At 47.3% G+C, this 144,179-nt stretch overlaps 1 protein-coding gene across 18 annotated transcripts; it reads right to left on the reverse strand.

Moving 5' to 3' along the window:
- Nucleotides 1-1,091: 1,091 nt before the first annotated feature.
- Nucleotides 1,092-83,732, reverse strand: LOC119401432 (uncharacterized). Of its 18 annotated transcripts, none has more exons than XM_037668233.2 (5): nucleotides 57,308-57,436; nucleotides 54,474-54,536; nucleotides 49,725-49,754; nucleotides 35,484-35,533; nucleotides 1,092-1,434 (listed from the first exon to the last, which is right to left on the reverse strand). In XM_037668233.2, the coding sequence occupies exons 1-5, from the start codon at nucleotides 57,408-57,410 to the stop codon at nucleotides 1,252-1,254; spliced, it is 429 nt and encodes a 142-aa protein (XP_037524161.1). In that variant the 5' UTR covers nucleotides 57,411-57,436; the 3' UTR covers nucleotides 1,092-1,251. The 18 variants fall into 18 exon arrangements, 15 of the variants coding, with proteins under 15 accessions (XP_037524161.1, XP_037524163.1, XP_037524159.1 ...); XM_037668240.2 differs by having other exon boundaries at nucleotides 1,325-1,434; nucleotides 35,420-35,533; nucleotides 57,308-57,435; XR_007417327.1 differs by lacking the exons at nucleotides 1,092-1,434; nucleotides 49,725-49,754; nucleotides 57,308-57,436 and adding exons at nucleotides 28,999-29,165; nucleotides 56,793-56,875; nucleotides 83,614-83,732.
- Between the last annotated feature and the right edge of the window lie 60,447 nt (nucleotides 83,733-144,179).

The raw sequence follows: 144,179 nt of genomic DNA on the forward strand, positions 1-144,179 counted from the left end.
CCACGCCCACTTCTTGTCTTGTTTTGATGTATTCGGGTTTGACCGGCAGGGACGGTTATCAACGCTCGACGCTGTCGGCGAAGTAGTGTTCTAGAAGCGTCGCGATTGTAGTAGATCGGTTTGTTAAGATTGCGCCCCGCACGCGAATGTTCCAGCTTTGTCTAGAGATTACGCCGCCACCAGCGATATCGCTGGAAAGTTCGATAGCGCCTGTATAAAAGCCGACGCGCTTGACTGCTTGTCAGTTGATCGACGGACGACGCCCTGTTCGCCGCTATCATTGTACAGCGTGTATTGCTGTAGTTCTAGTTCTGATTTTCCGGCCACAAGTTCGGCCAAATAAACAGTTTCATCCTGCAAACGCCGACTGCTGTCTTCGTCGACGTCACGACCACGTGACAATATATCCCCTCACAGACCGCGGAATGTCTTTTTTGACCCCATGTTCGCCGAACGTGAGCCAAAGTGTGTCCAAAGTATGTCTGCCCGCGGGGCTCTGTGTCAACCGGCCATAATGTGCTACCGTGTGGGCCTCTATCAGCTCTGCAAACGTGTTATGAAGTCCTAGCGCCAACAACATGTCGTTCGACGTATTATCGGTATACCTATTGCCTGTTTATACGCTTTCCTAATGATTGCTTTCTCGAAAAAAAACTTTTGCACAAAGCATGAAGATATGGGAGGGGCTTTATGGTTTCAAGACTTTACTTTTATACTCACAAGATCATGAATCTTATCGAATGCAATTGACACACATTCTTGCTCCATTCTTACATTCAACATACATGAATTATTCTAAACCAATAGGACAAAAATCGAGTCATCTTAAGACTTACAATTGCTGTTCCTTGCCGCACGCCTTTTCACGTTGGATATTATACCTAATATTGATCAGCGTTCTTATGTTATTTCATTCATTAACACTATTCATAATTTAGAATTCGAACACTAATAAGGTTATTTAGCGTTACTCGTATTTAATATGTATCCTCTTTTCGTAATGAGATTTCCTATACGCAGTGACCAGCCTATGTTGTCTGCTTATCCTAGTTGGATGTGCGCATTTTTGTTGATTTTAGAGCGGGCTGAGATTCTGTTCTTCGTGAATATGGCTTTATTTCGTCGTATTTTTTTACTGTATTCAAAGTTGCACCCACCACAGCTTGTGCCCCAAGAGGGCCTACAGCGTTTTCAAAAAAATGACGATGTTTTTTTTAATGTCCACAATATCGAAAGGTCTCGGATGCTACCTTATCTGAAGCACGCAGATGTAGGTCTCGGCAACCATCCTTTCGTTATAGCTGGCTTTGATGGTTTCCAGCACGGCATAAACAGATCCGAAGGAATACAGTCGTTTTTTGTGTCGCATATACCTAATTCACACGTGTAATGCACATCAGAATGTATGTAATCCTGAGCGCCAGGAGAAACAGTCTGCAAAAAAAAAATAAAATTATATTCATCAAAATCAATATCCTGGATGCTTCGCGTGTACCTTCCTGAATCTGCACAGATTGAAATAATCCTGCCCATTGCTACGCTGGAGGAGGTAATGAAATATAAGCACAAAACTTACGGTAACATAAAATGAAAGTTCATCGCCGTTTATTCTAACAGCCGGGCTGTTCAGTCTTGGAGTAGCACCATTAGTCGACCGCACAAACTGGGTGAAGAGGGTTAAAGCAACGGTAAGAAATGAAGAAAGCCAATTACAGGTACGCAATGCAATGGTGTGAGAGGTAAGCATTCAAAATGTGTAGCAAGGAATGGGAACGCGAAATGAGGTTGACGAGGAGTGATGTGAGTATGAGGGCGATGGAAAAGAGAAATGGGACAAAGTAAGGCATAGCCTACCCATGTGCACTATAGTATGGCGCTTTTTCCTTTCGCCTTTTCATCTCGGTGGTTTGCGTCGTCGAAGTTTCTTGTAACATGCACCATCTAGCCCAAAAAATTTTACTGAAATATAGTATAGTAAGGGGTAAGAAAGGTAAGTGCGGGTGAGGAGAACTAATGCGAGGGTGAGGAAGAGGGACGCATGAGGTAAAGATTGGTTGACAGTCCAAAGACTTACCATGCATAGTAGAGCATATTAGGTTGTTTAAAGCGAAGTGAGCATCGGAATGGGTTATGTGAGAGTGAGAAGGAGAAAAAAAAACATGGCTGATCCCTGCGTAATGGGAATCGGTATAACAGGAAAGTGAAACGTGCCTTCACAGAAGTAGTGCTTATTGTGTAGTGATCTATGAGAGCTTGTGCAATATCTATTCGTGTTCCGCAGCTATAACGCCGTTTGACGTGGATGCACCCATGTTGACGCATTGTGGCATGTCTCCATTGCGGCGGCTAACGCCCATGATCATGATTAAACCATTGTGGTAGCTGAAGTTTTGAACGTATATTTAGACACAGCGAATCCTGAATCCCGCGTAAAGGTGACATCAACGAGCTCATAATCAGCACTGGTACCCGATATGCACTTCAAAACATCGTCAATTAAGGAGAGAAACGGCACGGTGTGCGCTTTTAGTAATGGGTAACCGGCGCCTGCTCATGCATACACTACCACACTGCGCTTCAGCAACACGGGAGGCAGATGTTCATAGCTTGAGCCGCAAACGCGTGCGTCCTGCTGGCCTCTCTCTCGCTACACCAAGGCCTTCGAAAGAATGTCCTTTCTACAACGCGCATTGCAGTAGTTTTGTTAGTCGGTGCGCTCGCAGTCGAAGCAGTCGACGGCAGAGAAATCCCGTTGGTGCATGTGGAAGCTGCACAACGCCGTTTAGCCGGCGCACGCTAACACGATGCGAAAGGCAAACAACCTAACTGCGTCTCCCTCGCTTGTATCGAGACGCTTTGAACATTACCTCCGATATCGCGCGCAATCTCAGCGTAAGCGCTAGTAAGTGTTGATCATGACGCATTACTTCTTTTCACCTCTCACAGATGGCGGCACCGCCCCGATCCGCCCCGCCTACCCACACCGCCAACAGAGATCACCGTGCGAGAGAGAACGTGTGAAAGATATAAGGCGCGTTCGTGAACTGTCCAGCATCTGCCAGGTAGCTTAGTCGGTTGAGCGTCGAGCGTTTACCGTCGGGGCCGCAAGTTCGTGGGTGCAATTCCAAGCGACGGATCTTTTTCTTGGTGTTTTTCTTTCTCAACCTTTGGCGTCCATTTCATCAACGTCATATCTGTAACGAATGTATTTGGTCGACCCGCGCATCAAACACTTTTGTGTTCGAACATGGTCGATCCCTCATCAAGGAAATCAGTATAACACGAAAGGGAACCGTGTCTGAACAGGGGTAAAGTTGATCGTTTATTGTACACTGATGAATGGGAGCTTGCACAAAGTCTATTATGTTTCACATCTGTAGTACCGTTTGACATGTATGCATGCACGTTGACTCCTACTGGTATATCTCTGTCCTGACAACTAACCCCACAGATCACGATTTAGTCCTTGTGGTAGCTGAAGTATTTACCATACAATGGACACAGCATATGCTGAATCCCGCATAAAGACGGCATCAACAAGCACATAATAAACGTAATGATAAGCACAATACTCTTGGCGCTGGTACTCGATAAGCAATCATTCAAGGCTTCGTTATTTGGTGGGAGAAACGCCTAGGTGTGGGCTCCCCACTACTAGGGGAACCTGCGTCTTTTGTCATGCATATACCACACAGTGCTTCAGTGATGCTAGAGGCAGATTTCGTAGCTTAAGCCAACGCGGGAACACCTTCCGCTTTCTGGCGTCTCTTTCGCTGCACCAAAGCTTTTTTTACGAAAAGCTGAAACTACAAAAGCGGTCGCTGTCGTTTAATGTCATGATGCAGTGCTTTACTTTACCGATCCAAGAACGCAGATCCCCCAACCATTTGATCGAAATCAATACTTTTTCTTGGCGTTTTCTTTTTGTCATCGTTATTTACTGCCATATTTCCGTGACGGGAATACGTCATTTAAGCCTTGGTGCACCCCGGCACTAAACACTTTCGTGTTAAAAGGATGAGAAAGGGTAAAACATGGCTATGTATAGTGTATGATAAAAATAATAATCTTTGGGGTTTAACGTCCCAAAACCACGATATGATTATGAGAGACGCCGTAGTGGAGGGCTCCGGAAATTTCCACCACCTGGGGTTCTTTAACGTGCACCTAAATCTAAGTACACGGGCCTCAAACATTTTCGCCTCCATCGAAAATGCAGCCGCCGCGGCCTGTATAGTATATGAAGGAGTGGGAAAAGGAAGTAAGGGTGAGAAGTGATGTGAGGATGAGCAGGATGGAAAGGAGTGGTGTAGGGTTAGGAGCAATACAGCCATGTATATTATACTAAAGCTAGGGTGTGGAAATGACAATGGACATGAGGAGGTATGATGTGAGAGTGAGCATACTTGGGCGCATGTGAGTGTAGGAGAGAAGCGAGTTCGAGGTATCAGACATGCTAGCGAAGGCATACGGCTAATCTCTTTCTATAGTGTTCGCATTAACAGGTGCGTAGCTGGTCCAAATTTTCCGAGCTATTTCAAATATCAGAAGAAGAGAAGCTCAAAGTCAATTTTTTTAATGTCTCATTTAAACCACGGCACTTGAAGATGACTACATAGTCACTTGCATTAAAACATTTTTTTTTTCGACCACACAGAAACAGTAAACTTTTTCAAGTTTCGATTTTCTCTCTATGATTCCTACAAAACACAAGTATATTCATATTTAAAAAGCCTATATCAGACCTAGCAGAGGACATGAAAATCTACGAAGTTACACGGTATGTTCTCAACTAGCTGGCTCGTGAAGTGCTCGCTCGTGCGTGAAGAATGTAAGTGCGACCCTGAAGGGACGGGGACAAAGTGAAGAAACGAAGCAACTGACGTACACGGGTGCCAACTTCGAATTGCTTGTTAAGCGAAACCTCGCTGATTTATGCGTGGTGACAGAGCTAACAAATCATCGCCAGCCATTGAGCTAGCCCAAACAAGACACATGCACCTCTAACTGCATTGGCCTGCACGATGGTATATTAGTTCACTTCTTTCATGCTACTATATAAGGAACCGAAGTGCCGCGCGAAGCATCATGTGCAAATCGCGTGGTTTATATTAAGACTTGGATGTTGAGGCCATGTATGACGGTTTTTGTCAACACTTTGGCCCTGTCCTTTTATCGCGGCGCTTATTTCTGCCAAAAATCTAAGTGTGCTTTGCCGTTTGCCATATGTGATTTCTTTTTGTGGGCTCTCTCGCTTCGGAAACACCTACATTCGGGTAGAGTGGTGGCTTTCATAGTATTAACTTGTAATTTACTAATGAGAAAATATATTCTGATTATCGTCCTTTCTCCCTCTTATGCGGTCATGTGAGAAATGCATTAATGTTTTCTTCTGCTACGAAGCAAGAGGGGGACGCGGTTTTCCGCTGCTCAGCAGACGGTAACGTAAAAGTTTTAAATTGCGCGAAGAAGACGTTAACGGAAAAAGGAACACATACACACACACAAGCGGAGAACTTCCAACTGATTTTATTTGAGGAAAGCAGGTGAATATATACTTCCTCAGAAATAACGAGAACAAGGTACAAACGCGATGATACAGGTGAAATTTCCGCAATAAAGATGCGTGCGCATCACGTACAGGGCAGTCATTTGATGTGTCCGTCTAAGAAGTTAATTTCTTCCCTTGATAGCGATAGCGAAGGAGTGCTTACGCAGCTATCTCCCCGTTTTGCGATAAAATACGCATCAACGACTTCACTTTCTGTTCGGGAGTGAGCCTTCGATAAGAATTCCGTCTTATTCAGATGAGGCAAACAGCTCTTGCTATCACACCGTTTACAATATAATGCGAGATTGCTGCCCGTGCCAGTGCGCAAAGGTCTGTTGTGTTCCTGTGCTCGCTCGTTGAAACATCGGCCGGTTTGGCCTATGTATGACCGCCCGCAAGATAGGGGTATCTCATACATAGTGTTCACAACAACAACTGGTCAACGTGACCTGATGGTTCTTCTTGCATTTCCACTCTTGTTTCGTTCCTGTTAAGAGCGAGCACACTTTTCGAAGTTTGCATGGTGCCGAGAAGACGAACACGAATTCCATACCGTTCTGCACCCTTCCCAAAGTTGTGGGACAGACAATGTATATACGGCACGACTGCAGGTGGTTTCTGATCCGGGCGCTTCTCTTGCCTATCGGTAGTCTTCAGCTTTTGAAGCAGGCTCTCGGATGTGCTGCAAATCAGGTGTTGCGGAAACCAGCATGCAGCAGACGCTCGACCAGTCGATTGAAACTCGAGGAAGCTGTATGGACACAGGACTTCTGTAAGGCGGAAAGACAGGTAGACATAATTATGCCACGCTTCACAAGTTTAGAATGGGCGCTCTTGTACGGTAGTAGGCTCTTGTTGCTTCTGGGAATGTACAGGAGCAACAAACGTCCAGCAAACCACGTCGGAGCAACAAACGTCCATCAAACGTCCAGATGACCACGTCCAGCACACGTGGTCATCTTTGAAATGCAAATTGATGTCCAGGAACTGGATATGGTTGTCCTTCGCTAGCATTTTTAGCCTTCTTTGATAGACGTCTTGAAAGTGAGCTCTCTTAACACCCGGTTGTAGTATCGTGAGCAATATGAGCTCGAACACGCGAGCGCGTGGCGGATAGCCTCAAAACCGAGATAGCGCGATACGTGGATGGCGCTGCCGAAACCGGAGGGGAAAGCAGGGGCGCTCTTCCGCTGACTGCTGGCACACCCGCTTCGATAGCGTTGGTGCGAAACGGCAGCTGACTGCGTGCTATCGGCTGCTAGCAATAAAAAAGCAAAAAAAAATATTGCACTAAAAACATTAATAAATAAAAGAGGCGTATCAGTATGGTCAGCGAACACCACCTAAACATAATACAAGCATGGCCTGTGCATCACGGCAGGCTACGTCACCGCCGATATCTCAAGATCTACATAGCTGATGGGTCATTGGGTGTGACTGTGCACGCTGGTGTGAATTCGTATCACCGCTAGCGGTCACTGACACCTTATAAGCTGACGTACTGCAGCAACGATATTGAGGCGGGAGTGTCAACAGCTAGCGGAAGCGCGGCGCCCATATGACTTTGTTTCCGGCACTGGCCGCTGCGAATCAGCCGATGCGGGGTTCGAGCCTATTCGCCACGCGCTCGCGCGTTCGAGGTCATATTGCTCACGATAGTACATGTGTTTCGTTATGTAGACGACTTTTTAGTGTTTTTAAATCACTCTTCTGATAATGACGTTGACAGTGTTGTCCCTAACATTTTAAGCGCCTTCTCCTCTGAGGGGAAAGGTTTGTCTTTTGCTCATGAATTGACGAAGGACACCCATATCCAATTCTCGGACATCAATTTGCATTTCTAAGATGACCACGTTTGCTGGACGTACAATCCCAGGAGCAACAAGAGCCTACTACCGTACAAGAACGCCCATTCTAAACTTGTGAAGCGTGGCATAATTATGTCTACCTGTCTTTCCGCCTTACAGAAGTCATTTGTCCATACAGCTTCCTGGAGTTTCAATCCACAGGTCTAGCGTCTGCTGTATGCTGGTTATCCGCAACACCTGATTTGCAGCAGATCCAATTGCCTGCTTCAAAAGCTGAAGACTACCGATAGGCAAGAGAAGCGCTCGGACCACAAACCACCTTCAGTCGTGCCGTATATACATTGTCTGTCCCACAACTTTAAGAAGGCCGCAGAACGATATGACATTCGTGTCGCCTTCTCGGTACCATGCAAATTTCGAAAAGTGTGCCCGCTCCTAACAGGAACGAAACAAGAGTGGCAATGCAAGAAGAACCATCAGGTCAAGTTCACCAGTTGTGTTTCTAACACTATGTATGAGATACCCCTTTCTTGCGGGCGGTCATACATAGGCCAAACCGGCCGATGTTTCAACGAGCGAGCACAGGAACACAACAGATCTTTGCGCACTGTCACGGGCAGCAATCTCGCATTACATTGTAAACGGTGTGATAACAAGAGCTGTTTGCCTCATCTGATAAAGACGGAATTCTTATCGAAGGCTCATTCCCGAACAGAAAGAGAAGTCGTTGAGGCGTATTTTATCGCAAAACGGGGAGATAGCTGCGTAAGCACTCCCTCGCTATCGCTATCAAGAGAAGAAATTAACTTCTTAGACGGACACATCAAATGACTGCCCTGCATTTGATGCGCACGCATCTTTCTTGCGGAAATTTCACCTGTATCATCGCGTTCGTACCTTGTTCTCGTTATTTCTGAGGAAGTATACATTCACCTGCTTTCCTCAAATAAAATCACTTGGAAGTTCTGCGCTCGTGTGTGTGTATGTGTTCATTTTTCCTTCAACGTCTTCTTCGCGCAGTTTAGACCTTTTACGTTACCATGAACCGACTAGCCCAACAACAAGTATTGCTTAGCAGACGGCTGACCGACCCTAAACATTAGCAACAACTTTGGTGAGCAGGATGTCCCAGACTTGGTCTTGCTGGGAGGCTCACCCGCTGATCCCGTGCAAGAAAAGTCGCCTTGGTGCATGGCAAGAGGCACGGCCGCTCGATCTCCCCCCTTTGGTGCGGCCCCCCGAATGCTCCTCTCCGCCTGTGAGAGCGGTAGTTCCCTTTCATCCCACCGAGTCGGCCATTGCGCTCGCTATTGGCAAAGCAGGCAAAGCTCCCTTGAGCCACAGCTTTCTGCGCAGGCTTTTTCATGTGGTTCAGTGTTTTCTCATGCATCATTTAGGATGCTCTCATGAACAGGTTGCAGTCACTTTAGCTGGAATAGAGGTAAATCACCGGTGAGACATACTAGCGCGAAGAATAAATGACGAACGCAAGAAAGAAGACGAAGACAAACCCGACTCCGTATATGTATCCGTATCATCATAATCATCATCATATCCGTGTATAGGGTTCCATATATATATATATATATATATATATATATATATATATATATATATATATATATATATATATATATATATATATATATATATATATATATATAAATCCTTTTGTCACGCTTCCGCATGCAGGAATAAAGTGACACGTGTATATCAGAGGTGGTTGCGCTTAAATTCAAACTGGGGCCCGGCAAGGCGATGGACGGCTCACTAATAATTCGGCTCCCTTTGCTGGACCCCTAATCTGAATTTACGCGCAACCGCGTCTGATCTACATAGGTTACTTTATTCCCGTATGTGTATGCGCGACAAAACGATATGCATGTGGAGTTTCTTTTTTCTAAAAGCGCCAAGTCCACCTTAACCGAAACAGAGAAAAGCGCAGCTTTTTGCTACTGACACTATGGTCGGACCTGCTCCAACATTATTTTGCTAGTCTGCTAAGTTGCAAGTACCTGAAATCTATATTGCGGCTGAAATCTATATAGCCCACTGTCGTCGGTATTCAGTAGTGCAATTCAGAAGGCCGTGCTCAAAATAATGCGTTAGGAGAATTACCCGTCATGCGGTCACTACATTGCTCCTCTTCTTTTCGCCTACCGCGAAGTACCACAACCCAGTTTGGGATTTTCACCGTTTATGTTAAACTGCGGCAGACACGTGCGTGGACCTTTGAGCGTTTTGAGAGGGCCGTAGATGAACGAGGACATTGATGATGAGGTGCGGAGAACGCCTCTGACCTATCTTGTGGACCTTAGAAACCGGCTTGAACACACCTGCAACCTCGCTCATTAGGAGCTTGGTAAACAAGATCATAAGCAGAACAAGGGTACAACCCGCCGACGAACAAGGCTACAACCCGGTGACAAGGTTCTAATTTTACCTACCTACCGACACAAAGAGGCTTCTTATCTAGTGGAAATGCCCGTTTGAGGTCCTTGAAGCTAAAAAGGACGTTGATTATGCAATTGACCTAGGACAGAGCAATAAGGTTCTGCACATTATTATGTTGAAGAAGTACGAGGAACTAAAAATAACATGTACTCATGAGGTGTCTGCAGTCACTACTACAGGTGCAGAAGACACAAAACTGGTGAAAACTGAGGGTGCCGACTGCGACATCATCCCAGCTTTGAGTCTACGGCAGACGCAGACGGCTTCAGGCGCGAAGATATCGCCTAACTTGCGCAGAGAACAACTGGAACAAGTTCAGCAGTTGTGTAAAGAGTTTGCAGACGTATGTACCTACCACGCAAAACGCATGTTGTCGAATGATCTAATGACCAGGCCACCGAGAAACCAGTTCACGGACGTCAGTACCCAATTACCCTTGCTCTGCATGAGAGTATGGAACAAGAGGTACAGAAGATGCTTCCACTGGATATAATCGAGAAATCCAAGCCGCCGTATCATACACCATTTTTTGTCGTCAAGAGGCTCGAAAACACCCTACGGTTGAGCATTCATTTTCGAGAGCTGATCGAGACTTTGGTTTCCGACAGTAAGCCAGTACCGAGAATTCATATTTTGTAGCGTGAGCTATACTGGCCTAGCCGAGCCAGTTTCGCGTGGATCCTCAAGAGCCGTGGTGTGCATGCGCAAGTAACAGTGATGTCACGCACCGGAGCCGGCAGCTCCTGCGCACTTCGCCGCCACCGCGCGCGACTCGCAGCCGCCGCTGTGCGCTTTGCAGAGGAGTGACATCGTAGCCTTGGCAGCGCCTCTGACGGGCGTTTGCCAGTGTGGTATAGCCATGGAGAAGGAGAGCGCAAATGCTGCTCAACGGCGCAGAAGAGCGGAGTAGCTTAACTCCTCGGATCCCAAAGTAGTTGCCTGGCAAAATAAATATACATGTGCCATATAATACGTATACCGTGTGTGTGTGAATGTGTGTCATTGGAGCAGCAGTAAGCATGATAATCAAGCTAATGGTAGACAATCAGGAAAGCTAAGAATAATTTGCTTAGCATTTGCTAACGCTACGTTATCCTGGCTTAGCCGAGCTAATCCACTGCAACATTTTTTCAAGGACTTGCGGTTAAACAGAAATGTTTCTCGAACTCTGACTTCACGAAGGGCTATTGGCCAGTTACCATGGCTCCAGCCTCTCGTGAACAGGTCATTTTCAAGCATGTCGGGGCATTTTGAAGCATGTCGGAACGTCATTTTCAAGAATATGATTTCAAATAGAGGTATTTTGAAATTTAAACGGTCCCAGTAATATTTGCACGCCCTTTGAGGTGACCTCTACGTGATTTGCCCAACGTGCATGATCACATCGATGATGAGGTATGAATACATGAAGCACACGGCATGAACACATGGAAGCCTTACAACTTGCCCTCGAGCGAATTCGCAGTGCAAACTCACAATCTTCCAAGCAAGTGCGAGATCGGAGAGCGTACTATGACATTAAACGGATATCGCATTAGAGAGGAAAATAGAACCAATGTTGAAAATGCTGGACAAGGTCATGGGCGCCAAGCGCCCATCTACGAAGAAAGCTGTGCAATTCTTTCTCGGCCTAAACGGCTATTACAGGAAGTTTATTCCGAAAGCCGCTCAGGGACCTTAACAACACAGGCCGAAATCAGATTGTATCGTGGGGACAAACGCAAGAAAATGTCTTTACCGTGTTAAAAGACAAACTCCCCGGAAGTCCCATACTTCAAGCCCAAGGCCAGGCGAAGCCTTTCATGCTCCGTGTAGGCGCAGTGAAAGTACATACCTAGACGCAGTGTTTCTGCAGACAAGTGGTGACGACATTTTACACCCAGTTCTTAATGCTAGAAGCAATCTGCTGCCTAGAAATGCACGCTATTGCACAATAGAGCGTAAATGTTTAGTGCTCGTGTGGGCTGTCCAAAAGTTAGACATGTACCTATCCGGAAAAACATTCATACTCCAGTGCAACCACCAGCCACCAGGGTACTTGCAGTAAGTTAAACAAGTCAACAACCGAGTGTTCCGATGGAGCTTGTTAATTCGAGCGTACTCTTTCAACGTAGAATTCATAAAAGGGTCGGACAGTGTAGGAGCGGGCTACTTATCTCGCATATGAACTGCTTTTATGTTTCCCACTGCGGTTCGTGTTGAAAATGTTCTGTTTTTCTTTTCGTTTCCCTAGATTTGAACAGTTCGTATCGTTCACTGTCGTTAATGTCTTCTGGTTCTTTTTGTACACTACGTCCTGTGCGGCGGAAGAACATTCGGACTAATGTGAACTTCTTTCAACCATACCAACGATTCTGCACTCCTGTCTCCTCCTGACCTAGACTGAATTGTTGCACGCCAACTATCTTAAGTGGAGAGTGGAGTGACTATGTGCACTTTGGCCGCGAGGAAGCGAAGGTGAAAGGGTAGTTGCGCTGTGCGTCATGTGCTTATGACGGAAAAAGGTGAAAAGGAAGAGCGAGCGCGCACGGTTCGAGCAGATGGCATGGAATATGATTCGAACGGCAGCTTGCTGATGGGTGGTTCGAGGAGCGGCGTTCTTCAGCTGCGCGTGCCGCAGCCATGCGGACCTGCTGAGCCTGATCTCTCTCTAAGTTGCTTCCCTCGACCGGACGTCATTGCAGACAAGCGGGCCTGGCCATCTCGATGCGCGCTCTGTGCCTGGTAATAACACGGTGAACGGCAACCTGGCCTGAAGACTAAGGCCTGGGAAGTTGCGGCCAGACAAAAAAGGGAGAACCTCGTGCGTACCAGTCGCCTGGTATCCTGTCGGCCTAATCTTCTAACACTACCCCGTCAGGGCCTGGTGAAGGCATCTTGAGCGGAGCTGCACTTCCAAATGGCTCGCGAAGCGTCCACCACAAAGATCCTTACCGCAACAAAGACTGTACACCACCAAATAGGAGAACTGATATTTCTCTAGGCGCGTAGGACTTCTAGCCATTGTTCTCAATGTTGTGCTCTTTGTCAAGTGTTAAACGTATCATCTGCTTGTAATATAGTCTTTGTTGTCTGCCCAAAACACCTAACTGCCGTGTCAATTACGCATCCTGGGCCTACATCTATTAACCTAACGCCACCATCCTCACTTTTCCTCACTCCGTCTGGCTCATTCTATATTTATTTCTTTTTCTCGCTTGCTTCCTCTATTTCTATCCTCTCTCTCACCATTTGTTTCTCTATCTTTGATTCTTTCTATTTCTCACTTCCTGTTCTAACTTTATTTCTCTTTCTCATTATTTTATGCAATGCTTTACTCTCTTCCTTCCTCATTTTCCCCCAATATAGGGTAGCCCACCGGAAGTGTTTTTGGTTAACGTCTCTGCCTCCTCCTTTTGCTCGTTACCCTCACTTCCCTTTCCCACCCTCTTGGTATACTGTACTACACAAGGCTATGCAATCATCAGCGAGCGTACCTGGATTGGCGAGTAGTTATGATGCTCGCCGCTGAATTGTGGGAACACGGGTTTGAATGCCGCCTCGCCAAGAAATTTTCCTTCCCACGAATTTTAGATGCGAAGCATCTTATGGCGGAGTTCAATCCGGTGGTGGTGGTGGTGTGCGGCGTGACACCCTTACTGCGCACGCGCAAACCCTCTCCACACACCTCCTCTCCTCCCCTTTTCCTCTCTCCCTCTCTACCCCCCTCCTCCTATCCACTTCCCCCTCCTCGTTTAGATAAAACTTGGACCATCTCCCCGAAGGGAACCCTGATGGGATGCGAAGCAGCAGCGGCGCGCACGGCGTTGACCCGGTTGTAACGGGCGTCGACGCGGGTGCTGGAATAACGGTTTGAAGCAAAATTCGGTGTAGCGTTTACTCGAGTAAACGTTTGTTTGAAACGCAAAGACACGGGAGGCGGGTTGGGTTTCGTGTAGGTTTGATTAAAGCGTTTGGCAAGACTTGGTAGTCTTTGTTTCTTCAGAGTCGAGACACGGGCGCTGGACCTGAGCAGGCGCGCGTTTCGCCTTGACTACCACGACCTTGTGACCGGTGAAGTGCACACTGAGAGGTTCCTGCAGACACGCGACGTCGAAGTTAGCAAAGACCAGATCGATGCAAGTACCCCTTATCGTGGTGGGTAGTTTCCGTTCCGCCACCGACACGCACTTGGGCGAGTACACGTCACGCATGTAATCGACAAGCCATTCTCCTCCTCCTCCGCTGACATCAACGTTCAAGTCTCCAGCGACTATAAGAGGCGCGCGTGGACACGCCTCGCCGCAATCAGTCAGCGTCTCCTCCAGGCAGCGCCGAACCTGCTCCAGCGACAGGCTTGGAGCTAGGTAACGCGCGATCATCGCGACGTCGCCGACGCGCACGGCAACGCACTCGGAGCAGGAGCGTCGAGATGTTCCCGATCGTTCTTCCAGTCGACGTTAGACGCGCGTAGCGCACGCTGGCTCGGAACGTAAATGGCGACTCCTCCCGCTGCCGAACGTTCGGAGGCGGCGTGCGTTACGGCGTCGAAACCTTCGATCTTCGGGGCGGCAGCGTTCCACGTTTCCACGAGACACAGCACGTCAATCTCGGCTAGGACGACGTCCCTTTCGACGTCCCGGGCGTGAGCTGTTTCCACTCGACGTGCGGTCGAGCGTTGCGGGTGGTGGAGTGGGTGAAGCGAGAGAGAAGTTAAACGTTCAGAGGTGTTGCGAGCGGGCAGAGCAGCCGGCAGCTGCGGGCACTGCGGTGAGCATGCTGCAGGCGAGGGAGAGTCACGTCAGCGCGCACCTGTGAGGTAAGCATGCGAGGGGAGCGTGACGTCAACGCCGAGCTCTGGCGTGACCTACCTGGCAACGCTCCAACACCTACGGCGAGGGGAACGCGTTGCGGCGCATTCGTACGGACGCACGTAACGTACGGCGTTACACACGTGAGTCAAAGAGCTGCTTCGCATCTAAAAGGCTCGCGTTAGGCCGTGCTCACGCTCAGTCACTGTGCCGGCTGCGCTGGTCTCATGAGTTCCTACGTCTACCTCGGCGCCAGCTGCAGTAATATCTTAACGCCTGCCGAGATCGCGGAGCAGCGCGTGGAGGAGCGGAAGGCTCGACGCGTGGAAGCGCAACGTAAACGTCGGCAAGCGGACCCCGAGTTCAGGGCTAGGGAAGCCCAGCGCAAACTGCAACGTCGGCGGGAAACTGCTACGGATGAAACGCGGACTCGACATGCCGAAACGCTGCTTCACATCGCCTCATGTCCCCTTTAGCGGGAGATGGTGTAATTTTTCCCTTTCTTTTTTCTTTCTACCTTTCTGTTCTTTTTTCTCCGTCTTTTGATCTGTTTCCTACCCTCTCTCCGTATTCGTTCTCTCGCCCATTGGATTATAGCATTGCGCGCCAGAGAAATCGCCACGCGTGTTCCGGTAGCGAAGGAGAAGATGAAGACATCGACTATGGCGAAGAAGCTGAGGAGAGTGCGTACCGGTTTATGCTGATGATCATATCTGTTTCCGATTAATTCCGGTGAGCTTCAACACCTCCGCTGTTAAGAAAACATGCGGCCGCGCTCAGATGTCAATGGAGTGTTAGTTCGTCTATATACAAGATGAGCTCTCTATGTCGCAAGGCGGCGAAAGCATAACCGAAGCAGAACAGCTGCGAGGTATCTCCGGCCACTCGCATCCAGAGGCAAAGTTTCCTTACTCCCCACCATAATCCAGCTTAGTGGCACAGGAGGATGGTCGACCCATTTGCTTTTGTTATTCCCATACTGGGCATAACGAATGTCACTGCCGCAGCCGCTTTTCGCCGGCTCCTTGGTGGTTGACTCCTAGTCACTACCGCCCAGTGCCAGACAGTCATACTATCTCAATCTACACACCAACCCGTAACATGAACGTTGACAGCTTTCCACCAAGTTCCAGCCGCTTCCTGTCTCCGCAAGGCTGACGGCCTTGTTCCACACTCATCCACCGCTCTTCGTTCCCATCTGTAATCGGTCGCTTCACTACGGGTAAGTGGGTGGCCCGGCTTCCAGAGATTAGACTGCTACTACTACCCGGCCTTCAAATACTCACATGATTATGCCTGGTTCTGAAAACCTACAGGACGTCCAAGTTTATGGTGGGCACGTCACATCTTTCGACGAGAAAGGGATGCGGCCGTAAGTTCTGAGCGCTGCTCTCCGCGAAAGACTGAGGAACGTTCAGACGTCCTCCGGGTCTTGCACAGTACAAGTTGCCGGTGGAAGCACTGCCCCTGTTTTGAGAATCATCACTTTCACACGTGGTTTCAGGCTGGTTTCAGAATCAGGCTTCCACACGTGGTTTCAGAATCAGGCTTACGTACCAATCATCAGTTTTGAATTTTTTACGCATGTGCTCCCCCAAGGTATCGCCATAGCACACATCATCTCTTTGCAAGAATATGAGATTTATGCTTGGGCCACTTTTAAACGCGAAGCATTTCTTAGCGAACCTCAGGCACTTTGGCCGTTTCTATCTACGTATCTATCTATCTATCTATCTATCTATCTATCTATCTATCTAGCCGCTTACGTCTGGGCGCTCTCCAGGTCGTCTCCATAACTTGTATTATACCAAAATTGGCATAGCAGGGGATCAGTGTATGGCAAACACGATCGACAGGTCATTACATGAATAACGCAAAATACATGTCGCGTACGTCATGAAACCCTTTCTCTCAGTCACGTGGGGCGCATACCCGCATACCAGAGTTCATGTTTTGCGGGTATGTGCCACAGGTGATAGTCTCAACCAACAGAGTAACCGCGAACACACACACACTGACACTCAAGTAAAGTGATAATATTAATAAGTGTTGGGGTTTTATCTCCCAAAACAACGATATGATTATGAGAGACGCTGTAACGAAGGGCTCCGGAAAATTTGACCATCTGGTGTTCTTTAACGTTTACCGAGATCGCACAGTACATGGGCATATACATTTTGCCTCCATCTAAATTCGACTGCCGCGGCCGGGATCGAACCTGCGACCTTCGGGTCAGCAGCCGAGCACCGTAACCGCTACGCCACCGCGATGGGCGCAAGGAAAGTGAGGAAGCTGAAAATAGAACAGCCCTAGAAGACGCTCAACTACCATCCACTCGTCCACGTGGTCCACAACGTGGATTACTCAAAAACCGGGATCAATGCTTCCTAAAATAAATCTGCCGAGAGAACCAGGCATCTCATCATTACCGGTGACTTCAACATTGATTTATCAAGACCTAACAAGGCCTGGTCCTTATACTGCTTGAAAGACGGCTTAGATGTGGACAGGGCATCAAAAGACCTCGCTGCCGCGTCCAGGGAAGGAGGCATCATAGAGCATTTCATCGTAAGAGGCACACAGGATTTCCACCAGCTGTACTATACCTCGCACTTAACTGCCCTTAGACCCCTCGTGGCCGCGATCACGAATGGATGCGAAGAACAAGTCCGATCCAGCTGCTGGGGCTCACTGATCACGGTGATGATGACCTTCTTCAAAAACTGTCAAGAATCCCTTCCACACATGCACACGGGTTCGTGCGTGCGTGCGTTCTCCGTCATAACGGACAAATGCAAGCATAACAAATTTAACTCCAGCTGTGGCTAAATCTGTGGTATAAATCTAGGGAAACTTTCTTGAATGAAGCTTAATTGCGAGCAACGTCTATCCTGTGCATCTGTGTTCCGTCTTTGTCCTGTTCGGATTCACGCTATCTAGTATTCAAGAATATAAGCGCTACATATCAGCTTACCGCGTCTGGTGTTGATAACATTCGTGTTGCTGTTGGCATTGTTACGCAACAGTAAACAACTGGTTATATAATACATATACAAGTCTTCAACATATGAGTGTGCGTATAGGCTACCACTTACACATTTCTCTAGCGTCATTCCGTAACGTTTCGGTCAATGTGAACAATTACGCCACAGTCACCATAGCGCGCATGCTTCGCATAACATCGATTCCCACGGTACGTGGGATCTGCCGAATTTTTTTCCTTTTGGTTTATGCAAGGCTCCAGCTCACTTCAAACGCATCACGTACGTTTTTGCCCGGCTTGAAGTGGTCAGCGTGCCTCTGTGACCTGGACGATTTCGTTTTTTCATCAACCTTTGAGAGCCGTCTACAGTGCCTGTAGCGAGAGACACAAGAGACACGTGAAGGCGGCCGATGTGGCCGTGTGGTGCTCGCCACTTTATTAGAAGGAGAACGGCCGAAGTGGAGTGGTGGCGGCTACAGCGTCCAGACACACCAGGACAATGAGCTTGTTTTATTGCGATAGCAATTATATGGACACTCTCGGCGGATTTTTGCCGTCACTGTTTTCGTCGCCGCCATGTCGCCTATACGCAAATGTATGTATGTATGTATGTATGTATGTATGTATGTATGTATGTATGTATGTATGTATGTATGTATGTATGTATGTATGTATGTATGTATGTATGTATGTATGTATGTATGTATGCATGCATGTATATATGTATGTATGTATGTATGTATGTATGTATGTATGCATGCATGTATATATGTATGTATGTATGCACTATGTATGAATTATAAAGACGTTTATTAGCGGGCACTCGGCGACCATACACGACTGCGACAGTCAAGGCGGGGGCCGACTCTGAGAGCGAGGAGCGTGCTGTCCGAGAAGAGCGGAAGAGGACGACCCACTAGTAAGCGCTCGAGAGGGCGACCCATTACAGGCTTCCAACGCTTCGCTACAATTACCCCGGGTACGAAAAGGGAGCCGCCCGGCGACCTAACTGCTTGTCACTATGAGCGGGTCATGGTAGGGGTTTCAGGCGCTCCACGTTGACAATGTCGCGCCCTCGACGGCGCATGTCCGAAGATGGTTCAAGGGGTTCGATCACGTAGTTGACCGGGGACGTGCGTTCGACGACACGGTAGGGGCCGTCGTATTTCGGCAGTAGTTTTGAAGAGAGGCCAGGTGCAGTGGTAGGGACCGAGAGCCATACGAGTGCTCCAGGGAGGAACGTGGGCGTAGAAGTGGTGGTGTCACCGCGAATGCTCTTCTGCCGCTCTTAGTCATGCGTAGTAAATGTCTTGGCAAGCTCCCGACACTCCTCAGCAAGTCTTGCTGTGGCAGAAATAGGCGCACACTCAGACAGGTCCGGCTTGTATGGAAGGATTGTGTCGATTGTGTGCGACGGGTGCCTGCCGTACAATAAGAAAAAGGGCGAGAAACCAGTAGTGCTCTGCGGGGCGGTATTATAGGCGTAGGTGACGACAGGCAGAATGGCATCCCAATTTGTGTAATCGGCGGCGACGTACATCGAGAGCATGTCGCCGAGCGTGCGGTTAAAGCGTTCGTTGAGGCCATTCGTCTGCGGGTGGTAAGCAGTAGTTTTCCGGTGAACAACGTTGCACTCTTTGAGAATGGCTTCGACGACTTCGGACAAGAAGACACGACCTCGATCGCTGAGCAGCTCCTGGGGTGGACCGTGGCGCAGCATGAATCGGTGCAGCAGGAAGGAGGCAACATCGCGCGCTGTAGCCGTTGGGAGGGCGGCAGTTTCGGCGTATCGCGTAAGGTGGTCAACAGCGACGATGGCCCAGCGCTTACCAGCCGACGTTAGAGGAAGTGGTCCATACAAATCGATGCCAACGCGCCCAAACGGCCGGTCAGGGCAAGGTAGAGGATGCAGACCTGCCGGCGACAGGTGCGTTGAAGTTTTGCGGCGCTGACAATCGATGCAGGAGCGAACGAACTTCTGCACGTAGCGGTACATCCCTCGCCAAAAGTACCGTTGGCGAATGCGGTGGTAGGTTTTCGATACCCCAGAGTGTGCACACTGCGGATCAGAGTGGAACGACTCGCATATGTCAGAACGCAGACTGCGAGGTATTACGAGTAGCCACTGGCGGCCGTCGCCGTAATTGCGTCGGTGTATGTATGTATGTATACACATTCCGGGGCCGGCTGTCCTATTATCCACCACTTCTTTCTTCGCTGTCCGGCCCGTGCCCCGATGTTTGCCGTGTCGTTCTGCATTATATTCGGACACACTGCGGACCTGACAAACAAGGAATATAAACGACAGTTCATTTCAGCTGTAGCTGCCCGACTGTTTTCTTCAGGCGCGACACGTGCATGGCAAAGTTATTTCTTTTTCGTCTGCCGACAGTGAAGTTCGCATCTGAGGTGCTCACAAGCCAGGTATTTTCACCTACGTGCTCACTAATTGTGAATGGCCCGTCTAACTTAGCGAGTAGCTTCTTGCCGGGCCCGCTGCCGCCCCTTTGCACGCACACCTCGTCACTAATATTGTAAGCAGGAGCAGGTCTATGGCGGCTGTCATAGTAGCGCTTTTCAATGTCTAGTGCTAGGGTAGCTTCCTTGATTGCAACAGTTCTGATCTTCTGACAGGCCGATTCGCGATCGTCGGAGCGTGGGACTATAATGGGAGCATCTAGACTGAGGACTGCTTTCAGCTGTGGCAGTTTCCCGTAGACAATTTCATACGGCGTTTCACCGGTAGACGTCTCTAATGCCGTGTTAACCGCAAAAGCGGCTGGCGGAAGGTAGACGTCCCAATCAGCCTCTCTAGTTTTCTCCACTCTCCTATATGGAGCGAGTCGTGCCTGGATGCTCGATCGCTCTGTAAGGCCGTTTTCCTGGCGATGAAACGCGGATGCGTAGTGGTGCTGTACACCTGCCGTACAAAATTACTTTTTTAGTTCCCGATTGCGAAACGTTTTAGCACGATCCGATACTAGTTTCTTTGGCAAGCCATGCCTCCATTCATATCGGTGTTTTAGCAAATTGATTAGTTAAGTAGTGGTTGCAAGAGATGGTACGGCTTCCACTTCTATGTATTTCGACATGTAGTCTACTGCTACAGTGATTTAGCGGTTTCCCGCAGTGGTGGTGGGTAGAGGTCCTAGAAATCGTTGCCAACCATGTGGAAAATAGTTTCAGGTGTCGGGATATGTGCATGTAATCCAGACTGGCGCCCCGGCAGTCGCATAAACTGCTGACACATTTCACAACTGGCGACGTACGAACAGACACTACTTTGCATCTTCGGCCACTAGAAGCGTTCTGGCCATTTTCGAAGCGTGGCTCGTTGACCGGTGTGTCCGCCTTCTGGTGAGTCATACTTCTGGGGTGTGTCCGCCTTCTGGGGAGTCATACATAGTCAGTCGTACTATTTGTGATCGGTAACATTTAGGGACGGCCAGCAAGTAATGTTCTTCTGATCGGTTCTCTTACCAGTGACGCCGGTACAATGTGGCATTGTGCATCACAAACATCGAGTCTTTTCCGTTGTCAGCGACAGATGCAATAATCGATGCAAAGTATGTGTCATCCTGTTGAGCTTTGGACATGTCCAGCTGCGCAAAAAAAATTTGGTTTTGCCTGGTTTGCGGCACACAGTCAAGGGCGTTAACATTACCAGTGACCATTATCTGTCACCACCGTGAATTTGTGCCCAAAAAGGTGTCTAAAAGTTTCCGGCTGGCATAAGCGGCAGCATGTTCTATGCCATCTGAATGGCGCTGCACTAACACTGCCCCCAGACCAAGTTGGCTTGCACCGGGGTGCACTTCGGTGGCCCACTCTTCATTGAAGTGACTTAATATTGAGCAGCAAGTGAGCTTTTCTTTTATCGTTTGAAAAACATTTTCTTGCAAGCACGAACCGTGCGTCCTTTTTAAGAAGGCCGCTCAAGCGGGCTGCAATCGAAGCGAAGTGAGGAAAAACATTCGCAAATAAGAAGCCATACCCATAAATGACTGAACCTGTTTCAACAAGGTTGGTGTGGGATATTCCGACGCCGCAGCGAATCGCTCCGGGAGCGGCTGAATGCCCATAGGGAATATAATATGTCCAAGGTATGAAATTTCAGGCTGTGCAAATTGGCACTTCTATCAGTGTAACCGGAACCCCACCTCATACAGACTGTGTAGCACTTCGTCCAAATTGCGAATATGTTCATTCTCTGTCTTGCCAACGACCACGACGTCGTCCAGGTATATTACACAGGGTTGTTACTTCAAAGATCCTAGCACGGAATTCATCGCACGCGGAAATGTGCTAGGAGCCGTTCGTAGCCCAAACGGCATGCATTTGAAGTCATACAATCTAGAAGGAGTGCAAGATGCGCTCTTACATTTAGCTTACTCCGCAACGTTCATCTGCCAGTACCCTGTGCGTAAATCAAGAGAAGAAAAGAAACTGCAGTGGCGTATTGTATCAACAGCGTCATCGGGGTAGATGGTACGAGTCCGGCGTTGTACACTTCTTGAGCTGTCTGTAATCCACGCCAAAGCACAATGATCCGTTTTTTTCCCTGACAAGCATGACTTGCGCTGCCCAAGGGCTCGATGACAGTCTATTAATGCCCACGGCGAACATTTTATCTACTTGTTCTGCGATCACTGCACGCTCTCGTTCAGCGTGTCTTCGCAGTGGTACGTATACTGGCAGATGGATGCCCGTTGGTATATGATGCAGCATTAAATGAGTGCCCGGGAGTTCTGCTGTATTCTTAGCGAACACTGGTTCATGGCGAGGGTAGGTGAAGTGGACCGCTCACCTGTCGGAGGTGGCCATGTCATGGCTGTAGTTTCAGGTGTTGAAGGCCGAGGTCGACGTGGCCGCGATCTATGGTGAGCTGGATGTCGGCAGACAACAAATCCACTCCGAGGTGCATTTCGGCAGAAACGTTCTAAAAAACAAGAACAGCTGGAAGAGCTTTAGTCCCCGCTGACGTCGGGACTAAAATGTCGACCACGCCCACTGGCATGGCAGTTTCTCCAAGTCCGCAGAGTGGTGGTTGCGTCCATGGCCGGATACTGTTTTGAGCAGGACGTTGGTGTAGTGCCGTCCGTTCCGCACCGGTATCAACCAGTGCAGGCAAGTCACCTATTCCCTCCACGTGGGCTGACATCTGAGGAATTGTAAATGCCTGGTAATACAGTCAGGTCTGTGAACGTCGACGGCACCCCTAGGCGTCGCGGCCTATTCGGCCGCACCTAAAGCATCCACGTCGTGCTGAGGGGGGCGGTGAACGTTCGGTGGCTGGTGTGGAAGCTCAGACAACGGCGAGTATTCTGCAAAAATTGGCCTGCCTGGTGAGCCAATACCTGAGGTGAAGCTTCAGGTGACTGAGAGGATAAGAGGGCAGCTTCAGTAGAATCAACCAACCCATCAACGACGCACTGGTGGGCAGCTGGAGAGATCCATGTATTTGCACAGTTTCTAGAAGTCTCAGTTTAGGTAGACGTATTGCCGGATGTCTTCAGAGGGAGCCTGCCGACGCGATCACATGTGCATGAAGTGGTCGTCATATGCGGACGGAGGCGGGCTAAAGGCAGTGATGATTGCTGTAGTCCATTTGGCACAGTAACTGTACTTATAGCCATCGTACAGATGCCATGCCTTCGCGGAATCGCGCAGCCTGCTTTCGGCTAGCGATATCTTGACGACGTCAGGCCGAGCGTATCGGGCATACGAATTCTCCTCTTGCAGCCAGGCAGCGGGGTGCTGTTCCAAGCCACACTGAATTTGGGAATTTCGTCGAAAGATGGCGAAGGCGATGCGGTGCGTGTACAGGCTGCTGTGAACGACACGCTAGCGTCTTCGAAGCGCTTGGATAAAGTGGCGATGACCTGCATAACCGCTGAAAGATCGCTGGCGGTCGCAGGCGAGAGATTACGCCTCTCGTCTGGCGACGATACTGAGCTTGCTTTAGTTGCGGTACCGGTGGCGAAGTCCATGGGAGCGTGTACGACGTCCCTTGGCTGATAAACGTTTGCTGAAGCCAGGGCAGTTGAGCCCCCGACCGGAGCTGCAATGGCGCCTGCAGACAGCACGCTGGCTGTGATACCCACGGTGGCCAGGTCGGATGCCGTGGCCGTGGCAACAGAAGCAGCGGGACGCTAGAAAGTGCGTCTGTTTCGTAGCACGGTTTCTGACTGCAGGTTGTCGCGCAGAGGTTCGTTGAGCGGCTGCGCCATTGTGATCACCGAGAGACAGACACAGAGACAGCACCCGTTCCTGGGCCGGCTGTTCTATTATTCACCCCTTCTTTTTTCGCTGTCCAGCACGTGCTCCACTCTTTGCCGTGCCGCTATTCATTACAAGATATATAAAGAAAAATAAAGCAGTAAAGCAAAGAATTCAAAGCACCCTACCGCGTATCTGAACCAACGACCCCTCGCCTTGCAACGCGCTGCGTTTGAGAACTATACCACGCACCATGCATCCACTGGCATAATAACGGCGAGCTGTCTATACACACCATATACCGGCGCCTGTACGAACTGCAAGCGGTCGCAGACTTTGCAGCTGTGGCCGAATGTGTGCTCCAGGAAATCGCGCTTGAAGCGCGCGTCGGCGCCACCAACTTCAGGTAGCGACCGTTTTCGGCGCATGGCCGCTGCATCCCGCGCCGGTAACTCTACTACGTTCACTTGCAGCCGCTTACGCGCTGCTTCGGCTTCGCGGGCTCGTATGTTGGTGTCCGCACGACGCTGGCATCTCTCTGCGACCTCGCGAGCTCTCACCGCAGGGTCTCGGCGGCGAGCCCGCACTGCTGCTGCCTTGCGAGCCCTCCGCTCCGCCCCCTTGTCTTCCTCGTTCATGTTATTAGTATCGAAGCGCACATCTGGAGTGGAGCGAGCGCCGCATGCTACAGTTGGCTATGCTAAATATGGTTAGCCTGTGCTATTATCATCAAGTCTTTTGAAGAACAAGAGGATGAAGACTTCAGTTTAGCGCGAGCGTGCGCATGCTACAGTTGGCAACGCTATGTGTGGTTTTGCCTGCCTTAGTATCATAATCGAGGCGCTCGAAGAACAAGAGGAAGACTTCCCTTTCGCGCGAGCTGCGCCTGTAGCGGTCGCCTCTGCAACTAAGGTTACGCTTACGGCGCGGGACTTTGCCTCAGCTGAAGAACCTGGCGAGCCAGCTCCTAAAAGTGGCCTCTTTCTGTACCCATTTGCGCTGTGGAACGAAATAAAAAAAGTAGCACCGCTCACACCTAGAGCTGTATGTAGTAGCTCGAGACGCACCTTGCGTAAGACGCCACCGCTTGGCAGGAGAGGCAGATGGGTCACTCTACGCGCCGCAGTTTAAACAAAAAAGAAATATCTAAGAGCGTCGGGTTCTTCATAGTCGACGTTTGCAGGGCGCTGCTCAAACAGAAACACGTAAGAACTATACCAGTTCTTAGGTCGCGCTTGTCCTGTGTATACATGTGCGTTCTCTCGACCATCCTTCTGTGTGCTCCAGCGGCGCACTTCAACTTTCGAGCTCCTTGTCGTTCTTTGTGTGACATTCGAATTTCTCATACATTCATTACTTCGGCTTTGCATAGAAACTGTGACTCTTTTTGCTCGCGCCTCAACCTGTCGGCACAGGATAGGCACGGCCCGGTGGTGGAAGAAATGATCATGATAATATGTATGAGCAAGGGTGGTGAGGTTTCAGACTGCTCCACACCCTCCACACAAACAAACACACAAGTAAGCCCGAAACAAAAAACTTTGGGGCGCATATATTCGAACGTCGATAACGCGAGACAAGCGGGTTCGTGAGTAGTTCAAGGGGCCCTGCGACACAAGTTAAGCACGTCGTTTTCAACGCTTGTTCTCCTACTGTGGAATGCGCCGAAATCGTTGTGCAAGTGGCATCGCCGAAAACGAAGACGTTATAATTTTATTTCACCGGATAAACGGCATTGATCTTGGACTTCAGCGACACACATCGGCAATTTTTGTTATGGGAAGTGACGTTTCGTCATGTGGCAGTGCCGACAAAGGCGGTGCGGTTTCATTGGGTTGACGCGACAAGTATTCTGCAATAATAATGTGGTGATAGCTAGGCCATGTAACTGTGCTCTAAAAAGAATAAAATGCTTTTTATGCTTTCTCAGAAACAAATCACTTCTGCTCCTAACTGATGTATTTTCAAAACCGCGGAGACGACACTAGGTGCGCTGTGGAACTGTCGGGAATGGTAATGAAACATTACTCTTCTGCGTTTTGCTTTTTGCGGCATCGGGTGATAATAGCCATAGGACAGCTGCGAAGCACGTGCCGCTCAGTTCGCCACAGTGGTGTCAACCAAAAAAGAAAATTCTATACATTTACCAACCGATGACTTTCGCGTCATCGGACGGTAGCGTTTCGTCCAGGCCCTTGGAGCCATCCTCGCGTTGCGTGAGGCTGAGCTACGCACATTCAATTTTCAATGGCGTGTCGCACTCAAGGTTTGTTAGGTCACCCAGACGCATTCTGTGCGCTACACGACATACCATGAGACTGTCTGCTAGGCGACGCACGTGGTTCGTCGTAGCCATGGTTCAAGTGCGGTCAAAAAGAGCGGGGCAAAGTACTGTGTACAGCAAGTACAGCAAGTCTCACCATGAGGCGAGACTTGCTGTATGCCGATATAAGAGGCGCGCGGTGATTGGAAAGGGGCCTTTGAGGTGAGCGGGAGAGTGAAATGCGAAATGGAACGTTTCTTGCGAGTTTTAAAATTTGCAGAATAATGACATCCGTTTTGCTGCACCAGTTTTCGTAATTCATTTTGCATTCGTCTCGACATGCACTACTACACGCATTCCGGCGTTAAAGACAGCCGCAAATTCGTCGTAGGGCCGCTTTAAGATCGGCAGCACGGAAAGACACGGGGTGTTTATGATTAGTTCGGGTGGTCGGCACAGGTAGAGGTACAGGGGACGATGTAGTGGATGTTTGTATGCTGAGGTCGTTCGCAAGCGTGTCCGACGACGACTCAGTCGGGTTCTTCGAGAGCGCATCGAGTAGCTCTATCGGGGGCGCCTGGTAAATATGCCCACAGGTGGAGTTGCGGGCCCGCGCCGAATCGCCGCTGCAGATGATGTGGACGAGATTGTGCGATGTGCCACAGCGGAGCCACGACGACCAAGCATCAACGCGATGGGGCCGGCGGTTGCGCTAACGGCGCTTATATGGATGTCAACAGGGAGCAACCGGGAAGACAGCGGTGCCCGACGATAGGTGCGCTTTGTCACTATCGATGACAGTGGGCCGATCGTGCTGTCTTGGGCGTTGGTGTCGGCACAACGCCGACCCCAGCGTTTTAATTCGTATGGTCTGATGGCACGGGTACGCGATTCGAAGGATGCAGAAACGTCGTGCTCGAAGAAGCCCGGAACGCGCAGTGCTGGTAGTGACATGCATGGCAAGTGGTAGGCCACCGCGTCGGCCAGAGGTACTACACGCTTGCGCCGTCGCGTAGGCCATATCTGCACCGCGCGGGAGCGTAACAAGGCGGGTGAAGAAGTGCTGCGCTGTTTGGCGCCGGGTGCAGCGATTTCATGAAGACGTAGAGCCACGTGCGGTCGTCATGCGTTGTTATGTGTTGCCGCAGGGCGACAGAAGAGCAGTATCGTCTACCACAAGGGTAGTAATGCGAGATTGTATGGCGTAAACACAGAAGACAAACAGGGCCAGTTAGTTTCGTTCCTGCTTTTGTCATCATAACATACGAATATGGTCTGGCGCATATAAATACATTCCCGAGGCATGAATTGTCACAACGGCGCGGATTTGCAGTTCAATTAGCCAGATGTCTGCATCTATTTGTACTATATGTTTTGAGTTCAAGCGTGAAGTAGCCAGGGGTTAACAGCCCAGGCGAACCTGCTTGGTGTGTTCCTAAGCGGAGTGAAGCCTAGAAAGGACAACTGTCTCTTCTTTCACTCTTTGTGGCACCAGAATTCGTCATTTGTATACATAGCTGTAATAATTTGGCCGGCTAAAACAAGATGACGACATTAGCCCGAATGCCCGCTCGACTGAGAGGTTAGTAAGTCTCCAGCTAATTGGATGTGTTGACTTTGCATGAGGGGATTTATTTGTCTACTCTCAGCTCTTGGAAATACTGGAAGGTAGGCGACCCTTTTTCGTAAAAAAAAAGAATGGCGCACTCAATACCTACAAGTGGTGCTCTTAAACAGGTCCGGGGTAACACAGAGAAAAAATCACAGCATATCCACGCGGTGAATGATGATGAGAGGGGCGAAGCGAACTCGCGCTGCAGCACGGCGATGGCATTGGCGTGAGCGTGGTCCTTCTTGATGGAAGATATTGTGACTAGATTGTTTGAGAACCACAATCTGTTGCACACACCGCAACTATGGCCGAAACTGTTATCAAGGAAGTCCCGCTGGAAACGCGCGTTGGCGCCTTCGGGCAGAGCCCACCTAATGCGTTTTGCAGCCAGTTCACGTGCTCGCACAGCCTCGGGCTCTGCCTGCCGGTACGCGCGCCTTCTCGCCGCTTCACGGTCCTTCACATTTTCAAGATCCGATTCGCGCCACAGCCGTGAAGGTTCGGCCTCGCGGGCTCGAACGGCGGGGTCTTCGCGCCGCAGCCGTGCAGCTTGTCGAGTATCTTCGACCTCGCGGGCTCGAACGGCGGGGTCTTCTCGCCGCAGCCGTGCAGCTTGCCGAGCACCTTCGGCTTCGCGGGCTCGAACGGCGGAATCTGCTTCGCGGCGTCGACGTGCAGCTTCGGCCTTGCGGGCTCTCACCTCAGGATTCTGTCTGCGAGCGCGCGCTGCCGCCGCCTTCCGTGCCCTCCGTTCCCCAGCCTTGTCTTCCATCTGGCGACTCCGAGCTAAAGAGAAAGCGTGCCAAGAGGGAGCCTCATGGCGCGTTACTTCTGAAATGTTATGTTGTCTTCGGGTGTCGTTGAAAACACGAGACGTAGTAAAGAAGAAAGAAAGCCACACAGGCGAACACGAACGAGAGTCACTCCTCAACGTCGTCTTCTTCTTCTACTGCATACCAGAACGCGCGCAGTAAAGAAGAAAGAATGCCACACAGGCGAACACGCGCGAGAGTGTCACTCGTCAACGTCGTCTTCTTCTTCTACTGCATACCCGAACGCGTGCTTCTCACGAGCTAGAGGTGTCTACTACAACGCTACAAACGGAGGATGGACAGACCCACGGCATAAGGAGCTTCGCCCCTAAAATAAACAATAGTCAGCGGAAGAACTACGACCACAGTATCACAATTGATATTTTTGGCACACAATATCCGGAGTTTGTGGACTTCGTCCACGCAAGCAGCAGTTATGTTTAGCCCATATTCGTTCCCTTTTATATTATAAAATGCGTCACATGTAAAAACCAAAGTAACGCCCCTCATTTTCTCATCTGTTTTATTATATCATGATTCACACGACTGCTTGAAGCAGCGAAGACTCAAGTATAGATGCCCTTCTTCAATATAGATGCCCTTCCATTTTAGGACGGGTCACTATTACTCGGTCTGTTGGTTTTTGGCAGACAGGCGCGCAGCCGACCACTTTCTGTTAAGAGAAGAAGACGTGTTTCTGTATAAGGTATAGGTGGAGAACTTACGATAAGGTATGAAAGTGCAGATTTTAAAACACTAAATAATCACTCGAAAATAAACTGAGTGAGATTAAATAAATAAGCGATTGGGTACATTGCTGCAACGGGTGATGTATCTTTATCCACACGTGGAATGCGAATTAAATATACATAATGCTCATTCGGCTCATTCGGCAAGCATTATCATTATACCGCTGATGCTGTGTGCCAACAGGAGCGGGAGCCCTTTGTCAGGCCTTTGTAGCCTTTTGCTGCTGCTCATTGTTTCTGTAATGGAAGCAAAATAAACTTGAAACTTCAAACTTCAAATCATGAAGGGTAGTCTACCACTATCTCTCAAGAGGAAGATATATGACAGCTGCATCTTACCGGTACTTACCTACGAAGCAGAAACCTGGAGAGTTACAAATAGGGTTCAACTTAAATTGAAGACGACGCAGCGAGCGATGGAAAGGAAAATGATAGGTGTAACTTTAAGAGACAGGGAGAGAGCAGAGTGGGTCAGGGAACAAAAGGTGGTTAAGGATATCATAGTTGAAATCAAGAAGATGAAATGGATATGGGCCGGGCACGTAGCACGTCGGCAGGATAACCGGTGGTCATTAAGGGTAACTGACTGGATTCCAAGAGTTGGCAAACGCGTGAGGGGGAGACAGAAAACTAGGTGGGTAGATGAGATTCATAGTTTGTAGGTATAACGTGGCAGCAAAAATCACAGGACCGGGTTGATTGGCGGAACATGGGAGAGGCCTTTGCCCTGCAGTGGGCGTAGGCAGGCTGCTGCTGCTGATGATGATGATTACTGATATATTATTCGGCCGCTTATCAATAAGCATTGCGTCGAATGTTCAGCTCCTCCAAGCACAGTTAAAGTAGGCCGCGCTCTCTACATTTTAATGCTGCTGATTTATGCCTTTTGAGCTATAGCGGTATATTTTTTTCGTAAATGAAGTTTCCAAACTACTCACTTCTTAATCGTCTGCCAGATTACTCGCAAACGCAAACGAAAACTATGTGGAAAAAGGAAATTCATCGCAGTGTACCCAATGGTCGAACCACAATTTAGCGATAATACTTATCCGTATGCGGCTTGCGCGTGCGTTCGCAGACAAATTCACTTGGCGAGCTGGTTCTCACATCAAGTGCACGGGTGAGAAACCGGTGAAAATTTCTGGCGTTGTCCCGAAATCGAGTGCGTGACAACTCCAGTGCTGTCAGAGGGTTTATTTTTATTTCATTTTTAAACCAGCCCTGTTTAACGCGTTTCCAACAGCACGTTTCAACCAGAAAAATACAGAAATGATTTTGAACACGAAGGTATCCCGAAATGTTTGTAATTCTTGCTTATTTAATCAGAAATAGGAGGGACATAAGCTGACAATCGGAGCGAGATTGCCATTTGGTGGGGCCCTCCAGTATGTTTATGATCTCCCGAAAAAAAAAGTACACTCAAAGGGCAAACTTCATGCGCTGTCACGATAAAATTGCCAAAGTAACAGGCTACATTGCAGTTTATGTCGTCATATGCTGAAACAATGGATTCCTTGTAGGCCGGGACAATCAGTAGGAGTGTCATAATGGTCTCTCTGCATCATTCAAGTGGCAAAACGACAGTGGTCTACAGACGCCATCCTCTTCTATATTATAGACTTCCTAGACAACAAAGAAAACTGCTGAGTGAAACTACTCCATGCTTCTTTCGAAATGTGTAATATCAACATTAAAATGTAAATATAAATATCAACATTATTATGCAAAACACTGCAGAGATAGCAAGTGCTGCAAGGATACGCAACAATAAAGGCCTGTTTTCAGTAACCTATGAAGCTTATCCCAGCACTGGCATTCCGAGCATCCGTTCTCGTAGTTGCCGCAAGCGACTGAATGTGCAGACCACGTACCCTCGAGTGTTGTGTTTTAGTACAGTACGAGAAATATAGAAATACAGCTGCAAGACGGTGTCGGGTCCACCTGTTTATGTGAGTTTAGTTGGCAGTGCATTTTTGAATATCAATTTACCACAGCTAACCTGGACACAGACGCTACACAGTGATACACAGTACAGAAGCCTTTCTTGGTGAATCACAAGAATTCAAATTAAATTCTTTGCTTTACGCAGGTAGGGGGCATGGGGAGCGACAGAGTAGCATTACTGAAGCCTTTACATCTTCGCCGAAATAGAAATGGCACACAACGCTTCAAAAGCCCATTACAAGTAATAGGCGAATATGAGCGTCGTAAGGGTGCTATGATTGTGCATATCTATAAAAAGAAACATAATCTCAGCGCAAAACCATGACGACGCGCGTTAAGGTGCAGTTAACGAAAGACGTTAAAACGGTGTAGAGAGCTTTTGGCGTTAAAAAGTGCATTTAGCCATAGCTCATCTGGACCAGTGGCTCTTGCATGACCTTTTGTTCCCCTCTACAAACATTAGACAGTTATAGTTTAGCGGGTTTAACGGAATAGCGGGCTTACCGGAATAGCGGGATCGAAGTGCGCATGCGCAGTACCGTAAACGACCTGTAGCGTTTACCGTACGCACGCTATTTTTCAGATTTAGCGTTAGCGTGTTTGCGCGGTTAACGTAGTGTACGTAAAACATGGCGGCGGTTTTCGACGCCCGCTTCGAACTGAATTTAGCGTTAATGTGGACGGATCCACTTCTTTCGTAGCAAACGACTGTGCGAAATGGCTTCGCTTGCCTTCAGGTAGCTTCGACGACACGGTGCTACGGATAACTTAGCGTAGTTTTTGAGATCGCTTCCCATTTCGAACGTCCCTAGGCCTATCTAGAAGATCGGTGTAAACAAGTCTGCAACATGAAAATTTTCGCTTTTGATGCTTAATTCATATTTATTTACTTTTATTTTCACTAAAAAATTAGTAATATTGCTGCGTGCGGGGATACAGGCGAGCATTCTCGGTTTTGTTCTTTTCACTTTTTTTAACGCATTCACCCTTCGCTAGGTGGCGCCACCGTCCCGGCTTGGGCACGTAAACGCTATCCCGCTAAACTAAAACACGCTTTCCGCAACCAACGTTTGCGGCACGGTAACGCTATTCCCTTAACCCCCGCTATCACGCTAACGCTAAACTATAACTGTCTATTAAGCAAGTGATCAGGCGCGTAGCGAAGGGGGGGGTTGGGGGTTTCAAACCTCCCCCCAACCCGAAATTTTTCAATTTTGCCTGCGTACATATACACTCACACATACAAATGCGCGCACGAACATACATAAAATATGGTCGAAACCCCCCCCCCCCTGAAAAAAATTTCTAGCTACGCCCCTGCAAGTGATATAAAAGAAATTCCGAAGCTAGCACGAAGTCCCGCACGGCTTGACGCAGCGAAAGGTGACGAAGTTTAATCTAGTTGCTTCGAGGTTGTTGCTAAGTTTTTGCTAGGTGATGCTAGGTTGTTTTTACGTTGATTCTGAGCGCAGAAAGGTTCGAGTTAAACCACAGACAGTCACATACACGGCACGGATGCCCAAGCTTTAGTGACAGAAACTCGCGCTGAAACGGAGCGTTCGCACCTCTCATAGATCAACGGGCACGCCGTCGTTGGCGTAGAGCTTCCATCGCTTGAGGGCCTTCTCACAGCCACCGTTGGCTTTCCCGTTCTCTACGATTCCCTCGTATTACGTACACGGAGCCTTCGGCTGGCCGTCATCGCTTCCCAGTCATTTTTTAAGCTTCTTCATTTTTAGTGGACCAGTGGTGAGTAGTTGGGTCTACCCAATTTCCCTGGTACATGCCCGTTTTTTTATTATACTAGTTTTTTCGGCCATGTGTTTTACCTCAAGTTTTAACACCTTCGCTGGTAAAAACTCAAGATATGCTCTCACAAAACAGATTAGTGCGCATTGAGAAGAGCGGGAGACATTTGTCCGCCGTTGTGGAGCAGTAACGGTGCTCAGCAGCTGACCCAAAGATCGCGGGTTTGATCCCGGCCGCCGCGCTGGACGTTTGGTGGAGGCGAGACGCTAGAGGTCCATGTACTGCGCAATGGCAGTATACGTTAAAGAACACCAGATGGTGGAAATTTGTGGAGCCGTCCACTACGGCGTGGCTCACAATCATATTGTGGTTGGCATGTAAAACCCGATACATTACTGCACTTAGGAATCGAAGTTTCCGAGAGAAGAAGAACTTCGCATGTCTTCATAAGCTGCCACGTCGAGTAGCGACGGTTCACTGTCTAGCGATTTCTGGTGGAGACCATAGGGCAAAATATTGTCACACATAGTCATTTTTGTATTTTCCTTTGATCGGCTTTTCACAAGTGTCGCCAACACGCCCCGCACACAGCGCAAGAATGTTTGGGCCCCTTGCCGAGTGTCTTAGACTTTTGTGAAAGGATCGCACAAGCTCTTACAGCACGCTCTGACAGCCGTCTAGTTTATTTTGAGCTGATGCAAGCGTCAGTAACGCTAGAATTTTTGATCCTTCATGTGTAAAAGCCGATGCCCTTCACCAATCGTGCCATTATGCTGGATCAAGGTGGACGATTGGGCGAGTTGGTGATTCATGATCGACGTATGTATACTGCGCCGTAGTAAACACGGACGTCAAGAAGATGATACAAGGACAAGCGCAGACTATCAACTGAAGGTTTATTTTTCACAAACCACATATATATGACTTAAACAGAAAAAGGAAACACAAAAACCTACAAAAATGATGATTTAGCTTGAACGTTTTAGATGAACGTTTGATAAAAGCAGATTCATGGTCCGTGTGCGCCACTTGCCAGATACCGTAGCTGTTTATCTAGAAGAGCTAACGACGGTTTGCTTTTTTCCGCTTCGACGATCATACGGGTATGATCGTCTTTGTGCCTGTACATCCGCGGTAATCTCTTACATGCACCAGCTATCTCACAAGATGAAAAAGCTCGGTCAGCGCATGGGCAGAAAAGTCGTTTTTTCGGCACCTTACAAGCTCTCTCAGCTAGCCAAAATGACATGTGTAAACAATAAGCCCAAACAATCTTGCACTGTCAGGCATAAATCCCAGTTTGTCAGATGTGACACGAAGGTAGTTTATAGAATTCCGCTATCTTGTGGTGCGTGTTACATCGGGCAGACCGGTAGATGCCTAAATGAGCGCCTGCGCGAGCACGCACGCAATGTACGCAATGGCAATGAAGGTTTTTTGGTTCAGCACGTCAGTTAGTGTGGCTGTCATGCGCAGTTTAAAAATCACGGTTGTAATGTACAGGCACAAAGACGATCATACCCGTATGATCGTCGAAGAGGAAAAAATGGCATGGGAAGCACAAAAGTGCGTAAGCAAACAGTCGTTAGCTCTTCTAGATAAAGAGCTACGGTATCTGGCAAGTGGCGCACATGGACCATGTATCTGCTTTTATCAAACGTTCAAGTTTTGTTGATTGTTAATAATAATAATAATATCTGGGGTTTAACGTCCCAAAACCACGATATGATTATGAGAGACGCCGTAGTGGAGGGCTCCGGAAATTTCGACCACCTGGGGTTCTTTAACGTGCACCTAAATCTAAGTACACGGCCCTCAAACATTTTCGCCTCCATCGAAAATGCAGCCGCCGCGGCCGGGATTCGATCCCGCGACCTTCGGGTCAGCAGTCGAGCGCCATAACCACTGGACCACCGTGGCGGGGCAGTTTTGTTGATTGTTAAGAGCTAAATCATCATTTTTGTAGGTTTTTGTGTTTCCTTTTTCTGTTTCAGTCATATATATGTGGTTTGTGAAAAATAAACCTTCAGTTGATAGTGTGCGCTTGTCCTTGTATCATCGTCTTGTCGTCCGTGTTTACTACCGCGCAGTATACATACGTCGATTATTCTGGAGCAAAGATAGTTCTCGGCGCCGTCTTGCACTCAGCATGTCATTTTTTTCTGGGCAGAGGTTAGACCAATAAAGTATTCCATCGTGTCCTGCTTTAGTTGGTGTTGTTCACCATAACAGCCACGCTACATCTGGTGGAAGTGTTTGTTCACGTAGCTGTATCCGTGAGCCAAGACGTCGTTGCGAAGAAGATGTGAAGCTCATTCCTTATTGTCGAACTAGTCAGTGCCTAACGACTACAACCAAAGTGCGGACCTCCAGCTTCAATAGTACCTCCAGCATATATTATTTTTGTCTCTAGCTCACTTGTACACACTCACCGTCTGTCTTGGAACATGCAAAGTACAAATACGAAATATATATTACTGTTCACCTGCCCGTGATGTGTCAGTATTGGCCTTTGTTTTTGAAATGCAAACAGAAACAACTGCACTCACGAGTCCGGCAGGTGTTTGCATGCTGAATGGCTGGCATGTGGTTGTTTCACCTGCAAGGAGAAATGAGGAACGTAATATAAGGCTCTTGAAGTGTTTGGTTTTCGATGCAGTTTAACAGTGTTCACGTCAATTTTTAATTGCAGAGGAACGAAAGTGAAACAATGATTAAGTCTCTGATAATTTATTTTTAATGACTATAATGTCATCGTAACTTAAGGTTGGCTGCTTTTCACGCACGCAGAAACATATCTATGATCACTTCTAGCATAATTACTGCCTCGTAGAGAAGTTGCAGGAGCGTTCAATCTGTTTGAAGCGATGCGCTTTATGATGTATCAGTAAAACAATATAGCGAACCGAGAAGACGAAGCCTCGAAGTGAGGGGGCAAGCAACTCGCACTCAAAAAGTACGTCGAGATTTTGGATGAAAAGCGAATCAATGTAGAGTCAGGAATTGACAAGCCGGTTACAGGCAGCGGCTTTGTAACTTAGTGTGCCATTTATGCAACTTCGAATAGCCAAGCTACAACACTTCTGGCGTGGAAAAAAATTTAGGAACACCCTTAGCATTTTCTGAAAATGTGAAGACGAAAACTGCGGCTTCTAAACCCATGCGGCCACGTATGGGCACCGTGCAATGGTATTTTCAAAATGTGAAGGCTGTGCAAAATGTGAAAAGCAAAATGTGAAGAGCACGCGTGTCGTCCTTCTTCATGGCCGTACTGCGCTGGGGCTCTCGCGACAGCGGGAACCCAAAGTGGACAAAACAGACACACAGCTGGCATGCTCACGTGTTCTGTTTTATGATTCTGTTCACTCACACGAAGACGCGAAGGTCATGTGGACGTTGCAGTCACAGCTCGTGCAGTCGCGTAATATTAATTTTTTTGAAACTCACATGACCTTGAAACATCGACATGTAATATTTTCGTTTTACAAAATAAGGAAAGGTTGCACCATGTCGCTGAAAGCTTGGCACAGCGACACTGGTCGATCCTCAAGTCATTAGGCTAACGTCGGTTGCTGCTATGATGTAACTGGTTCTTGCTAGGTTTTTCTACGTTGTAACTAGGTTTCACTGTGTAGTAACTTGTTTTTGCTAGAGGATGGACCACCTTAGCTGTGGAAACATTGTGCGACTTAGCGCAAACTCCCCACGTTTCCCGTGTCTGTTTTTAATTAGAGAGTTCTTAAATATTTTCGTTTAACCAGGTAGTGCGAACAGAAACTATCATATCATGAATCTGCGCTGGCTCTCTTCGTCCACTTCTTCATCTCAGTCATCTTCTTCACCTTCTGCGTCGCTCCCAAAACACAAGCACCGATTGCTCCGGCGTGGCCGGTATTAACATCGATGAGCGAGACAAGATAACGAGTACATAGAGAGAGAGAGAAAGGTATATAGAAAGAGAAAATCTTGGCGACGAAAAATCTCTCATGAGGCGGCAGGATTCGAACCCGTGTACCCACGATCTAGAGGTGAACGTCTTAACCACTAGGCTCCAGGCACGCTAACAGAACATAACATAGCATTTTATAGTATCATATAGCAAGGGGTAGAAAAGAGGTGAGGTTGAGCAGGAGAGGTGTGAAGGTGAGGACGAGGGTAATAAGGGGAGAGTAAATCATAGCACATAAAAATAAGAATGAGAGCAAAAGAGAAAAATAAAGCGAAAACAAAGAAAGGTGCCCAGCTGCGCACTTCCTTCAAGCTTGGCACCGCTACCGCAAAGCTGCCTTATTTGTTTATTTCTCGCTGTTTTTCCTTTCGGTTTCTTTCTGTTCCTTCCGAACTTTCTCTTTCTGCCTTTTCACACTCTCTTTATATATATATATATATATATATATATATATATATATATATATATATATATATATATATATATATATATATATATATATATATATATATATATATATATATATATATATCTTACTTCATCTTTATTCGATTTTTTTTCTCTCTATTTCTTTTCTGTGATTCTTTATATGATGTTCTTCACCCTCACTCCTTTCCTACGCCCTTGCTATATGATATTAAGCTATTATCAGCGTACTATGCGATATTATGCAATTAGTTGAGGTTCAAGTTTCTTCAAAATATATACATTTGTTATATACATTCGTTTTGCATTGTGATTGAACAATCAGAGGTCCCAAAGTAAGAACTGTCAGGGGGACCTCCTAACAGTAACGGTGCTCCTGACAGTTCTCGCTTACCTGGATAGCCGAGTGGTTAAGACGCTTCCCTTAGAATACTTGGTGCGTGGGTTCCAACACCGTCGCCTCGTCAGTAATATTTTTCCGCCAAGATGTTCCATCTTTCTCTTTCTTTCCATCCACTTCTCTCTCTCTCTCTCTCTTGCTCACCTTCTTGCTATACACCGCCCATCTGTTGCCCAATTTCTGCTTCACATATCCGTTCATGATGATGATAGTTTTCGGGTAACGGCACATTACGCCGAGCTACCACAGCTTCGCTGTCAAAACGCGCAGTAATGCGGGATGTTGATGATTTGAGGTGGAGGCCCTTGCATCTGGTGCGCAAGACTAAGTTGCCCCAGCTTGAAAATCCAAAAATAGAAAAAAAAAGATAAAATAACGTAACACTTCAAAATGGATGGATGGATGGATGCTATGAGCGTCCCCTTTAAAACGGGGCGGTGACATGTCTGCCACCAGGCTCGAAGAAAAAAAAAAAAGCTTCCTTGTCCAAAATGTCCAAATGTCCAGAATGTCCAGAATGTCCAAATGTCCAAAATGTCCAGCGCCCTCTCGCGACAAGGCAGTAAGCTCGATCCGCTATCTTTCACTAGACACCATAACGAAACCAGTCGCATATCGCAGCCTTTGAGGTGCTTGCTGCTGGCTTTGTTTCTTCCTTCTGCAATAACTTTCCAATGCGCTGTTCAGGCAGCGAGGGAGCCCTGACAATGTTGGGAATAAGGTAATACTGGTTTCATTCTAACGTATAGCTTATCCGAACGATAAATAGAAACTTTCAAGGCGCACTTGTTTCGCCAACACGAATGCGCTGCACTTTAGTTCGGAAATGACCGGCACACGCAAAATCGCTTTCGACCCCACTTCTTATTTTCCCGTGTGATTTAGTTGCTTCCCGGTAATATAAGGTAAACTTGCACAACAAAAATTTCATACGCTCATTCTTAAACACAGGGATGTTGCACACACCCGACAGAGCATGGTTGACGTTAGGAGGTGTTGCAGATAGACGAATGCGATGATTTACGTATATGTGCATCTCTAAAGCTCCGTTGATGGCTTAGGCTGAGAAGCACATTTGTTTAAAAGTGCCACACACAATGATGTGCGGGTCCGTGGCGAATCAGAGCCTCCACACATGACTCATTCGGCGCAAAGGCCCCAAAAAGCACCTCTTTGCAAGCTTCGCAAGGCAGTGTGCGCCGAAGTGCACAGTCCGAATACCTCGTCTGCCATTCGCCTAACACACCTTTAAGCCTCCCTATTATTCTTTTTTTGCTTTCTTTGGTCAGCGTGTGCTGCGTTCGAGCTAACAGTTTCGAAGCCCACACTGAAGATGGAGCAGTTCATTCAATAGATCATCACATTCATCGTACCGCTTATCGCGGGCCTTTGTTTGCCATTCGAAATAGCTCACGGCAACGCAACGCCGCCGTGGCATTCGAAAGCCAATAGCGCAATAGTGTAAAAAAGATCTCAAGGAATGCACACGTAGCAAAACATAACGACAGTACTAAATCTACATGAGAGATTACGCCCTCGACGCACGATAAAGAACCAGTGTGTAGTAAAAGAGCATTACGTACTCCGACCACTCACTTTGTATACTGTTGAAACGTGGTGGTGGTGGTAACAACTTTATTCAGAACTCCGGCAAATTCGTGGCCTGGGCCTAGGCCGCCCCCGAGGAGGACCGGAGACCCTGTCTCCTCGCCGCCTCACGGGCTTGCTGGATGGCCCACAGTTGATCTTGCAGGTTTGAGCTGCGCAGCGCGGCCGTCCACCGCGCCGCAGCTTCATCTGGGGAGACTGCATGTTCTTCGCCTATAACCGCGCATTCCCAGAGAATGTGCCTAAGAGATGCGTGAGTCCAGCCGCATAATTTGCAGTTATCGTCTGAATAGACGTCTGGGTATATCCTCCTGAGGTGAACGGGGTTGGGGAAGGTCTGGGTTTGTAATTGCCTCCAATCTACCGATTGGGCCCTGTCGAGTTTGGGGCTTGGGGGTGGATAAATACACCTGGATTTTTGATAAAATTTTGTAATGTCACAGTATCTAGTCATTCTGTCTCTCTCTGTCCAGCCCTCCTCTGGATTTGCATCCCCTGGAGAGGACCTTTCTACACGAGCGCGGAACGTGAGACCTCGCGCTACGCGATGGACCTCTCCATTGAGGTTGGGTACGGGGGTGTGGGGGGACGTATGAGCCGGGAACCATATAATGTGTCGTTCCTCCGTCTCTTCAGAGGTGATATAATTGGCGTTCGCTTTGAGGATAGCCGCGGCCTCTGGTGAAATCCTGCCTTGTGCATAATTTCTGACCGCCGCCTGCGAGTCACTTATTATATACCTGCAACCGGGGCAAACGATGGCTAGGGCGATCGCCACTTCTTCCGCTGCCTCAGGGATTTTTCCGCGTACACTACACGAGCTGACCAATTGTTTATCAGTGTTGAGGACTGCCACTGCGAATGCACGTTGATCCGCGTATTCTGCTGCGTCTACAAACAGCGCTTCCTTGTCCCTACCGAATGCTTGTAGTAAAGACCTGGCTCTACTCTCTCTTCGACCCTGATTGAGTTCGGGATGCATGTTCTTAGGTAGGCTAGCCACCTGGAGCTTTTCTCTGATCGAGCTTGGGAGGGATGTCTTGTCGCCGTGCTGCTTGTGATAGGCTATCCCCAGTTTGTCCAGGATGCTCCTGCCCGTTCGTGTCCTGGTTAGTCTCTCGAGTTGCGAGATCTGTTGAGCCTCTATCAACTCTTCGAGCGTATTGTGGATGCCCAGCTGTAGTAGAAGTTCCGTGCTTGTGCTATCAGGAAGGCCCAGCGCCATCTTGTGTGTTCTTCTAATTAGAGTGTTAAGCTTGGCCTTTTCTGCAGTGTACCAGTTGTGGTAGGCGGCCACGTAGGTTATGTGACTAATGACGAAGGAGTGTATGAGTCGGACGACACTGGCCTCCTTCATACCGCGATGTCTGTTGGTGATTCTTCTGATGAGCCTCATCGTGTTCGTGATTTTAGTCTCCAGATTCCTGATCGTTGCTCCGTTGGCGCCGTTGGATTCTATGATGAGTCCGAGCACCGTTATCTGCTTGACCCTTGGTATTTCGTTTCCTTCTTTGGTGCGTACGCAGATGTCTTCGTGCTCGGCATGCCGGATGTAACACTTGGGGGGCCTTCCCTTAAGCGTCGGGCGGTAGAGGAGAAGTTCAGATTTTTCTGGCGAGCAGACAAGACCGGTTCCTACGAGGTACTGTTCCACTACCTCAACCGCGGTCTGTAGCCGCTGCTCGATTTCTCCGTCGCTTCCCTCGCATACCCAAATCGTAATGTCGTCTGCGTATATGGCGTGATGCACTCCCTCTATGGCGTTTAGGCGTTCGGGGAGGCCGATCATAACGAGATTAAAGAGCATCGGCGAGATGACAGAGCCTTGTGGGGTGCCGACGCTGCCCATACTCCTGTCCTCTGATGCGAGTTTGCCCAGCGTTAACGAGACACTCCTGTTAGTGAGGAAATCCTTAACGTAGTTGTACGCTCGCTTGCCTAGATTTAGTGCGGCCATCTTGCATAGTATGGCTGCGTGAGCTGCGTTGTCGAAGGCTTTCTTGAGGTCTAATCCTAGAATGGCCCTGGTACCTCTTGTCTTGTTGTCAAGTGCCTGGTGTTTGATTTGCAACATTGCATCCTGCGTGGAGAGATGAGCTCGAAACCCGAGCATGGTGTCCGGATACGCTTCGATGTCGTCCAAGTGTGCGTTGATACGACTGAGGAAGGCGTGTTCCATCAACTTTCCGACGCACGACGTAAGGGATATAGGGCGAAGGTTGTCAAGATTTGGGGGTTTTCCGGGCTTGGGGATGAGCACCATTTTCGCTCTTTTCCATTGGTCAGGTATGGATCCTCGGGTCCAGCATTCGTTGATGTACTTGGTCAGTTCGGAGATGGTCTCTTTGTCTAAGTTACGAAGGGCCTTATTGGTTACGCCATCCGGTCCCGGGGCCGATTTGCTATTGAGCTTTTGCAGAGCGGCCCAGATTTCCGCCTCGTCAAAGTCTCTGTCCAGAGAGGGGTTGGGTCTTCCCGTGTATTCCACGTGTGGAATAACTGGGTTCTGAGGGGCGTATCGGTCGCAGAGCTCGGAGAGGATTTCTTCTTCGGTCTTGGTGTGTGTGTGTATTATCCTGCGCATGGTTTCCCTATGTGTTGTCGTGGTCTTGGTCGGGTCTAGCAGATGTCGGAGCAGGCGCCACGTGTGACCGGTGCCAATCCGTCTGTCCATCGTGTTGCAGATCTCGTCCCATTGCTGTTTACTAAGAGTTCTGCAGTGTTCTTCAATTTGTTTGTTGAGTAATGCGATGCGTTTCCTCAACTTCCTGTTGTGTCTTTGTTTCTGCCACCTGGCCTGTAATGATCGTTTGGCATCCCACATGTGCACCAGGCGGCTGTCTATCTTATCGATGGGAAGTTCTGGCGCCACGGTCTTTGTAACATCTTTGACGTCAGCCATAACTTTTTCGGCCCATTGTTTGATGTCCGTGATGGGTTCGTGCGTCATTCCGGCCCTATTCTGACGGAACTTATCCCAGTCTGTCCATTTGAACGTTTTGTTGGTTTCTCTTTCTAAAGTATCCGATAATTTAGTTTCGAGAATTCTGTGATCGCTACCAAGGTCTTCGAACGTGTTTTTCCAACTTGATCCTCTCGTGTTCTTCACTAATGTTAGGTCAGGTGTGGTGTCTCTTGCCAGCCCGGTTCCCATTCTTGTGGGGGAGCTGGGGTCGGTGATGAGAGTAAGGCCTGTCTCCTGTATGTCTTGCCATAATGCCTTGCCTTTGGCTCTCGTGTAGGCGTAACCCCACGCTCCGTGCGGGGCGTTAAAGTCTCCCCCGATTAGTAAAGGGTGCGAGCCCGCAAGGTCGGCGGCCCTCTTAAATAGGGTTAGGAAGCGCTGTCGTATGTGCGCAGGGTTGCTGTATAGATTGAGAATGAACGTGCTGGATTGGTTTTTGCTTTTGGGTATAATTTCTACGAATACATGTTCAACTTGCGCTACTGTAATGTCATGACGAACGACCACTAAGCCTTTCCTGACCAAAGTAGTTACCGCGCGGTTCTCCCCAGAGGAGGGACCGATGGCTTGGTAACCTGGAAGTTTGGCTAATCCGTGTGTCTCTTGTAACATTATTACGTCTGGTTTCGATTTGCTTTTAATGTATTGTTGCAGGATCGGTTTTTTAGCGGCGTAGCTCCTGCAATTCCACTGCCAAATCGTCAGCTCGCCTCTTTTACCGCGTTTGCCTATTTTGTTCTGTTCGTGAGGTGGAGGACTGGGGAGTGGTGGACTGAACGACCCCAGATACTGCCGCAGTGCTTGTAGCGGCGTTTTGGAATTGATTAGATGCGACCCCAGTTGTGGGGGCCCCTGCAGTAGTAACTGGCTGCAGTTTGGCTACCCTGAGACTTAAGGTGGCTACGTTATTTTCGAATTTGTCAAGTCTCGACATTATGGTCGAGATCGCCAACGTGAGATTACCGACGGCTTCTGCTTGGTCTTTCAGTGCGCTTTGCATTTCCGTTAATTTCTGCCCTAGATCGGTAAGCTGTGATCCGGTTTGGCTGATAACTGCCGGAGCCTTCCTCTTAGGTGGCGGAGGGTTGTCGTCTTCCTCCATGCGATTATCGGGGGTTTCTGCAGCGGCCCCTCCATGTGAACTACTTGGGCGGGGGGATACGTCTGCCTTTCGATTATTCTTAAGCTCCTGAATTTCTCTCGTGAGATTTGCGATTAATTCCCGTAACTGCGCATTTTCCCGTCTCATTTCTGCCATTTCTCTAAAAGCTGCAGTCTCCCCAGATCCGCCGCGGCGCGATGAGCCTTTGACCACGTCTACCCAGCCCACCTTGTAGGTCGCATCTTCCGCCGCCAATCCGCTTCCTCTGCTGCGAGACTGCGATCGGGAGCTTTGAGGTGGTGGTCCGGGCGTATGGCTCCTGGATCTGGGTCGGGCCGGAGCGGGTGTGCGGCTCCGTGATCTGGACTGTCTGGTTCTTGAACGGGCCCTAGAGCGCGAACTGGATCTGGCCTCCCGGGAAGGGTGTCCAATTGCTTCCCTCGTAGCTTCCGAGGCTAGGAGTTCTTCTTCCCGTTGTCGCTGTCTTTCCCATCGTCTTCGTTTGACTATATACGGCAACTTGAAGCGAGCCTTGCATTTCCTGTCGGCCGTTAAGTGCTCACCCCCGCAAAGCTGGCAACAGGGGTTGCATTGGTGGTCGGGACCAGGGTTGGCCGTGCCACAGCCTCTGCAGACCCGGTCCTGCGGGCTGGGGCACACGTCCATGCGATGGCCTAGTCTGCCGCACTGGTGGCACAGGTCCAATTGTTTTCTGTATAACGCGCACTTGATCAGTGCGCCTCCGTAGCGGACGAAGGTAGGAACTTTCAGTCCGGAAAAGAGCACGATGACATTGGTGGCATTGCTGAGTCGTTTCGCAGCAATTGCCGTAGGATTCTTAGGGGTAACAACTTGGGCGGTGATATCCCGGGGGGAGTCCTCGAGAGGTATCCCCCTGATGACTCCCTTGGAAGTTAGGTCTGGTGCCGATTCATACGCATTGGTCTCATAGGCCTGGCCGTTGACCACGAGACGCTCGACTCTTTGGTATCTATCTGCGTTGGATTCACTGGGGGTACTCACTACGATAATGTTCTGTTGTACGTTCAGGCACACAGTGTCGTCTTCCCTGTGCTCAGCGGGTATACCAGCAGCCTGGTAGACGCACGACGCCACTCTGGCCGCTCCTAATTGGGCAATGTTGAGTCCTCCCTTTGGGCGAATGATAATTTTGAAATCACCCTTCGGTAGATATGGCATACGGCTGGCCTTGATTAACTGCTGTTTCAGCTTCTGCTCACGCTGCTGCTTCCTACTGCCGGTGGCAGGGTGGGTGCCGAAATCGCTGGTAGCGGGTCTCTCCGTGGTTCGCTTTTTCGAGCCGACGGTACTCCAGCCCGTGCCGGCCTCAAATTCTTCTTGGGAAATGTTCTCTCCTTGCACGAGAACCTCCATTTCTTCCGTCTAGAGCGAGCGCGGGCGCGCGCCACGTGTATTCTTGTTCTTTTTTCACGTGCGCCGAGGCCTAGGCCCAGGCCGCCACCGCGGCTGCCGGTGTGCCATAGACGAAAATTTGGCGTTAAAGTCCGAAAAATGGAACTCCCACCTTGAAACTGGTATCAGGAGAATCCCGGCAACTTGCTGCATGAGACGGTTGCAAAAGCTCAGTGATCCTCTGAGATTTTCGCTGCGAAAACGTTGACGAAACACGGAGCTGACGTGAAGTGCGTCTACTCCCCTTTTCTTCTTCGTCTTCTCGCCCTGTTGAAACGTGCGATCATTATTTTTGTTTTGTTTGCGGCGCACCGCACATGCCTTGCTTCTCTCGAAAAAAATGCGTAAAACACGTCACTGCGGAGGGTGTAGAGATCATTATGGCTGAAGAAAGCAACACAGCGTTGCACAGGTCGCGCATAAACAACGTTGTTTCAATATCTGACGCGTGTTTATAATCGCAGTGGGAAATACAGCAAAGATGTATTGCAGTGCACGCTTGCCTTAGAAGTTTGACTGTAACATTTCCTTTTTTTTTGAACACCTACCTCAGATCGGAAGCTCACGCCACTAGACAACAGCAGTTCGGCGTTGCGAAACGGTGAGTCTCTCGCGGCAGCCGTCCGAATGAGTTTTTAGGCGCGCAAACTCCGATTTTGTTTTCTCGTCCATTTGTAGAAGCACAGTCGAACCAAATAGTCGCTTTTTCTTGGTCCGAAAGCTACGCTAACGACAGCTGTTCAGCCTCTCCGTGACCTTTCCTTATTGAGCCGCTAGCAGACGTTTCCGGGACTGCGCACAACAAAAACTGGTGGACGCACCCAAAGCTTACAGAGCACCAATCCTTATGAATATCCCCCATTGCTCCCACCTGCTATCCCCTGCGTGCTTGCGCTTCGCAATCACACTAACAAAAGATGACCACCATAGCCGCCACATGATTTACATGCAGCATATGTGCCGTGTTTTTGTATTCGTGCAGCGCACATGGTAAGGCCATTCAAAAATCTATACAATATACACCAGGGGCTTCAAACACGCGCCCGTGTGCGGCATGTGGCTCGACCCGCACATTACTCTCGTTGTCCCATATTTGTATTGCAATAGCATATATATGGACATTCGCGGCGGGCTTTCGACGTCGCCGTCGGCGTCATTTTCGATATATGTACAGGCTGGTCCACTTTTAGGTTGGACACGGCTCAGCGTTCCTGCGCTCCACGCGACGCCAGTACATCCGGCGTGGCCGCGCACCATAGTGAAGCGGCGCAGGCAAACAGAGTGCTTCGTGTCGTCTGCTACTGCACTCGAGCACATTGCTCTTCCTTTGCTGTTCAGTCAGGAACAGCGGCGCGTCCCCGCGCGCGTGCGCCGCTTCGGTTCAATTCGCCGCTTCGCTAGATGCTCTAGCGCTCTGCACAGTGCAGTCACGCTGTGACGTGTTCCCCTTAAGAGTGAAGAAGCCTGTCCATGTATGTAATATTTATCTAAAAGCCACTGTGAAAAATAACCCACAAGAATCATTTTTTGAAGCAGGAAACCACGGAATCGAATCTGCGAACCCTGGCTGTCAAGCGCGCCACGTTAGCCAAATCGGCCGCACAGCCTATGTCTTTCGGCATATTAACGGCATACTATATTATATACACAATTTACTGCTCGCGTTGCGCAGAGCTCTGATGTGCTTCAGCGTGTTCTCTATCGCCCTCAAGATGGCGCGAAAAGCGCTTTTCGAAGGTCACCACCTCGGGTTTCGCCGGAGATGGATGCGTGAGTCGGACCTATACATTGACCTACCGGGCATGGTGGCCCGTGCTCCCGTGCTTATCTCGAGAGGGAGGGAGGCTGTACGTTTTGTGCTTGCACCGAAAAGTTTGCGTTGAAACTGTAGACCACACGAAGCAAACTTCGCTTGCTGCAGCAGCCGCATTTGCGAAAGCAGTAAGCTTCTAGCTGAAAGAGACAAATCAGGTGCTAGTCAACTGTGAATAGTCGACAGTTGCAGCATGCTGCTCAAACGCAAAAAAATAACAACTATGGCAGTTGTTATTCGCTTTCGTCCTGTGCATAACGTATGTTCTTTTCGTGCGTCCGTCTATGTGTTTGAGCACCACCCTCCAACTGTCGAGCTGTGACAGTTGTTATTCCGTGCTTATCCTGTGCTGGCCTGGGCAGTATCGCGATAAATGAGTATAGCGATAGTATTTCAGAGATACGTTTGAGTATCTGTATTTCTGTATGGAGATACATTTGAAATATATTTGTATTTCAGTATCGAAATGTTTTTCTCATGTATAGATTGTATCGCGATACTATGCAGGACACGCCTATCTTGTTACATTTTTTGTCGGAAATGAGCTGAGGCGCGTTTCCAAAGGGAGAATGAAGTTTATTTTTTTGTGCCACGACAATCACAGGAGTGCAGCCTGTCGGAGACATAGGAAGAGCGATGATGGTTTCCCCTCAAGCACAGAATGGCCCATGTGGTAATGCAGGTGACGCCGCTCACGGCAAAATCAGGAGGCAGTATTGTCGGCCTACGACGATGAAAATCATTGTCTTGTTCTTTTTTGCAGTAGGTAGCTTATGACGCACTTATCACGGCTGGAAACCTCGATTGCTCGAGTGCCCTGCGTTTAATTGCTTAGAGAAGTATTTAGGGCGCCCAGACGCAGTTTCGGTTTTAAATAGCACAGAGCTACGCAGGAGCAGTTCCGGTTTTAGGGTAATCGCAGCTGGCCACGTGACTACACAAAGCTTGACGTGGGCGCCGCACTGACAGTTTATCTGCTATTTCTGGACGTGCTGTGCAATTTTGTCGCCATCGGCGCCGTCATCCGAAGACAACGATTTTTCTCACGCAGGAGTCGCCGCCTTGTAAGCCGTGGCCATTTTTTCCGTCGAGGGCCATCAACGGGAAATCTGTGAATGGTTGCGCCAAAATTTGATCGCGATGGGCAAACGTCAAACACTTAGTATAACCCAGGCATACTCACACTTATCGTGGGGAAACTGTAGCTATATCAACGAGCGAACAGCGGAAGAGAGCCTTGACGGCACGTGCAAAGCCACAAATATGTTCTAAGCTATATTGACCCTTGATATTTCGTAGATCTTCTGTGCGTCTCTACATAAATTTTTCCAACTTGTTATGTCGCCTTCGAAATTTTGTGTCCGTACACCTTTAAACCCTCTCACCCCCAAATAGCGTGATTTTAGGAAGCCGGTGCTTGAATCGCTCAGGTTTGACATATTGGGCTCAATTGCGCATAGGTACTAATGGTCAGTCTAAATGGGCTGGGGAATACTTAGGCGTCTGGCGCAGCCCTAACCGCGCCAGACGGCTGTGTATTCCGAAGATGGGGACAGACTTCGGCTTCTCAACGGTTAGAGCAGACCCACGTGGTGGCGGAAGTATATCGGTACCGAGATGACCCGACAAGGGATATCTCCACGCTGTAGAACTATCCGGCTACGAAGGCAGCATTTATTCATTATAACAAAAATTTGTGCTCCTCTGCAGCGGTAGAGAGACGTTTTCTTTCGTGAGTCTGTTCTTGAGGCTGAACCGACACTGCCCCATTGCCACGCCCGCAACCAATCAGAGCCGTTTCGCTTCCGCTGAGAATGAAAGAAAGACAGCAAAAAACACTGATACAAAGAAACAAATATAAAAAAGTATTAGTAATAAAGATGCCACTTGGGCTAGTTGATGTGAACTGACTTCAGCCAACTAATAAGCTCAAAACAGGGACAATGGACAACCCTCAGCTACTGTTGTGCTATATGCAACATTTTATCTATTATGCACTGTATCATCACTGCCCGCGATACCAACATACCATTATCTGACATTCATTGCACATATTCCATGTCATTGTCATAATCTTATTACGTATATATATTTTACGCATATTCAGTGCACTGCATTTTAGGCCCTTTACAGCCATGTTACACTTAGCCACAGCCATTGATCACAGCGATGCATTTACATGTTACATTGCCTTGGCGCTCTATGGCCATTTTAGCCTTTGGGCCATTAAACCATAATAATAATAATAATAATAATAATAATAATAATAAGACAATGAACAAGGTGAAGATAACAGAGATGGCACGGTGCTAAACATCAACAGGGGCTTCACTCGCAGAAAAAATGTCATTCACAAGATGTACTGGAAGCTACGGAACACTGAAAAAATCGTTCTAAATGGATCCGCATATCTTAAACGAAATCTGCGCATTGAACGTTTTGGTTAGACACGAAACGAGGATGGTGCGCAGGCATGCGAAGTGTAAGTGGTGTTTGTGAGTGGTGTTTGTAAAAGGCAAGATAAGTGGTGTTTGTAAAAGGCATTTTGAGAGTGATTTTTTCCCGGGATGCGCCGCTTCCAGCGCATCTTGTGTATAAGTCGTTTTTTGGGGAGGGGTGACGAATAAACCCTAAGTTGAAGTCTAGCGCCTCGTCATGTCTGCTGTGTTCACCTTGTCCGTTTTTTTGCGCTGATTAGTTATGCCTGAAAACAGAAGTCATGCACAGGCCAAGCTTCGCTTGCCCCGATTTTCTGATCAGATAAAGACTTGGAAATCTTTTGGCTGTGCAGTCAGCCGTGATGCAAACCCCGGCCATGTTAGAGCAGGACACATCTAATCCGGCTGGGGGAATCTCTTGCTTCGTGGCACTAAAGTATCGTAAGGCGTGTGCGAATGCGTCGCGCATTAACGTACTACTTATCCTTACGGACTTAACCTACGATTGTACTTTCTGCTACAACGTACCGCTTACCGTCTTCGCGCTTGAATATAACTTGGGTAAGTATACACTACTTTCACCGTTCTGATTCTTTGTTAACTAGAGTTGACATTTAGTGACGCAACTTAAATAGTAAAAGAGCGCCCTTCTTACTTTGTACCCTACCATGTCCAAGGGAGCAAGCTGAAAGTAGAAGTGCATCCACTGTATAAGATATTGTTTGTGGAACAAAAGTGTTGCAACTAGAAAAACAAATATGAACTACAAGGATGTATCAAGGCGAAAATGACGTAGCAACACGTCGTACAAGAAATACCCATGGTCATTTATCTAAATCGAAGGAAAGGACTGTCTGCTGTTTTGTTCGCGTCACACCGAAATAATACTTCTTGCTTAATGTGAGGAAATTGTTTGTACTCATCACAGATATTGCGCGGAATTTTCCAGAAATACTCCGTGAATGAGAGCCGATTATCACCACCGGGTGACAACGGCACCAGTCATGCTGGATTCAATTGATTTCTCAACCGGTAGATGGGATAGTTACAAGGTCCCCTATGCATTCGTCTGAAATGACATGAACACGAAAGCCATCTTCTTTTAAAGGGCCCTGCGACACTTTTGCGACTGCCTTATTTAGCGCTGGAATGCGTGTAGTAATGAATGTTCAGACGAGCGCAAAAAAGTATTACGAGACCTCGTGCACGAATACTCACGTTATTAGTCTTCAAAGTTTAAAACTCGAGCTCACGGTGACAAGAAACGTTTCTCTTCGCCTTTCGCTCTTCCGGTGACGTCAGTGGCCGTTTCCAATCACCGTGTGCCTTTTATAGAGACATACAGGAAGTCTCGCCTCATGATGGCCTTCACATAGTGCATTGCCACCGCTCTTTTTGACGGCGTTGCAACCATGGCTACGACGAACCACGTATGTCGCCTAGCAGAGAGTCACATGGTTTGTCGTGTAGTGCACACAATGAGTCTGGCTGATCTAACAAAGCTTGAGCGGGAGATATTGCGAGCCAGCAATACCCTGCATGTACTGCCCCATCCGGACATGCCGTTGTAATTTGAAAGCGCGTCGCTCAGTTTCATCCGGGGCCTCGGAGCAATCCTCGCGCAACACGAAGACGCCTCCGAGGGCCCGGACCAAACGCTACTGCCCGATGACGCGGAAGCCGTCGGTTGGCAAGCGTTTAGAATTTTTCTTTTAAATTTTTTGTTGAGAGCATTGTTTCCAACTGAGCGTTGCGTGTTTCCCAAGTGCCGGTGTGGCCGATATCACCCGATGCCGTGAAAGGCAAAACGCAGAAGTGTTAAAATAGACGAGTATCCTTTTATTACCATTTCCAACAGTTCCATGGCGCACCGAGCCTCGTGTCCCTTCTTTTGAAAATACATTAGTTATAAACAGAAGTGATTTGTTTCTGACAAAGCACAGTACCATATGAATATTGCATGGTACTTATCGCGTCAACCCAATCAAAAAGTCACTCCCACATGAAGAAACATCACTTCCAATAACAAAAATATCCAATGTGTGCCGCTGTATTCCGAAATCAAGGTCGTTTACCCGGTGAAATAAAATTATAGCGACTTCATTTTCGGCGATGCCACTCGCGCAACGATATCGGCGCATTCCACAGTACAAGAACAAGCGTTGAAAACGATATGCTTAATTTGTATCGCAGGGCCCCTTTACCAGAGAAGCTGTTAGTTGAAGCATAAAGACAACAGTGCCGTTGCAAAAAAAGAAACATCATAAACAAGTATGTGTCACAAAATTTGGGCAAATCCCAGTACTCAGCGCTCCGGCGTGGCCTGCAATGACCCTGATGGTTGAGAGAACGATTACAGGAAGAGAGAAAGAAAGAAACGAAAAAATGAAAGAGAAATTCTTGCCAAACAAAAATTCACGGGGCGCGATTCGAGCCCGCGTACTCTCGAGTGGAAGACAAACGTCGTAAGAAATCGGCTATCCAGTCACGCTAGCAGGGCATAGCGCCTTGTGTAGTGTCACGGGGTCGTGACGTCGACGAAGGCAGTAGTCGGCGTGTCCAAGATGAAACTTTTTATTTCACCGAACTTGTGGCCGGGAAACGGAAAGTCAAACCACACCAATACACACTGTACCCTGACAGCGGCGAACAGTGTCGGTCGTCGACAAAACTGATCCGTGCCAAGGCGCGTCGGCATTTATACCAGCGACATCGAACATTCGAGCCTAATCGCTGGTGACGGCGTTAGTTGGAGAATAAACTCAGCTGTTCGCGTTTGCGCGCTCCAGCCTAACGGAATATTCTAAAATAATCTGGAATGTTCCCAGACATTCTGGCGCGGCTTGCGGAACGCTGTAACTACACGTGCGATGGGCCGGGAACATAAAACATAGAAAGAAAGGAGCACGTGTGGCAAAAGTATAGCGTAGGATGAAGGGAGAAAAAGGAAGTGAGCGTGAGGTGGAGAGAATTGATGGCGAGGAGCAGGAAATGAGCAGAGAAAGAGTAAAGCGTTGCACAGAACGAGTGAGAAATAGATAAATTGAAACAAAGAATTGCAGAAAGAGATAAATGCAGATCAGTGAAAGAGAGAGAAAATAAGATGTAGAGAAAGGTGGTGAGAGAAAAAGACAGACCAGCGAAAGAGAAATAAAAAAAGATAGAAAGATGGTGCTCTTAGACACCATACCATCTGGCTAAGCCGCGCATGCGCGGCAGATAAGCAATGCCCACCGACGCAAACATCACGCGATACGTCCGCTCTACAGTGCATAGACTCGCTGCGCCCGATCGTGCCGAGACAGACATGAGGCATCCTAAGAAAGTGCGTATTCCCGATGAGGAAGCCGACGGTGAGTACGAGCAGCGACGGGCCCGTGCTTCGCTGTGCGACTTAGCGCAAACTTCTCGCATTACATTTGTGTTTCTTCTCACCCTACTACATTGGTCCCCATGGCTTACTGCACGTCACATATTGTTACTTTGCTTCCACGATCGTTCCTCCTTCGACCAAGCGACGATTGAAAGTGTCGTCACGTTATCAAATGACTTCGTTACGACTTCAGATATTTTGGCATTTGTGACATCACGCTAACTTCATCGTGTGACACCATTGATGATGTCACGTGACTCAGGTTATATGGATTTTTGTGTGACGGCGGACGCAAACTCTCTCTCCTAAGCACTACCCAATATTACCGATTCTTACTTCGTATTTTTATCATTCGTGCTAAGGCCGCTGCTAATAAGGCCCCGCATTGTATTCTCAGGTATCGCCAAAATCTCCAAAGCATATTGACCCATGAGGTATATAAAGCGTTGGCTGCAATAAAACTAGAAACATCAAACCCACATGTTGGACTGTAGATAAGGCTGTCAAAAAGTCACATGGTGTCATATACATTACCGTAAGACTACTCGAAGGCGAAGACCACCTTCTTGTGCTCTCTCTTCTGAGGCGACTGTATTGATCGTTGCCTCCCCTGCAGAATTTACCTGCAGAATCAATCTGGTGATGCACTGCCTCCGCGATCGGACCGCCTCTGCCATAGCGACGAGGTTAAGTAATGACGTCTTCGCGTGGCGCCATGTTCTGTGCCGTCATAATTACTTCACAAAGACGTCAGAAATATTGACGATCTGCTACTTCATGACGACGTCATGCTTTTATCATTTGAGATATCGTGACTTCATGCACCGTTTGTGCTGATGCCGACAGCGACGGTCCTTTCTCAAGTTTGCAGAAGCATCTAAAGTTCTCGGCCTAATACTGTTTCGTGGTTGTGACTGTCAAGGAGGCATGAAAAAAGGCTCAAAGCTACGCAGCCGAAATGACTGTGTCTACGCCAGCGCAACGGTTGGTCTTCGTGAGGCTGAAGGCCGCTGATATCGCTGCTGCTGATGGTGATGTGCTCTAAGGCGAACACCTCATTAGCATTATGGAACCTAATGTTGAATGCATATTTCGGAAAACTTTTTGTGTATATGTACACCATTATTATACTTCATATAACAGACATTTTCCTTGTGAAGCAGAATTAGTTTTACCAGCTTGAATGCTAAAAAGGGGTTCACTTTAAATGTGGTGAAACCTGTACGCCTAAATGCACTACCAGCTGCACAAGTCTTGATACGTTACACCTAAGATATATGTCTATTTCCACCGGTGCATAAGTTGTTCATGGCGTAACTGTTGATGATGACTCATGGGCCATCGTAATGTTTGAGGCACGCTGCTTTAAATACCTTCATATTTCGTAATTCTTAAGGCGCGACGCCTGGTGCGATACTACCCATCTGCCAGACGCCGTCTGCATTATTGAGTGCGTGATCCTTGCTCGTGTAAACGAATTTGTAACGTGTTTTTTGGAGTACCAGTCTCCTAAAATAAACCAATAAACACTAAGGTTTCTTCCGGGTAATTTGATGTATTTCCGTATTCATCAATACCACATTGGTAATTATTTGCACGGTAGCAGAGCTAGCTTCCAAAATTACTTGGTGCCACTACGAGTGCCTATTGTAATATTCCACCGTTAGTCATATATCAAAGATGGTGCTCATTTAGAAAAAAAATAACTGACCTGCCTCAATAACGGATCTTTATTAGCTGGACACTGTCGCTGCTTTGCCATGCATTTGCTCATACATGGTTTTCATTCTTCTTTCTTGCAACCATCCATCGCCGGCCTACTTTCCATTCCGGAAAATTTTGTTATTAATCCTATTACATTACTTCTTGAGTGTTCATTCTGATCCGTCTAGTTACCGCTTTTCTCTGCCATGCATACATGTGTATTCCATTCAAGTAATGTAAAAAAGAAATAAATAACGCGTCACCACGTTGAAGGAAAAAATGCAAAATGCAGTGGGGTATGTGTAAAATTTTTGATTATTAACTTACCTATATTAAGAAAGAATGCTGCCCAAGAAAAAGCCGGGACCATACTCTGAGTTTGTTGCCCTTCTGAAAAAGAAATTAGAGATACGGTCTCCCTATCATTGATGCAATAGGTAGCCTGAAGACAGAATAGGGCTGCTTATGTAACAGTGTGGCAATCTATGGATACATTCTAACTAAGCACCGGTCACGTGATATTGGTAAGAATACACAGCGATACTCTTAAGCTTAATAATCTGGAAATGTATTTACATGTGGGCGAGAATGTACAGTGATACTGTGAAGTTCAATCACCTACAAATGTATTTATATCAACAAATAAAATTGTTGTTTACAGGAATATAACGCAGGCGTGTCCTTAGCATGAACAATAGCAAATACTATACTGAACTGTTTTTCGATCGAAGGCAGTTGATAAATCTTATACGATAACTGTTTTCCTGGAGGAAAAGCGTTCCCCGAATTGAAGCAACAGTCGATCGCGACGTCAATTCGCTTTTGTGAAGCTCCAAGTATGATTATACTGGTCGGTTTGTGGTCAAGAGGGTGTCTTGTTGGCAGCTCAGGATAACTTGTACCATGGGTGGCCAGAGTGAAAAGACAAAAAATAGAAAGAAAATTAGCAAAACTAGGCAAAAAAGGCAACTACAGCCAAGAGCAATGAAAGCAGCCAAAAGTAGCCTCGCGTGTGCCAACAGAACTCCTGTTTTCATTTACCTAATATATTTAAGAAAATCTTCGTGGAAATGTAAGTGCAAGAACCGTTGAAAGTCATAATTGCTGAAATAAAAGCATAAATCGTTCACTATAGCAATGATCTCGTGCAAGGTGACATAATTTCTTGCACTGTTGCGGAAGTTACACTTTATTCTCATATCGTGTGTGACTTTTTCCGAAAAGGACTAGAAGTACGTGTTTTGGTGAGAACTGAAATGGTTATTGCACCAGTGTGCTCAAAGTCACAGTTACTGGGGCTGAAGCATAAATGGCAGTCATTTTTGCAATAGTTGTCACGTGATGACCAAATCCGTGTACTTAATATTCCGTTATTGCAGTAGTCCGTACTTAATCTTAACAAATGACATAAGCCGTTCACCCGATATACGATTTCTAATGTGAATGAGTGCAAAGCATCCTGGGTGCAGAGCACTTCCGATTCCCATGTTGAGTTCAAATTACTGTTTAATTTAGCGTTCAGCAATGTTTTGTCTTCACAATGAGGCCCCGTGCAATAGATATAACCCCACTCGCAGCCACGTTTACAAAAGGCTTTTCATTTGTGTGATGCCAAATCCAATTTCGGGGGCTGGAAACACGCTTAGGTCCCAATTTTCTGGCATGACATACTCGAACGCCAGTGTCTGCGATGTCACAACGAATTAATAATTAGGTGTAAATTAAGGAACCAAGAAATAAGCGAAAAGCAGCGAAGTATGATATTCGTTTCTTTTGTGCCACAACAGGCGTAAGAAAGAGTAGCGAAATTACCGCAATGTAGCCAAACCTGGCAAACCTGACCTGGAGTGATCGCAGGGAGCGCGTTGAATTTCTGACGAAAGTGCTGCTTCTAAGAAAACGTTGCATAAAGTCTCAGTATTTGACAACTCGAACTAAAGTATTTCTGCGGCGTAATATTTACACTTATATGCTTCAGGCTGCCTTTCGTACGCTTATCGTTCACTGTTCTTGATTCCTGTTTGATTTATATTATTGCTTTCTGGAGAGCCCATAAGTTCAATTCCGTATGCTGCCATGCTCCATGCTCGTAGGCACAGGGTCACAAAACACCACTTGTCTAGCATCGAGGGCCTAAAGAACTTTTTATAGAATTGTTGCCGTCACTGTATATAATGACAACGTAGAAAGAGAATCTCGGTGCCTTATGGACACCAATATTAGGGGTTCACCCAGACAGTGTGGGCACACAAAGCGAGTCCTCGGGTACACCCAGAGATTATGGGCACACCGCTGGCGTCTTCGTTGCATAGGCGCCTAATATGTAGGCATTTAATTCAGAACCTCAATGTGTTCTGCGAACGTCTATTTTCTTGCTATCTCTTGCGCCCGATGCCGGCAATGGGGGGGGGGGGGATAATTGGCGCAGCTTTCACTGAGGAACGCGAGGCTTGAGCACAGCAGGGCTGGTGGGCGCTTGGCTTGTCCTGGCTTGACTAGGTACACGTGCATTCACACGCCGATGCACGATGTGTTCACGGGTTTGCATTGTAAATCACGAATATCAATCGGGTTCAATTAGGCATTGCTTGGCATTCAGGACATGAAGAGGCTTAATTATTAAAATTATTAAATGGTTCTCAATACCTCACCCCTACCTTGAAGAAAATGGATACATCGGGAACCACATGCTTGGATTCATATCCAATCTTTCTGCCCAAGATATCTTCCTACAATTTAAACAAGAAGTAATTTACAAATTAGACACTTACAACAAGCGAGCCATCCTCGCCTTTTATGTAAAAGGGGTTTTTGACAATGTCTCCCATTACAACATCCTTCACCATCTAAATCTTTACAACTGCGCTGAGGAAATGTATCAGTATGTTCGGAATTTTTTCGCCGACAGGAGAGCATCTGTAGGACAAGGAAATTTTTGCTCACAAAAATTCACACTGCCATTTAAAGGTACATCACAAGGCTCTGTTATATCAACAATACTGTTCAATTTAGACATGAGCTCGCTGCCACACAAACAAAAACCAATAATAGTCAACAAGCACGCACTTTATGCGGATGACCTCACAATTTGGACCACAGGTGTATCTACTGGAACCCAACAGGATCAGCTGCAAGAAGCGGTGCAAATAACTGAGCAATACCTTGCAACATGCGGTCTCTCGTGCGCTGACCGCCGCAGGAAATCCCAGATCCTGAAGTGACGCTTGGGGGCATCAGTATTCCCAAAGTCTCTACACTACGCATCCTCGGCCTTCTTATTCAAAAAGATGGAACCGGTGGATCGGAGCTAGAAAAGCCATAACGAACAGTGCAGCAAATAACGCATCTCATGAAGCGAGTTACAAGCAAACGTCATGGACTGAAAGAGGAGGATTGCGTAATTATGATTCAAGCGTTACTCACAAGCACCATAACTTACGGGACTCCATACGTGGACATGAAGAACTGCCAGCGTAACAAGGTGAACGCCCTCATGCGCAAAGCCTATAAAATCGCTATTGGACTTTCACTGACTACATCCGCGACAAAACTCCTCAATATGGGGGTTCACAATGCCTGGGAAGAGTTATTTCAAGCGCAAAAGGTGAAACAACTGGAAAGATTAAAGCTTACAAAAACGGGACAAGCGCTTCTAAGAAACCTTGGCTATACAGTAGAAAAAAAGCACGCCTTCCTCAGTCTATTCCCCACGAAATCAAGCATAAAATACATGTGTGCAATACCTAGGAACATGTACCACTAACATGATAAGGGAAGAAGACAGGCACAAGCAGAATTGCTACAGGAGAGGCTAGCGAGCTACAGCAACAATGAGAGTGAGCGATACATGGATGCTGCTAAATACCGAGGAGTAAACAAATATGTAGCCAGCGTGATGATTGAAATGGGTAAAAAGCTCGCTGCTGCTTCGACACATGCAAATGATGCAACCACCGCCGAAGAACTGGTCGTTGCATTAGCTCTCAGTACAAGTTCTTCATCAGTAACCATCGTGACGGATTCACAAGAAGCGTGTCGAAGATTCCTAAACGGAACAATTACCAGATCAGCCCTTCAAGTTCTCAAGTGCGACTTCGAAGACGCAAGTATACTCTGGGCACCGGGGCATGAATCTATGGCGGGGAAGAAATTGGCACATGCTGCAGCCCGAGAGCATACACACCGGGATACTCTACAGCGATATTCGGACTCCAGAAACGCAGAGGCGCGAATACCGAGGATGGATGGATGGATGAATAACTTTATTGATGTCCTTGGAAATATTCAGAAATACTCGCGCACAACAGGACGCAACGACGCCATTATCCACCTGCTCACAAAAGGCTGACTAGAGAGCAAGCATTGACTTGCAGAAGGTTCCAGGCAGGCACTTATTCTCACGGTACTTATCCTCACTGTCTGGAGAGTGCTAACACCCTTTACCACATGATATGGGCATGCGGAAGGAGCCCAAGTATCCCGACCATTCAAGAAGAGAGCATCCAACAAAACACGGAAGACAAGTGGGAGGCGTTGCTGACGTCACTAAACCCCGAGGACCAGCTCCGACTGTTGGACAGGGCTCTGGCATCAGCTGCAAGCCATGGCTACCTGGAATAATGAAGTTGCCCACCTCTGGGCGAAGAGAACGCGCGCCTCGTCCAATAATAGTGTTTAATTCTCCCCCTCTGTGTGTTTCTGTTTATTTCTTCCTCTCTCTCTTTCTCGCTCTTGCTATCCCTTTTTACCAATTCTTCTATTTCTTTCTATCTCTCTCTATCGCTGCCGCTTTCTGTCTGACTCTTTCACTTTCTCTCAATTTACATCGTTCATTCTCGTTCTTTCTTTTTTATTTATTTCGGTCTAATCATATCTATTTCTTTCAATCTATTTCTATCTCTTCCTCTCTGTAGCGGCATCATCATCCCTCATAATCATGCCGCCTAATCATGCGCGCCTCTCGCACAGCTGATTCCGGGCTCTCGAGGCACGAGCAGTAGAGAACGAGCTGTCGCTCCTGGTGGTCAGGACGCTTGCAGCCGCAGTCGCTAGGGTAGTTCGCCTCCCGTATAATGTGGCGAGATCTCAGCAAGGCCACATCGGCCGCCGTCACGTCTTCACGTCTCTCTCATCGCTTCAGTGGTGACGCGTACAGTGGTGACCCGGACAACCACGCCCTTCCACGAGCGGCGCTGCCATGCATCCACGATTGTGCCGAGCTTGGTTCTATCAGCTCGACCCACTCTCGCGATCAATGGCATCAAGGGGCAGAAGACGATGAACGCCATCCTGCTTGACGCCCTCCTGTCTGAGCTGCGTCATCTCTCCGCCGCGTCGTCTTTAAGCCCGCAGCCATATGACGCCCTCTGCCCTGCAGTGGTGGCCTGCTACGGCGAAACGTACCGCCCGCTACCGGAGACCCCTGAGTTCCGGGTTTCCCCTCCGTCAACGCAAGCGGTACCACCCGGCCCGCAGCGCTCCCCCGACAGCGACCTACCTTCCCCGGCCACGTCTCCTTCCCCCTCTCCTCCGGCCACCAGCGCAGCGGCTTCCGCGCCCACCGAAGTTGCTGATGCCATCGACCAGCCCGCCACGAGGTGCGTTTCTTCGACGCCCTCGGCCGATGGTCCATCAGGCATGCTCGGCATCCGCCTGTCGCCCCTACCTTCGCCGGCTCTCGATACGTCTGTACCCACAGTTTCCACGAAGGCTTCCCCGCCGCACGTCCTGGAGGCTGCCGCGGCCACGGACAATGTCTCGCCCGCTGTTCGCCCCTCGCTCGCGGAGGTTTCACCATTGACCATATCCGAGCGCGACCTTCCATCGACCTCCAAGCTCTATGCTTCTTGCTAGCAGCGACCACCGTCGCCCACGACATCTAGCGCAGCAGAAGTTCGCACCCCTTACCAAGTTCAGCCGCACTTCCGGGACGCCACTACTATGCCGGAAGCGTCTGAGGATGACATGCCTGCTGGTTCTCCAATGGCAGAGCAAGCCGCGCATGTGACGCCTGTCACGTCGCCGGCATCCAGCATCCTGATCAACGCACGAGCCCTCGTGTGCCACCTACCTAGGGAGCTTCAACGTGCACAGGTTCATCGTCTGAACCTGCAGAGACTGCGCCTGCTTGGTGTCACCGCAGATTTGCTCAGGATCGCTTGATGCAGGACGCCATCCACCCGCCGTGTGACCGTTACGCAGGCGCACTGGTCGCAACGGCAACGACGCTCAACCGCCACACAGGTCTACCTCACGCTACATTACGTCGACTAAGCCACCGCACTCGGCGCCAAACACAGTAGAAGTTTCATACCTACACTTCTCCGCTATCACGCGGCGCAGCCATCTCCCTCAAGAGTGTCCATGTGTTGCGGACACAACCCTTCGTGCGTCGTTATGTGACCGATACGCACTTGTGTCGACGCGCTCCCTGTCACATGACCCAGTGGTCAACGTTGCACCGACGACTGCACCGGCCCTCAGCTGCATCTGTGGGCATCGTTGTCGGCCGCGCTCACTCGCGACACCCGGTGCGCTACTGAAGGCTCCATCAAGCCACCATGGGGCCCACCTGTGTACGGCCACAGCGTTCTTTCTCCCGGTTCTTCGCCCGCTGCGCTTTTGCCAGAGCCGCCCGTCAGAGACTTACTGATTCCCCAAGGGCCTTGCACGCAGCGGCATCATCATCCCTCACAATCATCATCATTGTTTTTACCATTTACGCACCGCGCCTCTCGTGCAGCTGATGCTGAGCTCTCGAGGCGCGAGCAGTAGAGAACGCGCTGTCGCTCCTGGCGGTCAGGACGCTTCCAGCCGCCGTCGCTAGGGTAGTTCGCCTCCGCAATAAAGTGGCGAGATCTCGGCAAGGCCACGTGGGCCGCCGTCACGTCTTCACGTCTCTCTCATCGCTACACTCTTTATCTGTACTCGATATATCACCCATCCGAATTATTGCATCTGACGCCTGACATATCGGCGCAACGAGAGCGCGCGTGGGGCGCACGTATTCGGGCCGCGAAGCGGAAGACGAAAAATTAAAGACAGCGTGCACCTGATTATCATTTTTCTCTACATTTCGAAGCACACAAATGACGCGTATTGTAGCTCTGCTGTATTAAGAGGTCCGTCGCGCGGTCTGGTCTGTGACGGTTGGGTATTGTGACACTTCAAAGGCGCAGAAAGGGTCCCCACACACTTGCTCTTTGGAATGCTAGTGGTGGACAAGTAAACAACGTGCTGTCAGAGCCACCGGTTTTGCGGTGCGAGCTGCCACATTCTTCGGGACACACCGCCACAGTACGTCCGACGTCTCCTCCTGCTGTCGCTTCGTGGCCGCAGCCACCGCATAAATTAGGCGAAGCCCAAAATTTATCTCGCACAGTGATAGCAAACAACTGCGTTCATTTAGCCCAATGCACAATGCAGTGTACTGTTGTTTGGTATGGTCTGCCCTTCCCAACACGTGAAAGATTGTGATTTGTATACTTGTCATGAGTGTGGATGTTCAAATTGACTTCGTTGAATAATGAAATGCCATGTGAATTTGCGCGAAGAGAAGACGTCGCCAGATAGTGCTAATTCGAAGGCACCCCCGTGATCGGGCCCCCCGAATCTTACAAGAGAACATCAAGTTGCCCCCTGCGCGGGCCCCACGGTCCCGGCGCCGGGCGAAGTTCAATGTAAGCAGCGTGCGCACCGGCGCGGCAGGAAGAAATGCTCCTCTCCTACAACTGACCCCAGAGAAATCTGGGGTGAGGGATTTCGAAGAAGACGACCTAGAGCGCGGGGGGCAGTTGAACCTTGGCTCTGGCGAAAGGAAGACGCACAGCGACTTCGTCTGGACAGATACATGCAGCGACATTCACTATGCTAATAAGGCGGGTGCTTGAAGGAATCGAGCACGTGGAGCTCTATATAGATGACATTCTGGTGGCTACCGACATGTGGGAAGAGCACCTACAGTTCCTCAACAAACTCTTCCAAAGACTTAGAGTGGTTAACTTGACAACAGTCAAGCCCACTAAATGCGAAGTCGGCTTCCAGGTAGTCTCGTTTCTCGGCCACATCATCGGCATGGGTCACATTGCAACAAAAGACGATATCCTAGAAAGGATCCAAGGAGCATAAATACCTAAAACAAAGAAGCAAGTGCAATTGTTTTGGGGTTTAACCGGCTATTACCGGGAGTTCATCCCGCGATACGCCGAGGTAGCTCAAGAAAAGAGCCCGAGACACCGTTGAGTGTACAGAAAAGGAGGAGGCAGCGTTTCGACAGCTAAAGCAGCGAATGGAAGAGCCGCCCGCCTTACTTAAGACGAACAAGGGCAAGGAGTTTGTCCTGCGTACAGAAGCCACAGATAACGCTCTAGGAGCTGTACTTATGCAGGAAAAGAAGAGACTGCTGCTCCAGTTTTCTATGCAAGCAAAAAAATCACAGCATATCCACGGAGTGAATGATGATGAGTGGGCGAAGCTGGGGAGGTTCATCGGTAAACCGTGAATCTTCCGTGAATTCAGCCCAGTACATCATCACCGACGTGAGATCGGGCGCGTATATACTAAAGGTTCGATGAAAGTTATGACGCCTTGCAGCTCACTTTATTTTACATGTACGCTGTGAATTTTCATTGTTTAATCACGCACAGGAGCAATCGCACACACGCACTACGTTGGAGGTCAAAATCCAGTGCCTATATATACGGGGTGGTCAGTGAACGGTTGTGCAGCGCGAGCGGTCGGTCTTATTGCGATAGCAATTATATGGACAGTCTCGGCTGGAATTTGCCGTCGCCGTCGCCATCGTCATGCACCGTATATGTATAAGTATGTATATATATATATATATAAAAGCCCCAAAGAAAAATATTTCAGAAAAATGCTTCCGTGCTTCCGAAGCGCGGAATAGAACCAGGGACCTCTTCCTCCGCAGCGAGTGGCGCTAGCCACTACGCCACGAAACGCAGGTCCTCCACGTAGGTAACGGCGAGCGTTATATACACAGCCTTTTCCGCTGGACGGACTCAGAGACGGCTGCGCTTATAAGCGTTTCTTCATTACCAGCGAGATGGCGTTAGGAGCGCGACAGGCGCATTTAAATGTCGTCGGCGAGCTCGCTCGCTTCTTCTTATACTTGCGCAGGGAGAACCTTGCCCTTCCGCTGTCTGCTCGCGCGGTTTTCTTGTGCTGAGGGGAAGAGGGATGTTTCACGCTTTCACCGTGATGTCCGCGCTCATGTTACGGAGCGTACGAAACCCACTCAAGCTCAAGGGACGCCGCTAAACGAACAAACAGAACATGAGCCCGAACTATCAAGTGTCACAGCTCGACACTTGAAGCACGCTAGTTTCCTTCGCTGCTTCGGCCGCCTTTGCAACAGGAGCGCTGTTCAAACTGAGAGTATCCATTGGCGAGCCTCACTTCATATAGCATTAGTTTCTTGCTATCGCATTCATTGCTTCGGCCTTGCGGCGAAACTGTGACTTTTTTTCAATCAAGACGCTGCCGCGACGCTGCTTGCGTCGCCGCCGCTGCGCCGCGAGGCAAGATAGGGGGAGGACCGTAGGAGAGGAGAGGGTGATACATATCACGTACTGTCGCAGCGCATTGTCTTTAGCGAGCCTTCATGTGTGCACGCCCCCTCCGTTTTTAGGACTGGTTATGGGAGACGGGAAGGGGAGAGGGGTATGGGAGAGGGGGAGGGGAGAGGGGTATGGGATAAGGGTATGGGAGAGGGAAAGGGGAGGGGGTAGAGGACATGGGGAATGGTGAGGGGGAGTGGAGAGGAGGTGTGTGGAGAGGGTATGCGTATGCGCAGTAAAGGTGGTCACGCCACACACCACCACCACCGGACAGACACTGCCGTTTACTGCCGGCTGCCGGGAGATACGCCGGACAACGGAGACGTGACAAGGTTAGACTAAGAGGAGCTACGCCCCTAAAACCAGAACCCATGCGAGAAGAACTACTCCACCATAGAGAAGGAATGCTTGGCTCTCGTGTGGGCTAATAAAAGATTTCACATATACCTGTACGGCGCGCACTTCACCGTGCAAACCGATCAACCGCTACAGTATTTATCTTTATCCAAAAGCAAGTCGACAAACAGCCGCCTGATGATATGGAGCTGGGTACTGCAGGATTACGAATTCCACATCCAATATGCAAGAGCCACAGAGAACGTAGGAGCTTCATGAGCAGACTGGCCTAAACTGCACAGCGTTCTTCTTTTTGCCATCTTTGTTTCTGAGTGAATATTTATACTTATCGGATCAATGGCCAATTTGAGCGATGTTCCGAGTTTGAAGTGTTGCTTAATATGCGTTGTGTTTGTTGCATTGACTGTGAGCAGTTTCCCTCGCGGTAAAACTCCTAATAGGTGGTATATTGTCATGAGTGTGCATATATAAATGGACTTAGTTGAATAATGAAATGCCAAGTGAATTTCCGCCAAGAAAAGATGTCGCCAGAGAATGCGAATTGGAAGCTTCCCCCGTGAGCGGGCCCCCAGAATCTTGCAGCAGAACGTGAATTTGCCCCCTGCACGGGCCCCACGTGCCCCGCACTGGGCAAAGTTCAGTGTTCACGGTCCCGGTGTTGGGCAAAGTTCACTGGCGCGGCAGGAAGAAAGGCTCCTCTCCTACAACTGACTCCGAAGGAATCTTGGGAGAGGGATTTTGAAGAAGACGACCTAGAGCTCGGGGCAATAGAACGTGGGGCAGTAGAAAAAGGAAGACGCACAGCGACTTCGTCTGGACAGAAGCGACATCGGCTACGCTCCGGTCCGTGGTTTCGAGTCGTACCCCCGGCTATGCGCCAAGGGCTCCAGTAAGTGTCACGTGAAACACCGGATGCCAACTGCCACAAAAGAAGTAAATTCGGACTTTATTGTTTGTTACGTGCAGTGAAACTAGTTTGTGATTTGGACTCCTAATTAACATTGTCGAGACAGCCATTAGAGATGTAATATAGATGTCGGTATCTTCGGTGTGTATTCCATTTTTTATGTTTGTTCTAAAAGTGAATAGCTGAAGATAAATGTGTATGTGTGCATCTCTCTGGTTTGCTTCACTCTGCTGACGGGGGCAACAATACTCTCCAAGTAATCTACTCGTACATGTAGAGGGAGTACTGCAATAGTAGAGCGACTGTATTACTCTCGCCTGAGTTCTTTAACTTTGTGGGGGAGTAGTGCAGATTTCGCCACAAAGCTTACTCTTTCCTTGAAGGCAGAGTAAAACAGACTGCGAAATCTGCGGCACTCAGGTGCAGTTGCCAATCCACGGAACTCCTGCGCCGGTGTAGCGTTAACAGGGTAGGAAACTCGCTCCTAAGATGACGGAGCAGAAACTTGCGCGAGTTTCTGGCTGACGCCGCATAGCGATATATATTTGTCTCTTAACTATAATCTTCCGAACGTAGACGCTATAGATGTCGCTTCAATGTGCAAGTTAATTAAATAGCTTTCATTTATAACAAAACAAAGTGTTCGTGATCATCAATCTTTGCTTTCTGAAACGCCAACAGAGGCAGCTTCAAAGCCTCAAAATGGAGCCATTTCTAACCCATCGTGAAAACTTTTTTGCGACACAAAGTAATTCGGGAATAAGATAGATACTAAAAGCATTATTGCGATAAAAATAATAAACAAATCTAGCCGTTCAAAAGCAACTTTTGTCACGAGGAATAAAACCAGCCACCTTCACATTCTCAGCCGAGTTTCCTACCACTATGCCACACGCTTTGTTCTTTTCTTTCATCGTACTACTTAATCATAGACTTGGCTCTCGGAAGCTATTCAATACAGTGAGAGAACCTATATGTTCATTCTGCTCGTATCACAACACAGTGACGAACACATAACACTAAAGTATTCGCAGAGCGAATACATCAGCTAAATGACTTTACTAATTATACATTAGAACGGCGGTAAGGATAAACATCTCACCAATACCATTTGCCATTCTGGCCTAATTTCCGTTTGCTCGTGTACATCGCTTACTTGAGTTACCATTCTTATGAAGCGGGGTGTTGAGCAAATTATCGGCTCTGCGTTGCCCTGCAACATGCGCGAGACGCGCATGTTGCAGGGAAACGCAGAGCCGAAACGCAAATTGTGTCGATTACGTCGTAAAACCCTTTCATCCAGACACGTATGGCACATACCCGTTTACCACGGGCCGTGGTATACGAGTATACGTGGGATCGTCATGCACAGAACCCAGAACATCTCAGCGTATAGCTCAAGGTGTCACGAAAAGTTAGTTGGCTCGAAATGTCGAGAAGGTCTTCTTTAGAAGAACACCGTTCCGCAAGAAAAATATGCGCCACTAATCGCTTAAATATCTCCGGAACAACTTCGGCCTTGTCATCTAGGAATTCTACAGAGAGAGCGCGAAGTTCAGAGTCGGTTCACCGTCGTTTAGCGAAGTCGTCGGCATTTATGGTTCTCAAGAAGCAGCTATCACCCTGGTCATCCTGCGGCTGAGAGTCGACAAGGGCGCGAGACACGCAGTCACTGGTTTTGTCGGGAGTTGTAAACGACGGTAATTGCGAATTGGTGAAGTCGCAGACTTCACCGCGCGAGGTGATCTGAAGGATCGTGCAACTTACTTAGCTAACATCAGGCGTGGCGGTCGCCCACCACTTTGTAGGGCCTGCCGTAAAGGTTGTGACACCCAGATGCAGCTCATGTGATGACAAGGCACACTTGTGGGTTGTGGAATAGTTAGCTTCCGCCTTAGATTGCGAATGGTTGCATAGCTAATGATTTTTTTCTAGTCCGTCAGTCCTTTGCACGATGACGACGCTGAGTACCACACGGCTTGTGTCGGTGTATATTTCCATATCGACGCATTCTTTGAAATGCACAAGTATCAGAACCGCCTGCAGACATCGTTTCAGTTCTAGAAGTTATTCGACTTCGACTTGCAAAATTTTCAAGTTGAATTGCACGTCGGTTTTTGTGAGCTGCTTTAGCGCCTCGGCTATCCGTGAAAATTTCTTGACGAATCTCTGTAATACAAGAACAAGTCAAGGAATCGGAGTACGGCCTTCTTGTATGTGGGTGCGGAAAGGCAGCGATGGCAGCTGTTTTCCGTGTCTGGTTGCACTCCAGACTTGCTAATTATTTGAACCAAAAACAACAGCTCCTCGTACGCGAAGCCGTCCTTTTTTTCCTTCAAGGTGAGGCCGGAGGTTTTCATTCTTCATGCACAGCTTCAGGCACTGGAGGTGTATGTCGAATTACACCAGGCAAGTCTACCACTTCAAGGCTGCCAGAACTGCATCCATAACGCGTTAGAAAGTCGAAGGTACCGAGCAAAGATCAAAGCACATGACATTGAACTCGAAGAGCCCAACTGGTGCTATAAGTACTGCCTTCTATCGGCCTCTCTTGTCGACTTCGATTTGCCAGTTACCAGTCTTAAGTTCATTGACGAAAATTATATCGCACTCTTGAGTCGATCCAGGGCCTAGTTTACCCGTAGGAATCGATACACGTCCTTCTTAATGATTTCGTTCTGGCGGTGATGATTGATGCACAAACATAGGGTTCCAACTTTCTTCCCTAACACCACGGGGGCAGCCCATGGACTGTCGAATGGCTGGATGATGTCGCGCTGTCGCATCGAAACTCTGTACGTGGTCTGGCGGATTGGTGGGGCACTTTCTTCAGTTGTGATGCGATGTTTTTCGACTGGGTTCCATCGAATTCTCGAGGAAGACCAGAAGCACTCGTTGTATTCCAGGAGCAATGTTTTGACCTTTTTACTTATGCTACGGAAGCCTGTGATTGACGTCGAAGGCTAGTTGGGGCCTCAGTTCTACGAAGAAAGTTTGGTAGCATCGAAGAGGGCGGAAATATTGCTTGCAGCATTGAATTAATACATGTAGGCGATCGTCCTGTCAATGTTTAGGAGTCTTTATTCTTGGTTGAAGTTTGTCAGCATTACTTTCGCTTTTCGTTGACGCAGCTCGGCTATACCTCTTGCAAAGCAAACCCGATTGTTCTGGAGCAGGTGCTGGTCGCCCTCGATGACACCTCTAAGTCTGTGGGTTCTTCGGTGCCAGCGAACATGACAACGCTGAAAAGACACGCGCAGTAACCTGCTTATGTATGACATTCAAGGCATGGTGGCCACTTTTTCGATGCGGTGGTATGGCATTCTCCATGGAAAGCTTTATCGACTGGGGTCATAGTAAATGACTGCGCCCTCTTGATTTGTAAAATTCATGCTAAGAGTGACGTCTCCGAACAATGCTTTCGGACCCCAACGCTCGCCGAGCAAGTCTGCTCGTTAATCATGATTGCCCCCATAAAGAGTGTAGTTTTCGCTATTTTGTGGCCTCCAGCCGAATGTCGAGCCCTTCCGAGGCGGTCTTGGTTTTCTTCAACTTTGTGGCGAATAGCAGAGAGTGTCTACCAGACAGTGTCTACCAGAGCGACGGAGTTCGGGTTGTCAATAAGCACCTCGAGGTACCTAGTTCCTCGTCTGGCGTTTTGGTTAGGTCGCGGCGTCGGATTATGGCTGCGTCGGCTACTCGTCAAGTGTTTCGACGGCGAGTATTGACCTCATGGCTTTATTCTGCTGGCGGTGTGTTCTTTCGTCGCAGCGTCGTCGGCGGCGCAGGAGAATGTTCGGTGTTGCGATGAACAACAATTGCAGCTACATTAGTTGCTGCTTTTAGATTGTTTTCTGTTGTGGACTAAGTGATAGGCCCCTGTTTGGGCCTGTGAACGGTCGATTATTGAAAGGTAGCGTCCCGGCGATGGTTAGCGCGACGCTCGCCGACGTCTCCACTCCGATGCTCAGAGGTATTCGGCGAGGTCGCTTGACCGCTCACTAGCTGTGGACAAGGCATGTTGAAGGCAAAATCGCGTAGTACCATTTCGCAGTACTGGCTGCGGCGGTTGCTCTGCTCGGTTTTCCTGCACTGGTAGCCGAGCTAGTGGTGGTCAGGGCCGCATCAAACGTCAGTAATCGTCGGAGCATAGTGTTTACCGACGGTTGTGGGGGCGGTGGTGTCTGGCGGCGAAACGGCGGAGGTCCGGTGTATTGCAATGGCCGCGGAGGAGGGGGTGACGGCGGACTGCAGCAGCGTAACTCACAGCTTGCGGCTGCGGCTGTGTTGGCTGAGGAAGCCCCCTCACTGCTGGATTTCTTTACGAGCTATCTCAGCTCTTGAATTGTCCTGAGGGTGGGATCTGGGCAGCATCTTCCGAAGCTCCTCATGTACGAGCGCTCTGAGTGTCTCGCGCAAGTCGGTGGTTCGCAGGGCTTGAACCGCCCCGTAGTTCGTCGTGGGCATGCGGTGATCCTAGTGCCTGGTGCGTATTTCTGATGTCTGTTCGATTGATGTGGCCTCCGAAGCGAATTCCGAGGTCATCTTCAGCGGGTTCCGCACAAGCCCGACGAGATGTTCTTCGGCCACTCCCCTCGTGCGAACCTAATTTTTCCTCGGGCATAGCTGGGTCTGCGTGGCGAAACCAGCAGGTCACTCCTTCAGTCTGCTTTCTTTTGTTCTGATTGTGGAGCTGTACGTGGGTATTTGGCAGGATTTCGGCCCTTTGTTTGCGAACGACGCTTGTGGAGGTGTCCAGGAATGCGCGCGAAATAAATCCCAGGTTATCACGGTGGCCTCTCTATTCACAAACCACGCTTTTTCCCTGCATTAAGAAATTTACACATCAGGTCCCCCTACGGGCAACCATGGTGGGATGCGAAAGCATCGCGAGGGGTGTGCATCGAGTATCCGTTTCTCTTATGTGACTAATGACGCGATGGTTGTCGAGGCGTTTGAATAACCGCTTGCCGACGCTGACGTTTACGTTCGGCTTCCCGAGCCTTCTTCTGCTCCGTGGTGGTGGCGCTGCAACTAGCGCCGACGTTGACATTGTTCATGGCGTTTTGCACACATTTGCGCAGAGAGAGAATGACGGAAGCACAGCGAACGCGCGCTTTTGCAGCCTCGAGATTCGCTTGCCGGCGTTGGCGTTTACGTTCCGCTTCGCTAGCATCCATAGCGCACTTGCGAAAGAGAGTGCAACGCTTGCCGGCTTTGCCGTTTTCGTTCAGCTTCTCCAGCGCCCATAGCACCGTTGCGAAGGAGAGTGCAACTGGAGCTAGCGCGCGCCGCATTTAAATGAGCGCAAAGCTGTGGCGGAGCGAGAGAAATGGGAGATGATAAACGAAGCGGAGGCAGTGCTCACGCCACCTCCTCCGACCTCCTCGCTTCAGCGCGATAAGAGGGGGAGAGTTGGCTCATGCGCAGTATAGGTGCGGTCACCGCAGAATGGACACTGCCCCGAGCACTAGATGCCTTTGCATCGAAAAAGGCAAAATGAACGTGGCGAAGCTTCTCGTTGCAGTCGCAGTGTTTCCATAAGTGAACACCAGTTGTAATTTTCAAACCAGTTTTCCGGGACTTCACATGGCGATACGCGGAATGTCGACGGCTCTCTGGGCTCATGCATGTCGACAACTGTGGGTGACAAAGCGGACGTCATTGTGGCTGCTGTTTTCTTTGTCGTAGCTCTTGTCATACTCGGCAGGGGTCCAAACTCCGGTTGTGACCTCTGTAGTCTGCGGCTAGATCGAGTGACCCTGATGGTTTTGGGATCTTCGCGATTTCGGCGCAGTCGGGAACATGAATGATCAGCACCTCCACCAGATGTCACGTGGTCATGACGTTGACGAAAGCAGTGGTCAGTATGCTTAAGAAGAGGCCATTTATTCGGGGAGCTTGTGTCCAGGAGATGAAAATTTAGAGCACAAGCAGTGCACGCAGTAAACTAATGGTGGCAAGCACTGCCGTCGGTGTTCAGCGGCGACAGTGCTTGCCGAATCTGGTCAGCGGCGGAGCGCTTCGTCCTTTATACATTCGTCGTTGAAGCTTCAAGCGTTATTCCTCGTGTGTGCGTAAGCTCTCAAAATTCTCGACTGTCGCGTCCTGTGCGTAATGTTAACAATGTCAAACAATCGCGAAGCGTCCCGAACATTGCGGCATGGTATGCGCAGTGCGCTGCTAAAGATTTTGTGCATGAAAAAGGCCCCGGAAACTGAGCGTCAGTTCCGGTTTCAAGAACATGCCCGCTCCTAGTGGTTGCCGGACATACTAAGATCTGGTTCAACTAAGTGACGATGTGGATGTTCGAATTTATTTTCTTTCTGGAATTTTTAGAAATAAAGAACTTTGAAGTGTAAATAACTCCTCTTTCGTTTATGTGAGTTTTTTTATTTCTTATATTGTGAATTTTATATCGGGCGAAGCGCGGGTACTGTTCGTAGCCCTTGCCTCACCCTTGCCGCTCGCTCAGATATATCACAAGTTGAATCTCGTTCGGTTATCTCGCTCGGTTGGCGTGCCAAGTATGAATACGGGAAACATCAGACATTTGATGAGGCGTGCAGTGAACGGAAGCCGCAGTGAGCCACGTCGAGGAGGTCAACCATGCATTAAACCAAGATGGCTAAATTGGGGCGTCACATGTTTTGTGCGGCATTGTGGTGTTTTAACCCAGGGATTTCTAGTCCACGAAGGTTTTTACGTAGATGTGAAGCAGCGGTTGCTCGTGGCTGTGTCTGTCCTCATTTGGCGACTGTACGCTCGGGAACCATGTGTGCTGGCACGCGGTAGCGCGTTCGGGCCTCTGTAAGGGACGCTGTTGCCTCTCCCCCTTACACTCTCTCAACAATCATGTGATGGCGTCGGGGAACGAGATTCTGCAGACGCGCGATGAAGATACGCGTTTTACCTAGACAGAACGCGCTGGCACGCGCTAGCGCGTTCGGGCCTGTGTAAGGGGCTGGGTGACACAATGTGGCCTCTCCCCCTCACACTCTCTCAGCAATCACAGAACTTTAAGTCGACCCATGCGCTAATTCGCATCCCCACATGGTTTCCTTTAGTGGGAGATGGTGTAATTTTTTCAGGTTCCTTAGTGACAATGGGTGAGCACATGCATTTGGGTGCATTATTTGAGCAGGCATTCATTTTGCATGAGAACATGAGTAAACCCAGTTCTCGGCAAGCCTGACTGGACTAATATAAGCGCAGTGTCGATAGGCTAGTTCGTCATAACGACATCCTACTTTCTTCCGGCAAAATATGTTTAATGAAAGGCTTGAAATGCGTGCTGGCTCAGCTGCACAATTCTTTTATCTTTTACTTTTGGCATGCAGCTCAAAAGGTGTGAAGCAATTGTAGGTTCCTTCCTGTTCATGGAAATACATGTAGCCAGTTTGAAACCTTATGGGCCTTTACTTCTAATACGGTCAATGAAATGCATGTAATAGACTCCCTGATGTTTCGTGTAATTGTATAGCATAGAACGTCGCTGAAGCCACCGTTTTGACAAGTGGTCTTTTCTTCGTCAAGGCAATGTGATGCCCTGACGAGGACAAGTCAACATGCCAAAATATTGAATCCAACGGCGTTTCCTGTTCAACAATTACTCATTACTTCACGCCTCCCTCTTCCCCTGAACTTCTGTATTGTTTGGTACTCGAGTTCTGCAAGAACAATATGTGGGCCATGATAACAGACGTCATTGAATCAAGTACAACGGGGTCTGCTCGTGATTGTTAATAATTTTCGCTTTAGTTCGAATGGTTTGGTTTGAATGTTTGCTGACAATGTGTATATCTCAGTTGTGAATTAAAGTGGCTTTTTCAGACTGACACTCACACTACGTGTATGCCCTTGTTTATTAGTGCGAAACCTGTGTTTAAAAACAAAGCATTTTGATTTTACTTGTGTTAATCGAGTTTTGTCCTATTGAGACGTAGGTCAGCTTTTAGCTTGTAGACTTCACAACACACCAAAAAATAAAAAAAAATGCTTATGAAATTTTAACGAATGGCCGCGTCGCCCAAGCAGCCAGCGGACCTTCTATTCGCCGCGAAATCCAGCTATAGGTGGCAGCACCGTCGCCGCGTTTGTATGGATAGGCTGTCGGTGGCGCGTATACAAATGTAGGCAGCGGCGCTTCACCGTAGGCGGTCTGAGTCGATTGACTGCTAATAAAGCTCGTTGACTGCAGCCTAATGGCTACCAATCAATGGTGTACTGGCCTTCTGTCACATTCGTGTTTTGCGCTGTGTTCGGTGTTTTATCTTGCTTTACTTGCGCGTGTTGCAATTGTGATTTGCCTATATCACAATAAAAATTGTGTTGCGTGACTGAGCCAATTAAGTATTTACTTCTTGATCTAGCGGCTACAAAAAAAGAGAGCCTGTATTTTTGCGTGATTGGGTGAAGTAGAACTTTGTAATTTGCTTTTCTGCTTGGATGAATACGCGTACTGCTATAGAAATGCGTGGCTTCAAGTCTTTTTTTGCAGCTAACCGGCCTCTGCAGGCTCTAGTTCATGCTTTGCGGCATCACAAGGATTTCCAAATCACCAACACTTCACGAGATGGTGTCGCAAAAGTTCTGCATTCACACCTCGACATTTATACTTTTCTTTTATTTCGGACGGCGCCAAATGTACTATGTGATGTGCTTGAATGACAAAGTGGTGCCCACATTGAAATAATTTTGGCGAATGGACCGTACGATGGTTACACCTAGCGCCATACCGACAAGTGCATGCACTCACTTATTAGAGTGCATACAAGTCTCTTAAGGCGAAATGCTGTGTATGTCATGTAGGCATACGTACAAACATTTTATACTGTGCTAGCACGACGGAATAAGTTTTAATCTGAGGACGTGCATGACATACGCACACATGCGAAGACGGTGTGGCTAGCAGACGACGCAAGGAGCCATCCACACCGCGGGGTTTTCTCCGCTCGCCGCTAGGTGCCGACTCCGCTAGATCTCGCGGCCAATAGAGCACGAACACATTCCGCTTGCATGCGAAAAGGAAAGGGAGAGCCTCCACTGCAGCACTCCTCCTATGAGTCTCGCGCCCTTTCCTTTGATTTCATGACATTTATCAGTGACGTCATGAAAGAAATGTTCTGTTTGTGAATTATTTCTTGTTGGATACCCGAGAGCCGACAGTGGTGGAAACAGCGCTGCCGTAGAGGATCAACATGCCAGAGTGCCTCCCATGGACGGTATAGGAAGTTTCCACCCCCTGGCTGAAACGTGAATGCATCAAAATGAAGCGGTAAACGCGCGTGCCAACAGACATGCTCAAGATGCTGAAGTGTTTCGCATTTAACGTGGAGTGTTTCGCATTTAATTAGGAATGTTTCGCATTTAACACATTCAAAGCGTTTTTTGACTCGTTGTAAATATCCTAATGGTATTAGTACCGAAGTGTTAGAAAGTAGATAGTTAATAATTGAACGGCGCTTGTGGCTGTGCTGCCGTAACATTCTCTGCAATGTGAGGGATTTCCAAGTTTCCATGCACTGCAATGCGCAGATCGTTCACCGGGCGCACACTTTTTCGCCTCAAGAAGAAGAAGAAGATGCTTTTATTGAGAAGAAGGAGGAGAGCTTCTGCCCCTTTCACTTTTTTTAAGGAATGTTATTATAGTTCTTATCTAATTTCTCTCTTTTTATTTTTTAGCAAGCGTTGTGTAAACCATTTACATTATAAAGTACAGTGTGGCCAATCCCCCTTGTGGGTATGAGCCAAGATCTAGGCGACAAGACAAGACAAGGTCGGCCTGGAAAGCGGGTTCTAGCCTGCTACTCCTCACGGGGGTAAGGGGAAAGGGGAAAGAAAGAGAAAGAGGGAGGTGTGATGATAGGCGACGATGGTATGGCAAATGAGTCACTGTACACACTGTTTTGCACGGGGACAGGGCACGCGCAAAAGTCTTTATGCCGCACATGCTCTAAAGACGAGCATCTAAACCTGTATCATTTAGAAATCTCAATAGGCACTTTAAACTTCGTTTGGCCTGGTCCGCATGCTCCCAAGCACCCAAAAGCTTCTCCTCCGAAAAAGGTCGGGAGTCCAGACCTTTTCGCCTCAATGCTGCCTCATTGCTGCCTTGGAGGGTTACTTTGCAGTAATTGCTCTGTTGAAACGGATCAAATGGCGGCAAGTCGTAATGCGTTTGCGATTACAGGCGTACTACCACTCGGTCATTAAATCCAGCACCGTTCCAGCCCACTGGAACCGTGGGCACCTCGCAGAACTTATCTTGCATAAGAACGGAGGCGCCTATGCAGAGTCCCACACTTGGTCACCGATATGTTTCACAATGGCGGTAAATCGGGCTTGTTGGATGCTCATGATGGTAAATAAACAGCGAAAAAAACAACGGGCGAACACAAAGAGGCAAACGAGTGCGCCTTTCTCTCTGAGTATTTGTCCGCCGTTTTCGCGCTTTTTTACGATCATCATTATGTTTACACATATTGAATATGCGAATATGCTCACATATTCTCTCTCGCATGGTGCTCTCGGTTGGTGGGGCTAAGCGAGGTGGAGCGGTGCCGCCGTCCGTGAGAGGTTAAGCGAACTAATGCGTCATGACACTTACTGGCGCCTTTAGGGAACGATTCGGCGACGACGCTGTTAAAGACTGACCTCCGCGCAATCGCGAAGGTCATGGCTAAATATATTGGTACCAGCGAGGAACAATGGCCGCGCTAGCATAGGGGAGTCGCCCTAGACGCAGCGACGTCCTTTGCATTTCGCCTTGTGTTAGCTTGTGACGGATCGTCGTTGATGTAGTGCAGCTTCCATGGGCATCAATGGTGTATCTCCGCCGCCGACTGCTTCGAGTGCGATAACACCGACTAATAAAACTACTGCAATAAGTGCTGCAGAAAAGCAGTGATGGACACGGGCGGATGTCGTGCTTTTGTGGAGCGAGCGCAGTGCGGTTTTGCTGAAGCGCAGTGCGGTTGTGTAAACCTGAGCCCAGACGTAGCACAGGTGTATTACTCTAGAAAGAACACAGTGCTGTCTCTTTCCTTCATTGACAACGTTTTGAAGAAGTGCTTTTTATGTGCTTACTTATGTCATCTTTGGGCGGGATTCACGATACGCTGTGTCCAGGTATATTTCAATAGCGTCAGCAACCACAACGGTTAAACATTCTCATGGCTGTTAGTCCTCGCAACGGAGATGTACCACTAGGCGTCAACGTCGGTGCATCCACGTCGAATGGTACAATGGCTGCCAAACACCAACATACATTAATCAAGCTCTCACATATTACTACACAGTAAGCACTACTTCTGTGGAGACACGTTTCACTTTCGTGTGATACCGATTCCTGTGACGAAGGAACGATCCATATTTTTTCTCCTTCTTTTATAGCATCTCTTTTCTATCACCTTTCCATTAATTTACCCCCTTTCCCAACACAGGGTAGCCAGCTGGTCTGAGAACAGCCTAACGTCACTGGTATTCTATTGTTTCTCTTCCACGTCATTACTGCCTTAATCTTACGAGAGGCTTCTAATAATGAAATTTTTGTGCCCTTATTATAACTCCTTTGTCTGACAGCAAATTTCAGGTTCATTTGTGACCATTTTGATTTTGTTTTTGCTGAAGAAATCGAAATGGTAGGCATAAATTTCTCCAGAAGTACCTCGATGACAGACTGCAGTTCATAGATATTGTACTGACAATTGCCAGACGTTTCTCAAAGAAGGAATTAACAGTGTAAACGCGGGACGAAGAAGGGAACGTAGATGGACTCTTGATCCCAATATTTAGGCATGTGCCAACCAGCCCGCCTTTCGCCGCTCGATCAGAGAAACGTGTTTTATACAGAACAAATATAGCGCCGGTTGGGCAGCTGCTTGAGTTACAGAGTAATAAATAAAGCAATGTCATTTTTATGGAACATTATGCCAAATATCTTAGGGCAATTTCGCACTCTTTAGGCTGAGACTCCTCACTAATCCGCGCACGAAACAATCTACCAACCGGACATGTAAAGATCACGACTGCTACTAGCATCTGCTTCGTTCTTGAGTATGATATATTGTCCTCTGCCCCGCAAATATTTATCATTTCTGCACAGAAAGGCACCTTTCTTACGAATGTCTGGAGAAAGAAAAACATGGTAATGATGTGGATGTTTTGTGGAGCAAAGGCCACTTGCGGTCACGAATTGCCAACGGAAATTATAAATATATGAAGTTGCCTGATCACTGACAATTGCTTGGTGTAAAGTGGCTGCGGACGGGCTTTAAATAGAGTTCATCAAATAACAAATATATATAATAAGAGTATGGCACGGATAAGGTGTGCAACGAATACAAAATATGCGCTTATAAACGCGCCTACAAAGGCATCCTTGTAAAAAGGTGTCGTGGCAAGTACACCTTAAATAGTATCTTGCGCTGTTCGTATTGCATTACTGGAGTAATATTTCCCACACGCACACACTGAGTTAGGAACACGAAGGGAGAGAAAAACACCGTCGCACATAGACGACTTCGACATAGTCTACTCAAGGATAGAACTTCTGTAATACATTCCCTAACGTGAAGAAATGCTGAATTCCAGAACGTTCGTGTATACCGTCAAAACGCATACTAGACCGCATGAAGCGCGGCTAATTTATGGCAGATGCTGCAAGACACCAGCAAAAAATAAAAAAACTGAGACGCAGAAGTCATCTTTCAGCTGCCGTAAGAATTCTTCCCAACTTTCCATTTCATCTCACATTTGCCATCACAGTTTGATGGCGAAAAATTGATACGCGTAGGTATACTGACGTAAGACTTGAAACGTTCGTCTAGCCTGTTGCGTAGATCTCAGGGATTCAATGCTATCACACGGACGAGAGTGACAATGCCTGCATTTTGGCTGTTTGAGTGACTTTGGACTGGGCATCGCTCATTGATGGGCTGGTTAATAGGCCTATTGATGCAGGAAATATGTAAACGTTACAAGGTGTGCACGTGTTTTGATAGGCGCATGGTAAGTCATGATTTGCCTAATGTTCCATACATAAGTGTCTTTCGGTCAACTTTTCCTATATTGACCAATCTCAAGCTAAAATACTAGTAAAAAAAATTACACCATCTCCCACTAAAGGGGACCATGAGGCGATGCGAAGCCGGAGCACTTGCACGATCGCGTTCCGTTGGCGTTTATTGGGCATGCCACCGACCTCGCGTCGTGGAACGCGAAGAGGGACGCTACGCGCGTCGTATCTTCCATCTAGCCTGGCCGTGAATTCTCACAGGGCGAGCGGGGAACGCGGTCGACAGGCGGGCGAGAGGGGGGCAGCGTAGGAGAGGAGAGAGAAGGGGAGGGGACGCGCATGCGCTCGAGCTCATCGCGGCGTTGCGCAGGAGAGAATTTCGGCATGTCTAGGCCGCGTTTCAGAGGAAGAGTGGAAAGGGGGAGGGGTATGGGAGAGGGGAAGGGGAGAGGGTGAGTGGAGAGGAGGTGTGTGGAGAGGGTATGCGCATGCGCAGTAAGGGTGGTCACGCCGCACCCCACCACCACTACCACCACCGGATTGAGCTCCGCCTTAAGATACTTCGCATCTAATAAGGTTACGTGTGCATTTCCGAAAATACAAACATTTTATGCTTACATGAAGTGTAGACTGGCTATGCGCAGCTGGGTCTAAAAGACAAAACGATGTCCGAAAATAGGAACAGCTAGGTAAAAACTAACCAAGTTGGTCTAAGGGCGGCAAAAGTAGCGAAGGTTGGCCAATCGAAGAACACGCCCTTTGGTGAAAATGTAAACAAGTACAGCACGAGCCCTTTAAATTTGGAAAACTGAGATTCAAGCATAAATGGTTGATTTTAGCAATTACTGTGTGCATGACAACAATGTACGAAGGGCTGTTGCAAAAATGACAGTTCAGCCATCATCACCATCTCTTCACTTGTCTTGCCTGATCATTGTTAAAAGAACAAGAAGTAAGAGCCCTATGCCGACAATAAAAAAAAAACATGGAACACGCATGTTCAAAATCACAGTTCACTGGGACAGAAACGTAAACTGCTGCCTCCTTCGCAAAACTTTTATCTGTGCTAACAATTTCCATGCAGTTGTTATTAGACACTGACAAAAATTACTTAGCGCAATACAAACACAGCACACAAGGAAGGTACACAAGGGACAAGCGCTCCATTGTGTACCTTCCTTGTGTGCTGTGTTTGTATTGCGCTAAGTAATTCTTCTCAGTACTATGCACCAACTAGCCCCCAAGAGGTTCTGTTATTTTATTAGACAAGCGGGTCGACAGACATCCGGTTTCTAATATCGTTGAGTGCAGATGGCCCCAGATGAGAAGTGCGTTTGATTCTCCTGTCCACTTGCAATCACGTTTAAGTCTCGTTCAACATTAGGGGATCTGCAAAGTCAGACTCTCTGTACCAGTTTTCCCCGAGTCCCAGTCACGTATTCAAGTTTTTTTGCTGTGTAACCCAAATGGCAAATTTCATTTTGCGAGCTGGAAGGGCACCTTGGCTGCCATGATTACGGAACATATATCGAGCGCGAATGGATGCGACTTCACCATATATAGATATTTTCGAGCAAATTGAGGCAACAAGAAAGTATACAAAAAAATCCAGCCAAGTTGTACTAAGGGTCGCAAAGCTTGGCGCAGGGAAGCACGGGCCCGTCGCAGCTTGTACTCCCACTCGATCGACACGCCTTGCTTCGGAATGCGCGGCTTCCTTATTGGAAGTACTTAGGTAGGCTATGCCCTATAGAGCGGAGGTTGCACGCGATGTCTCCGTCAGTGGGCATGGCTTAGCTCCTGAGCACGCGCGCCTTGCCAAGTGGTGCGGTATCCGGTCACGACTTGATGCTTGCTTCCTCTTTCTGTCTATCTTTTTTCTCTCTCTTTCGTTGATGTTCTCTGTCTCTCTTTTTCTGTCTGTATTTCTTTCTCTCTGTTTCTCTCTTTCTCATTTTTTCGGTGATACTCTTTACTCTATCCACTCCCCTTTTCACTCCTCCTTACCATCACATCTCTCCTCCTGGCACTCACTTCCTTTCACCTCTTTGCTAAACTATGCTATACAAGGCTATGCTCTCCTCTGCAAGCGTGCGTTGATAGCGGAGTAGTTAGGACGCTCGCCTTCGGATCGAGGGTATGGGGTCTTGAATCCCGCCTCGTGAAGAATTTTTTTCGGCAAGAATTTGTCTCTCTCTCTTTCTTTATATCTTTCTTTCCGTCTCTCTGCTTCTCTCTTTTTTTCTCTTTATCTCCCTCTCTGTACGTGTTCTCAGGTAGCCACACAGTGGCTCATAACCATTAAAATGATGATAGTTTTCTGCGGTCTACTCACAAGGGACGAGTTGCTAAAGAGCTTCGCTGTTAAAATAGTGAGGCAGCCAAGACTTTTCTCTGCCGACACCTTTCTAGAAAGTAACAAAATTGGCGTATGGTAGTCAAGCCTGACAAACCAAGCCGCCATATTATTTTAGTAGCTTTACCTGTAGGATTCAGTAAAGCCTTAGAGCAGCGGTTCTCAAATTGGGGTTTGTGGAGCTAGGGGATCTACGGAGTCAGTTCGGGAGGTCTGGGAAACATAACCTCGAATAAAGCACGTTTTTTGCAGGCACACTATGCCGCGTGGCAGCGGCCACTTAATTTTTTTATGCATCACCGCACAACACATGCGCATTGCGACATACCTGACTTATGTTTCCCACTCTCCATGAGATGGTTGTAAAGCTCTTCTGTGCAGTCTTGTGTGACATATGAGCGCGAGCATACTTTTTCTAGTCTTTCATATTTGAAGCAACATACCAAAACATGGGTTGAATGTGACTGCAGACCGCACAACTTATTTGCAAGCTGTTCAGAGAAACACGAACGCTATCTTTCGGTAAGTAATGCGCAACCTCACACTTGAGCAGTGGACCTAACCGGAGCGACGACACTGGCGATTGCTCAAATGGAACCGGGAAATGAGGTTCTGCATGCCTCGTAAAGCAAAACGGCATAACACAAGCATGATTCACCGGATTCGCCTTGGTGTAGCCTTACCACGTCGTTATGTACATATCATCGGCTGCAATGACACCGGTCCCAATTATGATCCCTGTCAAGTGCCAGAAACACTTGAGCACATATTTTGTACCTGCCCAGCATACGCACGTGAACGACAGAAATTGATTTCCTTTACTGAAGAATTGCATAATAGGCCATTAACTGATGAGGTCATGTTGGGCCCTTGGCCTGACGCCAAGAGCGCAACAGGGGTCATAAGAGCGGTGGCAGCTTTCCTACAAGCCTCTGGACTAGACGCGTGGCTATGGCACTGCGCCAACGTGACGGGTTGTACATACTCCCCTCCCTAACTTGCCATCGTCATCCATCACTCGGCCCTTGCGCCAATGAACAACATACATCATTATCATCCATCACTCTTCTTCCTCCCCTTTCTTCTACCCCAGTATAGATTATCAGGCTAGAGCATACTATCGCTTAGGCCGACCTCTCTGCCTCTCTGTAAATAAACCCATCTCTCTCTCTGTTCAGATAAAATGGCCGATCGTGGCATTTAAATTTGACCATTTCTTGGCAGAAGGATATTAAACGTACCTAGTTCAACTGCATGTTGTGTTAGTTTACGACGTTCTCCGCAGTGTTGCCAGGTCGTAACGACAAAAAATGTAGTCATGAAATTGGAAAAACTAGTCAAAAGGTAGCCAACATAAGTCATGGGTAGGAAAAGCAGGCAAAAGAAGCCATGCGTGTGTAAAAACAGTTGCGATTTTTTATAAATGAAGCCGCTAAATTTAAAAGCCTTTTGGGAGAAACGCAAAAACATATGTTGCGAACACATCAAAACGGGAATTGTTGAGATTTAAGCAATAGTCCTTGATTTTACTAATCATTTCATACAGCATAATGAAGTGTCCTTTGTCGTTGCAAAAGTGTCATTCTCTTTACGCCTTTAGCGTCAGTTCTCTTAAAAGCACTGGAAGTAGCTGCCTTTTGTACAGAATCAAAAAGGGTACAGCATGAGCTTCTCAATGATCTCACTTACTGTGATTCCATTCTAAATTGTAGAAGTACCTACGTGAACACTGAGCTGGTATTTGACCGATACCTGCTGTTGCTCCGGCTCCTGGACTTCGCTATCTGGCTTCGCGTCCAAGCTACGGGGAAGTCACGGCGGACGGGGCGCTGCGCGGTCTTCTAAAAACCGCGCAAGCGGGCCACGTGCACCAACACTGCGCGGCGCTATCTCGAGATAGCCGACGCATGGTTTCCCTAAGTAACTTGCATGGTCATGTCTTGCGTGATGATGAAATCCGAGCAGTTAGAATGGCTGACATGCAGTCCGTAACTAATTCCAAAAAATGACAAAAACAGTTTGTCGAACGTTCCATTTTCTCATGTATGTAGAGCGCCCTCGATGCGAAACACGGGGTGATCCTATTGTCATGTTTACTTTCAACAGCACTTTAAAGTCGCTTAAACAATAGGTGGTGTGAAACTTCAGGCCCCATTAAACGGTTTTCCTTGAATTCCAGCCACGCATTCGAGAGCCTTGATTTTGTATACTGCAAGCACTCACTTCAATCTTGGGGTCAGGGAAGACACCTTGGTCACATAATTTGGCACCATATACCAGACAGACAGCGGCTGAGGCGTCGCCAGATATGGCCAGCCGAGGGAACATAAAAGTAGCCAATAAGGAGCCGTTTATGAGATGTTTTTCTGCCGCCACCGGCCTAGAAAAGTAGCCACATTGGTGCAAAGTAGGCACACCTGGCAACCCTGCCCTTCAACCCTCCCCCCTTTTCTCCCACTTCAAGGGGTCTCTCATCAATTTTACCGGTCCACAAAGGGTCCCCAAAACATCCATGGCTGAGCGCCGCTCATTTAGTGACAACGGGTAGGGATAAAGAGAAATCATCTTTTTCTCCGTAATTCTGCGAAAGACAATAGAGTGACAGAACCCACAGCGAGCGCCCATTGTTGCACTATATGTTGGTGCCTAGGCTCTGCGCTTCTCGTAAACGCTGCTCCTGCAACATGAGAGCATAGTTGTGCCTCGAAAGCGAGTTCACATTCCTGTTCACGTATGGTCCAGACCGACCAAAGTTAATTTCACAGTAACTGTGCTGTTTATTTCCGGTTGTATTTTTTGTATTAAGATAGCTCGTCAAATAAGCTGCGGAGTGATTATGCTAGGTTATCCCCACAAGACGAACTTTTTGTTTGAACCAAGCAATAATTATTTCTTCTAAATACACTATTGAAGTTTGTATTTTAGGCGAATGTACACTTTGTTGTCATTACTGATTTTTCTCAAAATTAGGCTCCTTAGAAACAAGTACAGGAAAACAAGGACACAAGAAATTTAAAATGTTTCAAAAGCCGGCTGAATTTATATTCGAAAGTGGTTTAACTCCGACTTCACAATAGAATTATTAACAACGAAGTGGCATAGATATTTGGTCACCAGCACAGTATAAAGATGCCACCTGCATAGGTGGCAGAGCGTCTATACTAGTTTGTTAATCATTTTTATGTTATATTGCAGTTAACCTTTTTCTATGGGCAATGCGAACAATCAATTCAAAACACCTCAACACTTACTGCTAAAGAAAACGCAATGCCTACTTGCAGTGTCTTCTCTCTTGAAGCCAGCTTCGTGTCAGAATGAATTCCCAAAACGAGCGCTCAATACATATAGCCGGAGACGCCACGTTAGCCGCGCAAATTTAACAAACAACACTGCATATATCTGTTCAAATGCAATAGGTGCTCTTCTTAGGGTCATTTACATCATATAAAGAATAGCAGCAGTATTGGTGCGTTTTCGGTTAAATTATCGAGCACTGAACTATAAAAATTCAAAGTTTAAGAAAGCAAAAGTAGCATATCACGTTGGCTCTTGCCAAAGGCCATTGTCAATGCGACTAACATAGCAGCAATTTGAAGGCAAGCTGTCAGCGCTGTGAAAATGCGCATTGTATCTAAACTCCCTTTGCTACACAAAGAAAATTCTTCAGGGAGGAGTCAGGGTTCAAGGAAGAGTACCGATCCCCTGAACCTGCTTTCTTGCTTACGGCAGTTCTTGAATGGCGGTTAAAGCATCTGGCTGATGCAGTAGGTGCAAAGGGCACAGCTGTCATCACGGGAGCCCCAACAATTTTTTACAGCGAAAGCCGTATATGGCTAGGCGAAACGTAAAACCGTTCGCCAAATGTTTCGATAATGGTCTCCATTGGTTGAGCCGCTAGTTACGTCGTTCTCTACGTCATACCAAGCGCGTACGCCATTGGCTGCGCCGTCAGTGAAGTAGTCTTTCCGTCGGACCCAAGCAACCGCGCCATGGCGGACGGATGCTTGGCGGAGGTGGCAGTTCCGGCACAGTAGTGCCACGGTGGCAATAACGCAACACGTTCGCCGAGGCCAACGCCGGCTTTCGACAGGAGTTTCTCGAGTGGCACTTCGGCTGCGGTTGCGACCACATGTGGTTCGACAACAACCTGGCTACGATGGACGGGATCCGGTCTCAACAACAACGGAACAATGACATGGAGGTTCTGATGCTGTGGTTCCCCAGCTGCTCCCGACATCTGTCAGTTCCGCGTCTGTGGGACATGCAAGGAATCGCTAATCAAAGGCAGTATGCCAAATTTCAGCCCCGTTAAGAGCTGCGTTTACCCATCGATGCCTTCGCATTTGTCATGCTCAACGTCATCGAGAAACGACTAGTGGCTCCGCATCTGCCGAAACATGGTCCATTGATTGCAGGAACGCAAGGAGGCGTTCGCAATGACAACGCAACTCGGCAAGTCAACGGCATTTCTAGCTTCGTCTACCACCGAAGTTCACTGGGACCGCTTAATTGAGCTGCTCGAACGCATCAGGATACACGGCGACGGCACGCAACGCTAGTTCGTGCAGGAGATGGCGGTCCTAGAACGCGTCCAACTTTGAAAAAACGATCCCGAGGCGTGTGCGCTACATGTCAACGAGCTATTCGACGTCTTCCTCCACATCCTCAAAGACCGGCGGATTTCGCCGTTCGACCATGCCAATCATTGAGAAAGGCTTCAATACAACGTCTAGATTACCCCCCCTTAACCCCGGGGCCACAGGCTTCAGCTTTGCTACTTCACCAAATGTACGGTGCATGGACGGTGATGTTTTTTTCTGAGCTTATGGGCTCATTCATAAGTTGTATTCGCAGCGCTGACTGCGCATGTGTTTGGGCGCGAGACACATGGCAGGATGTGGTTCGATACTGGGCTTTCACACAGAGGGCCGAGGTTCGAGCTCCGTTGCATCCTGGATCCTTCCTTTTTCAGTGTTTTTCTTATTTCGCGCGATGGCAGTTACAAACACCGGCGGCGGCGGTTGCGGCGGACAACTACGGCGCCATAAACAGCCGTTGTTGTTACCTCATTACAGCTTTCGCTGTAAAAAAAGTGAGTGCTTCAGCATCGCGCCCTTGGCTGTTCCGCCACAGAAAGTTGCTGCAAAACATAGAGGCACACACCCGTTTGGTTTTAATGGAACTGGATATTAGGTATTTTTGGGAAGGGTTCTACGCAGCCGCACCGAAGTGACAAGCGGCACTTTGTCTTTCTTTTGTTGTCTACAGTATGCATCCGGAACGAAACTATTAACGCGATAGCATTAAAGAGCTCGTTTCGTAGAAATTCCCGTGTCGGATTCGGTGCCGTTGGTTGTGAGCGAAAAATCAGGGTCTCGTCCGTGACCAAAAAGCGTCAACACTTCTTGCGCAAAATTTTTAGGCAACGGGCGGAAGAGACACGGACGGGCCTGTCCGTGTCTCTTTCGTCCGTCGTCTCAAAAATTTTGCGCGAGAAGTGTTGATGATGGAGTACCAACGAGCTCAAACGCGCACCTTGTTCATGTGACCAAAAAATCGAGATAGCTGCAAATGAAATAAATAATGAATACGTTGGGTCCGAGTGATATTCGAACCAAAGCCGCCTGCGTCCCCAGCAGATGTTCTACCACACAGCCACGCCTCTACTTGGAACTGCACTGAAAGTAACTTTCATGTTTCACAAACATACGCATCCTATATGCAGGTGTCACAGTACGAGATGTAATATTGGAGTAATATTGCGTGGTACAAGCGTACACTGCCATGGGGCATCACACCATGTGAATATCAAGACGACTTTGTGGTTTAAAGCCACCCGCCCATCACAAAAGACACACAGGATACTGATCGTATTCCCTTAAGACCACGTAGTGGGTGCATCGTAACTTCGAAAATGTTTCTCAAACATAACTGCACCAGGTTTGAAGCATGCTACCCATTACATAAGGCACACACCCTAGTGCACGCATTCTGTTACACACACGTAGTGGTCGAAGTACGCACTAAGGGCAGGATAGCGCTGTGGCGTTCAACTCTTAAAGGCGAAGCTTAAGCGTTCCCCAATTTTTCTTACGTCTCAGACGTACTCTGTACGTCTGAGACGTAAGAGAGGAATTGATACAGGAATTGTCATGGTTAACGACTCTTGCTAATTCCATAACCGAAGTAAACTTCTGAAGCCGTTCCGACCATAACAAAATTTAGTTTTAAATGACTTTAAACCAGTCCTACGCATACGATTTGCGTCCAAACAGCATGTCTAATATTGATTGTGTGCCTGGTCAAAGATACACTCACGCCAATATGCTCCCACACTAAACAGCTGTAAAAAGTATATCGAAAATGAACAACTCATATACACGTTTCACCGCCGTAGAATAAAAGCGTTTCTAAGAAAAAATCTAGCAACAAGTGACAGCGAAATCGGAGACAGAAAACAGAAAAGCTACCTCCCATATAAATGGTCAACAATACAACAACGCGACATACAGAAGCCACACTCTGTCCACATAGATAGGCGCACGTGCAGCACATATGTAAATCTGTAATTTGCTGAGACCAACCTGCATGTGATAAATGCGGCTATATCTAACTGCAATGCACGTCCAGCTTCTATGCAAGCAACTGAAACCTAACAGCATACCAGACATGCTGTTATCAGTCCTACAGCACCAAGCCGCTCGTTGGAACAAAATAGTTTCCAAATTTTACAAGTATGTTTGCTCTCCTGAAGTCTTCAGTCCAGGAGACCAAGAGCACGGCAGCTTCATAAAGGTTGCTACAAGGTATTTACCCCGCCTTTGATGCAAACCTTGTGCACAAGTGCGAGTTCAGGCATTACTGCTCCCTCCATATGTCCTTATTCACGCTCATCGTGATCACTCATAGATAAGTGTCTTTCTATGGTACATATGATTATGTGCCATTGCATATAGATTACACTAATCACCCCTGTGCTGTTCGGCCATATGCGGTTCTTGCATCAATATACACCATCACACCTTAATACATTTTTCTTCCCAAAAAGTGAAAAAATCACAGCATATCCACGGAGTGAATGATGATGAGTGGGCGAAGCTGCGGAGGTTCATCGGTAAACCGTGAATCTTCCGTGAATTCTGCCCAGTACATCATCACCAATGTGAGATCGGGCGCGTTTATACTAAAGGTTCGATGAGTTATGACGACTTGCAGCTCACTTTAATTTTACATGTACGCTGCGAATTTTCATTGTTTAGAAAATCATTGCTTTATAAAACATCTGGCGTCTTTCGTTAAGCAGCTGGCGTCTTTTAGTTTTGCTTTGGAAACATCTGGCGTTCTTTCGTTTTGCTTTTAGAAAATATCTGGCGTCTTTCGTTGGTTTATTTCATCAATCAACGGCGTTTTGAACAAAATTTTTATTGTTTAATCACGCACAGGAGAAATCTCACCAGGCACTACCTTGGAGGTAAACAATGGCTGCTAATGGGAATGAGAGACAGAAGAAGTCGGCTTTAGGTAACACTTACACTTCTACTTCTACTAACGTTTCCTACTGGAACATGCCAATGGCTGCTAATGGGGAATGAGAGACAGAAGAATTCGGCTTTTAATTAACGCGCACGCTGCGTATTTTTTATTGTTCAACAGCGCACAGGAAAAGTCTCCCACCGGCACCACCTTGGAGGTCAAGATCTGGTACTAGCGTTACGACTGGTTACGCACTACGACTACAACTACGAGGGACGAACGGGTGCCGCTTTAAGGAGCTTCGCCCCTAAAAAACACCTATTAAGAGAGTGGCGAAGTATAGACACACTACCCCTTTAATGCCGTTTACTGTATGCATAGGAGTGTCAAATTGTTGAATATTAGCTAATTTGCGCGGTAAATATTGGTGCGCTTATCCGGTACATACGAAATCAATATGAGAGTCCCCTCTTCAACTCTGTGAAGTATTACAGTAAATTATTAAGATTACCACTGCGAAACTTTAAGAGGGCGATCCAGTAATATTCTGCAGAACACAAATCCGAAGTTCAAGAGTCTTCCTGGAAACACTGTATGCTGGGCAGTTACCCTTAGCATCGGTGCTGCAGAACTTTGCTTTAGATAAATCACTGATGTAGAGCTTACCATGACACGTACTTATACAAATGAAATAGCACTATGCATACCAAATCCTCAAGCTGACACGTTGGACTTCATATTGAAAGACGTTGCAGTCAAGAAAGTAAATCGATGATGCCCTGACAATTGTAATATCCGATGGTGTCTTGACGATCCTCGCCAGTGGTGTGCATCAGTCCAAGTGCATACATTGCAGGCAAAACGGGGCAACAAAGAAGTTCTAACCATGTGAACTGCGTGTGCGCGTGTGCTCGCATTAGAGTAGTTTTTGCTGAAGCGAAAATATTGTCACGGGGTCGTGACGTCGATAAAGTCAGGAGCAGGTGTGTTCAAGATGAAACTGTTTATTTGGCCGAACTTGTAGCCGAGAAGCGGAAAGTTAATTCACAGCAATACGCACGGTATGCACTGATAGCGGCGAACAGAGCGTCGACCGTCGATCAACTGACAAGCGGTCAAGTGCGTCGGCTTTTATACAGGCGCCATCGAACTTTCCAGCGATATCGCTGGTGGCGGCGTTATCTCTCGATAAAGCTGGAAAATTCGCGTGCGGTGCGAAATCTTAACAAAACGATCACCTACAATCGAGAAGGTTCTCGAACACTGCTTCGCGGACAGCCTCGAGCGTTGATAACCGTCCTTGCTGGTCAAACCCAAAAAACATCAAAATAAAACAAGAAGTGGGCATGGCATTGCCCCCCTCTGAAAAAGCATCGTCCCGATGCTTGTGAAAGAACAAAGAAGAGGAAAAAAACAAGTGCATACGTAAATAAATTACAATAACAAAGGTAAAAGCAGAGTCCCCAGGTTTGCTAACGTGCAAAAAACGGCTTAAGGCGCATGACATGGACGAGTTCATGTCGTGCGCGGCGTCGCTGGGAGTTCGAAATGCAGTCCGGGATGACCTCATAATCAATAGCGCCGAGACGTCGAAGAACCTTGTATGGTCAGAAGTATCGCCGAAGGAGTTTTTCGCTAAGCCCACGCCGGCGTATCGGCTTCCAGACCCAGACATGGTCGCCGGGCTGGTATTCCACGAAGCGCCGTCGAAGATTGAAGCGACGGCTGTCGGTGTGCTGCTGGGTCTTGATGCGCTGGCGGGCGAGCTGTCGAGCTTCCTCGGCACGTTGTAAGTCAGCGACGGCGTCGAGGTTTTCTTCGTCGATGACGTTCGGTAGCATGGCGTCGAGCGTCCTCGCCGGGCTCCTTCCGTAGACCAACTTGTACGGCGTCATCTGCGTCGTTACATGAACGGCCGTGTTTTAAGCGAAGGTCACGTAAGGAAGGACGGCGTCCCACGTCTTGTGCTCAACGTCGACGTACATGGCCAGCATGTCGGCGATGGTCTTATTTAGACGCTCGGTGAGGCCATTGGTCTGCGGGTGGTAGGCGGTGGTGCGCAGGTGGCTCGTCTCGCTGTATTTTAAGATCGCCTGAGTTAGGTCCGCAGTAAAGGCGGTACCTCTGTCTGTGATGAGGACATCTGGGGCGCCATAACACAAGACGATGTTCTCCACGAAGAACTTGGCTACCTCGGCGGCACTGCCTTTGGGCAAGGCCTTTGTCTCGGCGTAGCGGGTGAGGTATTCAGTTGCTACGACGATCCACCTGTTGCCGGAAGTCGACGTCGGGAACGGCCCAAGTAGGTGCATCCCGATTTGCTGGAACGGCCGGTGAGGTGGTTCGATTGGCCGCAGAAGGCCGGCGGACCTAGTCGGCGGTGTCTTCCGTCGCTGGCAATCTCGGCAAGTCTTAACGTAGTGGGCGACGTCGGCAGCAAGGCGTGGCCAGTAGTATTTTTCCTGTATTCTGGCGAGCGTGCGGGAAACACCGAGGTGCCCAGCCGTCGGGTCGTCGTGTAGGGCCTGGAGGATCTCTGGTCGCAATGATGAGGGCACGACAAGAAGGTAGTCGGTTCGAAGTGGCGAAAAGTTCTTCGTCATGAGAACGCCGTTCCGTAAGAAAAACGATGGCAGTGCTCGCTTGAATACCTTCGGAACAACGGCGGTCTTGCACTCGAGGTACTCCATAAGGCGCCCCAGTTCCGCGTCGGCTCGTTGCCTTTCGGCGAAGTCATCGGCACTTATAGTTCCGAGGAAGCAGTCGTCGTCGTCCTCTTGCGGTGGCGCGTCGACGGGGGCTCGGGACAGGCAGTCGGCGTCAGAGTGTTTTACAGCGAAAGCTGTTATGAGATCATTCCACCGGCAGTTTTTGGCGCCGTAGTTGTCCGCCGCCGCCGCCGGTGTCCGTAACCAATATCGCTCTAAATAAGAAAAAAAAACGAAATAAGAAAAAAATTCCAGGATGGAACGAGGTTTGAACCTGGGCCCTCTGCGTGGGAGCCCAGTACTCAACCTCTGAGCCATGCCGGTGCTTGAAGCTGCGTTGCAAAAAGACCCTATACAGTCTTCATGTCGGGAAGGAACCACATTACCATATGTAATGTAGCGTGGTAGAACAGTAAAATAACAACCAAGTGTCACACAATGTGAATTCTGTAACCAGGCGTCACACAATGCGAATTGCGCAACGAGTTAGTTGTTGAATGCTTCCAACCCATTACAAAGGGGTCTGCCATAATTCTTCATCGTCATTAGCGACAGCATCAACAAAGTGCACATAACGCCTTACACGTGTTTAGCAGATACCACGGTTCTGCGCAGAATGACGAAAAATTGCGTAGTGGCTGCTTCCTTCGTTCACAAAAATTATGATTTATAACGTAGTGGGTTCCGCGCAAGTGCACTTCTATTGGTTGCCAAGGAAGCCCATAAGGCTCCCATGATCCATTTCCTCAGGGTCTCAATAAAGTTATTTCCCATCTCTTTCTCACGTTAGCGTATGTTGTAAAGTGTGTTGGGAGAATGAAATAACGACCTGGCGTCACACAATGCGAAGTACGTAACTAGCGGGTCATTTAAAGCTTCCAACCGATTACAAAAGGCTCAGTCATAATTCTTCATCGTCATCAGTCGTCGCATCAAGAAACTGCACATAATGCCTTAAAGATGGTACCTCGCTTCTCCGCAGAATGACGAGTAATGTCGTGGTGGGTGCTTCCAACTTCACAAAAATTATCGTTTGTGGCGTAGTGGGTACGTTGCTAGTGTAGTTGTATTAGTAGCCACAAGAGAGTTTACAACGTACAACGGGCTCTAGAAATGCCGCCCTTCGAGCTTTCGCTGTGACTGTGCTGCGCTTTCCGCGCAGGCCTGGCATTTTTTTCGTCCGGACTTGTACACGACGGTAATGTCGAATTCTTGAAGCCTCAGACTACATCGTGCGAGACGACCTGAAGGGTCTAGCCAACATAAGGCGCGATGGTCACTGAGAACTTTGAAGAGCCTGCCATAGAGGTAGGGGCGAAACTTTGACGTAGTCCAGATAATGGCAAGGCATTCCTTTTCGGTTGTGGAATAGTTGGCTTCTGCCTTGGTTAGTGACCGGCTAGCATAGCTGATAACTCTTTTAAGCCCGTCAGTCTTTTTCACAAGGACGGCACCGAGTCCTACGCTGCTTGCGTCGGTGTGTATTTCCGTATCGGCGCAATCGTCGAAATGCGCAAGTATGGGTGGCGTCTGCAGGCGTAGTTTTTGAAAGTCTTGCACTTGCGCCCTTTCCCACCTGAATTCCACGTTAGTCTTCGTGAGAAGCGTCAGTGGTTCGGCGATCCGTGAAAAGTTTTTGACGAAGCGTCTGTAATAGGCGCATAAGCCGAGAAATCGGCGCACGGCCTTCTTGTCGGTGGGTGGCGCGAAGTCGGCGATGGCAGCTGTTTTCCGCGGGTCTGGGCGCACCCCAGACTTACTGATCACATGACCCAGAAACAGGAGCTCGTCGTATGCGAATCGGGACTTTTCTGGCTTCAGGGTCAGTCCAGAGGTCGTCAGTCCAGAGGCAGGCGTGTTCAAGATGAAACTTTTTATTTGGCCGAACTTGTGGCCGAGAAACGGAAAGGTTATTCACAGCAATACGCACGGTATGCACTGATAGCGGCGAACAGAGCGTCGACCGTCGATCAACTGACAAGCGGTCAAGTGCGTCGGCTTTTATACAGGCGCCATCGAACTTTCCAGCGATATCGCTGGTGGCGGCGTTATCTCTCGATAAAGCTGGAACATTCGCGTGCGGCGCGAAATCTTAGCAAAACGATCTACTACAATCGAGAAGCTTCTCGAACACTGCTTCGCGGACAGCCTCGAGCGTTGATAACCGTCCTTGCTGGTCAAACCCAAAGAGCATCAAAATAAAACAAGAAGTGGGCGTGGCAATATATTCGGCCTTATACAAAACTTGTAGTTTTGACAACGCGTTTGAAAACAACAAGTTTACTCGTCGAGGTTCTATAAACCTTAACATTAAGCCGTGGCAAGCGCATGCCAGCGTCTCTGAGATGTGTCAGCAGCGCAAAATAATTGACACAATGTCCGCAATGTTACTGCAGATTAGTTGCTGTCATCTCTAAAATCATTCCTGCCACTCCTGACGAGGACATCATTCCAGCCTAATTCAGGGCAGAAGTGATATGTTCTTTCTCTACATTGCGATAGTACTTCAACGTGAGGTGCGGCTAGATGTCTTCAGCTATACACCTTTTCATAAGTTCGCGGCGACGTTTCGCCAGCGCTTTAGCGCGTTCATCATAAGCTTTGTTCCATCCACCACATATGTGTTTGCAAAAGCAGCCAAAGGGCTACAGTGAAAAGTTTGTGCAGAGCATTTGCGAAGACAAGCACCGTCTCAAGTTCAGCCTTTCGCGCCTCCACCGCCCGAGGCACTGGCTGTACACGCGTTAATTCGTGCCGAGAGCGCAGCCGTTGCCAAATACTGCCTGTGTGTTGGTGCACTGCTGTCTGACAGCTGTCTGACAAACGTTTCGGCAGAACCAGGCTCAGAGGAAAAAGTAGGTGTGGGGCCATCGAGCCTTAAGGATCAAGAGCTCTACAAACTTCGCTTGCCCACGTTCATTCACGACAATTTTACAGCCGACTTGTAAGTTGCACAAAAACTTGAGTTTGCGGCGCCCGTCCGCCTTCATGCATGAAATGAAGACCCGTGTGACCTCCTCTACTAACCGACGATGTCGCATGATGAGGCCATCAATTCACATCGTGGATATTTTGAGGCACCGAATTCCTTCCGTTCTCTATGGAGTGGCGAAAGAAATATGTTCTTTAAAAACACCCTGAATATATCGAAATAAATAAATCAAACTATCTAAGAAGCCATGCCAGCGCCGCCCGAAATGGACCCAGTTCCTTCAAAAAGACGTCGCAATTCGCAGAAAAACTCTACCTCCAGAGAGCCTACTAACAATTGTTGACTATAACCTTCTACCAATAGGGGAAGCAAAGTAATCGCAATAGCGGCGAAGGAAACATCAGGGTCAAAACAGAACACTGAGCATATTCAGAGCAAAAGTACACCAAGAAATTCAGTGATACTCGATTCCATTAACGGTGCAGCAATGAGGCCAAATTTCCGAAGGAATGCATCACGTTTGCCGCAAAGAGGTCTTAAGAATGAATGAAGGAGGGAAATCTTGAGGGCTCCTATATTAAAGGGGCCCTGCAACACCTTTCTTAGTTATATTGGAATAGTCTCATTATTGACGTATGACTCTTCACGAGTCATATGCCGCAAAAATTTTTCGTATCCGTCAAATCTAAGTGGTGTTACCAAATTATAGAGATCACGTTCCGCAGCTTTCTCCCTCAACTCAACGCCGCGAGCGCGCGGAGAGCTAGGCAGCGAGTCGAGGGAGGGAGCGCAGACGAGCGAGGCTCCGCCCAAGAGCGCCGGCGGAAATGTTTTCGTCATTTTTTTCTCTCTGACGTCTGGGCGCAACCACGTGGTCTGTGCCGCCACTTCCGGTCGGCTTGCGTAGTTCTCGTCGAGCGGAGCCGTATCGCGCGTGCTTGAAAACTGCGCGTCGGTTTGGTAATGCTGGGTGTGCACCTCGAACGCCGTAGTGTTTTCATCGCTTTGCCAACCATGGAAGCAAACCTGCGCGCTCGTTTGGAATGAATGAGACATGCTGCACGGCTGCCTCGGTCGGTCGTGAGAACGTGCCGACGATGCAGTTCGCAGCTGACGAGGCAACACTCGAACGGCTGCCACTCTCAACGGCAACCGGCGATGGTCAAAAGCACAGAAATATTCACGTTTTCGGCACTGCGCATGGCGAAGAAAACGGAACCACGCAACTACGAGCACACGAGGTGTCGGTGAGACCGGAAGTGCTAATATTAAAGTTTGTTCGGTGTTTTTAACGCGATAACAGAATATAAACATACATATTATCTACTTATTGAACTCAAAATTAACAACGAAAGTAATAATGAGGGTGTTATCGTGATTATAACATCAGCCAATGGTGGAACTGCCGACAATCGCGTCATATTTTGCGGACTAATACATCATTTGTCCAGAGAAGAGGGAGCGATTTTCAGCTGACTGAGAATTTATTGTAAATTCCAGGCCGTGCGCATCGCTATAATATTTGGCGCGCATGTTCTCGGGAGCCTCGACTACCGATCGGCAGCGCTTTTTGAGCATGCTCGAAAAGTGTTGCAGGGCCCCTTTAAATGCGAAACCTTGCCTAACGAACGACAGGCACTTATACCGTTTCTATCTATCTATCTATCTATCTATCTATCTATCTATCTATCTATCTATCTATCTATCTATCTATCTATCTATCTATCTATCTATCTATCTATCTATCTATCTATCTATCTATCTATCTATCTATCTATCTAGCCGCCTACGTCTGGGTATTTTCGTGGTCGTCTCCTTAACGTGACACATACGAAAAATCGCATGGCAGGGCAGTATTGCACGACAAATACGATGAAAAGGTCATTCCGTAATTATCGCGAGATACTTGTCGCGCACAACATGAAAGCATTTTCTTCAGTGACGTGTAGCACATACCTGTGCATCATGGGCCATCCAATTCGGGTATGAGCCCCAGGTCATTCACAGTTTGTATCAACCCATGAATCGTTGGCAAGAGAAGTTTACGCGATCGCATTACGGAGCTTGTGTCGCAGAATATGCGGGGAAGCCGTCGGCAGTGTTGTCGGTGACCGAAATGTCAGAAGGATGGAAACTTTTAAAATCCTGATTGGAGCCGCAACCTAGCCTAGGCATACTGCGTTACAGTCAAATTCATCTACCGAGCTTCATCAGTGCCTCAAACTGCTTACCGAAAAGACCCTATAATGGCATCATATCTCTGCAACGTCAACTGCGCTTTTAGTGTTTGCTATCGGTGTTTTTCTTATAATGTAATGAACACTACATAGTATCTCAGATGACTCGCCAAGCAATGGTCAACCATTGTCGCACCGCTGCGTGCAGTTCATTTCGACAAAACTGACTTATGCACTGTATTGTGAGCACCGACGTCACGTTTGACCATAGGATACCCTTTGGGCGTCAGTGTTGTCCATGTACCTGGTAAGTTTACGATCCATTTCATTGTCAAGGGGGACGGGTCATGTAGCGGAGGGGCCCCTTCCCCTACGTTGTTACTTCGTGAAAAAGGCACTTTTCTCAAAGTAGGTGCTTTCCTCAAGCACTCAAGGCCTTCAGCAAATCTTCCGCTCCCCCCTCCGTCACCAACCAGAAAAAAATGTCTCGCTTCGGCCTGCCCGCGACATTTCCATAAGTACTAAAAGTGCACAAAGACGCCTGTCCAACTCGAGACGGTTGACTCAAACCACAAAAAAAGTGGTATAGGCCCCTAATCGCCTAATGCTTCATATGATATCGACACGCAGAATGAGTGGGATTGGCCGAATGTTTAGTTGACACAACGTTAATCAAAACCAGCACATAATGAAGCCAAGGAAAACAGACTTCATGTCTTCAGGTAGTACGTGAAGGTTATTAGTCATCTGTCCCATTAACAAAAGAATCACGTGCTACGTGAGACCACCTGGCTAATGAGTGTTCCACACCCACCGTCATGTCCACGAGAGGCATTGATTAACACTTCCAGGTTTTGCGTGCCCATAAATATCCGACGAAGTTGATGGAGGCATGACTGCCGCCGTAGCTAAATTGCTATAGCATCGGGCGCGTACACCGAAGCTTCTAGATTCGGTCCCTGCCCACGGCAAGTATTCTCTTCGTCCACTTTACTTTATTCTGATCTATACCACAGTTATTTCAGTACGCTTAAAACCATACAATTAACGTCCATTATAATTTCCATTGCTTCATTATGACATAGTTTTCTTTACGTTTGTGTCAAACAAATTAACCAGCCCTCAAACTTCAATTCTTTCATACGCACATGTCTACTCCAAAAATGAGGTTCCAAAACGCTTTTGGGAGTTTTATTATAGAAACTGGAATATAGAAGTAGAACAAATACGCCACGAAAGCTCACAGACAATTCACAGCGTTGCAAAAGTATACATTTCAAACAACAAATGCATGCATGTCAAAAAACCGAAGATCAGAAGTGGACTCAATATAAGGGACTGCAGTGCAAATGTTGGAGCAGTCAGTTTCCATGGCGCGCTGATCATGATCTGTGAGCCCAAAGGCGAATTTTTACGCCTAACACTATAAGTGCAGCCCGGCAATTTTATTGTGCATGAAATATTGCCAGAAACAAAGTCTGCCAATAGTCAAGGAAACGTTTACCTCACAAAAGCGGGCATTATTCATGGGTGCACAATTTGTGCCACCACATTACATGTGGCGTCACAGCCCGTCTCTTGGCGTCTTTTTTACCGATCGAAATAGTAAAAGTGCGTTGTCTTCTATTCTCGCCAGCGGCTTCTTCGAAAAGCGCAGTAACCACTGCCCAGGCGTTCTTCGATGTCTGGATAGCCTTGATAGCAGTCAAGCGGCAGAACGATACCGTAAGGTTTGTGTACGTTTTTCTCAGGCTAGCAAAACAATCGCACTCCAAAAGCACCGTGCCTCGACGGCTGGGCTCAACAAGCGAGGCGAGTAAGCATGACGATTTTGGTGCGAAATGACGACGAAAATTGATGGAAACTTTGTAAATTCCAATGTTTGTTCGGCGAAAGCTTGTGGCCATTCGCCTCCGCCCGCGCATGCCGCCGTTCATTGACGCCGCCGCGTTGCGCAAACGAGTTCGCAAAGCGCGTTGGAAGGAGAAACGAGCAACTGTTGCAACTTGACGGATGGACGCCGCTGACGGACGCCGCCGCTGCAGTCACCGCCGCATTGCGCAACTGTTGCGCAACGCGCGTTTCAAGAAGCAACGTGGAGCTGTTGCGCGTTGACGGATGGACGCCGCCGCGGGACCCCGCCGCCGCGTTGCGACACAGCTGTGGCAAGCCGGTGGCATGATGCGAGGTTCGCGTCCGGGCCTTCAGGTGTCGCCCCCATCGAAACGACGACAGCGCACCGCCGGCAGCGGTAATCGAAACGCCACCTAAGCCTTTTTTTCGCCGATTTTATTTGTAAGACTTCAGATCAATATGCATGAAAAACCGTTCCTCATTTAATTTTAGGCTGCCAGAAGCGTGCATAGCACGAAGGCTAAAAAGATTTGAAAGTAACGCACTTTTGGTGGCAGCGCAAACCAGAAAACAAACAGTCACGCCGCACTGGTAGCACTGGTGGCCGTGCAAGGGACGCGTATATGTTCATATCAGTTATAGACAGTTTGCTGAATACTGTGAATGAAGTGGTGCGACATCTTGAGCAGCAGAAGTGCGGAGACTTTAGCGGTATACCTTTCTTATACCAGCGAAGGCTTCGTGCAGTTCGGTGTATTTATCATCCAACGCTGGGCAGCTTCTGTGCTCCGGACATCTGTGGTGGGGCTATGCGTAGTACGTACCTTCTTTGCATATAAATGCATATGCATGCATGTTATTCACTGGTATACATGCTAAAACGCTACTTACGTGTCGTTCGTTTTGTGTAAACATCGATGCAGTCGCAATAAAATAATTTATTGCAGCAAGTTTGTGTGATCAGCGTTGTCATTTCGCTCGACCTGTATGCGGCAGCACTTCCCTACTAAAGTAAGTATGTAAGATACTTATGAGTACCTAATGAGTAATTGACCACAGTGTACGTTATGGAAACGAGAGAAATTCAGGGAGGGCGGAGAGGGGCCTGCCGGAGCGAGCGGGGGACAGCGGCGACGCAGAAGCAGACGACGACGCGGCATCGTCTGCTATGCGGAACGCCCGCCGCCATATCAAAGCGCCCTTGTGCGTTTGAAACGTATTTCATTTTATACACAGCTAAAAAATCTACAAACAATATTCGTAGTTCTTAAAACTAAATTGCATGTGAAAGATGATAAAAGCTTTTTCTGTTGAGAGCAAGATAACATTTTTAATTGTTTTTGCAACTACCGTTAGAATCCAGACGGCGCTACAATCGTGTCCAAACTTCGTCCCCATTGGCTCTATGGACATGTCACTCCCTTGGCTGTGGAATGCGCGTTGGAAGGAGCAACGCGCAACTGTTGCTATGTGCCTCTCTGCCATCACGTGATTCCTGAGAGATAGTGTCAGATGGAGAAGCCACAGCCCGCATCATGTTATTGCACGATCGGACGGACGGACGCCGCGAGTATGAGACATTAAGTTTGTAGGCCACTACAAATTTTTTTTTAGGAGCAGCCAGCGTTTAAATAACTTTTTCTTGAAAACAAGCATGTCTTATTTATTTTACCCAGCATTTTATAGTGCAAAATAATGATTATTTTTTGGGAGCTGATCTTTGTCAAAACTTGCCTTAAAAGTTGTAGTCACAGCAGCCATGACAAGCGACTAATGGGTGGCTTAATTCAGTAAAACTTTGGTATTTGTGTAACTAAGGGGTGGAGCTATGCAATGAACTAGGATAAATATTATGCAGCAAATATCAAGGAAGTAATGTTAAAAAATCCAAAAAGATGAAGAAAAAGAGCCAATTTAAAGGAAATCTTTTTTGCAAAATTAGCTGTGAGTTTAAAAATATTCCAGCAATTTATTTTATTCGAGCTCACTGCACAGATATATACGTTGTAAACTATTATATAAAATTGACATGAATTGCGTGACATGACTTGGAGCGAATTCTTCTTTTGAGAAAAACGCAGAAATTTCACAGCTTGCAGGATGTGTGTGTGTCCCCTGTGGCCGTTTTTAGAGAGTTAAAAACAATTAGAAACACAAAGATATATTAATGACATCATCTTATGTAACAGTCAAAATAACATTTATAAAGTATTTTGAATATCATTTACTTACTTATATTCAAAAAAACACATTGTGGTATGGAACACAGCATGGAGTATGGAAAACTTGCTGTAACATGACAACTAATGATGACAGGAGGATAATTTTTGTTGCAACATAGATTTGAATGTTTGGTCATGCACAATAAAAGAAAACAGTAAAAATCCTGGCAGATCCCACGCACTGTGGGAATCGATGTAATGCGCAGCCGCCAGCAAAGGGCTGCATACATCGCCTTGTTTGTCTTTGAGCCAAATGAAATCATTCATGCCATGGCATCTAGTCCACTATATATCGCATATTTGCCATGCACGCATGCATGCACAATCTAGTATGCACCATGCCAATGAAACGCATGTTCCGGTATATACAATGCATGACCTGTCGTTTATGTTCATCACGCACTCGTGTCATGCCATGCCAATTCCGGTATATATCCAGTTAACAACCGGAAGCGCACCATAACAGCGGCATCTAAATCATACCGTACATGACATGCATAACGTGATTCGCATGTTAAGACCCCTAATTTATGTTCGTCATGCAGTCACATGGCGCAAAACCAATTTTGGTGTATATCAAACGACCGAAATGGCCGCGAATGCACCATGAGCGTAGCATATAAATCATTACATACATGGCATGCATGTCATGGTTTTCATGTTACCACCTGTTATTCATGTTCTTCATACAGTCACATCGCGCAATACCAATTTTGGTGAATATCAAGCTAGCGAAACAGCCACGAGTGCGCCATGAGCATGGCTGTAAATCATGTCGTACATGTCATGCATGTCGAGATTTTCATGTTACCACCTTTCATTTACCTTCATCACACAGTCGCGTCGCGCAATACCACTTTTGGTGTATGTCAAGCTAGCGAAACGGCCGCGAATGAACCATGAGCGCGGCATGTAAATCATGACACACATGAGATCATGTCACGGTTTGCATGTTACCACCTGTTATTCATGTTCGTCATTGTCACAAATTAGCGTGTTATAAAGCGCGCGCAGCCGCTTTCAAGCAGCTGCGCGACAGAACGGCGCGTCCGCGCGCCCAAGAAGCGCGAAAGACGAAAACACAAGCAGCAAAAGACGCCGGCGCGCCGTATTCTCCTCACCCACTCGAGCCAGACGCAGTCAACACGATCAAACGCCCGGCAAAGCCTGGATCTTTCTAGAAGGAAAGGGTGACGCATCCGCGAGCGATGCCGCCGCGATTCGAACCTACGAGGAAGCTCTCGCCCTTTCCCCAGGCTTAGCTGTACCTGCACGCAGAAGAAACATCCCGACGCTTCTAGAACCCGGGGGAGAAGGGATAAAAGCGTGCAATCGACGGTAGCGAAGTCAGTGAAGGGAGTCGGCAGGTCAGTGAAGGAGTGGCCCGGTGATGGTGAAGTTACGCTAAGTGTGGCTCCGTTAGCCAAAGAAGACGTGTTTATGATGGTGTGCGGTCGGCCGATCGTCAATTTGGAAGAATTGGATGACGACGCCGTGTGAGCCGTGACAAGTCACGACGACGGTTGAGCTACGACGATCAACGCTGGAGCTGGCGTGAGTGTTTCCTTGAAGAGAAGCATTCGATTACCGTCCAAGTATTGTGGACTGGATACGCCATTATCTATTCAGGACTTTAATTGTCGTTGAATAGTTGTAATGCATGCGATTGTATTCGTAGCGTGTGATCTGTTTGTTTAGCTCCCGTTGTGTAAACACCATCTGAGTTATATTGTGAAGTTGTAATTGGTATCAGGCGAGTGTGCATGTGTGTGTATTTGTATTGCCTTAACTGAGAATATATTTCGTTTTCCTTTGTGTTATCGACTCTCGGCTCTGACTCGGTCTTTGGACCACAATCGGCGTTCGCTGGCGCACCAAAGGACCAACTCTAAATTGTCCGCGCTTTCGTGGTGCGTTTTCGGAGGGCCGTGACGCCAGCCCTTAGAATCCGCCCGGCGATTGCCAACCCGATTAACGGGACAAGTGACAGTCATACAGTCGCGTCGCGCAATACCAATTTTGGAATATATCAAGCTAGGAAAACGGCCGCGAATGTATCCTGAGTGTGGCTTGTAAATCATGTCGTACATGACCTGCATGTCATGATTTCCGTGTTACCACCTCTCATTTACGTTTGTCATGCAGTCGCGTCGCGCAATACCAATTTTGGTGCATATAATGCATGCGAAACAGCCGCGAATGCACCATGAGCGCGGCATGTATATCGTGACATACATGTCATGGATGTCATGTTTTTCATGCTACCACCTGTTATTCATGTTCTTCATACAGTGACATCGCACAATACCAGTTTTGGTGTATATCAATCTAGCGAAACGACCGCGAGTGCGCCATGAGCGTGGCATGTAAATCATGTCGTACATGACATGCGTATCATGATTTTATTGTTACCACGTGTCAATTATGTTCGTCATACAGAAATGTCTCGTCATACCAGTTTTTGTATGTATCCCTTCATTTGAAGACGCGAGTGCCTCGAGGCCATGTCATGTAAATCATGCTGCACATGACATGCTTGTCATGATTTGCATGTTAGGACCTGTCATTATGTTCGTCATGAACTCTTGTTATGCCGTACCAATTTTGGTATATATGAAAATAACGGAACGGCCGCAAGAGTCCAAAGGCCGTGGAATGTAAATTATGCTGTTCATGGCATGCGTGTCATGATTTATGTTCGTAACAAGGCCATGTTATGACACACCAGTTTTGGTATACATCCGATTAACGAAACGGCCAGGAGAGCACAAAGTCGTAGGCGGCTGGCTAGATAGATAGATAGATAGATAGATAGATAGATAGATAGATAGATAGATAGATAGATAGATAGATAGATAGATAGATAGATAGATAGATAGATAGATAGATAGATAGATACGCTCAAAGTCGCAGAAGTTCGCTAAGAAACGCTTCGCATCTAAAAATCGATTTTCTGAAAAAAATTCGACTTTTGAAGGTGTCCTACCACCTTAAATATGGAATCGCGAGCGCAAAAGATAGTGGGATGGAGCGGGAAACGACGAACGCAAGGGAGGAAGTGGGAAGGCCGAAGAGTACACGAACATGGCATTTTCGCGTTCCTGTGACTTTAGGTCGCGGTCCAAGTGGTTGCCACACTGTGAAAACGGACATGGAGACTCGAACGTCAATAGGGCGTAGTGTCCCACAGACAACAGTTTGGAGATACGCCCATAGATGGCGTAAGTGCCTAGGTCGCGGACGATGTAGCCACAGTGTGAAATGGGGAAGGGCGGCTCGAGCGAGAATAGGGCTATATTCGTCCAGCAAGGCCTGTTCCCAGATACACATACACGGCGTAATTGCATCGGTTGTGTACGTAGTGGTAGCCGCACAGTGAAAGAGGGAAGGGCGGCGCGACATAAAGGAGCCTATCGTCTCTAGCAAGGGCTGCCACATGTCTTTTTTGTGCATCTCCGCACACAAATTGCGTAATCACAGACACCCATACAAAATCACAAGGGAACACCGTAAATCACAAGGGAAACAAAGGTGTACCGCAGATCCACTGTTTCTGCATATGTCACACTGGGAGGAACTGGGGTAAGCTTTTTATCACCTCCGCACGATGCACTTATCCCATGTTTTCAAAGGTGCCGTACGCAGCTATACATATAAAATCAATCAGTACATGTGCCGAATATGGATTTACGCCGGTTACGGATTAAATGCAGCGGATTATGGAGCATTTAGGCACGCCCTCGCAACCCTCCATACTCCATCGATCACAAACTACCTACAAATATTGAAATATTGACACCCTTTCAAAGCATCGAGAGAGTATGTTAACAACTGTTTCGACACCAGCACTGTTCTATCTTCGTGGCAAAACGCCATAGGTTCCTCAGCAAGCTGAAACTTCATGTTTGAATTAGTAAGTAGCCCAGCTTTGGGCTTTAAATGCCAGAGGCATACTTGTAGCTAAACCAAAAAAGATGCTCAAATACAGCCTTAGGCGAACTTCTTTCACATAGAGCCTCGAAAAGGCTATACATATCCAATGCTCGCCCCTCTTCCAGGACACCTGAACGATAGTGAGTTATTGCACTCACAAATTATTGAATTTAGGGCCTCACTCTGCCACAAGAGGCAGTCCACTCTCAACGCGACATGATAGCTCCTAACCACAGCGAGAATACTCAGTCGACCTTCGGTCTCGATATGCATAAAGCCTCCAATAACGTAGTCTACTAAGCTATGTATGCTGGTCTCAACCAAAGTTCGTGGGCTCCTCCGCTGTTCTACCTGTCCCCGACTTAAACTTTTCCATATATGCGGATGACGTCAGTTTAAGGGTAAAATGAGTCTCAGATAAACAAATCTTAGATTATGTACAAGAGGCTATAGTCAGAATTACAGCACCCACATTTCAGGAGATTCGTCATTTTATTCCTGGCATATCAGCATTACTTATGCTACCCACAAGCACGTTTCAATGGTCAAGTTTTACAATAATGGTGATCAGATTCCTACTCTGTAATGCGTTCGTGTGCTACCTTTATTTTTTAAAAAGAACCAACGTAACACGCACACACTTGACATTTCACTATTGAAAAATTTTCGAGTCCTCCACCACGGCATCTGTTATAAGCGTGTGGTGGTTTCGGGATGTAAACCCCAACAATTAGGATTACTATGGAATACACGCTGACAGTGAATGGAAGATTCTGGGGTAAAAAGTTAGGGCTCCATGATTCGGAGCTACTTCATGTTATGCATGCTTTCGTGATCAATAAAATGAGCTATACTGTCTCCTAACAAAACCTAAAACCTTCAGAGGAGTAATTCTTCAGCGTCCTTCTGCGCCGAGTTTACAAATACACACTAGGAATTGCCCGCAACGCCTCTAACATACGACTCCAACAAACGAGTCCTAAATACCCTATTTAGACCGTTTAACATCTCAATACGCTAGGTTGGTGACCACCAGCGTAGGCCGTCGCATTTTAGCTTCTAGCTTTACTCAATAACTTCACCTGTAGCACTAGTACTAAGTATAACACTCCCCGCAACATACATGACCAATTAACATACCTCCCATTCCTTAAGACATGAACCATACTCAGCCTATATCATACTCATCTTCGAATTCAAAGAGCAAAGGCCTTTCAGAACGCATTAGAAAATGCCAGGTCAATAACATTCTCCTTGTCGACACCGCAGATTACTTCTTCCTTGGTGTATGCCTTTTCGACTGTGAATGTCATTGACAAGGTGGTCACAACGGCATCCATCACTGTTACTTTTCCGGGGGAGGCTGCGTTCGCGTTAAAGCGATCCATCCCAGACGACACAATGATGGTTATTGACTCAGAGGTTGTTATACGTGCCTCTAGTGCAGGTCATATCTCACAAACTGTTTTGTTAGTTACTAAACATCCACCTACGCAGGGCATTGCTTTCATTTGGACGTCCGCGCATTCCCGGGGTGTGGGGAAGCAAGGCGGCTCATGGCTGTGCACAAGGAATGAAGGGCCGAGCGGAGGCCGCTGACAATGCCTTTGACCACATAACATATTTCAGCGCGAGAAATCGACATTTCACCTTGCACGACATAAGAAATCACTACCGCCTTCAGCGCACTATTTGCCCCGAGATCGTTGATATAATTCTCTCGCGTGTGACATCATCGCGGGGACTCGGGTGCCGCTCTTCGCGCGCGCGCTCGCTACGTGAAGCCTGCTCGACGCTGTCGGCCAGCCTGTCCTCCTCGAGTTTTTGAAAAATCACTGGGCAAGTTCATAAAATAGGTCAGAGACGGACGTTCTTTGTCCCATTTGTCCGCGATCTTGTACACCCTGAAATATATCCACCATGCATTTTGTGACAAATAAGAGCCAAACTCTGACATAATATGTGGGGGAGTATTCAGCACCCAACACTACTATATTATAATTATTAGTAAGGAGCAGTGGGAGGTGCCACCCGTAGCTCGGTGCTCAAAATCCAGATTTAGGTCCTGGATTTCGCCACGAGACAACGGGAAACCTAAGCCTGACAGGCGCCTTTGTTCCCTCCACTCCAGAAGGGATTTTGTCTACCCTGCGCTGTGCACTCAAAATAGTTGAGTAAGCAAGCTACTCGTAACATTATTGGTGGAGGTGGGCGACACCCGTACCTCCATGACGACGCGTAGGGGTCGCCACAACGGCGACCCCTCGCCCACTTCCACCGCCCTGCTTCATCACCGCCAACCTCTTCAGCCCAGAAGTCGCGTGAGTATTTGTTGAGGAATGTGACATTGTTTCAACATATGTATTATTCAATGACCATACGCATACGGTGGTGATTTCTCCACTTAGGACAGCTGCTTTTTCCATCTGAAAAGTATGATTTGTAGGAATGAAAGTAAATGGATGCGTTCTCTGCAGAAACAACAGTCCATCTAGTTTAGGAGAAATTTGCACAGGTCGAACCAATTCCATGAATTTTTCTTATCTTAAAGCAAATAGGCGCACTATGGGAACAAGGACAAAAGGGAGGAACCGACGACACGAGTGCGCTTTGTGTTGTCGGTTCCTCCCTTTTGTCCTTGTTCCCATAGTGCGCATATTTGCTTTAAGATATGAACCGTTACCAACTAGCCCAAATGGCTGTTTTGCTAGAATTTTTCTTCATTTTCTTGCTGTTCTTCGGTATTGTTGTCGTTTTGCTCATACCAACGTTTCAACGTGTCGCATACTTGTTTCTGCTTCTTCGATTGCCAATACTCGATTTTCGTCCTGACAAATTACTCTCCTTTGAGTGTTATGGAAGTCCTGAATTCAGTCTGCCTCAATCCTCGTAAGACCCTGCGTAAATCGCAGATCAAAAGCCAAGCATAGAATGGAGGAATTGTCCTTAGTATATTTGCAAGATATATGCGCCATTTGTTCATTATTCTGGTGTACTGCATTTTTACTAACCTAACGTTAGCAAGTTTTAGTTTCTATTCTCCTGAATAATGTCGTTCCCACTATTCCAACTCTAGGATCCTCGTCCGGGTAGACGGCTCTCGCGCTAGCTTATTACTGAACGTAATTTCTTACCGAATATTGGGTAATACACAACGCTAGATCAGCGCTGCAAATGAAGAAATACATCTAAATGAAGCTGATGTAATGATTAGTGATATGCCAACGACCGAAAGACTAAATTCCCCAAGGTGTACGACGAAAGATTTTATCTTTGTGACGTCAGCATTTCTCTCAAATGTCACTTTCCTACACACAAAAGGAACACGTGACGTCTTCATGAGCGCCAGCTCTGCAGGACTTAATGTCGATGTATACGTCAGCACAGTGTTACAAGCAGTGTTCCTGCTGTACGGAAGTTTTCTCGCATATTCCTGGGACCTGAATTTTAATACCGTCACATGCCGAACAATACGTCAATAATTAGTCTATAAAGAACCTGCAATACACAATATAATACAGAGAAAAAACACCAGGCCTGCGCGGAGAGCGCAGCACAGTCGCAGCGAAAGCTTGAAGAGCGGCATTTCGAGGGCCCGTTGTAAACTCTCTTAGGGCTGCTAATATAAGTACATTGCAAGGCGCCCACTACGCCATAGGTGATAATTTTTATGAAGTTGGGAACCACCCACTATACCAATATTCGTCATTCTGCGGAGAAGCGAGGTATCCGCAACACATCTGTAAGGCATTAGGTGTGCTTTGTTGATGCGGCCGCTGATGGCAATGAAGATTTATGCTTGACCCTTTTTGAATGGGTTGGAAGCTTTAAATGACCCACCCACGAGTTACGCAATTCGCATTCTTTGACACCAGGCCGCCATTTCACTCTCCTACCACGTTATATAATATATGTTGCCGTGAGAAAGAGAGAGGGGGGAAGAGCGTCGTTGAGGCCTTGAGAAAATGGATCATGGGGGCCTTATGGGTTTTCTTGGCAACTAATACAAGTACGTTTGCTAGGTACCCACTACGCTATAAATCATCATAATTTTCATGAAGTAGGAAACCAGCCACAATGTCATTGCTCTTCATTCTGCGGAGAACCGTGCTACCCGCTACACATCTGCATGACATTATGTGCACTTTGTTGATGCTGTGCCTCATAACGCTGAAAAATTACGGATGAGCCCTTTGTAATTAATTGGAAGCAATCAACGACCCACTCGTTGCGCAATTCGCGTTGTGTGACGCCTGGTTACAGATTGCGCGTTGTGTGACGCCGGGCTGTCGTTTTGGTCTTTTACCACTCTATAGTGCATAGGTTGATGTGGTTGCTTCCCGACATGACGTCTACATAGAGTCTGCTTGCAACGGAGTTTCAAGCACCGGCATGGCACTGTTCACTATAACTCGACGCATGTTGACAAATGTTGACTATAAAATCTACATGAAGGCATAAGCAAGAAGGTTACAAACTGTTACTGGTCGTCTTGTCGGCAATCCCCAAACCTGTGGCATAACAGGACGCATGATACTAACAAACACAAATGTTGCGCGAAGTGTTCTTGAATGTACCGATACGCTTGACGGACGCGTCGTCATGCTTCAATTGCACTTGGAAAAAGCTTTCGATCGGGTAAATCATGATATCCTTTTTGTCGTTCTTGACAAAGCGGATAGTGGCAGTAGAATACTTGAAGGGGGAAAATAGCTATTCAGAGTCGTCAGCAAACATTCTTATTACCGATGGATCAGTGAAAGCATTACTGTTGCCAACACATCAAAAATGTCCGCTGTCCCCATTATTGTTCGCCTTTTACATTGAGCCGTTTTCTTTGCATATTCTCGTGAATGAAAATATTCATCGCTATACCAACTTTTCCAGTGAACTTAAAGTCCTCGCCTACGCTGACTACATCGCGGTATTCTGTGTCGACAAAGACAGTGTTGAAGAAGGAGTTAATGTTTCGAAATTATTTTATGTACAAACAGGTAGCGCAATAAATTGGAATATGTGATTAGCATTGTGGCATCGGAACTGGGAAACGAAGCCAGATTTTTTTTCAAAACAGTCAGTGGACTTCTGCTCCAGGACAGTGTTTGGGCGCGCCACTGGGACACTATCGAGACATGAATGAATATTGAAAAGCGGAAATTAAACGCATTCGAGCTCAAAGAAGGAAGTGCGGTGGACATGACCTGTCCATGTTTGCTCGTGCAACAGTATGCAACCTATTTCTTGTTGCAAAATCATTTTACGCCGTCCAAATGTTGTGCATGGCTCGTGTAAATGTGCAAAAGTTACAAAGAGTTTCCGCGGTTTTTGTGTGGGGTTCAACTTAGGAACGAACAAGACGTACAAATCTCTTTCGATAGGTCAAAAGTGGAGGTCTAGGCTTATGCCACTTATTCCTAAAACAAATCGTGAGCAGGTTTGTATTTGTTAGAAATCAAACCAACTACTTTTGAGAGCAATCATACAAACAAGATTGCGCGATACTTTACCCTGTTTTCTAGTATCGACTAAGGTTATAACTAGACCAAGTACTCGTGGGTTTCTCCGTGAAGCTGTATCTTCGTTCGACATCTTGGATGCACGGTTTTAATTAAAATACTTGAGTGGAGCTACACGCACAAAATTATCTAAAGATCTTATAGAAATTATGTTACCTGTACCAGTGTGTCGCGTAGGCTATGAAATCGGATCCGAAGCGAATGTTCTAAAGAGCGTAAAGAAGATGCCAGTACGGGCGTCAACATAGTAATTTTTCTTTCAATTTCATAGCAGCACACTTCCTGTCCAGTCTCGCTGGAGCAAAAATGACTTTTCGTTCCTTGGAGTATAAATTGTATATTATGGAACAAATCAGAAATGATAGAACACATATTTTCTCATTGTTGGGAGCAGTATTTTTACGGGACATTCTTCAACGCGCTTTAAAGAAAGAATTGCCTGTTACTCCCTATGGACTCGCTTCCTTCCATCAGATGCAACAAGTTTCCCCATATGCTGTGCATGCTGGTATCCGCCATTCCCGTTTTCCATATGCTATGCATGCTGGTATGCATGCACAGCATATGGAAAACGAGAATGGCGGTGCAAAATGCTAATCTGGAAGCTCGATGCGCTAGAGAGGACTATGCAATATATTTAAGAGAAACATCGAGTTCAGGAAGAACCACCAATACGGATGCGCATGTTAGATCGCCTGGTATCTTTGAAGCGGTTTTAAATCTTCGACAGGTTGACGTTTCTAGTAGCCCCATCTTTGTTATGCGTGTAGTTGGTGTTTTCTGTGATGAATAAGTACGTTCGGGACATGAAGTTGAAAACTATACGAAATAAAGAAAAAAAAACGGCACGGCCATCCTTCCAGGTGATCTTTCCATAAATTAAAGGAAAAAAGACGGCTCGGCTCTGTGGTAGAATACTCGGATTCCCCGTAGAGAGCCCAGGTTCGAACCCCGCTTCATCATGAATATTTTTTTCTTTTTTCGTTTTTTAACACGAAAGTGTTTTATGTAGGAGTCCACCGAGAACTCAGTCACGTATTTCCATCACGGAAATGACGTCAAAAAAATTTACACGATCAGATGGCAAAGAAAAAAGTTCCGTCAATGGGCGCCGAACCCACGATCGCTCGGTCCGCAACAACAGATGCCGGGCATGCTTCCACTGTACCACGGTCACACACTCTAGCGGTTTTACAAACGCGCCTTTTATATCTACCACTCTCCCGGTCGGCGGGGTGGTGTTGCTCTCTGTTAGCGGTAAAATAAAGTATGAAGATTAGCGGGTTTTTGGGTGGCCGAAGAGCGCCATGTCGTTCTATGTGGTGTTAACGGTGCTGAATGATTTCGACGGCAGGATGTATAATGGCTGTAAAGAGGTCTAAAATCACGTACTGTGGGACAGCGTAAAAGGTGTGTATAGAGCATAAAATTATGGCAGTGTCAAGTGATGTGATCTAAGGGTGTGGCATGAATGACGAGTGAAGATGGTATCTACAAGTGACAGGCGGGAAAACAGCACGAATGCCTCCTCGAGGCTTTTGAGCCCAAAGGCCGGGAGGCAGGTGCTTGCTTTGATAGAATTACCCAGCAGCAGCCTCAATGATGAGACCGCGCTACAGAGCGCTTGGAAAAATAACGTCGAAATTTACATCCTTTAGATATTCACAGAGGGACTGATACTTAAAGAGCGGTTCTTTGCCAATGAACATAACGGGATGGAGTGTTGGAATTTAAAATATACTGATGAGAAATGCTTTTTCCTGAGAGCGTCTAGTTCCTGCATTCCAGTAGGATGTGGAGACAGTGAGGGGGTCGCCACATTGATCACACAACGGTGGATCGCCTCCGGACAAAAGGTATAAATGTGTTCTATTTGTGTGCCCTATTCGAAGTCTGCAGAGTGTTACTGCAGAGCAAATTACCAAGGTGTGGTTTTATAAGATGTAATTTATTTGCTTTTCCTTATTCCATAGGTACTGCCAATGAGCCCTGAGCTTCTGTTTTAGGAAGGGCTTCAGATGCAGTGCAGGGACAGTCATGGGTGTATCGGCAGCGTTTCCGTTAACGGATGCCGTCAGCCGGTCTGCCAACACGTTCCCTTCGATCTCGCGATGCCCTGGCACCGAGCATACAACATGCTGTCCGAGCTTGCAGATCGTGCATATGAGTGAGTAAAAAGAAACAAGGACAGGATTTCTATATTTTTTCAAACTTTATAAAGTTCTTACATATAAAGTTTTAAGCATATATAACTGCATTTTCAATTTTTAATTGTTTAATGTGTTTAACGGCCACCAATACTGCATATGCCTCTGCTGTGATAATGCTTATGTTAGGATGCAGAACGCCGGCATCTGAAAAGGGTGGACCGACCGCGGCGTAGGACACAGAAGTCTGAGACTTAGAGGCATCGATGAAGAATTCTGGTAAAGTTTAGTTGTGCTGGAGTTCGAGGAAGTCTGTACGGATATGTGCAGCAGACGCGTGCTTAGTAGCATCCATGAAGGATACATCGCAATTTATGAGCTTTCATTGCCATGGCGGGGCATATGCAGTGGGAGCCGGCAGACGGTGTTCAAGAAGTGGCACACCCATTTCTTCAGCTAGGCCCCTCACACGAAGTGCATAGGGCTGTCTCGTGGCAGGACGGTTGTCAAACAAGTTAGAACTGGACAAATCATTGATAGCAGAGTGTAAGGGGTGTTCTTCGTTCGCGTTCACCTCGAGGAAATATACAAAAGAGAGGTAGGACCTCTGGAGGTGTAACGACCACTCATTCGATTCAACGTAAAGGCTTTCTACGGCACTAGTACGAAAAGCACCCGTAGAAAGTCGAATGCCTAGATGATGGACAGGGTCAAGCATCTTCAAGGCGCTTGGTGTCGCAGACTGACAGGTTATCGCCCAGTAATCTAGGCGTGTGCGTATGACGCTTCTATATAAATTCATCAGACACTCTGTCACTACCCCAAGTAGTGCGTGACAACACTTTCAGAACATTCATTGTTTTTTATGCACTTGTTTTTTATACATTGTGTGTATAATGAAGGTTAGTTTCGTGTCGAGAATTACACCTAGGAATATCTTCTCCGTTTTCACAGGTAGAAGCTGGCCGTGGAGGTGAATGTCCGGATCGGGATGGAGGACTCTCTTTCTTGAGAATACTACACAAGTGTTTTTTTGCGGGTTAAGGCTCAACCTGTTCTCGTCTGCCCATTTGGTTACCTTGTTCAAACCAAGATGCACCTGCCGTTCGCACATTGTGAGATGGCAAGATGTAAAACCGATTTGTACGTCATCGACATATGTGCAATAAAACATGTTACGTGGGGTGGCCTGGCACAAGGAATTCATTTTGATAATAAAAAGTGTACAACCCAATACACCACCCTGTGGAACTCCTGTTTCTTGGACAAATATTGGGGACACAACACTGCCCACTCGAACACGGAATGTCCGATTGGACAATTAAGTATCAATTATGGTGAACATCCTACCCCGCACACCTAATTGTGAGATGTCTCGAAGTATGCCAAAGCGCCATGTGGTATCATAGGCCTTCTCCATTTGGTAAAGTAAAGTACTTCGACATTACTGTAGCCTATGCGATTAGCATGTGCAACGCGGTACACGTCCGTCCCATTCGGCGCATTTTCTATAGAAGTTCAATTTTGTCAATGTCTTAACACCCCGCGAGGTGGCGACCTTAGTCCAAGCGTCGTAAAAGCGGCGGCCTCGCTCACAGCATCAAGCTAATTCAAACCAAAAAAAAATTGGACCATCTCCCCGAAGGGAACGCTGATGGGATGCGCAGCAGCAGCGTTGCGCACGGGTGGCGTCACGGGTTGAACGGCGCTAACGTGGGTGCTGCGGTGAGCGCTGGAAGATTCGTTTGAAGCGAAACTCGGTGTAGCGTTTACTGGTGTAAACGGTTGTTTGAAACGCAGACACGGGAGGCAGCCGGCAGCTGCGGCCCTCCCGCGGGTGAGGGAGAGAGTGACGTACGCGTGCTCCTGCGAGGGAAGCGTGCGAGGGGTGCGTGACGTCAACGTCCAGCTGCGGCGTGACCTACTTGGCACCGCTCCAACACCTGCGCCGAGGGAAGCGCGTTGCCTCGCGTTTGTGCGGACGGACCAAGGTATATGTAAACTGGTAGCGTAACTTCCGTAGAAGCCCATACGTTCAGAAAATGGCTGCTCATCAGCTGCTCATGGGGCTTGGCGCCATCTGTGTGAGGAGGGAACACTTCCGGCGGAACAAAAAATAAAGCGGATGTGACGCAATATCCGGTAAAAAAGTGACGTCATTTTGTTGGCACTAGCGCGAAATTTGACCTCAAAATATTTTTCCTAGGCCCCTGATCACTAAGGACTCGCGCTACAGCGAGCCGGCAAGCCCTTGGCGAATGCGCTTGAAGCCAACGCTAGCTAAACTAGTATCGACCCGTGAATAAACAGCAGTGTTTAAGTGTACCGTCGTGGAATTCGCCTTGGTTTTACCAGGAAACTTTATTCTCTGAGCTTTTATTGTGCGTTCGTGTGATCTTCCACAGCGTGAATAACGTAGGCAGCAGCGTACATCTCATATTTGCAGCGTTGCTTATTTGCTTCGCACATGCGCAGGGGACTTAAAGAGCGCATTGCATGCGTGCTTCAGTTCTAACGAGAAGAAATGACGCCTGGTCACGCCAAAATAATGATATTTCAGTTTTATTCAATGGTCACAATAAAGCAATTTAACACACCCTACACAATGAGCAACAAATGTCATAAGTACAAAAGGTGCGTACACTACGTGCACTATGTTTTGCCTTTTGTTCCGATAAATTAACCTTACGTGTAACGTATCAAGACATGCGAATTGTAGCGATCGTAGCGCGACAGATAACTTAGCGATCTGCTCACCGATAACCGGAAATATAGTAGGCACCGCATGTTCACGAAGGAAACCGGGCAGCAGGAATACTGATCCATGAAAATCCAGCAAGCACACTACTCCGAACCGTTGCCCCGGTGTCTTAACTAGAAGAGAGGGCTCGCCAGGCGTACGCGTGTTGCTATTGCATCCTTGGAACACCACATCGTTTCCGCTAGTACCGAGGAAAGCGTTCGGCGTGAAATGTTAGCCGCCTCGTGCCGTTGTCTGTTGAACACCGTAGCCAACACGTTCACCAATGATGAAACGCACATCGCAACTTCGCGCACACAAAAATCAAATTCTCACCGCAATAATTCACAGCACGCATGCAAGTGCGAAACACCAGCACACCTGAGGGGGTGTGTCGCCGCAGGACGAACTTTACGCGCGCCTTTCCGAACACTACAAGGACTGCGTCGCAGAGCAATGGCATGTGTCATTCTTTAGAGGGCGCTAATAAGAAGATTTTTGATAATGCATATACATTTTCATGAATTATTTGTACACTGGATCTAAATAAATGTTATTCTGAAATAAATCTCGGTCATAAAATATAAATATTATTTTGTTGTTGAATGAAATTAGGTTTTTTGTTATTAGTGTTTGTTCCCACCACACCTAGTCGCGCTTCAATCGCTACTCCCATAACTCCCCATGCTCATGTCGCTGACAATAGGATCTGAACCGCTTTTCGCCCGAAGCTTCGCGACCTATTTGGATAGACCTTGGACGGACAGCGTTACACAGGCTAGTCAAAGAGCTGCTACGCATCTAATAGCTCTGCGACGCGCGCCTGCCTCAACTGGCTGTAACACCGCGTTGCGCGCTCACGCGCTCGCCCCGAGAAAAATCGCGGCCGAGCTACCGGGGCGGCACAACGCGCTTTGCGTTTTCCTCTATCCGGCCGTGGTGTTCAATCATATTTTAACATGCCACAGGATGGCGACCAAGTTCTGCGCCTAATATGCGGCGCTCTTCTGGCTATCATACCTCGTTCTCTGGAGACGCTTTCACCGTTAACTACTACTGCTACCACAAGGGTTTGTTTATTCATTTAACATGGACGTTTAACATCATCGTACTTTACTTTACCGCTACCAGAGAGCAACACCACCCCGCCGACCGGGAGAGTGGTAGATATAAAAGGCGCGTTTGTAAACCCGCACGACGTCGGCGATGGACTCTACTTGAGGTTGCGACGGAGGTAGAATCTCGAATCGTCTCGCGCAGGTCGGCGGGTCCTAAGGCTTGAACGTCGGCGTAGCTTGTAGCCGAGAAGCTGCAGTTGTATTGCCGCGTTCGCATCTCAAGCGTTTTCTCGACCGTGGAAGCCTCCGATGCAAATTCAGCTACCGTCTTCGGCGGACTCCTTATCAATCCAGCGAAGAGTTCCTGTTTGACACCCCGCATGAGGAACCTCACTTTCTTCTCTTCGGGCATACTTGGGTGGCGTGTCGAAACAGGTGATTCATCTCTTCCGTGTAGATGGCAATACTTTCGTTGGGCAGCTGCACACGGGTCTCCAGCATAGCCGCGGCCCGTTCCTTGCGGACCACGCTCGTCAACGTGCTTAGGAACGTCGTCCGAAAGAGATCCCATGTTTGTAGGGCGGATTCTCGGTTCTCGAACCACGTCCTCGCGGCGTCTTCTAGGTAGAAGTATACGTGGCGCAGCTTGTCCTCTCAGTTCCAGTTAATAAATGTTGAGACCCTTTCGAAGGTCTCGAGCCAAGTCTCGGTATCTTCACATGGCGAACCACGGAATGTCGGCGGCTCCCTGGGTGGCTGCATCACGATCGCCGTAGGGGGCACTGCGTCAGTCATCGTCCCTGTTGTCTTCGTTGCCGTGGCTTTTGGCTTGTCCGGTAGGAGTCCGTATTCTGGTGGGAGACCTTGCTGTCTGCGGCTGGATCGCTGGTCAGCGGTGGCACCGAGTCCCCTTGACGGTGTGGGCTTGGCTCACGGTTGGAGGGGGGTGTTCGGTACATGGACGGGGAAGCATTTCCACCAGATGTCACGTGGTCGTGACGTCGACGAAGACAGCAGTCAGCACGTCCGAGATGAAACTGTTTATTTGGCCGAACTTGTGGCCGAGAAACTGAAAGTCAAACTACAGCAATACGCTGATAGCGGCGAACAGAGCGTCGACCGTCGATCAACTGACAAGCAGTCAGCGCGTCGGCTTTTATACAGGCGCCATCGAACTTTCCACCGATATCGCTGTTGGCGGCGTTATATCTCGACAAAGCTGGAACATTCTCGTGCGGCGCGCAATCTTAACAGATTGTTCTAAAACAATCGCGAAGCTTCCTACACATCATGGCGAGGCCTGCGCAGCGCGTTGCCCACAGTCTGTGGGTGAAGCTTCAACTCATGAATATAAGACTCGCGGCAATATTATCTGTGATGTTCGCCAGGACGGCTATAATTCTACACCCAAAACATAGCAATAGTGCTAGTGTCCGTGGTAATGTCTTTGAGGACAGACGGTTGTCTTAAAAAGTGTTTTTAACTGTTGTTCAAACGGAATAATATTTATTACACTTATTCAGTTTTTTTCTGCAGGTTCTAAATCCTTGAGTGGATTTTTAATAGCTGCAGTAGACCGGAATACACGCGATTCCTACAACGTTTTTAGCGTAATCCTTACGGGGATTTCAGGCAACTTTTTTTGTTAAACCCACACACAAAGTAGGCGACGAGGATGGCAGAACACTGCTCTAGCCCGTGATGCAACTTATTTTGTTGTAATGTTGGTCGCAAAAATAAAAAATATACTTCTCGACAAGCATAAAGTCCACGGAGCAAAAATGTTTCACTCATATTTGCATCTGTTTAGCTTGCGTTTGATGTTTCTTGAAAACAATCAAAGTAGCATTAACGGCTACACCTGCTTTCTGGCAGTCTTGCCACATTCTTTGTCACATACAAAGGGAAAATGCCAAAAAGCACCATAAGAGATGTGTAGTCTGCAGCAAAAACTAAATGAGCGAATTAAATTTCATTCATCTCACCAAAATAAAAAAAAGCTTGCAGGACGCTATAGCTTCGCTTTAAAGAGTAGAACGCGAGAGCGTAACCAGGCCACGTGCGCATCGCCTTCTCAATGGATGCCGTGGTTCTCGGTGCATGCCTCAAGCGGGCCAGAAGGAAACGAGTAGTTGTGCGCGTAACATTGGCCGTTTCAAACTATACTAGTATGCCTACCAAGTATAGTATGATAGTATGCCTATACTAGTATGCCTAAGTGGTTTTTAAGCATTATCTGAGTGATCCCACGTGTTCAGCTGTCTGCCTGATTTTGATGGTATATAAGCGGTCTGGTTCTTGAAAATAAACATGTTGTTTCTAGTAGCGCTGTGTGGTGTCCCTTTGTGCCTTCTCGTGTCCGTGTTTACTTTCGCACTACACAAAAAAAATTTTCATATGCGTAACCAACAAGCCCACGTTGCAACCCTCGTCGTATTGTACAATGCAGACATCGAAGTACACGTGCTGAAAGCTTACCATGCAGACACTCAGATATGCATTTGTCCTTGACGTCCCGGATATTCTGAAGGTACATTTGAAAAAAGACGAAAACGATTACCAGAACACAGATGCTGCAATATTTTCGTTAATTTCGGGGTTGGTGATATATCCGCAAAGGTATTTATTGAGTGCAGCATATTGACGTGAATAATGCTGCTTCGCATGAAGCTCGCAAGCCAAGCATATCGTTCGAATTAATAACGACCACTAGTGTATTAAGGAAAAGTGTACCTTAACTATACTCTGAAGCTTCGTCGGTCTTGTGGTCTTGTTTCGGTGTTAATTGCACTTATGCAATAGCAGTTGCTCAACTATGCAAAAATGTCACACTGCGTCGGTTCGGCCTGAACACAGGGCTCGCAAACGGGAAAAGCCACTTCACTGCTGCATGCAAGCACAAGTTCGTGTTATACAAAATATATGCTGCCTTAATAGCCGAATATTCCTGAAGCAAAGCCATATCTATTCTCTGGTCATCAACACACCTAAAATTAGGTAGGCTGCATCGCTGTTGCGTGTCAGTGACTTTCGTCGGCAGATGCGTACGATACTGCCTCCCTAATTCGAAAGTGGGTGGCACCGCATGCTTTACAACATGGGCCGTTCTGTGCATCTGGGGAACCCTTCACTGCCATCTCCGTGCCCCCGACCAACGAAGCGCCTTTGCCTGGCTTAGAACAAGAAAGTGTTCCTTTCTCATTGGAAACACATGAGCTTATTTCAGGCAATAAAGGTAACAATATACCCGCGCCCTGTAAAGTATCGTGATAAAATCGGAACACCGTGAAGAGTATTTGACTACATAGATACAAATACAGTTCTCAAATGTATCTCAATACACAAATACTGATGCAAGAAAATATCTTTCAGATCTTATCGCGATATTCTTGTACTGCGATACTTTCAGCTCTGATAATAGCCAACGCATGGCATCCAAGGCGCAGATTCTCGAGGATTGATGGTGCGCTCCCTCTTATTTTATTAAGAGTGTATCATCTTCTCAAAGTCACCCTATAATATGTTTGGTGTTTACGCACCAGCTAAAATGTCAAAGTGGTCAGCGCGAGTGCGCGGATTCGACTGACGGTTGAGACTCTCCTGCAGTAAAAATTCAAGACTTTAAAAAAAACCCGCTTGGTCCAACTGATCTAAAATGCCGTACTACAGCCTGTCTGATGTAATATCCTGGTTTTCGGACGTAAAAAGGCATGATTATTTCTGAAGACTGGCTGATGTCTTCCTCCTAGCCACAAGCATATGAAAATTTCAATGTAGTTCGTCGCCACCTCTGCTGTTTTCAGCGTCTTTTATTTCTATATTTATGCACGCATTTCTTGACATTTTTCTACGTCCATTAGTCCTACCATTATGAGTGTATTTTTGGTATATTGTTACAACAAATATTTTGTCATTGTCGGACTGATGTCCAAGGTTGCTGTACAACCACAACGTATTTTAACGAAGCATTTAACTCAAGCTGGTCGTAATCACCGGTTATGGGTCAACGAGCGACAGACGGCCTGAGTTTATATGGCGGATGAATTTGTTGGCTTGTGCGGGAGTAGCTCTGCGTACTCCCTGCTCAGCCAAAAAACCACGTGAAAGCGGCATGAGCGACAACAATGTTTGGCTTAATGTCATTGCCTTAGTGCTCCTTTTCCTGACGTTAGCGGTGTCTTTTTCTTGACAGGTTTCCGCAGACTAACGCTCGAATCGAATTGTTTTCTATCCCTGCGACAGGAATCGCGCTCATTAAATGTTGCCAAGTGAAGATTAAAACAGCCCGAACGAGTAAAAAAAGAACAGTCTATTTTATTTTGCGCGACGACACATTCAGAGTGCAGTAACCATATTAGCGAGGCCAACGATAGCGCTTCATCTGAGGAGAGCAAGGGTAAATTTATCAACTAAAAAAGTCATGCAGTTTCACTCAACGAGAAAGCGGTAGGAATTGCAGAGCATTGATTCGTCTGTCCTCCGGCAACCAATTAAAGAAGCGTGTGTTGCGGGGCTAGTTGAAGATACATTAGTAGGTGAACATAAAGAGCGCTTGCGACGACACCCCAGAGTAGAGGTAGACAGGATGAACGCAGCCTGTGAGCGTCGCTGAAGGATCGGCGGTCTTTCAACGACGCTCGCGTCGCCCGGGCGCTCCAACCATACAGCCTGCTAGGCCTCCATCGCGGGAATGGAAACCTTCATTTGTGTCCCTCCTCCACTCCATCCTATCACTCCTCCTCACCCTCATTTCACTTTTTCATCTTGTTGCTATACTATACTCTACACGGCTATGCTATACTCTACTATTGTCCTCCTCCGCACCATTACTCCTTTTTACTGCACCCTTTCTATACCATACTGTACATATCTATGCTACACATTGCCTTGCATGTGTAACGCCATAGATATCTATGTTATGCTTTACCTTCTCCTATTCTCATTTTTCTCCTCACCATTACATCACTTTCCCACCCCCTTGCCATAATTAGCCATGACATAGATGATTTTGCCTGCGTGACGCCAAGCGAGACATGAGATGGCAGTATATTATGAGCATACTCCCTTCCTCCTTTCTTCCTCCTCGCCCTCACTTCCCTTTCTCGCTTCGTATGAATACATTGCTATGTTATAGCAGGTGGCTGTGCTATACGTATTTCTGTCTGTGTTACGCTATATATATATATGCTCTGTTTTACGCTCTCCTTTCCCCTTTTCCTCCTCCTCACCCTCACTTCCCACCCTTTGCTGTACCAGGCTATGCTATAGATGGCTTTGGCTGCGTGACGCCATACATGGCTGGACTATACTTTACCTTGTCACTTCTATCTTTCCATAATCCGCACTATCACTTCTCTTTCCCACGCCCTTGCTATACATGGTTCTTCCTCCCTAATACCACACATGACTGAGGAACACATTACCCTTTCCCTTCCTCCTTCGCATCCTCCTCACCTTCAATTCCTTTTGTCACCCCCTTGTTATACATGGCTATGATTTACAAGATTCTGCCTGCCTAATGCCTGGCATGACGATGCCCTCCTTTAACTTCTCCCCTCTTCATTTCCCTCCTCCTCACTGTAACTTCGCTTTCCGACCCATTCGTATATACGGCTATGCTATACTTGTTTCTGCCTGCCTAACTCCATAAATAAATGTTTCGCTTTACTTTCTCCCTTTCTCTTTTCTATCCGCCTTATCCTATCCTCCCTTTCCCATCCCATTGCTATACACGGCTATGCTATACATGACAGAGAGAACTTTTTAATAAAAAGCAGAAAATTTAGCCGGCGTATGCAAATTGCTGACTTGCTACCCTGCGTGGGGAAGGGGATTGGGGACCGAAATACAGGAAAAGAGAGAGAGAGAAAGAAAAACATGGCTGATCCCTCCGTCATAGGAATCGGTATAACACGAAAGTGAAACGTGTCTTCACAGAAGTAGTGCGTATTGTGTAATGATATATGAGAGCTTGTACAATGTCTATTCGTGTTTGGCAGCTATAGCACTGTTTGACGTGAATGCACCCATGTTGACAGCATGTCTCTATCGCGACGACTAACGCCCATGATCATGATTAAACCGTTGTGGTAGCTGACGGTGTGAACATATATTTGGACACAGCGAATCGTGAATCCCGCGTAAGGATGATATCAACAAGCTCATAGTGAACACTGGTACCCGGTATGCACTTCTTCAAAGCGCCGTCAATTAAGGAGAGAAACGGCACGGTGTGCGCTTTCTAGTAATGGGTAGGCGACGCCTGTGCTCATGCATAGATAACACACACTGCGCTTCAGCAACACGGGAGGTGGAGGTTCGTAGCCTGAGCCGCAAACGCGTGCGTCCCGCTGGCCTCTGTCTCGCAGGCGCTGCTCTCGCTCCACCAAGGCACGACATTCACCCGTCGAAATCGCGTCCTTTCTGCAACGCATATTGCAGCAGTTTTGTTAGTCGATGCTCTCGCAATTGAAGCAGTCGGCGGCGTGGTTGGTGCACGTGGAAGCTGCACTACTCCGATGAGCCGACGCACGCTAACACGAAGCCAAAGGCAAAGAACGTAACTGTGTCAAGGGTGCCTCGGCGACGCCAGCGCGCAGGGCCGTAACTAAGGGGGGGGGTTGAGGGGGTTCTGACACCCCCCGAAATTTTTTCATGCTTTCACTTTTCGGGTGACACTAAAATACTTTCACGCCTTCACAGCGACCACAAGTTGCTAAAGTCAGCTGTTCTGCACAAAAACACCCCCCGAAAAAGATTCCTGGGTACGGCCCTGCCAGCGCGACCAGTCTACCTCTCTGGTATCAACACGCTTTAACCATGACCTCCGATATCGCGTGCAATCTCGGAGTAAGCGCTAGTAAGTGTCGATCGTGAATCATTACTTCTTTTCACGCCTCACAGACGGCGGCACCGCCCCGCTCCGCCCGCCGCGAAAGAGAACGTGTGAAAGATATAAGGCGTGTTCGCGCCGTGTCTAGCACATCCCGAGTTAGGTTAGTCGGTAGGGCGCCGGGCGCTTGCCGTCGCGGCCGCAACGTCGTGGGTTCGATTCCCAGCGGGGTATCTTTTTCTTGGTTTTTTCTTTTTCACCCGTTGGCGTCCATTTTATAACGTCATAACCGTGACGGATGTACTTGGTGGACCCCGGCATAAAACACTTTCGTGTTAAAAAATCAGGCCATATCCACGAAGTGATGATGATTGAGGAGCTGGCTCGGAGATAATCGGGTTAACCATGCATGCTCCGTACAATTCTTCTACTGTCATATAAAGACGTCACACGCTGTTATAGTAGCGATTGTAGTCAGGTTGTGTCGAACCACAAGCGGTCGCAGACCTCGCAGCTGTGGCCGAACGTGTGGTCGAGGAAATCGAGGAAATGTGGTTTTGCCTACGTTAATGTTATCGTCAAGGCGCTCGAAGAACAAAAGGAAGAACACTTCTCTTTCGCGCGAGCGCGCTCATGCCACAATTGGCTATGCTATACGTGGTTTTGCCTGCGTTAATATCATCATCAAGGCGCTCGAACAACAAGAGGAAGAAGACTTCTCTTTCACGCGAGCGTGCTGATGCCACAGTTGGCTATGCTCTATGTGGTTTTGCCTGCGTTAATATCATCATCAAGGCGCTCGAACAACAAGAGGAAGAAGACTTCTCTTTCACGCGAGCGTGCTGATGCCACAGTTGGCTATGCTCTATGTGGTTTTGCCTGCGTTAATATCATCATCAAGGCGCTCGAACAACAAGAGGAAGAAGACTTCTCTTTCACGCGAGCGTGCTCCTGTCACAGTTGGATATGCTATATGTGGCTTTGCCTGCGTTAACATCATCATCAAGGCGCTCGAACAACAAGAGGAAGAAGACTTCTCTTTCACGCGAGCGTGCTCATGCCACAGTTGGCTATGCTATATGTGGTTTTGCCTGCGTTAATATCATCATCAAGGCTTCGAACAACAAGAGGAAGAAGACTTCTCTTTCGCGCGAGCTGCGCCTGTAGCGGTCGCCTCTGTAACTGAGGTTACGCGTACGGCGCGGGACATTGCCCCAGCTTAAGCGCCTGGCGAGCCAGCTCCTACAACTGACATAAAATGTTGAGATAAACTAAAAAAACAGACTGAGTTTTGTCTCTTGGGTGGGGACGTGCGCTGAGAGAGTATCTCGTTGCGTGGTTTCAAGGTGCAACTAAAGTTTGTCTAGCTGACCGATACTCTCTAAATATTTGAATAAAAGTTTAATCGCACGCCTCTCATGCGTGAGGCAGGCTAAAGAGCCCAAGACACAGTCAAATGATCAAGTTATTTGGGTCATCGAATGCATGCAATATTCATAGAGCGCATGCTCATCGGCGTACGCTCGACACTCGAATAAAATATGTACCACAGTTTCGATGGAATGAATGAATGAATAAACTTTATTATAAAGTCCGGCAGTGTCCTTCGGGCGAGGTGGGGGGAAGAGGGGATTAACCCCTGTCGCGTCCCACCCTCTGTCGATGATGATGGCGCCAGGTGTCGGCTCGAAGTCCTTGGACCCGGGCGCCATATTCGCATTACCGGAGGCCCCAAAGTTTCGATAGAGCCACAGTTGTTGCAGGATGAACTTGCTGCTTGACTGAAGCGGTACAGTAAGCTGTTTCCATAGGCAGTGTTTTGGCGAAGACTATTGTACAGATTTTCCAGATGGCCAAGAATTATGGATGTTAGTCTCGTTCTGAGATGGGGGTCGCTATACTGGACGAAAGGATAATGATGTGTCGGAAGGTTTTGCCTGCGTTTTTCGTGCGTGACGTCAAGCGGCCACTTAAAATGGCAGCATACTTCCTTCCTCCTCCCCATTTCTCCCTCCTCTCCTTCCCCTCACCCTCACATTGCTGTTCTTCAGCCTCACTTCCCTTTTCCGCCTCCTTGCTATACATGGCTATGCTATAGATGCCTATGATATGCATGGTTTTGTCGATGTTACGCCAAGCAACATGAGACGACGACAGCATACGAAGATAGCATACGACAGCCGGGGACACTGAAGTAAATAATCCAAGCTAGACGTAGTCAGAATAAAATCAGAAGCAACGTGCTGTAGTGCAAGCAGAAAAACTGATTGGCAGGCAAGGAATGAAATATTAACTAGAAGCCGCAACCGAAGCAGGAGGTAAAGCACCGAGGCAATGAGTAAGTAATCTCTCTCAAAGCACAAGAGATTTCAGGAAACGGCAGCATGTGAAGATGTCTGAACAAGGGTGTCAATGCAGGCTAGTCAGTATTTAATTGCGCCTCTTTCGTGTCATCTTTATTCTCACCATTTTCGTACGCGGCGCCACACCCAAACCTTCTACTATTCAAGATCAGAAACGAAGTATGCTCAGGTAAGAAATGTGACAAACAAGAAAAAAGACACAAAGCTAAATAACTTGAACATAAGTGAATTAGACATCTGTAAAAAGGGTGTCAGCCTCAAAAAGACCTAAAAAGATACTCGATTTCTGAAGGACCAACATCCCGTCCTAAAGGATGACAAAGCAATATTAGCAATTTGAACGACATAGCGAAATTAGCAGATGAATTCCACTCTGAACTGTGTGGTTCGCCGATACGTCAAACATCACTGTGTGAGTAAGACACGGAATGTGCATCGATGTACGGAAATTCCATACATAACTACTGAAAAGGTTACCAACACCATGCATGATATGCCCGACGAAAAAGCAGCAGCAAATAATGAATAGGAGATTTCAATAAATATAGTGATGTTCTAATATTGGAGAAACTTGCAGCACTTTACATTCAGTGGCTCAAAAGTGCAAAAGTGCAAGAGAAAAGAGAGGTGAAAGACTTCAAGAATGATAGGGACATCACGGTACTTTCATTAATATACAAAATATTTACGCAGGTAAGATGAAACCCAACAAGAAAAAACTTGTCTTTAACCTACGTAGGGACAAAGCAGGACTAACGAAAGGAAATTCCATAATGGATCAGATTCATGTGATTTGCAATGCAATTGAGAAAACACGCCCGATACAACGGACCCCTTGATTTATCTTCCATTGACTGCGACTCGGTTTAGATACCACTAGATACCATCGAAACAGTTTAGACGCAAGTAGTCCTTATAGCACTAAGTCAGCAAGGAGTACCTGTAACACATACAGGGTGTTTCAAGTAACAAGATCCAATTGCTAAAATGTTTGCTTGATTCCATCAACTGGAGGCGTCTGACCAGAGAAGTTGTGTGAGTGGCGCTGCGTTTTAGCTGCAAATACAACACGCGGACACACTAAGGAAAGCACGCACTACGAGAAGACTTGCACCGCGAGTTGCTGCCCCTTTGACGCCGAGCGCCTACGAGGAAACACGCCCTGCAGCTGCGGTCGCATTACCGCTTGTCTCTATTCGTATAAGCGCTTTGCTTTTCGGGCGTTCGTACTAGGGGTAGCCGTCTCATTGTGATGTCGGAGTGAGTCTATCGCACTGTGCCAAACTCTTGACTTCTGGCACAAGTGGCTGCTCTACGCGTATATTTCCTATCCCTTCCTGTACTATACTATACATGGCTAAACTTGCTTCCACTTCACTGGGTTCAAGCATAAAGAACGGAGCTGTTTAACCTGGGAAAAGTGAGGTATTGGGCTAGTGTGTTTTGCGTGATTTAAATACTACGCTACAGTTACTGGGACAAAAAAGTTAGGGAGGACACGCGTTACGAAGCGGACATGATACGCGCTTATTTTGTTTCCCAGTAAATATAGCGCCGTATTTTAATCTTGTTTAACCTTCAGCACACTGAAGTAGAAGCTTAACGAACTCAAGCTCACAGAGCTCAGCTGTTAGAAATGCTGCGTATCTTCGTAAAAAATTGATTTGGTATTGATATTTATTCATCTCTTGTCACTGGGGCAGCACTATCAGCATGGCACATGCTAAGGGTGCTCATTGAGAGTGCGTGCTGATGGCTATTCCGCTGTCGCGAAACGATGCAACAGGAAATACTCACAAGTCGTATTCACACGGCGTGCGACGTTACATGATCAACGCGGAATCCTTCTAGTTTCATTCATGCTATTCTGCACCCTTTGGCGTGTCCCTTCAGCTGCACGTTCCGTTTGGATTATCGTGAAGTGAGGCATGCGTTTTCCACCGATTGTGGCCTGGAGGATCATTCACGAGCACCTTTCGTTCTCGCACCGGAATGGCTGACAGTGCTGCACGTTACAAATTTGGTAGCTAGAAAGCAATAAAGCACGTCCCGTAACATTGTAACCGCGGTAACCTCGCGGTAACGCTTCTGTATCTCGGCAACCAGCCACTGTCTGAGTCATTTTGGAGTTCCAGACATATGATGTTCATGAGGGAGGGGGGGTGACAACACGCAATTGAAATTTTGAAGGTCAGTGATTCTCTTTAACTAGTACTTCAAGAATAGTACTTCAGTACTATTCCTGAGCTAGTCTGTTTAAATACGAACGACTTCTGTGGAAACTAAGGCACTTTGACCAATTCTATATCTCTATCTATCTAGCCGCCTGCGTCTGGGTGCTCTGGTGGTCGCCTCCTTAAATAGGTATTATATACAAAATATTGCCATAGGTGAGTTTTAGAGCATGCTGAACATGCTTGTCAAACAATGACATCAATAACATGATCATGTCCAGAAATACAGAACATCGACAACTGGCTACATTTTGTGCGGTTACACAGTAGTTGCGTCACTCAATGGGAAACTAGTTTTAAATAATTACTTTTCTGCAGCGCTTCAATATAAGCTTAAACCACTCCATCTACCTAGTCTGGGTGTCATTACCTGACAGCGCAAACATTTTCGTTTTATAACGTAAACTTCCTCTGTTCGGGAACGACATTTATCTGCTATGTAAAACTCCACAGTGGGGAACTTCGAATTTTATAAAAGAACAATGCGCCTGGAGTCGCCTAAATTGCTGAAGTTACATAATCTGGACGACCCAGTCTTCGTACGCATGAAGTCGGTCTCATGTCGGTTTAAGTTACTGAGGTCTGACGGGCTATATTATAGCTGCAGTGAACACACCGCATAGGGGCCGCATACTTCATAGAGCTTTCGGTTGTCCGAAAACGCTTCATATTTGCACATCTTTTTGATATAAGGTTGTTTTTCATGAATTTCCTAAGAGAGAGGGAGGTTACGAACGTTGCTGGGTCTTAAGAATATAATTAGCAATAAAAAGGCATAGATTATTTAAGGTAAATGGTAAACATGTGCCGTTGGGTCCTTGTAATATAAAGTAAATAAGGAACGTTTATACACATGCGAAACCTTTCCTCGATTGGGTATTAGTATTGGAAGGTGTTATTAAATTGAACATTTTAGTTAAAACGTATGGATGAAAACAACCAGTATAGGACAGTGCATGTTCCGCCTGGAAAATCTCACATGGTATTGACATGTATTTTCCATCGTGGCACTAGGGCAGCGCTAAGTAAATATATATATATATATATATATATATATATATATATATATATATATATATATATATATATATATATATATATATATATATATATATATGTGTGTGCGTGTGTGTGTGTGTGTGGTATGTCCAAAAGTAATGACAATGAGTCTATTTAAAAGATGTATTGATCAGATCAGTACAACACAAATACAGGTTTCAAAATAGGCTCTTCCTGCGACGATACAAAGCTTCCAGTGAGATTTTCACACATCAAAGGCGTAACGGTAGGTCGCCTCCATAATGTCCTTTCAAGCCTTGGTGCAAGCCTCTTTGACTTTGTCATCGGTCCCGAGATGAGGTCCTTTCATGGGAGGTTTCAAGCGCGGAAAGAAAAGGAAATGTTGAGGAGTCATATCAGGACTGTAATGCAGCTGGGGAAATCTCGGCACATTTTAATCGACAAGTAAGCGGGTCCAGACAAAGGCGGCGCGGACTGGCGCGTTCTTATCGACGATAGTTGTTGACCTTTTACGACCTTCTAAAACCATTGATGGCCCTTTTACGACCTTCTAAAAAAGGTCCTACGCTGCCAGTACACTACACGTTAAGAGTCGCAATTATCACCAAAGCTCTTTATCAGAGATAAAAGTTTCCACGTCGCACTTGTCGAGTGTCACTCAAATCTTGATGTAATCATTGTTCCAACGAGCGCTGCATGGTGGCTTCCACAGAAAATGAAAACAGGTTTCATGAAAAAGTCTCTCTTTAATCTCTATAGATGGTTGCATACGACAGTGCGACCGCACCTGCGTAAGCTAACGCCCGCCTCCACCAATATTAGGTGGTCCTAGCATGCAGTGAGATATAAACGCTTTACATTTGAATCGTTGACATTACTTTTGGGGCACACCATGTATATATTCTATATCAAGAGGGCCCGCTAGGTTTTCGACCATCTCCAATCACGCTACAAGAAATTGTGCTATTATAAGGGAATATGAGTAGTATTGAAGTTATTGTATTGTGGGGAAAAAAATTGTGTCACCTAGAGGGCGCTTAGAACTTTGGGCACAAAAGTGAAATTGTGGCGCGCTAAATATTGAAATAAAAGTACTGGTTTGAGCCATGCTTACGACACAATTGTTTCCTAATGTAAATGCGCCGATCTTTCGTGACTATGGCTATTTATTCGTTTTTCTTTCAACTTTCATTATTTTTGGTCTTGAGTTGCTGCATATCTAGCATTTTTTAGACAACGCATACATTTTTTCCCGAGTAATATATTCACACTGAGGGATTTGTAACTTCATACATCATTTGACAAAAATACTACGACAGCGAATGAAAAAGAAACGTTGTTACGGTATTGTGACAAATTTCGACACACATTGCGACATTCATTTTCGTAATGTAGTGGCCCATATGAAAATGTAGCTTTTACATCGTTGTGTAGTATGCTTGGTTCGCATACAAGGCCCGAAGTTTCAAACGAATTATTTTTGTTTTTAGAGAGAAAAGAATTTTCGCCCTGAACTGCCATATGGTCTTGCGAGGTTTGCTTTTACCTCACCTTCACTGCCTCGCACGTAAGCTCAGGATTCTAGCGGACACCTTTTCGCAGCGACTAATGCAAGTCATTCAACTGATTGTCGCTTATTTAAGCAGTGCGGCTTCATACCGTGAAAAAAGGGCACTATTGCTAAAAAGGTGAATGGAACGGTGTCTACCCCCTTCGGGCATCAAAAGGCAGGTAATGTTGAATCGCTTCATGGCCCAAAGAGCCGAATTATAACGTAATGAACAGCCTGCGGGACAGTTTTGAGCACCGTGTTTGGCTTCTGATTATCAATTGACAAGACCTTACACAATATTTACCACATGTTTATGCTATATTTTCTTATTTCGAAATGCGAAGCATTTCTTAGCGAACCCTTCGCACTTTGAGCGCTATCTATCTATCTATCTATCTATCTATCTATCTATCTATCTATCTATCTATCTATCTATCTATCTATCTATCTATCTATCTATCTATCTATCTATCTATCTATCTATCTATCTATCTATCTATCTATCTATCTATCTATCTATCTATCTATCTATCTATCTATCTATCTATCTATCTATCTATCTATCTATCTATCTATCAAGCCGCCTACGTCTGAGTGCTCTCGTGATTGCCTCCTTAACTTCATTTAGACCAAAATTGGCGTGGGAGGGTAAGAGGATTTGACGGGGATGACTGTTGGGTCATGACATGAATAACGTGAAAATCCTGTCGCGCGTCGTCCAACCCAAAGACACGTGTCGCACATACCCGTTTACCACGGGCCGCGACGTACGGGTATGCGCCACAGTTGATTGACAGTTTATTCTACCCAGGAACGGCGAGAACAGAGATGGGTAATTTAAATAAGACAGCTTTAAAAGCGACATCGGAATCGTTGACCCGACGAAAGGAAAGAATGAAAATTAGAATCCCAGCAAGAATCGAACTCAAGCTATGCGTGCGGCATTCAGGTGTTCTACCACATAACCACGATAGGTATATAAACTGGTCTGGAAAAACAGCCTATGCAGGCGTAATGCCGGTGCAATGTCAGTTGTCGTTGTGGCGCTGGCTTTCTAATTTTACAAGAAAGCAATAAACACTACATATGTACTCCTACGATACAGACCTACGATATCAGATTAACGTCTGTGGTTCCAGTGTTCGATCCGCTATTATAGCAGTCTAATAAGCATAACATTTCTACTCCTATAATTTAGCAAGCTATATTGAAGCATTGCTCGATCGTGGAGGAATACATTAACGAGAGTTACGTACGATAGTCACAAGATTGCACCATAAAGTGTAATCAGTTTCGATAATACTGACGTATATACTCTAACCTGAGGGCTGGCATTACGTAGAACCATACCATACTGTTTAAAGGCCAGTATAGTCGACGAAGGCATAAAAGAGAGCATCGAGGTACTCGTTGACTGCTTCGCATACATGAAACTGATTCCCACAATGCGTGGGATCTGCCGAATGTTTTCAGATGTTTTGGGTATAGGTCGACGCGTGATTGTTTATAACTGAGTTGCATTGTGAAAAGATGTCTCCTAGATGTACACGATCGAGATTATTCGATACCGTGGCCATAAATGACACATCAGCCACCATTCGCAGACAGCACTTTAACATTTTCGTCCCCAATTTCCTTCGCCTTCCAGTCCAAGTGGATGAGGGACGACTGTAACCTGTCGGTTACCGACAGGTTGGTAAATCTGCCGAAATAATTCTCCATCTTGGAGTGTCAAACCAGTGAGTGGTCGTCTCAAGCGGCTGTCGGGAGCATACGATAAGACACTGAGCCAGCTGATGTCTGTGCGGCGGCATGTATGTGTCTTTTGGAAGGAGAGGAAGTCTGCCGACTGAAGAAAGTCAATCATTGTATATAAATCTATGGGACTGATAATAGTTACTCTGCTTGGTCACTTGGCTTAGAGGTGCCGAACAGCTGGAGGGTGACACATTGGTATTTGAAGACAGCGGAGCGTGCGACAAAGCTGCGGTATGTTGGTGCTGTCTACCCGATTTATATGTGGCACTCTAGGCACGCCCTTCCAAACGGGGCACCGAATGTCCGAGACACCCTAATAGATATTGCAGAGGACAACCAATACCGAGCATGATGGTCCGACACAATGGTCAAGCGGTGGCCGTCGAATTAGGGGCGAAACGAGCGCGTACCCCTTCGTGATGATGATAATTCCTTCGCACTACAAAGTGCTACGAAGTGCTCCGCTTCTAAAATAGATTTTAAATAAATGGGCCTCTTGTTTTATAAATTATTCAGCTACTATCTTTGTATAAATAAGTGATACTCATTCGAACCTGATCGTTGCCTAGCCAATGGTCTTGTATTACAATGCAATCATGGGAGCACTTCGTCCGTACGCATATGAATGCACGTGTGCCTATCAAGCAAGGGCCAATGGAGTACTGACCAGTTCTGCGCCGTAGCCTCGCACGACTCAGTGCAAGCTGCGCAATTTTTTTTTCACCGCCTGAGCATCGCCAGCATCGACTGCAAAGGATACCAAGAAAATACCACGTTCGCAGAACATGCCATTTGAGCACGTGACGTGCTCAAATAACTGCCTTCCTTTTGCGCACCTTTGCAATGAAGACTCCCCGGTTATGGCTAGTCCCTGGGTGTATCCGAAGACTCTTTGTGGGCCCAGACTCTCTGGCTGTACCCATAAGCTGGGCGCCTTATGGGCACCCAGCTTCTGTTTACTACGTGATTATTTACTACCATGACGGGAACAACCCTAGAAAAAATTCTTTAGGCCGTCCGCGTGAGACAAATGGTGTTTTGGGAAGCTGTGCCACCGAGGATAGAACACGACAGAGACAGTATACGAATGTAAAGATAAGGCCTCTCCCGAGAACAAGAGAAAACGGAAAATAAAGAAGAGTGAGTGAAAGGTTTTCGAAAGGCAGTCCGAAATAGGTAACTGTAACATAACGCAGCAGTAACACCTTCGTCAAACCTATCAGAAACCCACACTTTAGGCAAGTTTTCTCAGAAGCACTATTTTGCTCAGAAATTCAACATTTTCTCTGCGACCACTTCTGGTTAGGTTTGCCAGGTTTGGCGAACTTGTGCCGATTTAGCAATTTTTTGTGCCGGTGGTGACAGAGCAAGCGTGTTGGATACTCGGCTAGTTTTGGCTACTTTACCATTTCCTGAATTTGAAACAAAGTATTATTATGTTGCGACGTCACAGCCGCTAGCGTTCAAACGTGGGGTCCTCGAACACCGGGACCAACGCGCTACCACCCCGCCAAGCGTGCGATTGCTCCTCCCACTAGCGTTTCTTTGCGCAATCGTCGCTATATCTGAAGGGGAAACAACCTGACGGAACTCGCTGCAGACCATACGTATTTCAACTCCATTAACAAAAAAGGAAGTCGACTAAGTGCACCAAAAAGTTCACCGAGGATTAGCACACTTCCTAATGCCAATTCTGAGCGCAGCTACAGAGGTGCTTTGATTTTGCAATGAGCTGAGACAAACAATTGAAGGGAGACATGTATGTATGTACAGTTGCATACCACTATTTGATCGCACTGAGCATCACACCGAAATGTATCAGTGCCTGCATGTAATCCATGCCCCGCCACGGTGGTCCAGTGGTTATGGCGCTCGACTGCTGACCCGAAGGTCGCGGGATGAAATCCCGGCCGCGGCGGCTGCATTTTCGATGGAGGCGAAAACGTTTGAGGCCCGTGAAAACGTTAAAGAACCCCAGGTGATCGAAATTTCCGGAGCACTCCACTACGGCGTCTCTCATAATCATATCGTGATTTTGGGACGTTAAACCTCGTATATTATTATTAATGTTGCATGTAATTCATGTCGCCCTTCTCCGACGATTTGTTGGACTTCCCGGTTGAGATTGGACATACCTCGGTTGGCCTTATTTAGAAATTCCACCATGTAAAAACGGCATGGGCGTACATGTCAAGTACTATCTGAAGATCCGTTTTTGAATGTAGGACGAGCGCTACTCATTGGTTAAATTATTTCACCCACTTTGTAGCGCGGTGCGGGGTAGTATGAGGTTGGGACGAGGAGTACCCGTTCGCAGAACCGAAATGTATTCTGCCTTATCAATGACGCCGTAATGTTCCCAGAAGTGCGTCATTAAATCATCGTTGGTCGTTTTCAGGGCCTTTTGCATTGCTTGGTACTTGTTTCGGAGGCTCTCGATGGGTTTCTTCCCACTGCGACGGTAACGACGACGCCGCTCAACGCAGGAAAGGGCAACTAAGAGCGCCTTCGACCAACGCAAGTCTTCTTTGCTTGCCCAATTCCTGTGGCACCTACTCGTTCGTGCAGTTACGATGCCGACGGCGGCGCCGCTCAAAACATAAACGACGCCTAAGAGACGCGCTCTAAAAGTACCGTGCATCTCGGAAATCAAATTTCCGGATATCTTAACAAGATTCTGCTCGAGCTAGGGAAAGTCTGCACGCCATTCAAGCATTGAAGTCATCGACTGTTTGAAAAATAGAGCAGCGGGAACTGTACGAACGGGAATCACTGGGGGCCCGTACTACGCATTTCCTGAGGCGCCACAGTAGTGGAGCTGCATTTAGCGCAGGATATAAAATTACACCAACAACTGCACACTTTCTTTAAATTCTTAGTTCTCGTCTGCGTCCACTTCATTGTGCAGCCGTCAATCAGAGCTCTCAGATTTGCACCCTAAAAAGGTGCGCTTGCCTAGGCACGTTCTGTCTGACAAGAATAATCCTCATCTATCTTGCGTGCCCTTCCTTTCGTTAACAGCATGTGCCAAAGACCCGGAGGTCATGAAGAGCATACATTCTGTCAGCGTGACATTTCTCGCAAGAAAATTCTGTCAGCATGAATTTCTCACAAGAAATGTCCGAGTGTCATTTTGCTATTGTTCGTGCAAACCCCACGCCCACATTATGTTCTGGTCAACTACAATTGTATTTCTACATATAAATACAATTGCAGATGATTCAAACAACCAGTAGCCCTGTTATTTGCTACGCATATCACGTGTCCAGTGCGCACATAGCACGCCTCCATTGATTCCAGCGCTGCTACATAACCAACCCTCGTCTGACTTAAACCTACATATTGCATGAAATATTGTTTAACCGTATCACTAACTTATTTCTTTGAAGAGCCCACAAACATATAATATGGTCCAGATGTTCTCTTGGGCTGCACTCTTTGTTACTTTTGGTAAGTTTTGAAACGAACTTTTTTCCACAAGCCTCGCCGAGAACCTAATGTTTATCTCCTAGCCAGTGCAACAACATTGCCGTGGTCAGTATTCATTGAGCAACAATACATTATCTGCTTAATAAGCGCGGTGCAGCATTCTTTGTTTCTTTTTATGTTGCCCTTACAAACATGCATACACGCATTTGAGAAAAAGGGGTAATTGATTAGCTCAAAATGAACTCCCACAAAAGTAATGTAATACCATTATTGACAAAATATTTCGCAATGCGAACTAGGCAGGCAATACATGGATGTACAGGATGTACAATACAAGGATGAAACCATAGTACGAACAAACGTACGCAAGAAGAGTGACTGTATCCAGGTACTAGACAACCGTTATTGAGTAGATCAGTAATTCATTTTACAGCGAAAGCTGCTATCTTATCACAAGGGCCGTTTTTGGCGCCGAGGTTGTCCGCCGTGCCGTCGCCGCCGGTGTCCCTAACCACTATCGCGCGAAATAATAAAAAAATATCCAGGATGGAACGAGGTTCGAACCTGGGCCCTCTGCGTGGAACCCAGAATTCTACCTCAGAGCCATTCCGGTGCCCGAAACTGCTTTGCAAAAATACATATACAGGCTTCATATCGGGAAGAAACCACAATAACATATGTAATGTAGCGTGGTAGAAGAGTATAATAACAACCAGGCGTCACACAACGCGAATTCTGTAACCAGGCGTCACACAATGTGAATCGCGCAACGAGTAGATTGTCGAATGCTTCCAACACATTACAGAGGGCTCTGCCTTTTTTCTTCATCGTCATCAGCCACAGCATCAACGAAGTGCACATAATGCCTTACAGGTGTTTAGCGGGTAGCACGGTTCTCTGCAGATTGACGAAAAATTGAATAGTGGCTGCTTCCCTACTTCATAAAAATTATCATAAATTATAGCGTAGTGGGTTCTTCGCAAGCGCACTTCTATTGGTTGCCAAAGAAGCCCATAAGGCTCCCATGGTTCATTTGCACAGGGTCTCAAGAAAGTTAATTACCTCTCTGTCTCTCTCTCTTTCTCATAATAACGTATGTTAAAAAGCGTGGTGGGAGATTTAAATAACGACCGGGCGTCACAAAGTGCGACTTACGTAACTAGTGGGTCGTTTAAGACTTCGAACCCATTACAAAGGGCTCAGGCATATTTCGTCCTCGTCATCAACCGGCATCAACAAAGTCCACATAATGTCTTAGAGATGGTACCTCGCTTCTCCGCAGAATGACGTATAATGTCACGGTGGTTGCTTCCTAACTGCACAAAATGTATGATTTGTGGCGTAGTGGGTACGTTGCTAGTATACTTGTATTAGTAGCCACTATAGAGTTTATAACAGGCCCTAGAAATGCGGCTATTTCAGCTTTCGCTGTGACTGTGCTGCGCTTTCTGCGCAGGCCAGGTGTTTTTTTTTAATGTGAGCACCGTCTTTGATATCACAACAGGTCAACGTTAACATGTTAGCATAGTACAATGTGCACTTGCCGCCCGAAATAATCCACCTCTTTGACTTTCCTGCGCTGCCCTTTGCCGTTTTGGCACGATTTTGGTAGGAGCTGGGACAACCGGTATTGCCAGAAGCAAAGCCTCCGAGATGAACAGGCGTTTCGTGTTTTTTTTTCCGCTAGGGCAAAGGCGCATGCATGTGGAGCGTCGTGAAAAAAACAGATTGGAGAAGACGACTCTGCTACAATGCGAAATATTAACTTCATGACGTTGATGAATACCAACAAATCATAATTACCCGGAAGATTGAACAGGAACAAATATTATTGTATACTGGTGTATTTGTGGGACATGGACTCCAAGAAACGACTTTCTAAGCCGTCTTGACAATCGAAGATCACGCACGCAGTTGTGCAGACCTCGCTTGAAGGATCCATTATACCGCACCAGGCGTCACACCATAAGTGTTCCGAAACGATTAGAAAACGAGTGCTCACCCGTTCTTCTTTGATCTTGTTTTTTCTCACGAACCGCGACGCAGGAGTAATCAGGAAAAAGTCATGTTTGCTTCCTTTTGCCTCATATCGTGGCATCACATATTGCTGATGTAGACATGCCAGAATACACAGTATTGTCACTAAGCAGCCGGGATCATACAATAGGATAATCCGTGGGTCATCACCATCAATTACATCATCAACAACATAAGCATCAGCGTAAATCGATATATTTCCTTACTGTCCCTCTACGCAAATTGTTCATCTGGCGGTAGTAGATTTAGTTGTACAGGGTCTACGCAGTCTGAGGTCAAAACCTTATCAGTATTCAATCTGGTAAAGTGAGAAATTTCTTTTGCTTCATGAGCGAAACGTGTGTTATATGAAGTCTAATCATGGTGTCAATATACGCAATAATATTTTCCGAATTACGAATTCAACATCAGGTTCAAAGAAGCTAATGGGATGTCCATTTTAGATATGGACAGCTATGTACATTACGTAAAGCTCGGCCGCGGCGGCTGCATTTTCGATGGAGGCGAAAATGTTTGAGGCCCGTGTACTTAGATTTAGGTGCGCGTTAAAGAACCCCAGGTGGTCGAAATTTCCGGAGCCCTCCACTACGGCGTCTCTAATATTCATAGCGTGGTTTTGGGACGTTAAACCCCAGATATAATTATAATACGTAAGGGTTGTGCAACTCATCACCATCAGCCTCAGCCGCATCAACAACGGCCTTCAGCCATGCCAGGAGACATCTGTGCGCTACCATAGGCACAAAAACTCTACTTGCACAGTGTTGCGCTTTATTCACCAGCTTCTTCACATTCACAACCAGGTAACAACAACGTATTCCGTCGAGAACCTTAGATGCCTCTGCAAACTCTCAAGTGACCGTCGGTGTCGCCGTCAACACCAACGATGCATATTACCGCGTGGTCACAAACGATCACATCATGACGTCATCGTAAAACCGCAGATCGCCAATATTAGTGCCGTCCTCGCGAAGTTAACATGACGAGGCGTAACATGACGGCACGCGAAGGCACCTCCAGAAACACAGGGCTACACCATCTGATTTACAGAATGATTCAGCGGGGCTGGCGAGGATCAATAGAATCGACGCAGAATAGAGAGCAAAATATGTTTGTGGTCTTCAAGTAGTCTTAGATTAGGTATATGACACCATTTGACTATCTGACGACCTCGGCTGCGGTGTCACATGTGGGTTTGTTATTCTAAGGTTCAGCATGGCCTCATAAGTGAACACGCTTTTTAAATTTTGGCGAGACCTCCGGATACTTTGAGAGTCTTTGTCGTCAGCGGTATTAACAATAAAGATTAACAACAAAAAGAGCGCCTTGGAAATGTCGCATGGTTCTCAAGAGAAGAATGTGGGTCCGTCGGCGTACCACAAATCATCCGTCCTCAAAGTGACGGGACGTTATCAGCGTTGTCACACGTTGGAATTAGCGTGACGTCGGAAATGTTAAAATATCTAAAGTCATCACAAAGTCTGCTGATGACGCACACTTTACATCGTGGCTTGGCCAAATAAGGAGTGTTACCAAAAAGAGTGCGATAATATGTGAGGTGCAGAAAGCCTGAGGGATCTATTCAATAGACTGAGAAGAAAACAAATAAAAGAATGCGGCTGCAATTTTTCTGTCGTCGATAGGCGAATGCAGAAGGGACCATGTGACTATCCCCTCTACTAGTTGTGGAAACAGCGGTGCATTCTCAGTGTCTGTGTCACCCGGTGAGAATAATCGCTTCAGATAGAGGCACGTAGAATTGTGGGGAAATGTCACGCAGTATCTGTAAGTCGTTTGTCTTGCCTTTCTCTTCGTGCCTCGTCCCACTGCACAGTTCGACCAGAATGAACTCGTACCAACTCGGCCAACTCTCCAAGCTAGATAAATCACCATTGACATGTCTGGTACAACCGATCGCTACGTGTCTGGTACAACCGATCTCAACAAGGGCCGTTTTTGGCACCGTAGTTTTCTGCCGGCGCCGCCGGTGTCCGTAACAACTATCTCTCGCGCGAATTAAAAAAAAACGATAGAAGAAAAAGTATCCAGGATGTAACGAGGTTCGAACCTGGGCCCTCTGCGTGGGAGCCCAGTATTCTACCTCAGAGCCATGCCAGTCTTCCTTATTACCGGTTTCATAACACGGCACAGGAATAACAGGAGAAACTTAATACAATAATAGACACAACAGAAACAATGTCAAAGCAGTACACACCTATGATTAGTTACATTCCTAAAATTCTAAAATTCCTTTAGGTAAGCCAGGGGCTCAACCCTGGAAAGCCAGTCAGGAACAAAGCTCTGAGCATTGGTCAGTACGTTGATGTACTCAAACCTCAGAGCCATGCCGGTGCTTAAAACTTCTTTGCAAAAAGGCCCTATACAGGCTTCATATAGGAAGGAACCACATTAACATATGTAATATAAGAGTATCATAACAACCATATATAGAGTATGTAGAGTATAATAACAACCAGGCGTCACATAACGCGAATTCTGTGACGCAGTGCGAATCGCGCAACGAGTGGGTTGTTGAATGCTTCCAACCCATTACAAAGGGTTCTGCCATAATTCTTCATCGTCATCAGCCACAGCATCAACAAAGTGCACATAATGCCTTACAGGTGTTCAGCGGGTACCACGGTTCTCCGCAGAATGACGAAAAATTGCATAGTGGCTGCTTCCCTACGTCACAAAAATTATGATGATTTATGGCGTAGTGGGTTCCCACGCAAGTGCACTTCTATTGGTTGTCAAGGAAGCCCATAAAGCTCCCGTGATCCAAGTTCTTAGGGTCTCAGTAAAGTTCATTCCGTCTCTCTCTCTCTTTCTGACGTTAGCGTATGTTATAAAACGTGGTGGAGAGTTAATTAAGGGCCAAGCGTCGCACAATGCGAATTACATAACTAGTAGGTAGTTTAAAGCCTCCAACCCATTACAAAGGGCTCAGCCATAATTCTTCATCGTCATCAACCGTCGCATCAACAAACTGCACATAATGCCTTACAGATGGCACCTCGCTTCTCCTCAGAATGACGATTATTGTCGCGGTGGGTGCTTCCCAACTTCAGAAAAATTTCGGTTTTTGGCGTAGTGGGTACGTTGCTGGTGTATTGTATTAGTAGCCACAAAAGAGAGTATAACGGGCTCTAGAAATACCGCTCTTCCAGCTTTCGCTCTAACTGTCCTGCGCTTTCCGCGCAGGCCTGGCGTTCTTTTTTAAAACTTTGATATATATTTCTTATTTTTTTATTTGTTTTTCTAGTTGCAGCAATTTTATACAGAAGCAATATCTGATATTTTCAATGTGGTTCTCTTACTTTCAGCTTTCCCACTCAGACAGGGGAAAACACATCAAGTACCAAGTAACGAGGGCACTGTTTTGCTATTTCAATTATCAGGGTAGTTGTGAACTCCAGTCAATAAGGTAACAGGGTGGATTCATAAACGATCATGATAGACCTGTTACAAGAGCCAAAGTTAAGATTAATATTTAAGATTGATATTAACTCCCACAGCCCGCAAGGTCAACCTATTCTTCTAGAAGGTGAAGCATCTCAGATTTATATAGGACTCACAGATCCTGACATGAATAAAACGCCATACTCGCCAGCTACGTCAAGTATAACGTTGCGGCCGGGGGGGGGTGTGAGTCAGGAATATGCGCAAGGGTTGACGCTTGGGCAAGTTGGTGTGGATTCATTTCAAAAAGGTTTACAGCGCAAGAACGATTAGGAAGGGACCTCTGTTGTCTCGTCCCTTCCTAATCGTTCTTGCGCTGTAAACCTTTTTGAAATGAAAACAGGAATATGCGGTTAAGAGACGCGCGTGAAAACAAAGGAAGAAGCTGTCGAAATACCGAACGCGAGGTTGCGTATTAATGAAAATGATCTATATTTACCCGCGTCACATTCAAGCGCAAACTTTTTATTCAACCGGACTCACTTGTACACAAACTCAACTAAAAAACCACAGCATATTAACGAGTGAATGATGATGAAGAAGCTTGCTCCAGAGGTTAAATCCGGTAAACCGCGAATCCTCTGTGCATCTGCTCAATCATCATCATATGAAGAATTGACACGAGAGTCGTGGTGTGATAGTATATACGCAGTGTTTATAACAAAATGTTATATAACGCAATGTTATATACACAACGTTTATAATTTACACATCGATGCACTATATACAGAAATTTACATATCGGTGCAGTATATACATTTTGTTCAAGAGCTTGTTTGCGGAATAGATAAGCTCGGCGGAACGTTTTCCCTATAGTATAATGGCTTCCTTTGCTTCGCGGGCTCTCAGCTCGGGGTCCGCTTTTCTTTGTGCCCGCTTCGCTGCGACCTCGCGGGCCCGTGCCGCCTCCGGGTCTGTTGGCCAACGAGCCCATTTAGCTTCGGCATCGCGAGCCCTCGCTGCTGCCGCCGCCTCGGTGCTGGTAGTGGCTTGTGCTTGCTGTCGGCGCTGGCGTCTCTCTTCAGCCTCGCGAGATCTCACCGCAGGGTCTAGGCGGCCAGCCCGCGCTGCTGCTGAATTGCGAGCCCTCCCTGCTGCCTTGACTTCTTCGGCTCTTTCTTTTTCTCGGTGTGCACGCGCCCTTGAATCAACGAAGGGCACAGCTGCGCATCTAGCGGGAGCATTGAAAAGTAGCGTACACGGCAGGAGCGACAAGAGACAACCCCCCAGCAAAAGGAGCAAGCTCCTAACACGCAAAATTCACAGGGTCCCTAATGGAATCACTTCAGGCGGCTCACAGGGTAAATCCATCTTCTTTTTCCTCTGAGCCGATGTATCGATGCTGCCCCGCCACCCTTCGAAAGCTTTCTGAACCTAATGTGGTTCTGAACTGACTCCAAGGTAGGAGTCACCTCACTTGGTTTGGCATTGCCTGAGTGATCGGACCACCTTTTACCAAGCTTAGATGTGATGACGTTATCATGTGACCTTATGTCACGTGACTTCACTGTGGCGTCATTAAGATGTCACAAATTTTGGTGTCCTCTGACGTCGTCGTAAAGTCCTATGGTGAGATCATCTCGTGGTAATGATTTTTTGCACCACTCACCACCGACGCCGCGGGACGCGAGACGCCGACGGTCAAATTTTGCGTTTCATGGGGCATTTAACCCTTTGAGGGTCGAATTTTTTCGCGAAATCCAGTCCAAAATGTGTAATTTTTTTATTGCTGAAATAAATTCTTCAGGCGACTTTATTTACGTAAAAAATTGTCTAAGATTTTTTTTCGTGACTGTAAAGTGAAAAAAAAATCATTTTTGTTGTTACATACACATGGCTTATTCGTAGTAAAATCAAGCAAAATCCTGAAAAAACAAGCTTAACAATTTTTTATAAATAACAATTATGCATTGTATTAAACGTAGCTCACAGACATACAAAAATAAGCGCACCAGAGTACTTTTCCGGTTAAAAATGTTCGTGCTCTAACCCAAAACTTTTCAGCGTGTGATAGTCATTGAAGCATGGCTCGCCGCGCACGCTTTTCAGATGTCACTCCGTGATCGTCGTCGGAGTCTAAACTCGTCAAAAAATCCTCGTCTGACACACTGAAATCCAATTAATAAGATTCTGATTCGGCGCTTGGGGAATAGTCCGCATCGGAAGAATCGCTGCTCGATTCACCGGCAACAGAGCAACCGGCGCGCGCTTCCATAGCGTAAGCGAACTGCGTCAGTGAGCGCACGCAAGAAAACTCTATGGTTGTGCGCCCGTCAGGAAAGCAAAACGACTGAAAAATCTGCAGTAATCCTTCGCCTTATCGCCAACAAGACGTGGTTAGCTTTTCCGAGACCCCAGAACAGGAAACGCAATCACGGCGGCGTAGTTTGTGTAATTTAGCGCCGCACGGAAACAGATGTAATCGCACCCCGGGGTGCAATAAACGAGAGAGTAACAAGTGGTCACCCTTTGAGAGATTAGAAACCACACAGCCGTCAGCTTTGCGGGCGCAAGAAGCGAAAACCACCCGAAGGACGAAATCGAAACCAGCCGCACCGCGTGCGCGCGTTCCGATGCGCAACTCAACGCCGCCGCGCCGCTTTGGAAAGCAAAAAAAGAAAAAGAAACACGGAGACACATTGGCGCATTAAAAAAAAATTCCACGCATTCCCGAAGCGTGGCAGCACATGCAAAGCAAGAGAAATGATCGAAAAAGGCGCGCACTTTAAACTAGCTGCACCGCGAACGCGCTCGGATGGGCAAGCGATAGCCGGCGCGCCGTTTTGGGAAGCGAAATAAAAATACAACGCAGAGACATTGGCGCATGAAAAAAATTCCACGTATTCCCGAAGTGTGGAAGCACAGGCCAAGCGAGAGAAATGATCGAAAAAGGCGCGCGTTTTAAAAATAAACGCTATGCCGTACATGTACGACGAAAACCCTTTGGTACCAGGAACCTTCTGCCGTACATGTACGGTGAAAACCCTCAAGGGGTTAAGGCTTCATACCGTGGAAGCGGCGCGTTATAACAGCAAGTGCAAACATCGCACGTTAAGCCTCAAAGCAACAGTGGTACGTTCAGGGTGACGTCTTCACGTACACCTGACGTGAAAATCGTACCACTAAGCCTTGGATTCCAAGCAGTCGGAATTGAGGTATCGTGCTCTAGCACGGCCGGGGCTTGCGTCGCGACTGACCGCATAGCTAAAAGATTGCAGTCCTGCTGTTATCGGGTAACTGTGGCAAGCGCAGCTTGGTTTGTGTATGTCTGACCTAATACTTTTGATTTCAGACGTAAGTAGCCCAAAAAAGGGCAATGGACAAGAGTGAGAGAGAGAGAGAAGGAATGCAGGAAAGGCAGGGAGGGTAACTAGACAATGCTACCGTAAACATTGGGAGGGGGAATAGAGGAGTAAAAGAGAGAGAGAGAAGGATAGACACATGTCACATCACACACACAGTGCCGAGTTTCACAGGCGGTCGCTCAATAAGGTTCCTTTCAAGTACCGCAGGAGGGCTCGTGTGGCTTTCTGGACTGATATGCTGCGCGACCAGGCTCCTAAGATGCGCGACCAGGCTCCTAAGAACACAGCAAACAGGATGTGGCACTAATCTTCAATTGAGGATTTAGTTGCAGAAAAAAACACGTAATTGACAAGATGCGCAGCTACACGGAAATAATGTCACTCTTAAAACGCGCCCGCTATAAAAACCACTAATCTTTTCCATTCTTCGCATACCTAGTCAGCCTACTCGCGACGCATTTAACCAGTTCTATGCGCAGATTTCTTTCAACCTGTGCGCATTCTTTAGTGGTGAGAGCCATAAAATTGTTTAGATATGGCCACGTGTTTCAGACCCCTTGTCTGTATTGTATAGATGTTTGGATGACCTGCCCATGTGTGATGCACTCATACAGAAATGTGGCACTTACTCCGCATGTAACATAAGCGGCGAATGTGCAGGTCATCTCCTGCTGGTGTGATGGCTAAGCGCGGGCGCACAGGGGCTGGCAGGTGCCTAGTAGCGTCACGTCATCAAGGCGAAAACTTTACATGTGTATATTTCAAGGTCGTGTCAGTTCCAAAGTTGAAGGTTACGCGAACGCGCGAGCTGAGCGACCACACCATAGGCGTCCCCTCTGCAGCTTTCTGTGAGTGAAAATTCTAATAAAACAACACATGTGAGCACGCGAGCTGCACGCGTGCTTCGTCCACTTCGCCTTCGCGCTGTGGCGTGAGCCCCGTCACAGCACGGTGGTAAAGAAGGATGGCACGAGTACTCTACAGCGATCCTGCCGCGATGGCCCTCCCAACTATCCAAGGTCTAGATGGAGGTAGATGTACGAGTTGCGTTCACTTCTAGTCGGG

The sequence above is a fragment of the Rhipicephalus sanguineus genome, chromosome 8 (assembly GCF_013339695.2).
Source record: "Rhipicephalus sanguineus isolate Rsan-2018 chromosome 8, BIME_Rsan_1.4, whole genome shotgun sequence".
Taxonomy (NCBI): domain Eukaryota; kingdom Metazoa; phylum Arthropoda; class Arachnida; order Ixodida; family Ixodidae; genus Rhipicephalus; species Rhipicephalus sanguineus.

Bases quoted from the DNA above. Each gene is read 5' to 3' on its own strand.
- LOC119401432 (XM_037668231.2), bottom strand. From the start codon at position 8,752: ATGATGCATGAGAAAACACTGAACCACATGAAAAAGCCTGCGCAGAAA. The intron at 1,664-8,515 runs GTGAGCCTCCCA...CTCTTCACCCAG, and splicing joins TTCTTGCACGGGATCAGCGG to TTTGTGCGGTCGACTAATGG. The intron at 1,435-1,576 runs GTAAGTTTTGTG...TTTTTTTTGCAG, and splicing joins AACTTTCATTTTATGTTACC to ACTGTTTCTCCTGGCGCTCA.